The sequence below is a fragment of the Triturus cristatus genome, chromosome 2_1 (genome assembly GCF_964204655.1).
Source record: "Triturus cristatus chromosome 2_1, aTriCri1.1, whole genome shotgun sequence".
NCBI classification, from domain to species: Eukaryota; Metazoa; Chordata; class Amphibia; order Caudata; family Salamandridae; genus Triturus; species Triturus cristatus.
This window is the reverse complement of record NC_140581.1, coordinates 1,028,070,445-1,028,214,623: the sequence shown is the minus strand read 5'-3', so window position 1 is coordinate 1,028,214,623 and position 144,179 is coordinate 1,028,070,445.

Here is a 144,179-nt window from a genome sequence, read left to right as displayed (position 1 = left end):
GGGTGGGGGTGGCAGGGTGATGGGCAACAGGTCCCCTATGGGTGGGGGTGGCAGGGGTGATGGGCAACAAGTCCCCTATGAGTGGGGGTGGCATTAGTGATGGTCAACAGGTCCCCTATGAGTGTGGGTGGCAGGGGTGATGGGCAACATAAGCCCTATGGGTGGGGGTGGCTGGGGTGATGGGCAACAGGTCCCCTATGGGTGGGGGTGGCAGGGGTGATGGACAACAGGTCCCCTATGAGTGGGGGTGGCATTAGTGATGGTCAACAGGTCCCCTATGGGTGGGGGTGGCAGGGGTGATGGGCAACAGGTTCCCTATGGGTGGGGGTGGTAGGGATGATGGGCAACAGGTCCCCTATGAGTGGGGGTGGCATTAGTGATGGTCAACAGATCCCCTATGAATGGGGGTGGCAGGAGTGATGGGCAACATAAGCCCTATGGGTGGGGGTGGCAGGGGTGATGAACAACAGGTCCCCTATGGGTGGGGGTGGCAGGGGTGATGGGCAACAGGTCCCCTATGAGTGGGGGTGGCATTAGTGATGGTCAACAGGTCCCTTATGGGTGGGGGTGGCAGGGGTGATGGGCAACAGTTCCCCTATGAGTGGGGGTGGCAGGGTGATGGGCAACAGGTCCCCTATGGGTGTGGGTGGCAGAGGTGATGGACAACAGGTCCCCTATGAGTGGGGGTGGCAGGGGTGATGGGCAACAGGTCCCCCATGGGTGGGGGTGGCAGGGGTGATGGGCAACAGGTCCCCTATAAGTGGGGGTGGCAGGGGTGATGTGCAACATAAGCCCTATGAGTGGGGTTGGCAGGGGTGGTGGGCAACAGGTCCCCTATGAGTGTGGGTGGCATTAGTGATGGTCAACATGAGCCCTAGGGGTAGGGGTGGTAGTGGTGCTGGCCATACAACCCCTATGGTGAGCTGTTGTTAGTGGCACGGATGTGGATCCCCTGTGTGTGTGTGCCATTTTGCGGGTACGTGACGTTTGTTTGTGTGGTAGGTGTCTGATTTACCGTCTGCGCCGTCCGCGTCTGTTCCTGATACGGTCATAGATGTAGAGTACTGGTATGACCTGTGCGATGGGATTCATGATGTGTTCGTCTCGTACACACTGCTTGTTGCTCCGTCTCGTACCAGTTGCAAGCTGGTCTGTCTCGTAGCCGTGGATTGAGTTGTGGCGCGAATCGTAGCTGATATGCTTGTTTTCCGGACGCTGTGATGTGCCGTACGCGGCGACCCGTCCCTCGCGTAGGAAGTACGCATCGTACTTGTCAGGGCGGAAACTGCTATGGATATCGCTTCCGGGCGACTCGGTTCGGCGTTAGGAGTTACGGCTCAGACGGAGAATGGAGCTTAAATCACAGCCTACGTGTCGGTCAGGTTTTTGGCAGTTATGCGCATCGTACTTCATGAACTGGACGGACCGGCTCCGGGTACGGGACGGTCGCAAGGTAAGGCTACGAACAGCTCTCGGGGAGCTGCCCGACCCGGATCGGAATCGGCCCCTTAGTGTGCGTTCCCCACTTGAAGACGAGATGAGGTGCTTGTCCGCATTATGAACACAATTCTTCCTTTGTCAGTGTGGACACACTGTTACAGAAACTATATCCAAAGAAAAGGTATTTCCTTCACTTAAACTAATTTCATAATCCGAATCCTGACAATGTTGTACACAATGATAATCTGGAACAAAGCACCTGATACTGATCTACATTGCCGATCAATGTCACAGTTTGATTACCCACACAGATCTGACAGCCATTAAAACGCAGTCACAACCACGTGTGATTGTTACAGCGAAGCCATTACCACGCATGCCTTTAGCATGCATATGCATTTACAACGCATGCCTTTAAAATAAATGATAAAGGCTTATGCATGGTAATGGCTTTGTGGTAAATAGAAGTCCATTTTACGCTGTGCAATTTACATACATACGCATCATTGCCTTTGGTAGAATCCAGTCAGAAGGTTCCAAGAAGATAATCAGCAAGTTCAGTGAATGAAATGGCAGCGAACTGAGTCACATGACCAGTCAATAAAATTGAAAAAATCATTCCTACTATAGGGTCCTACTACAGATTTGCAAATGTTACCTGCTCTAGTCATGTGTGCAGGGCAATACAGATGAGGACCTGAGCACAACTTGGCAACCTAGTGAGGACTTAGTCCATTATTATCAATAGAATTTGCATTCTTATCAGTGGTGTTTGAACACAAAGCCCAATCTGGCGCTCTTAGTAGATCAGGCATCTTGTAATAAACTATGAGTGCTTGCTCTGATGGGCCCCAAGTACAAGCAAGTAATGCACCTGTGATGCAAATTGCCTCAAAGCAGCACACAGAGTAATTTGACCTAGAAAAGGGCTCCTTTGCAGCACAAATACCTTCTGCACTGGAATATAAAAACCCCTCCCAGAGTTTACACCAGTACAAAGTCTTACTAAATCTACTCTCAGTAAATGTAGCCAATTTGAGGTTACTGTCGATTACTACACAGTAGTTGAAAAGAAAAGGAAACAATTATTTCAAATGTTCAAGCATTCTTGATGGAACCTTAAGAGTGCTGTTGCTGTGGTGGCGCAGTTCACACCTCATTTTCTAGCAGCAACAATTGTCGTAATTCAAAATCAAAAGAAATCTCTTCCAACGTGAATGTACCACACCTTGTTGGGTACTCAAACTTTATCTTTTTTTCCTCTTCCTGAACCAGGGATTGGACATCTATGAAGCCAATGCCAACAAACAGCGCAAGAGCACCGGGTAAAAACCAAGTGGAAACTAGGGTCTGTTTAAAGTTATTACTTGAATAATTGTATATCTCGATTATTGCCTTCCTCTTTATTTGCAAACCTTTCTACTTTTTTCTACATTTAACCTATGGTATAGTTTTTATCCTGGAAACAGACAATATGTCCTCATGAATAATAGTTGATTTTAAAAATGGAGATGCTCTTTTGTCACAATTTAACTTTAAAACCATATTCGGTGTGAGGTTAAAATTGAAGGGGTACTTTTTTGTTTATAACTCAAAAGGGCTGCAAAATCCACATGCTGGAAATTTCGCAAAGTAGTGCCCGTTTTCATATCGTTTACTAGAATTGTGGACTGTTCACAAGAGAACCACTTCATAAATGTTCACAATCCTTAGGAAGTCCCAATGCCATACATATGGCTTTTATTAATGGATGCTCTATTTTTCTATCACTCTTTTAAAACATAGGCATTCCTTAGATCATTGTCAATCTCAACAATTTCACACACCCTCAGACATATCTCACCACCTGTACATTCTCTAAGGAGCATATGTACTAGAAACTGGTAGGGCACGGTGTTGCCCCAAAATTTGTAACGCTGCGCTCTGTCAGTGTCAAAACACAGGGATGCGCCTTATTTACAAGAATGAGGTGCTACCCTGCATTTTCTCTAATGCTGGCGCTAAAAAAGCTGCTTAGCGCCAGTGCAGACTCCCTTGTACCATGTTGCTATGGTCCCTGCGCTGCAGAGGCGATTGTTTATGTGGAGGTAGGGACACCTTCCTGCACATAAACAATCTTTACAGGTGCTTAGCTGTTTCTATGTGTGCTGCAGAATGTAGCACACATTAAAAGAGCAAAATACAAGGAGAAATGAAATATTTCTCCTTATATCGCCTGCTTAAGACCAGGAGCTCCCTGGTGATATTTTGGTGCAGTCCCATACATTGTGAATATGGAACAGCATCAAAAAGCAATGGGTGTTGCGGCTGGACGCCTACTTGCATGCCCCTTTTAGGATAAGTGCTGTGTGAATAGGGGCATTATTTTCAAAGTGGCATTAAGCCACATTTAGTGGCTTAATGTCGCCTTGTAAATAAGGCAAAGGACTTAAGCCATCCTAACGTCAAAAAAAGGGATGCTTTAGCGGCATTAACTCCTTGTAAATATGCCCCTAGGTCAGGGGCAGCTCCTCCATGTGGGCGGAGGAGCGTTGTCCCATTGCTTTCTCTTTTGTAAATACCATTTTATGTTTCTGCTTCTCACACTGCGAGAAAGCAGAAGGGTATGCCTGGTTGGGGGCAAGCGGGTGAGTTGTCCTACGGGTGTCCAGGGGAGTAGTGGCTTGCTCATTCTGAGTGCGCTGACTGTTTGTTCGGCCCCAGGGCCGACCAAACCAGTCATACGCACTCTGCATTTTCTCTATTTAGGCTGCATGCAGCCTACATAGAGAAAATGGCCTCCCCATAGACGCTTGTGGGGTTGGCGTCCTAGCCAATCACAACACAGCGTTGTTATTGGCTTAAGGGAGGGGAGGGAGGCTGCCTGTTTCCTGTATGGAGAGAAAAGAGGAGAAGCGACGATAGACCGGAAAAGATGGTAAGTTTAATCCATTCAAATGTTGAAAGCAAAGAATGTTTGCACTGCAGTGTTTTCTAAGCCAGGTTTTTTTTCAAAAGGACAATGAGAATTTAAAAAAATCTCAAACATGTGACATGTGTGTTCTTTCACTCTAATGCCTTAAAACTAATTTCTGGCCTGAACACGCACATAAAATAAATTCAAGCACCATCTGATCTGTGGAGAATAAGAATATTCCAGCACAGGCGTCACATGCTGGAGCCGGAAGACAGATCTCAAAACCCTGCTAGTTTCAGCCTTGCTGTATTCAAGAAGTGGCCGGGTGGCAGGCGCAGTGTATATGATAAGATGGACATGGACAATAATGATCTTTCTAGCAGAACTGTAGTGTACAAAGTATTGCATGGAAGGCCTGTTTGAAGACTTTGCTCCAATGAAAAATAAAAAAGAAAACTCCAAGACCCTCGGTACCCGAGTACTTAAAAAGACGTTTACTGGCAATGAAACCCACTGAAATGACTTAAGACTCCCCTTCAAAGCTGGCTCGTTTCAGAAATGTAGGAATACGCTACATCTCGTATCAAAATGCACTGGACACTTCCAAGAATCATCCAAAAGTCTGTTTGAAATATTTAACCAGTCCAATTGTCCAGTCTTCACTGACACACCTGCTATCCCCACAAATTCAAATGTCGAGACTCTGTCAAATTTCTTATCAATGATATTTGTATTTTGCCTGAACTATTTTTCATCTGGCTTCAGATAGGGCTGCAGCGCATACAGTGCACTTCTAGAAATGGTCGATGGCACACTCAGCATCCTTTGATACCATCAATCCTATCTTTATGATCACCACCATGAAAAAACATATAGGCATTGAAGGTGTTGTGCTGAACTGGCTCACCTCTCATTTTTTAAATTGGCAGCTCTATATCTAGCGGTGTCGGATTACAAAGGTTTCCACAGTCTTTGCTGGAACTTCATTTGATATCATAAGTAATCTTGTATTTCTGGATCATCAACATGCAGATGTCACCCAAAGCTATCTAAAAATTCTGATCCTCGAATGATATCTGCTCTCACCCTGAAATTTTCAAAGAGGGATGACATATCATCACTTAAATCTCTACCTTTCTAAAACAGAGTTTCTGTTAGTGTCCTGCGAAATATCTAACCTACCTTTTAACTTTATCATGCACTCTGCCGGACTGTAAAGTGGTAATCATTGATAACACCACATCTCTGCATTTGATCCTCAATATTAGACTTAACCTGCAAAAGCAAATCCCTCTAATGGCTAAGAGGGCTGGCTACCAGCTTAGACTGGTCTGGAGTATCCAGCAGTGGCAGTACAAGGCTTAAATAACTTAGTGCAGTGAGTTTTTCTTCACCAGACTGTATTGTGGTAACTCGCTTTTTGCCCCACCTTAGATCAGTTCTCATGCAACTACCTACTCTGTCTTTGCATATAAGAAATGTAACATCTCCCCATCCTCTTCATGCAACAATGGATCCCCACAGAAGCCAGAGCTCTAATCAAGACTGTCTTCAGCACCCATAAAGCTCTATACTCATCTCATCTTATATGGCTGGTAAATTAATAATCTCACTGGCTGAAGGAGGCTTGGGGTATTCAAGGAACGCTTAAGCCCTGTACCTAGAGACTCCTGCATTCAAACATGAATGATGTATGAAGCAATCCGTCTGTCAGGGCTCAGGTTCCAAGAACCCATCTGCTTCCGGGAACTAGTGAGACCTCTGGAAAACAAACCCTGAGCTCCGTGCCCATCAATCGCAGACTAAGGGTAATCGTGACCAAGTGTAGAGCGATTGGACGGGCAACCTAAAATGGAGGTGTGCCAGTGCAATCTCAGGTCTAGTCTCTCGCATCTGGCTTCAAGCGCAAGGACAGGACCAGCTGTGAAGTGTGGCAGCAGCATTTTGCAAGGCTGCCCCAGGGGTTGCGCAGCAGCCCCCCTAACAGGGCGGCCGCCTTAGTGCCGCATGAAGGCACTGGGGGCAGCCGGTCTAGGCCCTGGGCTCAGCCAGGGGAGACGTCCGGCGAATGGATACTTCCGGCGGAAGGGGAGGGGGCAGGGGTATTTAGGCTGTGCCCGCCCCTTCCTCGCCCTCTTGTCCCTCTCGTCTCGCCTTGACGCCGTTCGCTCCTCGGGGTCTTGCGGCGGGTTGTTTCCGGGTTGTCCGTGATCTCTATTATCCTGGTGAGTGTTGTTGGGTTGAGAGCAAGAGTCTTTGTGGAGCGTAGAGCTCTTGGATTGCGTGTGGGAGGCCCCGGCAGGGCCGGATTTAGGGCGATGCGACCGGGGCCATCGCACCATGTGCTGGCTTCCTGGGGGCGCCGGGTTTGGAAGCTTATTATGCTACTTGAAGCACCGGATGCTGCGTCTCTTTCCGCGGCTATTACCGGGCCTCACAAAACGTCAAGATAGCTCGTGTGATTCATTATCTTCCTGGAGAGCGAGCAGGATTTTTGTATAGTGAGGCTTTGACTTTGGGGAAGTTCATGCAGAGGGTTAATATGCCTGCTGCAAAGAACGTGTGCCAAGTAGATTACAGAGTGCGTATGATGTAAATAGGTCCACATCCTGTGTTTCGGGGCAATACAATTTTTTTCCAAGATGCTATATTAATATTATGGCCACATGTCCGGTGCGCTGATTGTGTTTGGCCCCGGAGGTGTTTCTAGTCGGGGCGGGGCGTGCTACGTCTGGGGATGCTGCCCCACGCGCCGGGTGCTCGAGGTGGATGCGCCGCCGACTTGGTGCTGGAACCAGGGTCGAGCCTCGTGGTTGCGTCCACTTGCCGTGATTCTGGGCAAACTATTTGGACTCTTCCTGCAGACTCGATCCCATTTGGTAGAGTAGACCTTTATATTACCGAGTAATAAACAGTCTCTTTTCTTATACATGTGAGATGGTTATCGTATTGACTTAATCATTCGGCCACTCAATCGTGTGGGCCATGTACATCTGCATTTCCCGGTAGTGAGTCGTGCTTAGGCTGTACTACTGTCTATTTCTGCAGTCTAGGCCAGCCGCATTGCATCTGTGGTGTTCGCAGCAGAGCATCGCTTGCGGGTGTTTTCACAACACCCAGGATGCCGGTGGCCGGTTAGTGTGCATTGCGGATTACGTTTGCCCGGCTTTGTAGTCCAGAGCCCAGACCTGCAGGCCCCTCTAGAGTTTGCCTCATTTACGGCGGGTGGGCCGACACAGTCCTTGCGTGGTCACGTTCACATCATGTGATTCGGGTAAAACTAGTCGGTTATCTCCAGGGGGGAGGGGCGCCCTTGAATATGTTTTAGTCGGGCGGTATGAAGTTCTGCCACGGCGATGCCTGTTTGTCCGCGAGAGTGCGTGGCGTCTTTAAATACTGTCTTTATCCACGCTCATCTAGCACGATGCTGTACGTTGATTTATGTTGTGCGCACGATTGTATTTCACACACCGCTTTTAGCTATCAATCGGAGTGGCACAATTCCCGAGCTGCTAGCGTTCAATCGGCGAGGCCTGAGGGGAGGAGATGTGGTCTGGGGGCTGCTCTGCCGACTTTGGGCCTGTAAAACAGGGTTCGATCCGCGAGCTCGCGTCCACATCCTGTGATTATGGCTAATCACTATATCTCCTTGTGCCTGAATATGTAATGTAAATACGGTTGCCATGTGCAGCGCTCCATTACTTTCGGGTCGAGTTAGCGCTATGTTAAAGATGCAAAAGAACCAGAGTTTTTCTTCGGGCCCCCTCCGCTGTTGTCTCCGGCCCTCCCCCCCCCCCAATATTGTGCGAAGAGGGGCGCGATAGGGGCCAATCTCCAAAGCGATGGCAGGTGGCTAATTTCGGCTGGGCAGGCTATGTGTAGCAATTGATCATTGTATTTGGTCCTCAGGTTGTATCTGACACCTTGTAAAGCAAGTGCATGACCGCTCGGGCCGACTTCAAGTGTCTCATTGCTGCCTTTGGGAGGGCCTGTGGGGGGCCTTGGGGATGGTCAGTATTCTCCGAGATGTGTTTGTGAGATCACTCGTGCGGGCCGCGCTACCTCCGGTAATTCGCCCGGGGGCATAATGTGGAATCAACGCATGCTGGCTTTCTTTTTCAGGAAGTATGCAGGCCACGTGGGGGGCGGAAGTGTGTTGACAAACGGTCCCGGTGGGTGCCCGCAAAGAAAATCTGCATCCACGGCCATCGGCCTGCCTTCACACCCCCCCTCTCTCATATGACCGTGGGGCTGGGGTTTGTTAGTGTTTGCAGGAGACTAGGCCCGATCTGCATCCCGGTCTCCGGGGCGTGCTTTCGCCCGCTCCCCAGCAGAGCGGTGTGCTGCTTTACGGACGGTTATCTTTAGCGCTGGGCGCACTATTGTCTCCCTCGGCATCGCTCTCATATGCAGTCGCTAGTCTTGTGGTGATTCCAGGGCACTGTGTGTAAGTTAAGCAGGGTTGGGCACGGTTAGTACTTGGATGGGTGGCCTGTTTTGTGTCTCGGCGGGTATAGGTTGTGACCATTCTGATCTGTTGGCGTTGTATGTACTGCGTGAAGCCCTGCCCCTTGGCCACAGCATTGCCGTTTCTCCGCGAGAGGGTGTGAGTTCTTCAGCATTTGAGTCATGTTATGGAGACGAGCATAGTTGAGTAGACTGCCTCAAGTATTTGGTTTTGACTAGGCACTTTTTAAGAACTCTGCTTCATGTGTGTGAGATGATTTTCATCTGGCAAGGAAATATATGGAAAGGGCTTTTAGGGGACAACATATTCTGATTGGCAGGAATTAGAAATAACTTTGAGGAGGAAGGTAGGGGTCATGTATATCATTGCCTTGTTTTTTTTGTGAAATGTGATATATGGCTTAATGAAACATAGGGGCTGCATCACACAATTTGGTACTGAAGTAGTCGCAACTCAGCACAAACAGTGAACTGCAGCTATATGCAGGGGCCTTGAGTTGGAAGGCATTCGTGTAAATAGCTCATTGTTTAGATCCCTGGGAGAATCCAACGTATTTGGAGAGAAAACCTTGTACAAACTTCCATAAATTCCTTAATAATGGGAGAGTGGAGAAAGAAGTAGGGGAAGAACTTTGTCTATATGCAGCAAGAGCTGCTAAGAGCCAAAAGTTGAACTTAATTAAATACAAAACATGGCCTCACCTGACCTCTTGGCAAACTTGTTGCACAGCTTCTTCTACTTGCATGTGGAAGATGGCCAGATGCTCTTGGGATTTAAACGTCGACTTTATGTCTCAACACTTTCCATTAATTAAGGAACTGTTTAGTCTACGGTGCCTCTATTCTAAATTATTGTGCTGGTGGTGAATGGACAATAAATATGCCTTTAAAACTTGTTTTTACCACATGTGCTGTGCATTCAAAGACAGGTCATATGTCCCTTGTTGCGGTTTGGGTTAGCGGTGGTTGATTTGCCTTCCTCCCATGCATTGACATGCATGGCTTTGTTGCTTGTCTTAGAGATTGGGTGAAGTTGCTTGAGTCTACCGGGCTGAAAACTTTCGGAGTGCACGTGGTGAGGCGGCCACCTTGGAGGCAATGTTCCTGAAGGGGTAATGTGTAAACAGCATCCATCAGGGGGTAGGTGTCCTCCGCCACAGTAGATTACCTCGTGGGCCTGAGTCGGTCAATGGCATAGGGTGAGGGGTCCGTTTTGTTGTGTCCGTCAACGTCCCTTGTCCAGGAAGGAGGTGTGATTTCCCGGTTATTGCCTGCGTTGGGCCAGGCAGGTTGACCTATTGTGTGAGTTCTTGGTGGCCAAGTGCAATATCTCTCAGTGTCCACTGCTTTACCAGCCTTTTGTGTAAGTCGTTCATCGAAACCGGCCCAACATCGTATTCTGGTGGTTATGCATTGCAGATGTCCTTAACGTATTTGGTATCTCAGTAAATGTTGTAAATAGACCTGGGGAAGCAATGATCTGCCTGACTTTGCCTGGGCTCACCAGTAATGACTACGGCTCTCACTGTTGGTAATGCACATCCTTCAGCGGGATGGGCTCGGGGCCCGTAGGTATCCCATGTGCCTTTTGATTCAAATAATATTTACACTGAAAGGGCTTGGGAGTGTAAAACTTTAGTAAGTTTGGCTAGTAGTGTTGGTGACCCGGCCTTACCATGCCTGAACGGAGGCATTTTTCAAGAGGATATGCCTTTTAGCCACAATTATGACTCATGTATCCTATGCACCAAAGAGGCATAGTCTAGCCAGTACTGATGATGAGAGATGGGAGGTTGATTGGTAGTATTCCTGCCGCAGCGGGGGACTGGGCCTGGTTTTTGGGGGGGCCTGGTTGCAATGCTTTGTTTCATTGGCAATTTAGGCCGAGTGGACTTGGAACACCTATTAAATGCGCGGTGTGTTGGTGGCCGGTCTGTATGCCACAGCCAGTGCCGGAGCATGCTGGGTAGCCCTGCAGACCAGTTTTACTCTGAAAACACTTGTAGCTGCGCAGGGCTCCCTCGGTTCTGTCGAGGTCTTTTATATTAGCCGAGCACTCCTGGGACACTTCACCACTATGGTCGGGAGCAGGGGGAGGTGTCACTTTGCATCCATCACCTAGGCTAAGCAAAGAGTTACGCCTAGTGTTGAGTGAGTGTTAATGTTACCTGGTCGTTCATTGGGGCTCCTGAGGGTAGGATGACCTAGCGGCAAGGAACAGCTAGGGTGGTTTACGTCTGCTTCAGCGATCTTTAAAAAAAAAAAAAAAAAAGATGCAACGGGGGCCCTGGCTCACACGGTAGTGGGCAAAGATCACACACGCCACAGGTGCCGAGGCCTGTTCTGATGCCTGGTGTTGGGCTCCCAGGTTACTTCTGAAGGGCTAGGCCTTCAGATGCTGAAAGGATGTCCGTTGTTAATTACTCGATTGTTAAACGATTGGTTATTTCTTGGGTCATCCGCGGGTGTAGAGCGTTAGGCGCTTGTTGTCTTTCCATCGGGTCGGTTTGATGCGGGATGGTGGTTTTTGGGGCACAGCCGCGTGGTGGGTCTTTCTGTGTCACACTGGGGTTAGCCTGCCTTTAATCTCCCTGTTTGTCACACACTGTTTTAAGACGATGATTGAGTTGTTAGTACTGTTATTAGTATTGAACACACCAGGTACTTGTGGTACTGATATTTGCACCCAAACAATAGGTACTCTAGGACACATGTCCTCCATTACACACATCTCCAGACAGGACTGCCCCTCCCTGCCCCCTCTCCCCCCTCCAATTTTAGAGCAATAGGGGTCCAAATACTGGTGGGGTTGGCAGGCTTTGACAGAGGTTGGCGGCGAGCTCGCACATCATTCGGCTCATAGGATGATTCCGTTGAGTTTTGGGGCAGGTCACAGGCCGCTTCTTCACGCTGTGTTTGTTCTTCGAAGTATGGTCGGGTCAAGTGACGGAGTAGAGCAATCATCGCATGGTATATCTGGGCATGGAGGAATGCCAGGCAAGATTGTAGCATAGGCAGGTAGTGGTACTTATCGGGGATTGGATGTTTGTCTCAATGGCATGCCGCCATGCAAAGGGACCATGTAACTAGGTCACGTACATCAGGCAGTGACAGGTCAACAGGGACCATTTGTACTAGAATGTTCAGGAGTGGTTCCCACCACGGTTGGTCAGATGGGAGGCTGTCGTCTTTATTCTCACTGGATACCCTTACTCCAACACTCCTATTGTAAGCTTAGGATGCCTGTTGACGCTGTTAGACCTGCTATTAGTTATTAAAATCTCCTATGTGCCTTGGCATGGTTTGTCTCACATCAGGGCCAGTTGGGGGTTACTGTTCAGGATACGGTTAGACTTCTTGAACATAGACTTGTCAACATTCTCCTAGGAAACCATGATTAGCATGAAGGTATTGTACCATGGAGAGCTAATGGTTGTGGGTTTGTGCACAACAGTAGCAAGGGAATTACAGTCTGCTTCATCAGGCCACGTGTTCCATCATTAGCACCTGCAGCTGTAAAGCTCCTATTTTCACCCGGGACTGGGACTGGCAATGTCTAACCCAGCCAGACACGGAATAGGCAAAGGACATACCTTGTTGAGGCAGTAGCATTGTCTGTCTCGCTTCCAGGCCAGTTGGGGGTTACCGTTCTGGGTACGGTCCGACTTTCTGGTTGCGTTTGGATGCTTGGACAGGTGCCCGTGCACCTGTCCAAGAGGACATGTAGCACGGCGATAAGTGGTTCAGTTGCTCCAGTTATTCGTGTTAACGGGCAGGTGAAGCAGCAGAATTTAGAGGGGCTTGGGTCTGACCTCTGGTTCAAGGGCGGAGCCTGGTAAGCCCACTTAGTAGCCCGTCCTTGAGTTCGACGAAACAGGTACCATTGATGTGAGTAACGGTAACGGGCAACTTCTCCCACCCTCCAGCACTGCTGGCAGCTATGCAGGTTGTGGAAGTGGCCTTCCAACAGGGGCGATTTGGTCCATATGATTGGGGGAAACTCCTGGGAAACATATTTGGGCTACACAGTAGCAGGATAACTATTGGCATTCCCAGTATTCAACATAGAGAGGTATTTATGCTTTGGTTGCCCCCTGGGTCACGCTGTCCTGTCTGCTGCCTGGTATGCTAGCAGAAGTTTGGGAGGGCAAGGCTTCACATAGGGTGGTGACTGTCGGAAGGTGATGGTCATACTCCGACTAGTGCTAGACTCAGATAACTGAGGAAAGAGGAGGTAGAGCGGGCTTGTCAACTCTTAACTACACTCGCATTGGCACTTCCTGGCAGGAGTGGCTTGGAATAGGTTTTGTTCTTCAGCCAGGCAAAGGTATCATTGGACCATTGCCTATTTTTAGGCAGGTTAATTCAGTCATAAATCCATGGGGAGTTTAGAATGGATGGGGGCACCTGTCCTGATGGGGCATGATGGCCTCCGGTCCTGTATTGGTTAAGACTTGTTTTGGCTGGACCTGGGAGAAGCCCGGCAATAAGAGGTTTTGGCTTCATCAGGCATGGTCTTATACACGCCGAGTCCACAGGGTGCCTGGAGGGAGATGGGGTGCACCTCTCTAGTTTAGGCATGGATCCTTTCCTACTGGACCTAGGGGAAGCTTTGGCTGCAGCAGGTTGTAAGGAAATAAGGCTACCCTGGTGGGGGGCCCTGGTAGTGACGGTGGCCACTCCCAAGGCTGTGGAGGAGTTACAGGGCGATCCAGAGTCTGCAGATACCAAGGGGTACTTCATGCAGCAGCACAGCATGGTGCTAAGCCAGGAAACCCAGGGATGTCTAGAGTTGTCCCCTGGAAGAACTACGGCGCCCCGTTAGTCCTACGGGCGGTTGTGGGTCTGAGCAACCGGGGGCTGCCAGCATACACTCTGCCCATCTCTTTCGGGGGGGGGCGTGAGTAAGCACGTGGACTGGTGGTCCACGGATGGGAGGGGTGGCCCCTCCCAAGATTTGGTATGCACCAATCGGCGACTGCCATGGTGTAATTTAGGCTTATCAGAAGGGCAGGCTGCTAGGGGTTGGCCTGCCCTGGGATCGGATCGCCCGTAAGATAACCCACCATGTTTGCATATTGGTTATGCTAATAAACCTGCAGCAATATTTCTCCACTTACAAAAAGTGTCGTGTGGTTTATTTATGTATTTACTATGTGTTATGTGACAACAGTTGCCGATATTGGCACTATGCAAGGCTGCCCCGGGGGTTGCGTAGCAGTCCCCCTAACAGGGCGGCCGCCTTAGTGCCGCATGAAGGCACTGGGGGCAGCCGGTCTAGGCCCTGGGCTCAGCCAGGGAAGATATCTGGCGAATGGATACTTCCGGCGGAGGGGGAGGGGGCAGGGGTATTTAGGCTGTGCCCGCCCCTTCCTCGCCCTCTTGTTCCTCTCCTCTCGCCTTGCCAGCCCCTCCGCTTACCCAGCAGACGGAGGTACAAGGAGGGGGGTTAGGATTTCTAACATGTTATTTTGTGTTGCAGGAGGAGTTACAGGGCGATCCAGAGTCTGCAGATACCAAGGGGTACTTCATGCAGCAGCACAGCGTGGTGCTAAGCCAGGATACCCAGGGATGTCTAGAGTTGTCCCCTGGAAGAACTACGGCGCCCCGTTAGTCCTACGGGCGGTTGTGGGTCTGAGCAACCGGGGGCTGCCAGCATACGCTCTGTCCACCTCTTTCGGGGGGGGCGTGAGTAAGCACGTGGACTGGTGGTCCACGGATGGGAGGGGTGGCCCCTCCCAAGGTTTGGTATGCACCAATCGGCGACTGCCATGGTGTAATTTAGGCTTATCAGACGGGCAGGCTGCTAGGGGTTGGCCTTCCCTGGGATCGGATCGCCCGTAAGATAACCCACCATGTTTGCATATTGGTTATGCTAATAAACCTGCAGCAATATTTCTCCACTTACAAAAATTGTCGTGTGGTTTATTTATGTATTTACTATGTGTTATGTGACAACAGTTGCCGATATTGGCACTATGAGCTGTGCACTTCACCAACGCCTTTGGAGTGACAGGATCTGTTCGCGTTCAGTAGTTAGTCAGAGCTAGTTTCTAGTTTGTTCGCCAGCCTTAGGCATAGGGTAGCCTTCCGTAACGCTTCTCTGATGGACAGTTAGTTAGGCAATAGTACAAAAAAGGAAACATTCGCATTTCTGTCAGTTTATTTCTTACCAGAGTTTCCGAGTGACACAGAGGAGGCTGGCTTTTTCTCAGCGGGTTTGGGAGAATCCCTGGAGGCCAATTCCCCCTCCCCCTAGACAGAAGTCTTCAAAACCGCAGGTATACTCCTTGAGGAGAAAAGTACAAAATAGTAACTGCTCAGATAACTCGTTATCCGAAAATACACGAAGAGGAGCTTATGCCTTTGGCTTTGAGGGTAAGGAAGTTTAGAGTTCAGCAGACATTAATAGAGTGAATCTAAGGAGGGAGGTTCTAGGAAGCTTTTTGATGTTATTATTTGTTTTCAAGTTCTTCCATGAAAAAAGAGAGAGAGTAGAGAGAAGGAAGATTAACAGAAAGAAGAGCTAGAAGGATAAGAGAGAGTGGAGAACCGAAGAAAAGCGAGGTTGTCTGTTCTTTGTCTCCTACCCCTTTTCCCCGGCAGGGTTCACGGGGCCACCAGTGCAATTGGGGTTCGTGGGAAGGCCTGTAGGGAAAATTGGGCATTCTCAACATTCTGCTCCCACGAGTACTGGAATTTGAATTGAGTACGCACAGAGCTTTATGACACCTTCTCTGGCAATGCAGCAAGAATTTACTTCTACCAACTCTACATTCCACTTACTTTCTTTCAACTTTTAGAATGACACTTAAAATCCTCTTTTCCATAGACACTATTGACTGGGACTGAAAACTGTACTATCCTGCTTCAGAGTTTTACAGTGTTTTGTTTATGGAGGCTCTTGGTCCATGTTTGCATTAAACAAAAACTGCATTAATAAGTAAATTAAAAAAACTATATATGGCAAGGTGTCCCAGGCGTGTAAGGCTCGGGCTGTAGCCTATCAGTGTGTTCATACAGGTGAACAGTGCTGCTCACAGTGCTGCCTGCCTGCTTGCTATTGCCCAAATCACTGGCACTGTACAGTTCACAAACAGTCAGTTGTTCAGAGCCAGAAAAAAATAGTTTACCAGCTTCCTTTGCATACTTTGTACTGCCATGCCACTAAGTAAAGTCAGTAACCAAACTAAAGTCCTCAGTTAATACAACATGGCATTGCTCTTGAAGAGCAGAGCTGGTACTAGAGACTGTTAATCAGTAGTGTGGGTGGCATTGTTACAAAAGGAAGGAAACGGGGAGGTTATAACCTGACTTATCTAGCTGGAATGTATACAACTCAAGTGCTTTATACCTGACATATTATCGATGCTTACAATATGCAAACACAAAAATATCAGAAATTAAATATCCTTAACAAAGACATCACCTTCCTATACACTAAACCACAAATATCATTGTTGAAAATATTGATTTTTACTTTTATCAAAACCACAAATATCAGAAACAAAAATACTGTCACCTTTAAATAAACATATATTATGTCAAAAATATTGATTTACACAATATCGACTCAATAATAGCACATAAAATGGCATTATCATTACTAAACATAACAAAAAGCACATTTTATGTAAAACAGTTATTTAAAATGAACATAAAACACTGTTTCTACATCTTTTATTTAAAATGTTACATCCCCAAAATATGTATAATTCACCCTCATAAAATATGTAACAAAAATCATAACAATAAAACGAAAATAAATATTTGCATTCACTATAAACATTTATACAACAATCTAAATAATATATATCTATGTATATATATTTATTACCTACTGGCGGTCGCCAGTAGGTAGTTATAGTTAGTACCACGTTTCCATAGGAAGAGCATTTTTTGTTTTTGTTTTGCATTATAACTTTGGCGTCGTTTAATGAATCTTCATGAAATTTTCCAAACGAATTCTTTGTTCATATCAGCTCCTATGTTGAAAGTTTGGGGGTGATTCACCAAGGGGGGGCCGAGAAAAAAGGGGGGTCCCAAACGTGTTTTCTCCATGTTCATTTCCATAGGAAAATTTAGACAAGGCTACAGGTCGAGCGGGTGAACGGAATTACCCCAAATTTGGCAGGGAGAAGGGTCTTGGTCTAGAAAGCACACTTTGGTTTATTTGGTGTAAATCCGTTCAGTAGTTTTGGAGAAATGCCGAAATTTATAGATATCGATATTTGGGAATTCTCACTTCTGATTGGCTGAGGTGTTACGAGCACAAGCTTGCTGCTTATTGGCTGCGAACGGTGCGAGCGGTTGCAACTAGGAAGTGTTGGCAGCCATTTTGTGATTCCGTTGAATCGAATAAGGGGGAAAAAGGTCAAAAGAGTAGGAAAGAGGAGGGTAGGAGCGCTGTGAGGTTTGCAGGGTGGTTAGGGTGTGCTACACAGGGAGTGTGAAGCGATGTATTCACCCCTACCGGTGTGAAAGTGCTGTTTTACCCAGAGTGAGATGGTGCTGAGGTGAGGTGCCGGTACACTCGGGGATAAAACCGTGAGCTGATTGCTGTAAACTGATGTGCTCTGGGCGCTGTAGGATACTGGCCCTTGTAGCATAGCTGTGAAAGTGGTGTTAGTATGGGTTTAGAGTATAGCGGTGTGAGCTCTGTGGGGTGGTTAGGGTGTGCTATACAGGGAGTGTGAAGTGAAGTATTCACCCCTAGCGGCGTGAAAGTGCTGTTTTGACCAGAGTGAGATGGTGCTGAAGTGAGGTGCCAATACACTCTGGGATGAAACCGTGAGCTGATTGCTGTAAACTGATGTGCTTTGGGCGCTGTAGCATACTGGCCGCTGTAGCATAGCTGTGCAAGTGGTGTTAGTATGGGTTTAGACTACAGCGGGAGTGGGAGGCAAACTACTCACCCCTACCGGTCTGAAGACTCGAACGGAGTGTTTTAGCAAGCAAGAATAAAGCAATAATCGTGAAGAATATAATGCAGAATGTTGCAATGCCACAGAAGACAAATGGTGAAATCAGGTGTGTTTAAGGAAGTGGCTGTGTGGGCTAAAGCGATGGAGTCTGCAAGTTATATAAAAAGTGTCTTTATGTAAGTACCATAAATAGAACTGATGCAGCGTGAGACCAACTCCAACACCAATATCCTCCCTGCGCCGCAGACCCGCCGTCACGCACACTCATTCAAACACGCATTCATTGGTGGGGCCCATAACACCAACTCACACACGTCACCATTCACGAGTCTGCACACACAGGAGGGATGAGAAATTCAAGCGCTGGACATGTGGGGGGGTACCTTATTACCTATAGAAAAATATTTACATTAAATACATTATGTACATCTGCATCTGTAGAATCCTAGCTTTAACATCAAGGCACTCCACGCACTTGGTCAATGGACCAATTAGTTGGATTGGTTGATGGTGATTGTCAAGACCAGCTTAACCTCACTACAACAATATATTGAATTGCATAATTAATTGACTCTAAAAGAATCACGAACACCTGAAATCATTTAAAAGATTTTATGAAATTAATTTGCATAAAGGAAATTATCATTTATTCTCTCACTATTAATTTTCACTTGAACATTGCCATTTTTTCAGGACATAAATCAAGAAACTGTTTAATAAAATCATGAAGAGAAAATGTAGGTTTGCATTCATTTCATTATTCTCAAGATGGTTAAAAATCAATCCTTGGTCATGTAACTGCCAGAGGGTTCCAAAATGAAGGATCAGTGAACCATAGTTAAAAACATGCATTTAATTCTAAAGATTTCCTACACTAAAACCTTCCTACCCAGAACTAAAACCCCAATTTACTTAATAAACCCTTGACCTCCTCGACGACTTCTCTCACCCAGGCTAGTGTCCCGCAACGATCTCGAACCTACAGGGGTCATCAGTGCACAGTCTGGCATAATTCCAAGCTCCCAGCATCTCTCCAAAGCAGCTTTTTCTCCTCCGCCTTCTCTGATACTAAACCCCAATTTTGGTCTGATATTTATACTGTGTTTGCTGGCTCTCTACCCTCAAATGTTTCAACTCTTGTCGTTTCCCTTGCTCTGATTGGTCATGACAATGCAGTTCTCAGCTCTCAGGATGTCCGTTCATAACAATGTATTTCTCAGCTCCCAGAATGTCCATTAATAACAATGTAGTTCTCCACTCCCAGGATGTCCATGAATAACTTTATGTTTGACAAGCTGATAGATACAAATTCGACTGTCCACAGTTCAGTAGCAGGCATTCAAAGGTTCATTGGCAGGGATTCAACTGTTCAGTGTCAGGGATTCAGCTGTTTCCACGTGGTCATTCTTTGGCGGGCATTCGACTGTTTCTCTTTGGCAGGCATTCAGCTGTTCTCGTGCTATCATTCTGTCTCTCAGCCACTACCGCATGGCCTCGAACATAGTCAGCTGGAGTTGCAAAGTTCAGTGGAGCACAGTGCAGGCACGAGGTTCCTCCAGCCAGATGATGCAAGCATTCTCTACTGCGCAGAACCGGGAAAAACGAAGCCATCTTGAAACTTGCCACCAGCCAAACTACGATAAACACACACAAAGAAATGTGAATACACAGAAAATAAGTGTTTTCTGTGCCCCCAACCCCCAGGGCAAAAATGTATCCCCTAAAAACTGTTACCTAGCGGAAAAGCATCACACTGCAAGCCATTAAAATGAAGCAAAAGCAGCATGCAATGCACAATGTACACTACAACATAGACATGCACTATTACACTATTTAAATGTACAAAATAGATTAAACGTGCGTTTTACACCATTAATTAATATGTTAATCAAACCTGTTAATGCAGAGCATTCCCCACATGTAATGTGTGTGTTTGGTTAATACACAGCAAACAAAATTAATATATTACTTTGTTATGGGGGGGGTGATTGGTCTGAATGGGGTACACACAACATCTTCTGTACTCTGCTCCATCAATCCCCCCTTTGAAGATTTCATCATCACCAAATCCCAAACCACCCATTCATCCCACTAAATTTTATTCGATCAGGCACTTCTTCTCAATAATTTTGTTAGTTCAGCATATTTATTTCTCATTTCTCCTGTTCTCGACAAAAATGTTATTTTTAGTTCTAAATCTAACACTTACTTATCCTTGTGAAGTGCAGTTCTATCTACTTGTGCAACTATTGGTACATTGTTAACAGCCAATTACAAAAGAGGACCTGCTCATGGATGTGTCAAGTGAAAAACTTACATCAGTACCGCTTTCTCATTCAAAAACACCTATGTTTCAAATAATCATAGGGCGGCCATCTTTTTTATGCCGTCCATAGATAGGGTCCAGTATCACTCAAATCTTTTTTTTTTTAAAACCCTTTTCGTGTCTGTATAAAGGGCCTCCCCCACTATCCCTCTACCTGTTGTATGTGAGAAGGAAAGACCGTGTGCAAACAATATCTAATGAAAAAGGATGGCAGTGCCTCACGGAAGTAACACCATGGAGGATACGCAGACAGGTTCTCGCCTGCTACCTCACGTTCTCATCATTAGCAACTGCCACCCAGAAAACAATATAAAAAATAAAGAAATAAAGAACAACATATAGTGCTGTGTGTAAACACTAGGCTACGGTATGTGTATCCGAGCTTAGGACAATATCAACCCTTGAAGGAGAGACGGGGTCTGATCAGAACCCTCGTCAAACCGCATTAAAACCGAGCAAAACAACACTGGCTGTCTAGTATTTATTCAATGCTGTGTGTTTGCTCACTTAAAAAACCAACATGTTTCATTGCCTCAGAAAACTTGCGGCAATTTCACCAGGGCTAGGGTCGACTGGCCACATTGCAAAATTCGTAAAACCAGTTTGCTTTTTATCTGCACCTAAGTGAGACACAATCAACAACACGCAATCAGCCATCTCCAACGCATTAACTCGTGCTTTTAAAACCTGATGCCTGTAACAAACCAGAATATTTACTGCCTGGTCGCTCGCCTGTTGCATACCTTTACCCCTCTTACTGGTGGGTATCTGTTGTGTAAGAGTGTACTCGTCCACTCAATTACTGGCCGCCCGATAGCTGCGGGTGTGTAAATCTAAAGGGCAAACATCAAAATATCAAAACGTATACATCGATGTCAGTAAGCAAACAGGGTGACCAGATCCATATCATCTGCTTGTTGGGTGTGACTGTTAATAACCCATTGTCCCCATCGTAATCATATCTTAGCCACTACACCGTTCAGAGGTCAGTTACTCTGCCTCCCATTAGTATCAGATAATGCCATTATCCTCGCTATTGTGGTTGCCTTTCTATCGCCATAAGGATTGCTATCGCTACATCCACCTCTACGGCACCGGGGACGGCGCGTGTTACATAGCGCTATTCCCCTTACATGGGCATATTAAAAACACTCAATCCACCTTGTTTACAGATAGTAAAGCAAGGACCCAGTTTCCTCTCTTTCTTCATCATACGCTCACCTCGTCAGCCTGTAGTCACGGATAGAATTCAGCCTCGTAGTACAGCTGAACGCCCTCATTTTTTATATGCGCGGTGCGGCGCATTCACGAATGCGCAGACGCTTGTTGACTGATTATACTTCTATTGAGGGACTCAGCGGCCATTTTGTTTAGGTTTTGATGTACGCGCCGGGCTGAATAACTATTCTCCCGTTTACTAATTGCTGTGAGGGTCAAATGGATTGAATAACTCAAGATCATATTTGAAAACAATTTAAAACACATCATTGTTATGAAGAAGTTACAAAATTTCATTTCTAAGGGAATACCTGTATTGAGGGCAAGGAGATGTGTGCCTATATCAGCAGTTTATTCCATTTACGTATAGTTCTCATATCGCGAGTGCTGGTCATACACATTTTTCATATTCCCTGTTTATCTTTTTTCATGCGGTCTATTTTCATGAATAATAGTGTACTATATACACATTGCTTTGAAACAGGGGGCACTAGGTCCTGTACCTCTCCTATAATCCCTGTTCACAATCAGGGACAGACACTGGAGCTCTACACCGATGTCAATGGGCTAAAGTTCTATGGAGATTCAACGAGCCACAACCTTATGCCATTCAATGTAATCATTCAGCCCCTGTTGGTCCACCTTCTCCTGGTAGATCCAACGTGCTTCTTTCGTAATCAATCTTGTCTCCATATTATATCGATCACCCATCAGTCTTTCCAGCACAACCCATCGCAAGTCTTTCGGACTATGTTTGGCTGTGCGAAAATGTTGCACCAGTTTCGTGGTCAATTTGCCTGTTCGTAGGGTGCTAAGATGTTCCTGCACCCTGATCTTGACCTTGCGAGTAGTGAGACCAATATAGTGGAGTCCACATGGACATGTGAGTCTATAGATACATTAGATGTATTACAGTTACTAAACATGTTAAGATACCATGTCTTGCCACCCACCAAGGTAACACTTTTCACCGGTGCAGTGAGCTCACATACTGTGCACCCCCCACATTGATAGTGTCCCGCAGGGATCCCTGTATTTCTGATATCCTGTTTGGGTCGTGAATGCACCAATCGGTCTCGCAAATTGGTTGATCGCTTAAAGGCAAATCTGGGTTGAGGCATGGTCATGGTAGGAGTATTCAACAGATGCCAGTGTTTTCTGATTATTTGTCTGATTTTCGTCGACAAAGGTCCAAAAGTGGTGACCACAGGAATACAATCCCTGTTGGTTTTAGATGTTCTTTCAAGCAGTGCAGCTCGTGGAGTGTTGAGGGCTCTCTTTCTTGTTTGTTTAATGACCTTTCTAGGGTATGCTCGCTCTTCCAATTTGCGGGACAGAGCATCTGCTTGTTCCACATATGCCTCAGTTGAGGAACAGTTCCTGCGATATCGCAAGAATTGACCTGCAGGCAAATTGTCCCTGAGGGCTCTGGGGTGGTAGGACCTGTAATGTAAAAGCGAGTTCTTATCAGTAGGCTTTTGATGAACATTGGTGATAAGTTTGTGATTCACCGCCTTGATGTCCAGGTCCAGGTATGTAGCCGTTGACCTGTTTATAGTCCAAGTAAACTTGAGACAGTTATCAAGGTTATTCAACCAATTCAAAAACCTATCAAGGTCAGTTTCAGAGCCTGACCAAATGCACAACACATCGTCAATATATCTCTTCCAGAGGACAATGTTCCCCTGGAAGAGATTGGTGGTATGGTTGATGTGATTTGCTTCAAACTGGCCCACATATATGCAGGCCAGACTGGGGGCAAACGTAGCCCCCATTGAAGTCCCGGACACCTGCAAATACAACTGGTCCTTATAAGCAAAAAAGTTTTGCGTTAAGGCCAGTTCTATACATTGCAGGACAAAAGTTTGTGGGACATCATAGAACCATTCGCATTCCCCCAGGGCACGAGCTGCTGCCACCAGTGTTGCTTCCTGGGGAGGCTGGTATATAATGACTCTATGTCAATGGTGACGAGAAACTGAGGCTCAGGGTCATAGTCAATATTGTCCAAAATTCTTAAAACATCTGCAGTGTCTTGTACATAAGAGGGTTGTGTGATAACACATTCCCTCAAGAAAAAATCAGAGTATTGAGATAAGGGTTCCAGTACTGACTGGATGCCTGATACTATAGGGCGACCCAGTGGGGGCCTTTGCCCTTTGTGTATTTTTGGAACAATATAAAACGCAGGCACCCTCGGTTTATCATTGATCAGGAAGTCTGCCTCTTTAGCCGTGAGCCACTTTTTCTCCTTAGCCTCTGTGACCATTTTACTAATGGTCAACTGAAGATTTTTTGTAGGGTCTCTCATCAAAGGTCTATAATTATGACGAGTATCTAGTAATCTTGCTACCTCGGTTTCATAGTCTAAGGTATTCATCACCACCACCGCCCCGCCCTTATCGGCCGGTTTGATGGTGATGGCACGATTCTGCTGTAAAGATTGTACAGCTTGCCAATCAGACTGTGTCATATTGCTACGACTGGGACCATGCTGGTTTTCTTCCAAGTCAGCAATATCTTGTATTATTTTTTGCTCAAATACTTGCACTTCGGGGCCAATGGTGTTATTCGAAGGGCAGAATTGAGAAGGTCATCGCAGATTAGTGGAAAATACTGATGGGGCATCTTGTTCCTTCCCTTCAAAAAATGTTCTCAATTTAATTTTTCTCATTAATCCAAACAATTCCCCACGGAGTTTAAAACTATCATGTTTCGGGGTCGGGACATATCCTAAACCTTTGTTTAAGACACTGTGTTCATCTGCAGTTAATGTGTGTGTTGACAAATTCACCACTATATCACTGTCACTGCTAGTTATGGGGGTGTTCTGCCCCTGCTGCGCGTGATCCTGGGTGAAAAAGTTTGCCATGTTCTGTTTGCATTGTGTTGTGGGCGCCCTCTCCCTCTGCCCCTGTGACTGGCCCCTCTCTGGTCTGGTGGATGTTGTCCTAAAAAAGTACGTAACATGACACCTACATTTTCATTTGTTCTTTCCTCAGTGTTAAATCTCACTCTCTGATTTGCACTGGATGTTTGCCCATTATAGTCGTCATCTTCACTACTCGTGTTGTCAAACGTCCAATTGTTAGGAGTACGTCTGCCCTGATGTCGTCCACCCCTGGGGCCTCGTGTGTATAGTGGTTGTTCTGGGGGTTGTTGATAATAACTGTCTTCAACATAGGGGAACGCCCAATCATGGCTAAACCTGTCAAGATTCCTTTTTAAGCCCTTCATCTTCTGATTCACCATATAGATTTGATATTCCCCTAAATCATTTTGGATCTGGGTCAGTCGTTCTTTAGTGTCTTTTATGGTGGTGTCTGCTTTTAGGGTTTCCTCCAGGTCTAATATTTCTTTCAGCAGGTCTTCACTCAATCTCTTGGCCGTGTTAATAATGAGGACAAGCCAGTCCCGGGTGCACTTGTTAGCAATGTAGTTCCAGTCCACCCGGAACCTCTTGTCCTCCAGGAAGATCTTAGGTTCGATACGGACCAAGAGACTGGCAGGGGCTGCACCTGCACGCAGGTACTCGGTCATTAATGCCTCATGGAGCGCTATTCTGACCTGTCGTTTTTTAATGTTGGTGTAATGGTGGCCCTGCAAGAATGGAGGCTATGTGCTCATCAGTGAATGCCAAGCAGAACTTGTCCATTCTCAATATTCTAAATTTGTCCAGGCAACCAGACTCACTAGCACGAAAAAACTTGTTTACTTAAATGTGGTGCTGATTAAAAAGAGAAGAGAAATCTTCCAATATAGTGGAGAGATCCCCAATATTTAAAGAATTTTCTAAAAAGCTCTCACGGCTAAGCTGGCGTTCTCATAACCATCAACAATAAGGAGCTTAGGGGGTAAATTGGGCAGGTCGCCCCCCACTCATCGACCAATTAGGGAATAGCGCTATGTACACACGCGCCGTCCCCGGTGCCGTAGAGATGGATGTAGCGATAGCAATCCTTATGGCGATGGAAAGGCAACCACAATAGCGAGGATAATGCCATTATCTGATACTAATGGGAGACTGAGTAACTGACCTCTGAACGGTGTACTGGCTAAGATATGATTACGATGGGGACGATGGGTTATCAACAGTCACTCCCAACAAGCAGATGATATGGATCTGGTCACGCTGTTTGCTTACTGACATCGATGTATACGTTTTGATATTTTGATGTTTGCCCTTTAGATTTACACACCCGCAGCTATCGGGCGGCCAGTAATTGAGTGGACGGGTACACTCTTACACCACAGATACCCACCAGTAAGAGGGGTAAAGGTATGCAACAGGCGAGCGACCATGCGGTAAATATTCTGGTTTGATACAGGCACCAGGTTTTAAAAGCACGAGTTAATGCGTTGGAGATGGCTGATTGCGTGTTGTTGATTGTGTCTCCCTTAGGTGCAGATAAAAGGCAAACTGGTTTAACGAAAGGTGCAGTGTGGCCAGTCGACCCTAGCCCTGATGAAATTGCCACAAGTTTTCTTAAGCAATGAAACATGTTGGTTTTTTAAGTGAGCAAACACACAGCATGGAATAAATACTAGACAGCCAGTGCTGTTTAGCTCGGTTTTAATGCGGTTTGACGAGGGTACTGATCAGACCCCTTCTCTCCTTCAAGGGTTGATATTGTCCTGAGCTCGGATACACATACCATAGCCTAGTGTTTACACACAGCACTATATGTTGTTCTTTATTTCTTTATTTTTTATATTGTTTTCTGGGTGGCACATTGCTAATGATGAGAACGTGAGGTAGCAGGCGAGAACCTGTCTGCGTATCCTCCATGGTGTTACTTCCGTGAGGCACTGCCATCCTTTTTCATTAGATATTGTTTGCACACAGTCTTTCCTTCTCACATACAACAGGTAGAGGGATAGTGGGGGAGGCACTTTATACAGACACGAAAAGGGTTTTTAAAAAAAAAGATTTGAGTAATACTGGACCCTATCTATGGACGGGATAAAAAAGATGGCTGCCTTATGATTATTTGAAACATAGGTGTTTTTGAATGAGAAAGGGGTACTGATGTAAGTTTTTCACTTGACACATCCATGAGCAGGTCATCTTTTGTAATTGGTTGATGAGTGGGGGGCGACCTGCCCAATTTACCCCCTAAGCTCCTTATTGTTGATGACATTGTTAACAGCACCATTAGTAAAATAGTACAACATAAACACATCCTACACCCAAAGCAAAAATGTTATATCTATTTTTAGGACTGACCATATCCGCTATGGTATCTAAGTTAACCTATAAATGAAATCTACTAAATATGTACCGTATGTACAAAGTGTGTTTTCACACTTGAATGACCTTTTGTCCTTTGCCCCTTCTTTTATTTTAACCACTTGGAAATGGTTCATGAAAAATCGTCTTCGTCTTGTGTGCTAAATCCCAAAAGTGTTTTCTGTAACACTGTTAGGGTGGCCTCAAGTTGTTTTCTTTGTCCTGCTCACTGTCGTTGTCACTGTCCCTTTCCTTTCTTAAATCTACTTCTATGTTTTGTAAGACTATGTAAGTCCACTCAGGTGGCCTGTTCAATTTCTCCTGTTCTAACTTGTTTGTCATTTCAGAGATCTGATCTTCAAGAGCTGTTGTTCCTTTTCTCACTATCTTATACTTGAGTCTCTTTACTCCGTTGGACCACATGTGTGAATCATCCTTTTCCATAGGTTCATAGTCTTTGTTCAGAATTTCCTGATCATCCGTTTCTTCTCTAATGTCAGACAAGATAACTGTCAGGATTTCTGAACCTTCTTCTCCCTTGCTTTCAGTCTCAGTGTCTGCTTGTATTTCACTTCCCCTTATTTTGAACTGTATGATTTCTGAGTCTTCTGTTCTCTCTTTTTCATGTACTTTCATCTGCTCTTGACTTTGTTTCTGTCCTAGTACGGCAGTACCATCTAAATCGTTGTCAGGTGAAAAATCATTGAGTCTTACACCTTGCTGTACACTCGCAGAGTCTGTTAATCTAGTATCACCAGTTTCACAGTCTGCGTCTCTTCTGTTAACAGCTTCTGGTTGCTCAGCACCTGATTCTGAACTTGTATCCGAAATCTGCAGTCTATTTCTCAGTGGCCTATCTTGTTGATCAGGTACATATGCTTCTCTCATTGCTCGTCCCACTATTATCTTGTAGGGATTTAAACCTGTCCTTCTGTCAGGTGTACTTCTCATGGTTATTGGAACTAGGGGCAAAACATTCGGCCATTTCAAGTCAGTGGAATCACACATATTTGCTAATTTGACTTTCATTGTGCCATTCACCTGCTCACCAACTCCAGAAGCTTCTGGACAATAGGCACAATGCAGTTTCTGTTTGGTCCTCAGTATTTCACAGATCAGACTGATAACTTCGTTGGTGAAATGAGTTTCCCTATCTGTGTGTGCCTGTCCATGGTACATGCATGCAAAATGGGCAAACATACTGTTGGGCATAACAGCTCTTTCATCTTGGTAAACCCAAACATCATCCTCTTCTTTTTGTGTGCAACCTTCTTTCACCCATGTATTCTTTTCCTCGTCGCTTGCCTGATCCTGCAACTGCCTCACTTCTTTCCATGTTTCTACTGTGTTAGTAAGCATGAGATATTGGGAAAAAGTGTCTTCCTTCGCCCGTGCCTGATTCAAAGAACAATTCAGTTTTGTGCAATAATTTGCCAATTCATCTGCAAACCAATTCCCTCTGGTAATATAGTCAGTTTCACATTTGTGAGCATCAGGATATTCTAATGATCCCCTATCAACTATTCGTTTCTTCTTCTTTCTCCACCTGCTTCTCCATTTCTCAACATCCCTCTTTTTTCTCAATGAGCAAGCAAAAGCTTCTCCCTCATTCTGCTTATTATTTTCCTCAACTAAATCTGGGGGTTTCTTTTTCTTATCCAGTTTCCCAGCTAGGTCTGGTGGTTTCCTTTTCTTCTCATGGTTTCTTGTGCACTTATCTCCTAATTTCTCAAACCCATTGCATTTAAAAATATATTGCGTTTCTGCAACGTGCAGTTGCATTCCTGAAGAACACATTGTCTCATTTGCCTCTTCATTCATATGTACCCTGAAGCTTTTCTGAAATGGAAAACCTCTTGAAACATTAATTTCATATTTTTGAGCCAAATCGGCCAGTCTACCATGTGTAGTTACTGCACATGTATTTGTTTTCTTACTCAGGGAAATTAATTCTTTTTCCTGACACTGGTTCAAATTTTTCATTATTTAAATTGCAAAGACTGTTAATTTCTTCATGCTCAAATGTTGAATTTAAAACACTAAGCTGTTTCTCTTTTTCGGGGTCTGGGTTAATTTGTTCCCCCATGCTTTCTATCTTTTTAATTACTGCTGCTTCCTCAAAGTAGGTTTGAAAAATCCCATCTTCAAGTATATTTATTTTATCCTGGGCTGTGAGTGCTGTAAACACAATTTCTCCCCCATCTTTCAATGCTTGGACTGTCTGGGTTAGTTTCTGTTCAATAATCTGTGAATTCTGAGATTCCAAAGTAAACCCTGACATATTTACTCCTGCTACAGCTGTTTGAATCTTTTGAGTAGGGGCCATATTAATTTGGATAGTCATAATTTGTCTAGGCACTGTCTGTGCATCTGCAGCTGGTAGTTTTTTCACTGAATCAGTCACATTTAAAGCTGTAACACCTGGAGGTATCAATGTCTGTGCTGAATCAACAGGTAGTGGGTCAATCTGAAATGTCGGCACATTTCTCTCATTCTGTATAGAAGCAGTAGCCACTGTAGTACTTACTGGTACAATATTTTCAGTATTTATAATGGGAACCACAGAAAGTGGCGGATACTCAGTTAACAATGCATCCATTATTTCATCCCCTGAATCATTATTTATTTGAGGCTTTTTATCATCATTAATTTCCTTCTCCTGCATCTGGTGCTTTACCTTTTTATCCTCACTTTTGCAAACAGAAATTTCAGAATCTATATTCATCGAGACTGTTAAAGCTTCCATATTCATAGGCAGTTCTTTCAATTTTTCAGACAATTTTCGTGTCCTGAATGCTAACTCATTTTCTTTTTCTTCATGATTCGACCTGTTTATCACTTGTGTTTCTTGCCAAATAATCGTACTGCTCATTGGAAGGAGTTCTGGCTTCGTTACTGTACTATTAATTTGAACAGATTCCTGTCTATTTATTGCACTATTCCCTATGGGGACTGGAACAGTTTGGAAAACTTTTGTAGTTTCTGCTGGCGGTGCCTTTGGCACCACTGTCGCAAGTTCCCCTTGATATGGAGGTGGTCTGTTACCCAGAATGTCATCCAGCAACTCATTTTTAGTATCATTGTACCTACAGCCTGAAATTTGAACATTCTTCTTTTCCTCTTTCTTTTCACCTCCTGTAGATCGTCCCATACTCCTGACAGGAAACAAATCATTTGGTACATCCACCTGTTGCCATGTACATATTCTGTCCTCAATATTCTCATTCTGATATTTATCCAAACCAAAACCATAACCTCTTCCTGATCTGTAGCGTTCTTTCTCATACACTGCATCGTCCCAATCCATTAATGCTTTAATTTGCATAGGTCTAGGTTTAGGCTTAAGTTTCTCCATTGTTTCTCTCAAATGCCGCAAAACTTTTATGTTAAAAGAACCTTCTGGAGGAAATGCAACCGCACCATCACCTTTTGTATATCGCACCCAATTCTCTACCCACAAGCAGGTGTGATAGCCATACTTCGTTAGCATGTGAAATACAGGCGTTCCCAGGGGAGAGAATAGTCTCCACTCCTGCTTTACTGCAGGCTTGTCTTTCACAAACAATCTTTTTACCTTTCCAAACAGCGAAACTTTCTTCTTCTCTTTACCAATATAATACATTTTCGCTTAACTTTTGTTTTCGCGTTCAGCTAGAAACGACAGTGCAACACAAAATCTCTACCAATCAGCTTCCTCTGTGCTGTTTCCTTCACAACCAATACCACTGTGGAAGCACACTCATAAGCAAATCAGAAAGCTCTACATCAGTGTTTCCCAAACTGGGGTCCGAGGACCCCCAGGGGTCCGTGGCACATTCCCGGGGGGTCCGCAGGCAGCAGTTTTAAAAGCACTGCAAAGTTCCTTGTAAAGTTAGCAGTTTTCGAGCAACTATAAAAGTGTCAAGAAAATGCCAGTGATTAATGTACCTGATGGAGAGAGATGAGAGTTTTGTCCAGTGGCAGCCTTGACTTATCTAATGTGACACAGAGGGTTAATATGCCTACTGCAAAGAACGTGTACCATGCATTTTAAAAAACAGTATTTTATGTGCATAGGTAAGTGGGTTACTGATTTTGTCACAGAGATTATTTTGTCACTGTGCAATTCATAAGGGACAATCATAATCTAGCATTGTCCTATAAACTGTCATCTAAGAGCTGCTTGCAAACTGCATGGTAAAAGTTAGCAGCATATGTTTATTCCCAGTCTATCATTATCCTGATGCTGCTATGTTTCCACTTCCTGCACATGAACAATTTTGTAATGCCGTTTTGTCACTTCTATGTGTGCTGCCTAATGCAGCACACATGAAAGTTACAAAACGTCATTTTTATTAAAGATTGTTTATGTGCAGGAAGGGCCACCTTCCTGAACATAAACAATCAAAGGTGTTTTGCTTTTTCCGTTGGAAAAAGCAAAAACTCGGAGAAATAAGGCATTTCTCCTCATTTTGCCAAGTTAAGACCAGGTTTTTCATGGTCTTAATTTTGGTGCTGTCTCCTATTTAAGCTGACCTTGTAAATAGAGGTCAGCATCAAAATCAATGGGTGTTGGAGTGAAACGCCCACTGCAACTCCCACTGCCCACCTTTTTCATGCTAAGCATTGTGTGAAAGGGGGCCTTATTTACAAGGCAGCGTTAAGTCACAATAAGTGGCTTAACGCTGCCTTGTAAATAAGGCAAAGCCCCTATTGCCACAGGAACATCGCAAAAAGTGAAGTTCCCATGGCGATAGGGACTTGTAATTATGCCCCTAAAATCCTTAGTAATTCGAGTATTTGTTTTATGTGCACATGTGGGTTTATTTTTTCGAATTACTGTTTTAATGTTTGAAATTTAAATCCTACAAATTGCTTGGGGGTCCCCGGCTTCCAGTGGTGACTCAATGGGGGTCCTCAGGAGTCAAAAGTTTGAGAACCACTGCTCTACATCACTTCTGCATCCACCTATCCCAGCGCGACTCTCACTAACGCACCAATCCGGAGCGTCTACGTCACCCTGTAATTCTCCACTCCTAGCGCGGCATACACTAACGCACCAATCAGGAGCGTCTACGTTTCTAGCTGACTGGCCAATCCCAGCGAGGTCTTTCTAACGTCAGCAGCCGCTGCCGCAGCTCCTGCTCCTATCTACCCCTCCTTCACAAATCTGCTCAGTACGTTTTTGTTTCAATTTCTACAATTCTGTTAGTAACAACATAAAAACGCCACCATTGTCCGCTTTGCTAACCAAAGAATAGCAATAGACCTTTCTCACGAGAATTCCGTCTGTACCGAGAGCAGCGCTTACCTCTGCCCTACTACGGAATCGTTTCTTCCGTTGATAAAGTAGCACATCCCTCTACCTTACCCTTCTAACAAACATTAGCTAACTGTTTCTCCAGAATTAAGACACATAGTTGGAGACCCAATGCTCCTGAGAAATAAAACTAGAGTTTCACAATTAACCCGAATGCCTTTACATTTACGCACTTTCACACTAGAAAAATGTAGTACATTCACACAGAATCCTGTCTTTCCCGAGAACAGTGAACAGTCTGTCCTACTACAGAATTATGACATACGTTAACAAAGCAGCGCTTACCTCTACTTTGTCCTTCTAGCAAGCTCAGAGAATACCTATTACCTTTTCAGTGATAAGCGTTATCGGAATTCCATTTGGACTCCTGGTACCTAAGACCAAAATTTCACAGGTAACCTTCGCTATCATACACACTTCTCTCACACAGAAAATGTCTCTAATGGCAACACACGGCGATGTCACCGAATCGAACCCAGACAATGCATTGTGCAACTTCAATCGTTACACGTTTTCCCTGTGTACCTACAGGGCAACAACAATTCCATCTTTCCAGAACAGCGCTTACCTCTGCTCTACTACAGAACCGTTACAAACTTCCGACTTCCTACATCCCAGAAGCCGTGCTAACAACATATAACTTGATGCAACTCAACATAGAGTGTTAGTACATAAACCAATATCAATCAATAATCGATAATCAATAAGCAATGTACAAGCAATAATCACCAAACCAAAACAATAACAACCATCATACTGCTACCAGAAAAACTGATGCAGCGCAAGACCAACTCCAACACCAATATCCTCCCTGCGCCGCAGACCCGCCGTCACGTACACTCATTCATACACGCATTCATTGGTGGGGCCCATAACACCAACTCACACACATCACCATTCACGAGTCTGCACACACAGGAGGGATGAGAAATTCAAGCACTGGACATGTGGGGGTACCTTATTACCAATAGGAACATATTTACATTAAATACATTATGTACATCTGCATCTGTAGAATCCTAGCTTTAACATCAAGGCACTCCACGCACTTGGTCGATGGACCAATTAGTTGGATTGGTTGATGGTGATTGACAAGACCATCTTAACCTCACTACAACAATATATTGAATTGCATAATTAATTGACTCTAAAAGAATCACGAACATCCGAAATGATTTAAAAGATTTTATGTAATTAATTTGCATAAAGGAAATTATCATTTATTCTCTCACTATTAATTTTCACTTGATAATTGCCATTTTTTCAGGACATAAATCAAGAAACTGTTTAATAAAATCATGAAGAGAAAATGTAGGTTTGCATTCATTTCATTATTCTCAAGATGGTTAAAAATCAATCCTTGGTCATGTAACTGCCAGAGGGTTCCAAAATGAAGGATCAGTGAACCATAGTTAAAAACATGTATTTAATTCTAAAGATTTCCTGCACTAAAACCTTCCTACCCAGCACTAAAACCCCAACTTACTTAATAAACCCTTGACCTCCTCGACGACTTCTCTCCCCCAGGCTAGTGTCCCGCAACGATCTCGAACCTACAGGGGTCATCAGTGCACAGTCTGGCAAAATTCCAAGCTCCCAGCATCTCTCCAAAGCAGCTTTTTCTCCTCCGCCTTCTCTGATACTAAACCCCAATTTTGGTCTGATATTTATACTGTGTTTGCTGGCTCTCTACCCTCAAATGTTTCAACTCTTGTCGTTTCCCTTGCTCTGATTGGTCATGACAATGCAGTTCTCAGCTCTCAGGATGTCCGTTCATAACGATGTATTTCTCAGCTCCCAGGATGTCCATTAATAACAATGTAGTTCTCCGCTCCCAGGATGTCCGTGAATAACTTTATGTTTGACAAGCTGATAGATACAAATTTGACTGTCCACAGTTCAGTAGCAGGCATTCAAAGGTTCATTGGCAGGGATTCAACTGTTCAGTGTCAGGGATTCCGCTGTTTCCACGTGGTCATTCTTTGGCAGGCATTCAACTGTTTCTCTTTGGCAGGCATTCAGCTGTTCTCGTGCTATCATTCTGGCTCTCAGCCACTACCGCATGGCCTTGAACATAGTCAGCTGGAGTTGCAAAGTTCAGTGGAGCACAGTGCTTGCACGAGGTTCCTCCAGCCAGATGATGCAAGCATTCTCCACTGCGCAGAACCGGGAAAAACGAAGCCATCTTGAAACTGGCCACCAGCCAAACTACGATAAACACACACAAAGAAATGTGAATACACCGAAAATAAGTGTTTTCTGTCCCCCCAACCCCCAGGGCTAATATTTATCACCTAAAAACTGTTACCTAGCGGAAAAGCATCACACTGCAAGCCATTAAAATGAAGCAAAAGCAGCATGCAATGCACAATGTACACTACAACATAGACATGCACTATTACACTATGTGCAAAATAGATTAAACGTGCATTTTACACCATTAATTAATGTTAATCAAACCTGTTAATTCAGAGCATTTCCCACATGTAATGTGTGTGTTTGGTTAATATACAGTAAAAAAATTAATATATTACTTTGTTATGGGGGGGTGATTGGTCTGAATGGGGTACACACAAAATCTTCTGTACTCTGCTCCATCAGAACCACTGGTGCAAGAGCTAAGGCATCCAGCTGAGGCAAGCTCCAACCGCTTCTGCTGTATTCAAAGCTAAGCTTCTGCATCAGTCAATTCCACATTACATGTTACAGTTCCATGTGGCATAAATAATACCTATTAGACATGAATGACTCTAAATTGTAGAATGAAAATAAAGGTAGGATACGATTACCACACTGTGCCAACCAGTTCCTAAACAATGCCGTGTTTTCTTATCTTGATCGCCAGTTCGTGAGCAGAGGCTGAGGATGAGCTAATTTGTGTGAAAGGGGTTCGTGGATAAGAGGCAGGCAGAGAGATGTGTGTACAAAGAATAGATATGGTTTCAAAATGGATGTCGGGTTTAGGCTAATTTAGTAAGTAAATAGCGTATTTGCATAGGCCATGCATCATCCATCCCTGGTTAGTGTGGAGAGGTAAGGGCCAATAATGAAAACAGAGTTCAAATGCCTAAGCATACTTAGAAAGTTATTATATGAAAATAGTGCAATTGAGGTGCATTAAAAAATGTAATAGGAATTAGTCAAAAAAGTTGGAAAAAATCAATCCAAGAATAAAGTGAATTTCTTACAAGTCTTGAAGATTGCAGTCCGGAAGTTCTTCAGCGGCTTGAGATGCGTAATGTTCCAAGAGGCGATTGTTGCCATCGTGTGAGAAAAGTGAAGCGATCCAATTCATATCCTCGAAGGGACAGTAATGTTCCTCGAATGTTGGAGCGGCAATTTGAATTGGCAGGCAATCTGCGATGTTGTCAAAGGTCGCACGTTGCAGGAGATCTTTCGCTGCTGCGCAGTAATCCCATTCCGCCAGGATACCTTTTTGCGTTACATCCGCCATTGCTCCACTGCCCGAACAATCAAGTTCATGGTTTTCAAGACACTACATTACCTGCTGAATATCGGGAGTGTTTGCTGGGATGTTGGCATGGCATAGATCCAATCGCCAGTCGATTGGGCAAGTTTTGCAATGAAAAGATGGTTGCACGCAGATTGTATATGTGTATATGAATGTCATTTTGTAGCTGGCTCCGATAATAGATAGAGGCAGGCAGCCGAAAAGTTGTTCCATTTTTTCACGGTATTGATGTAGCTTCACGTGGAGGCGTATTCTGTCGGACATGCTTGTTAGCACAGGGAGCGTAGCCATTTTTAACAAGCTAAAATAGTAGTAAGATGGGCGCAAACAGAGCGAGAATTATGGGCACTGTTGCTGTTATTCCAGAGATGATCGAATGAATGAAGTCTGGTATTAGACTAAAAACAGTTTGAAAGCCTGTGAGACGGCTGGAGGAGACAATGTTAAGAAAGTGTGCCAGACCTTAAATGTCAGATGTGTTGAAAATTGTGTAACAATTCACAAAGTGTAATGGGAGGTTTGTATTTAAAAGGGAGTGTATTTTACTTGAAGATCGTGCAATCTGCAGTCGATAAATTACTTTTGGAGAAGTGAGGGACACTTCTGTTTGAAACAAAAGCGCTTTCAGTTTGCTCAGCTTAATAAAATCTGTTTTCAAAGTAGGTATTTGAGGCCAGGTTGAACTTTGGGAGTTACTTTTTGTGGGTGAGAATAGAGATTGCCAGAGGAAGTTATCCAGTTTGAAACAGTAAGGACATACGGTATGCCAGCTCACATTGCATAGCAGACCATGTTATTAAGAACCAGATAACTGCTGTTAGAAAGCTGTGTGAATGTTGGTCTGATTGTGGGAGTTGGCGTGCTTTTAAGAAAGCACGCAAGATTGGGGGCTGTAAGCTAAGAAGCGTCATGCAGTTGAACATACTTGCATAGTATTAGTGATTGCCACTGTGATGTCATTTGAGATGTCATCAGTGATGTCATCAGTGATGTCACTGACCATGTCATGAGTGATGTAATATGTGACATCATCACCAGTGCATTGCGGGCGCACGAGTTATAGTTAGCTCAACTAACTATAACGGGCGAATTTCTATGGTTTTATATGAATCAAATGTCCAACTAATTCTAACGACCCTGAAACCTATGTTTTTTTCAGTGAATTTCTAAGGTTTTTTAAATGCTAATTCCTAACTATAACGTCTGTAAAACCTATATTTTTTTTCAGTGAATATATATATATATATATATATATATATATATATATATATATATATATTCACTGAAAAAACCATAGGTTTCACACATGTTATAGTTAGCTGTACATTTCACTCGTAAAAAACCAATGAAATTCCCCCGTTATAGTTAGTGCAGGCAACTATAACTCACGCGACCGCAATCCTCTGCTGATGCTAATACTGTATTTAGACACTTATTTGCCCATGTCTTCTTCCATTAAATTTTAGCTATACATATATTACAAATATTTTTTTTTCATAAAGACACATATGTCATCAGCAGAAGATTGCGGTCGCGTGAGTTATAGTTGCCTGCACTAACTATAACGGGAGAATTTCATTGGTTTTTTACGAGTGAAATGTACAGCTAACTATAACATGTGTGAAACCTATGGTTTTTTCAGTGAATTTGCAAGGTTTTTTAAATGCTAATTCCTAACTATAACGTGTGTGAAACCTATGGTTTTTTCAGTGAATTTGTACGTTTTTTTAAATGCTAAGTTACTTTACGCCATTCGTGGCGTGCGCGCCCAGTTAACGCAGTTCGTTCCGTGCGCGCACGGTGCGCTTCGCGCACCGTGCGCGCACAGTGAACACGCGGTGCGCTTCGCGCACCGCGCGCCCACTTTACGCAGTTAGTGCCGTGCACGCACGGTGGTCACGCGGTGCGCTGCGCGCACCGCGTGCCCACGTTATGCGGGATGGGCCATGTACGCACGATGCGCTTCGTGCACCGTGCGCACATTTGTTAATTTCATAGCTCTTATATGCCATGCTCAAATGGTGCCCTTCGGGCACCATTTGCACACGGGGTGGGGAGAATGTGGATAATTTTAATTTTTTTTTATTTTTACCGTACGCGTACGGTAAGCGTAATCGGCGATTTTCCGAAAAAAAAACATTTTTTTTTTTGGGCTTGGGGGTTGTTTGGGGACCCCTATATCAATGCTGGGTGGTTAGGATCTCAAGAAACTGCCTCTTTAGACATTTTTGGGCTTCGTTTTTGCTGCCCAACTCAGAGAGCGAGAGAGAAAATGGCGGCCGCCGCTTCCTGGTTTCGACCGATTCGAATGTTTACTAAGATCTAAGAGCCAATCAAAATCGTGCTCGCGCACGCCACCGTACGCGTACGGTAAGCTTACGGTAAGCGCACCGTAAGCGCACCGTAAGCTGCCACAGATATATATATTGATTTAAAGGCTATTTTCTCAGAATCTACTGAACAGATTTACACCAAACCTACAAAAGGCACTTCCTTGACCTGAGGACTACCTCTCTGCCAAATTTCAAGTAATTCTGTTCAGCCGTTCGGGCTGTAGCTGTGTCTAAAGGTCCTATGGAAAAATGCATGGGAAAAACGCGTTTTGGGACCCCCCTTTTATCTCAGCCCCCGCTTGACGAATCCCCCCGAGACTTTCAGGGTAGGAGCAGAGCGTAGCGCCCCACCTATTTTGAGAAATTCGCGAGGATTCGTCGACCGGCGCCAAAGTTATTCAAAATAGAATGTTGCGGATTTCCTACGGAAACGTGGTCCTAACTATAACTACCTACTGGCGACCGCCAGTAGGTAATATATATATATATATATATATATATATATTACCTCCTGGCAGTCGCCAGTAGGTAATTATAGTTAGGACCTTTTTTCCATAGGAAATCCGCAATATTCTATTTGGAATAACGTTGGTGCCGATTGACGAATCTTTGCGAACTTTTCCAAACTTTTGGCCAGCTCCGGTCCACTCCTATCCTGAATATATCATGGTGATTCGTCTAGCAGGGGCCGAGAAAAAAGGGGGGTCCCAAAACGCGTTTTCCCCATGAATTTTCCCATAGGACCAGTTGACGCAGCTACAGCCCGAACTGCTGAACGGAATTACACCAAATTTGGCAAAGAGATAGTCCTCAGTTCAGACTCGTGCCTTTTGCTCAAATGTAAATCCGTTCAGTAGTTCCTGAGAAAATTAGGGTTAAAAAGATAGATATATCTGGGCGGAGCCTAACCACACATCTCATTGTGAGATCTGATTGGCTGTCAGTACTTCATCCAAGAAGTGTTGGGCGCCATCTTGGGACCAATATACATGATAGCACCTCATTAAAAAGCATTGCAGTTAATAGAAGGTTTTAAGACTTTAGTTACATTATATATCATTTGTTGATGGTACCATACTCATTTTAGGAATTGTGGTGTGTTCTAAGGTGATTTTACCATGTGAAAAGGCCTTCTGCTGTGATATCATGAATCACGTTTGAGAGAAAACTATTTTCTCATGCTTTTCCCACAGAGGTTTGGAAGGTGATCTATAAGCTAAACTGAGAGCATATTTTCTGTAAATTCACATTATCTTTCTCAGTCATGTGAGAATGAAGTCTGACATTCTCAGTAAAACGTACATACAACAAGGGCAGAGACTGTCAGTTGATTCCTTTGTGTTCTACTGCAGCTTCCCAGAGTGTTCTAAAGAACAACTAGAGCGCTAACAGTCCTACTTATGACAAACGTATTACACACCTGAAGCCATCTTGATTGGAATAAAGTGGTAACTCTTAAAACATTTAATTTAAAAAGGAACAACATGAGGGGGTTCATTTTGCCATAGAAAGTATGATTAGTGCTGCAGAAAGAAAAATGAGGGCACATTTTGAGTGACTTCTCAAATCCTCTTCTATTTCATTAAAAAATTCTGACATGCAGACTGAAACATACACTTTCAATACCAGCAGCAGACTTCCCTGGTGAGCAGTAGCTTTACTACAGTGATCTAATAAGCAACTAGAATGCTAACATTCTGAATTTATGGCAAATGTGTGACACATTTGAATGCCTTCTTGATGGAATCAAAGTGAAAAACTGAAAGTGTTTCCTACTGAGGAGACTGCAGTAAATGAGGAAATTGGGAAACTTCATAACAAATAAGTCTCCCAAAATGGCCACCAGAGACAAAAGAGCCCAAATGTAGCCCAAATATCACCCAGATGTAGCCCAAGTATAGCCCAATGACACAATGTCCCAGAGTGTTCTAACGAACAACTAGAGCGCTAACAGTCTTACTTATGACAAAAGTATGGCACACCTGAAGCCATCTTGATTGGAATAAAGTGGTAACACTTAAAACATTTAATTTACAAAGGAATAAAATGAGGGGGTTAATTGTGCCATAGAAATTATGATTAGTGCTGCAGAAAGAAAAATTGGGAACATTTTGACTTCTCAAATCCTCTTCTATTTCATAAAAAAATTCTGAAATGCAGACTGAAACATGCACTTTGAATACCAGCAGCAGACTTCCCTGGTGAGCAGTAGCTTTACTACAGTGATCTAAGGAGCAACTAGAGTGCTAACATTCAGAATTTATGGCAAATATGTAACACAACTGAATGCCTTCTTGATGGAACCAAAGTAAAAAACTGAAAGTATTTCCTACTGAGGAGACTGCAGTAAATGAGGAAACTAGGAAACTTCATAACAAATAAATCTCCCAAGATGGCCACCAGAGAAAAAAGAGCACAAATGTAGCCCAAATATCACCCAGATGTAGCCCAAGTATAGCCCAATGACATAATGTCCCAGAGTGTTCTTAAGAACAACTAGAGCGCTGACTGTCTTACTTATGACAAAAGTATGGCACACCTGAAGCCATCTTGATTGGAATAAACTGGTAACACTTAAAACATTTAATTTAAAAAGGAACACGAGGGGGTTCATTTTGCCATAGAAATTATGATTAGTGCTGAAGAAAGAAAAATTCGGGCACATTTTGAGTGACTTCTCAAATCCTCTTCTAGTTCATTAAAACATTCTGATATGCAACATGCACTTTTAATACCAGCAGCAGACTTCCGTGGTGAGCAGTAGCTTTACTACAGTGATCTAATGAGCAACTAGAGTGCTAACATTCAGAATTTATGGCAAATGTGTGATATATCTGAATACCTTCTTGATGGAATCAAAGTAAAAAACTGAAAGCATTTCCTACTGAGGAGACTGCAGTAAATGAGGAAATTAGGAAACTTCATAACAAATAAATCTCCCAAGATGGCCACCAGAGACAAAAGAGCCCAAATGCAGCACAAATATCACCCAGATGTAGCCCAATGACAGAAGTGTGCAAAACACGTATTTGTTGTGTATTTGCAGTTTTATATAGTGCAGACTTGTAAGGTATTGGAGTGCTTTACATGAGCATTGGTTACATCACACAAGATCACATTCATTTTGGTTGTAGACATGGGGAGATTAAGTGATTTGACCAGAATCACAGAATGTTGAGCTGAAGCCGAAACTCAAACCTGGTTCCCCAGTTGCAAAGTCTGCAGCTCTGGAAGTAACACCACATCCTCTCCCGTAAGTGCAACATTTAATCAAATGGTCAACTGGATAAAAAAACATAAAGATTACAAATAATTTAAAAGTTCTTTGTCGCTATTTGAAAACTCAGAAAATATGTCCTCATTTTAGTTTTTTAGAGCACTAACCATAATTTTGATGCAAATAAGACCCTCTCATATATGTAATTTCTAAAGGAAATACTCTAGGTATTACAGTTTTCGATTACATCAAGATGACGTCAGGCGTTCCACACTTTTGTAATAAATATAGAATGTTAGCAATCTAGTTGTTCATTGGGATACTGTTGAGAGGCAGAGGCCAGCGGCACACACTCTGAATATTAAAGCCAGGTAGGAGAGTGCAGAGGCAACAATTTGACCACACTGGGCAGGCAGGAAGGGCAGTGGCAGCACAACAGACTATGGAGGGCAGTGGAAAGGGGGGCAGCAGCAAAACCAACAACACAGGACTGGCAAGAGAGGCTGTGGCAATATAATAGACCATTGTGGGCAGAAGGAAGAGGCAGTGGAAGTACAACCATACATGCCAACAAACCCGTTTCAGCCAGGAAACGTCCAATGTTTTTAAGCTCAAATGGGCTTTATTTGATCTGTCTCCTGTCTACAATCTCCTCTTTTTCAATGTAACTCAAAGGGGAAAATCAATACCCCAGTTTGTTTTCAAAATCTCCCTCTTACTAAGTTCAAAATGTTCACAAGTATGGTAGATTGGATGATGGTAGGCAGGAGGAATTGGGGTAGGGACATGGACTCGGATAACAGAGGACAGGAGGGACATGGAGGGGTGCACCAAACTGACCCTACAGGGCAGGCATCAGGGTTTGCAGCAGCACAATACACCACACAGGGCATGCGGGACGGGAGTGCAGCACAACAATCCATAGAAAGCAATAGGGAGTGGACAGGACCATGCACATGGACAACAGAGAACAGAGGGGAAAGAGGCAATGGTAGCTAGCTGACCATAATGGACAGACAGGAGAGAAAGCTGCAGCATAACAGACCATAAAGGGCAGGAGGGACGGATCAGGGGCATTAGAATGGAACAGACAAGCCAGGAGGGAGGGAATAGGGGTCTGCACATGGAAACAGAGGGCTGGGAGCAAGGGGGCAGGGCAGGAGCAGCAAGATGACCATGGAGGTCAGGCAGGATGGGCACTTGAAAGAAGACACACCACGGAGAGCAACAGTGAGACTATGATGGCATACACACAGACCATGGAGGGAAGGTGGGAGGTGGTCAGGGGCAGCTAGCTGACCACACAGGGAAGGCGGGTGGGGCCATGGCAGCACAGAAGACCATGCATGGCAAGCGGGAGGGTTAGTGGCAGCACAATGGCTATGATGGGCAAGAAGGAGGGTGCAGGGGAATGCACAAAGGACCATGGAGGTTAGAAGGGAGGGTCAGGACCTGGGCACAGACAAGAGAGTTCAGGGGAAGGGGCCTCACAACAGACCGCGCGGGGCAGGCAGGAGGAGCAGTTGCAGCACAACAGACCAGGGAGGGCAGAAGGGTGTGGCAGTAAAATGGACCATGGAGGACAGGAGGAAGGGGAAAGGGGCATGGCATGTGGACAGGCAGGGTGGAGGTGGCAGGGACAGGTTACAGCCATCTTACAATACTAGGCTGGTGGGAGGGGAGTGGCAGCTCAACAGAACACTCAGAGTAGATAGGAGTGGCAGGTCCATGGAACATGGTGGGCAAAAAGGATGGAGCAGAGGCATGCACAAAGACATCGGAGGGCAGGGGGAAGGAGAATAGGGGCAGCAAGCTAAGCACAGAGGCTAAGCAGGAGGTCAATGATGGGCCATAGAATTGGGCAATGGAGGGCAGGAGGAGTGGACTGGTACATCATGCTAAATGGAGGGCAGTGGCAGCACATCAGAACATGCATGGCAGGAGGGAGGAGGCTAGTCCATTGATTAAGACAACAGAGGATAGGGAGGAGGTGGATGGGGCAGCAAGCTAACTGTTCAGAGAAGGTGGGTATTAGAAACTTTATTGTTTTTAAAATGTGTGTATGTGCGAACTACTTAAAATATGAACAAGTATGCAGCATAATCTCACTTTTATTCAGGAAGAAGAGGACGTTTGTGACTGTGACTCCGGGCTCACTTGGCAGAAACACCCCCTGACCCTCCACCCCATCGCAAAATGTAATGACTGTGAAAAGGGTAGGTGGACGCAGTGTTATATAGAACACAGTCCTGAGAGCACGATTGAAAATGAAAACTAGATATAGTATATGGTATAAACTATGCACCAAAAAGTGCGATATAAGATGAACTGGGGCGTGAAATATAATATGCAATACATTGTGTGCAATGATAGATTCATTGGAGAGCGCGAGATAGCACAGGCACTAGCGCGTGCTATGCGATATGCGCCTTGGAGTGTAATATGCACAGGGCAGTGTTGTGTAACCTAACTAGTCTCTAAAGTTGTAATATAAAATATGTGCTGGGGAATGTAACGTTGCATATGCACTGTGACAAAGATATGGATCCCAGATTGTAATATGTATGGCATAGCGCTGTGCGTTATAACATAGGCATCGAGGAAGGCACGTTAGATGGGGCAATATAACCCGTGCGAAGGCAAGTGTGGCATGACATATTCACGGGGTGGTGTTACAGTGCACATGGGCTAGAGAGTGTCATAGCATACGCACTAGCTGGTGGAATACAACACAGAGGTGTGTGGCACTCGGCGGGCACTGGTGGGTGTAACACAGCATTGCGCTCAGCCCGGAGCACGCTGTGACTCTCAAGTGAGGTTCGTCTCCTTTCCAGAAAGTAAAATAAAAGGTATTACACATACGGCGGTGGATGTGTGTTTTATTAACCGTGAGGGGGTTTCTGGCATAGTTAGGTCGAATTTTAATCGAATCCCCTTTGAATGGCTTGGTGTACGTGTGTATTAAATGTGCCCGTCAATAGCTACCCATGTTTGTATAAATAAACGACAAGGGTGTCTACTTGGAGAGTACCCACAGGCGGGGGCGCCGGGATTAGGCACGGTAGGGCGTCAGACACGTCAGAACTTCACTAGCGGTGTAAATACATTCCACGTGGATTCATTGTATGCATAGTCGCCTTTTAATGAATGTCACGCAAATCATCATGGTGATAGGTACATACGGTTTGTCCAGCATGTCCTAGGTGTTTCTATAAATATTTATTTTTTTAAAATAATAAAAAACAAAGGCCGGCCCCGGGGGATGGAGTCTCCGGGGCCATAAGGAAGGGGGCAACACAGCCCCCCTCCTAAAGATTTTTTTTTAAAAAGGCCATGACCCGCGGGTTGGGGTCCCCGGGGCCGATTAAGGCCTTGGGAGGGGGGCCACACAGCCCCCTTCCAAATGAATTTTTTTCAACAAAAAACATTAGGGTGCAGGCCCTGGGGGATGTGGTCTCCAGTGCCAGTAAATTAGAAAAAGAAGGGGGGCCACACAGCCCTCCTTCATAAAAAAATAAAATAAATAAAAGACCGGCATCGCTCCGGAGGCCACGCCCCCTCCTTGCAGCACTCTGCAAATGCGCCCCCTGGCCAGTTGTAAGTTGGGGAATTAATTCCCCTTCAATACTGAGGGTCCCTGAGGGCCAACTAGCCCAACAGGTATCTCCAGTATGTGCCAGGGAGTTGCGTTGCAGACAGGTGTTCTGAGGCCACACCCCTTTTTACACCTCTATGCAACACAGCTCTGTGGCGCTTACTGGAGGTACCTAGTGGGCTAGTTTGACCCTAGGGACCCTTAGGATTCAAGGGGACTTAATCTCTTAACTTAGAACGGCCACAGGGCGTGTTTACACAGTGGTGAAGGGAGGGGACGGGCGTGATGTGACGTGTGCAAACACACCCTGTGGCGCGTTTTAAGTTGGGGAAATAATTCCCCTTCAATCCTGAGGGCCCCTGGTGGCTAACTAGCCCACCAGGTGCTTCCAGTAAGCACCACTGCGCTGCGTTGCAGAGAGGTGGTCTAGGCCGTGCCCCTTTTTACATCTCTCTGCAATGCAGCTCTGTGGAGCTTACTGGAGGTACCGTTTTAAGTTGTGGAAATAACTCCCTTTCAATCCTGAGGGACCCTGGGGGCCAACTAGCCCACCAGGTGCTTCCAGTAAGCGCCACTGCTCTGCGTTGCAGAGAGGTGGTGCAGGCCGTGCCCCTTTTTTACACCTCTCTGCAATGGCGCTTACTGGACGTACCTAGTGGGATATTTTGCCCCTAGGGACCCTCAGGATTCAAGGGGACTTAATCTCCCAACTTAAAACGGCCACAGGGCGTGTTTACACAGTGGGAAAGGGAGGGGACGGGGCCTGAGGTGACGTGTGCAAACACGCCCTATGGCGCGTTTTAAGTTGGGGAAATAATTTCCCTTCAATCCTGAGGGCCCCTGGCGGCTAACTAGCCCACCAGGTGCTTCCAGTAAGCACCACTGCGCTGCATTGCAGAGAGGTGGTCTAGGCCGTGCCCCTTTTTACATCTCTCTGCAATGCAGCTCTGTGGAGCTTACTGGAGGTACCTAGTGGTCTAGTTGGACCCTAGGGACCCTCAATCAATCAATCAATCAAAGCATTTATATAGCGCACTACTCACCCAGAGGGTCTCAAGGCGCTAGGGGAGGGGGGTCCGCTACTGCTCGAACAGCCAGGTCTTGAGCTGCTTCCTGAAGGCAAGGTGGTCCTGGGTCAGGCGGAGGTGGGTCGGGAGGGAGTTCCAAGTCTTGGCGGCCAGGTAGGAGAAGGACCTTCCTCCTGTGGTGGCTCTTCGCATGCGGGGGACGGCGGCGAGGGCGTGGCCGGTTGATCGAAGCTGGCGTGTGGGAGCGTAGAAGTTGAGGCGGCTGTTGAGGTATCCTGGGCCTTGGTTGTGTAAGGCTTTGTGTGCGTGGGTGAGGAGACGGAAGGTGATTCTCTTGTTGACCGGGAGCCAGTGCAGATCTCTCAGGTGTCCGGAGATGTGGCTGCGACGGGGGATGTCCAGGATGAGTCGTGCTGAGGCGTTCTGAATCCGCTGGAGTCTCTTCTGGAGTTTGGCGGTGGTTCCGGCGTAGAGGGAGTTGCCGTAGTCCAGACGGCTGGTGACGAGGGCCTGGGTGACCGTCTTCCTGGTCTCGGTGGGGATCCACCGGAAGATCTTACGTAGCATGCGCAGGATGTTGAAGCACGACGAGGAGACGGCGTTGACTTGTCTGGTCATGGAGAGGGAGGAGTCCAGGATGAAGCCCAGGTTGCGTGCGTGGTCAGTTGGTTTGGGTGCGCTGCCCAGGGCGGGGGGCCACCAGGAGTCGTCCCAGGCGGAGGGTGAAGATCCCAGTATGAGGACTTCCGTCTTGTTCGAGTTCAGTTTCAGGCGGCTGTTCGTCATCCACTTGGCTACGTCTGTCATCCCTTCGTGTAGGTTGGCTCTGGCGGGGTCGTTGGTGAGGGAGAGGGTCAGCTGGGTGTCGTCGGCATAGGAGATGATGTTGAGGTTGTGTTGGCGTGCGATGGCTGCGAGGGGGCTCATGTAGATGTTGAAGAGGGTAGGGCTGAGTGAGGAGCCTTGAGGAACGCCGCAGATGACTTCTGTGGCTTCTGATCTGAACGGGGGAGGCGGACTCTCTGTGTCCTTACGGCGAGGAACGAGATGATCCATTCCAGTGTCTTCTCCTGGATTCCGACGTTGCTGAGGCGCTGCACTAGGGTACGGTGGCAGACAGTGTCGAAGGCCGCGGAGAGGTCAAGGAGGATGAGGGCCGCTGTTTCTCCGTTGTCGAGCAGGGCTCGGATGTCATCGGTGGCTGCGATCAGGGCGGTCTCGGTGCTGTGGTTGGCCCGGAAGCCAGACTGCGAGGGGTCGAGGGATCCGTTCGTCTCGAGGAAGGCGGTCAGCTGCTTGTTGACGGTCTTCTCGATGACTTTTGCAGGAAACGGGAGAAGCGAGATGGGGCGGTAGTTCTTGAGGTCGGTGGGGTCGGCTGATGGCTTCTTTAGTAGAGCGCTGAGTTTGGCGTGCTTCCAGCTCTCCGGGAAGGTAGCGGTGTCGAAGGAGGTGTTGATGATGTCCCGCAGGTGGGGTGCGATGACAGCGACGGCCTTGTTGAAGACGTGGTGAAGGCAGGGGTCGGTCAGAGATCCGGAGTGGATGGAGTTCATCGTGCGGATGGTGTCTTCGGTGCTGATCGGGGTCCAGGCACGGAGGGTGGTGGAGGGGAGCGGCGGTTCCGTCGTGGCGTGCGTCGGTTGAGTGCTGAAGCTGTTGTGTATGTCCGCAATCTTGTTGTGGAAGTAGGAGGCGAGGGAGTTGCAGAGGTCTTGTGAAGGGGTGATGTCGTTGTTTCCGGCATTGGGGTTGGAGAGCTCTTTAACGATGTTGAAGAGTTCCTTGCTGTTGTGGGCGTTGTTGTCCAGTCGTTCCTTGAATGCAGTTTTCTTGGTGGCGTGGATCAGTTGGTGGTGTTGTCGGGTGGCGAGCTTGAGGGCAGTCATGTTGTTCGGTGTTGGGTCTCTGCGCCAGGCTTTCTCGAGGGCTTGGCAGTTCTTCTTGGAGCTCTTGAGTTCGTCGGTGAACCATGGGGCTTTCTTGCTGCCGGGTCTGCTAGGCGGGATCTTCAGAGGGGCGAGGTCGTCTGCGCAGTTGCTGATCCACTTCGCGAGGTTGGTGGCCGCCTGGCTTGGGTTCGTTGCACTGGTGGGAGGGTTCATGCTCAGGGAAGTCGTGAGTTGGTCGGCTGTGATCTTGTTCCAGCTTCTGCGTGCAACCTGTTGCTGGTGGTGGTGGATCGTGGTCCTTCTGAAGCTGAAGTGGACGCAGCTGTGGTCCGTCCAGTGGAGTCCGGTGGCATGGCTGAAGGCGATGTCCTTGCTGGATGAGAACACGGGGTCGAGTGTGTGTCCGGCGTAGTGGGTGGGGGTGGTCACCAGCTGCTTGAGACCGAGGTTGGCAAGGTTGTCCAGCAGGGTGGTGGTGTTGCGGTCGTTGTTGTTCTTCAGGTGGAAGTTGAGGTCCCCGAGGAGGATGTAGTCAGCGGAGGGGAGGGCGTGCGGGCTGATGAAGTCGGCGATGTCTTCGCTGTATTGTGTGCGTGGTCCCGGGGGTCTGTAGATGAGGGTGCCTCTGAGGGTGGTCTTGGGGTTGACGTGAATCTGGAAGTGCAGGTGTTCGGCGGGTGCGAGGGTGTCGTCGGTGTTGGTCGTGATGCGGATGGAGTTCCTGTGGATGATGGCGATGCCTCCTCCTGTCTGGTTGACGCGGTCCCTCCGGATGATCTTGTAGCCGTCCGGTATGGCGATGGCGATGTCGGGCGCTGAGGAGGCGTTCATCTAGGTTTCCGTGAGGAAGGCGATGTCTGGGACTGTGGTGTCGAGCAGGTTCCAGAGCTCGGCGGCGTGTCTGTGGATGGAGCGGGTGTTGAGCAGAATGCACTTGAGGTGGTTGCTGCTGGTGCTCGGCTTGGTCGGTGCTGGTGCAGTGCAGGTCCGGTTGCAGGTGAACTTGCAGGAGTGGCAGCAGAAGAGTCCGTGGGTGCGTTTTGGGGTGGCTCGATAGCAGCCCGGGATTCGACCGGCGTTGAGTGCGTGGAGGTCGGTTGCGTCGTAGGTCCGGCGGGTGGGCTGGTGTCGGCGGGAGCCAGGGGTCCTGGCACTGGGCGCGGTCCAGGAGCGGACGGGCGCAGACGGGCTTACCTTTGGCGCGCCTTCGGCGCACAAGCGGCGCGCCCGCTGCGCGTTAACGCTGCGCGTTAACGCTGCGCGTGCGCACGGTCGCCATTTATGGCGAAGTGCAGGGAGGAAGGAGCAGCTGGGAGGCGGGAGCGGGGAGGGCACAGAGGGAAGGGGGCGTGTCCACACTCCCGGTGGCGGGAAGCGGGGAGCGGGGCGGGTGGGCTCAGGGGAAACAGCACAGGGGGGGCAACAACACAAGAAAAGGCAGATAAAGGATATAAACACAATTACAATACCAAAATACAGTACAATATCAAACAAATGCGGGATAGCAACGAGCGGCGGCGGGGGGCGTGGCCAGAGGGAAGGAAGGCTTCAGCGAGGCTGAGAGCAGCGGCAGGCGGGGGGCACACGCAACAGCTGGTGGCCGTGCGGGGGTGTCCTATGAATAGGTCACACTCACCTGTGCCGTACGGTCGCCATTTATGGACAAGTGCAGGGAGGGAGGAGCAGCTGGGAGGCGGGAGCGGGGAGGGCACAGAGAGAAGGGGGCGTGTCCACACTCCCGGCGGCAGGAAGCAGGGAGCGGGGCGGGTGGGCGCAGGGGAAACAGCACAGGGGGGGCTACAACACAAGAAAAGGCAGACCCTCAGGATTCAAGGGGACTTAATCTCCCAACTTAAAACGGCCACAGGGCGTGTTTACACAGTGGGGAAGGGAGGGGACGGGGCCTGAGGTGACATGTGCAAACACGCCCTGTGGCGCGTTTTAAGAGGTAGTTTTAATCCCCTGCCCTATTATATACTAGGGGCTTCCAGAGGAGGTCATGCTAATCACAGGGGGACCCCAACGCATAGTGTTCCCTAGTGTATGTAGGTGTTTTCACTGTATTCTGAGTGCCTTTTAACATAGCACTGGCTCTAGGACTGGTTAGTCAGACTCAGTTACCACCAGTATCTGTCTGTAAAAGTTGAGGGTACAGGATGATTTTGCAACAAGGCTTCTTTCTGCTCTTCTGTTTGTTCTTTCTGCACGTTATCCTTCTTCCTGCACTTTTCTTCGTCTTTGAGGACTTCTGTTGCTTCTTTCTGCATTTCTTTTTTTTCTTTCTGTGCGTTTTTTCTTCTTTCTTCACATGTTCTATCTCTGTAGGCATAGTTAGAAATTAGCATTTAAAAAACCTTTGAAATTCACTGAAAAAAACATAGTTTTCAGGCACGTTATAGTTAGGAATTAGCATTTAAAAAACCTTAGAAATTCACTGAAAAAAACCATAGGTTTCAGGGGCGTTATAGTTAGCTGGACTTTTCACTCGTACAAAACCATTGAAATTCCCCCGTTATAGTTAGTTCAGCTAACTATAACTCGCGCGCCCGCAATGCACTGCTGATGACGTCACATATTACATCACTCATGACATGGTCAGTGACATCACTCATGACATCACTGATGACATCTCAAATGACTTCACTGATGACATCATCCTTGTGATAGAGTGGCAGACCTCCTCTCCCCCTAATATAACCTTTGATACGCACATTCAAAAATAGAAACTAAAATTTTCAAAATAATGGACATACCAATACCAGTTACAACAACCTATTCAGTAATTCTAAGATCCACATACACATCCACTCATTCACCAACAGTCCTATACAGTCACTCATACATGTACTCACTCATCACATGCACTCATACACCTATACATCCTGTTACACAATGCCACTCATCCATAGAGTTACTCACACAGATAGTCACTCATGCTAATAAAGAATCATACATCCATTTACTTGAATATACAGTTATACACACACCACCACACTTACTTCTACAGAAACTTACACATACTTAGTCTTTTAAAGAATCCCTTATAGAAACACATACTTATTCATACAGGAACTCTTCCAATCTCTCACTCTCACATATACTCACTTATATACACCAATAGTCACATATACTAGTTTAAAACATATGTAGTTACTCATAAAGACACTATTGAGACAGTCATTCACTCACTAACACACCCATGCACACACTCATCCACCCATACAGTCCTGCACACATGCTGTCTTCAACACATAGAAACAGTGAGTCACTCATTCATGCACCTATGCACTACGTAATACCCCCACCGAACCATACAGACACTCAGACACTCATACAGATACTCAAAAAACCAACTAATAGCCTATATAGAGACTCATGTAGCTACTCACCAACCCATGCAGCCACTTATACACAAAGTGAGAGACTGATACAGATATTTACATATTTAAACATTACTCACTAAGCCATGTATTCACTAAGATACACTTAATCAGTGAGTTATACAATCAATTTTTCAAAAACAAATCATCCATTTATTCTTCCATCGACCTTGAGATATACATATATAAAACATATGTAATTTTCAGAAAAACACATATTCACTGGATGATGTCATCAGTGATGTCATTTGAGATGTCATCAGTGATGTCATGAGTGATGTCACTGACCATGTCATGAGTGATGTAATATGTGACGTCATCAGCAGTGCATTGCGGGCGCGCAAGTTATAGTTAGCTGAAATAACTATAACGGGGGAATTTCAATGGTTTTGTACGAGTGAAAAGTCCAGCTAACTATAACGCCCCTGAAACCTATGGTTTTTTCAGTGAATATATATATATATATATTTAAAACCTACTGACAGTAGTCAGTAGGTAGTTATAGTTAGGACCAAGTTTCCATAGGAAGATCATTTTTTGTTTTGCTTATAACTTTAGCGTCGTTTGATGAATCTTCATGACATTTTCCAAACTAATTCTTTGTTCATATCAGCTCCTATGTGGGAAGTTTGGGAGTGATTCATCAAGGGAGGCCGAGAAAAAAGGGAGTCCCAAAACGTGTTTTCTCCATATTAATTTCCATATGAAACTTTTGGTGTGAAGTCATGAGCCCTGGCCGCTGTGCCACACCTTTCTAAGTAGTGTCAGTAATACTTCATACGTAGTAGGAGGAAGTTTTTTTTGCAACACAGTAATTTGTATATGGTGCTTAGGTGGTGTTATACAGGGAGTGTGAAGTTAAATCAATATGGTATTTGTAAAGTGCAAACTACACAGAAAACAATAATTGATTGGAAGATAAGAAGCATTGGGTACTAAAAACTAGGGTGCATATTAGTTGTGTGAAAAACCATGTTTGTCATTGGTTAATAAAGAGCAGTCTAAACATGGAGTACATTCGATAGGATGAAATGTGCAAAGCTCAACCAGACGTGCTACTTGCATTTGGAAGGTACATTTGGAACTTAAAACAATGGTGAACTTTTAAAACGCAGGTGCTGTTAAATGTTCGAGAATATGCTGGAAAAAAAAACGTTACGTTTAAAAAAATCCGGAACTTTTAACCTGCAGGTGTCGTAGAATGTTCCAGAAAGTGTGGTGATAAAATAGGTTGAACTTCTGACCTGTATGTGGTGCGGAATATTAAGTAGCTTTTCAGATGGAAAATTCAAAAATAACCAATGGAGATAAGTTTTGGAATGTCGATGAAGGAATGAAGTATTCTGATTTGTTCATTACATGTATTTATATGTGGAGCGACAGAGAAAGTGTGTCATTACTGGTTCCATTCTTGATGAAAGCGGTGCATTACATGTACTGTGTGACAAAGAAAGAATTGCATGCGTGTGTGACATTTGAAATCTCCATGCCAACTACAAAGGTGAGGTAGAAATGAACAAGGTGTGTTATGTGTTCTGTAGTAGTGATTAAGTATTTGAGGTGATATTTTTATTTGAAAATAATATCCTGTTAGTAAAGTGTGGTGTTTCATATTGGTTATAAAATATGCATAAAGTTTGACCTGTTGTTATATAAGTACTTTATATATGTTTAGGATTTTTTTACAAAGAAGGAATGTAGTTTGACATCTTTAAAGGACTGTATGGTTTTGAAAATGAGGTACAGCGTTAATTTGGGTTTGTTAATGTATTCAGGTGAGATAAACAAAATGTTGCACGTTTGCAAATTATACTTTTTGTGGAAGTAGTGGGGAAGGGGGAGTAGGAGATGTATGTGTTATTAAGTTAAAAGCGATAAAGCCAAAGCCAGAAATGTTATGTGGACAGGTTGTGGTCTTATTTTTGACAGTGAGAGGTAGATTTGAATATAAGTTTAGGGGGCCATATTATGAAGGAATGGCAATAACTTTATCGCCGCTTTAGAGGCAGGAAACTGCCGCTAAAGCGGCAATAATGGACTTGATAATATGCCCTTGTGAATTCCCATAGAAGCCCAGGTTCAGACCAGAACCTGGTCTTCTATGGGAATTCACAAGGGTATATTATCAAGCCCATTATTGCCGCTTTAGCGGCAGTTTCCTGCTGCTAAAGTGGCGATAATGTTATCGCCGTTCCTTGATAATATGGCCCTAGGTAGGTTGTTGTACTGAGAGGCCGTCTACAGTGTTTGGAGATTACATGGAGAGGAGATGGAGATAGTAAAAGTGATACGTTCGTTTTATATGTACGCATAGTTTGAATCATTTGAATATAGGTTGAGATATAATAAGAACATGGTTTCTGGTTTGCATTTGGGTATAGTTAATTGTTTTAGTAGTTTGTGACTAGTGAATAATAAAAAGGCAGATATACTAAAATATATGGTAGTAAACGTATTAATTATTGTCTGTTCTTATGAAATAGAAGTGCTTGGGGAGTGTTTCATGAGAAGAGATGTTTTCTAAATGTGTGAGAGATAAAAAAGAAATGAAAATGTTCGGAATATTTTCTGTATGACTTTCTTGACATTAGTAAAGTACATGTCATTACAAGTGATAGTAATTGTCAGGCTGTGTTCCTGTGCTGAATATACGTAGGTGTTTAAGTGGTCCGGGTTTTACCGGTGCTCAGTTTTACTATCTCTTTTGAGACACTCGTCAATTTTTTTATTCAATTTAATGTCCTTAATATACATACAGTAAAGGGACGGTATATCAAAAGTTTGGGAATTACAAGTTTGTTTACTCTCCCCATCCTCTGCTATACACTGTACAGAGTGTTTAAATGACTTTATTAACATACAGATGTGTAGCTAGTAAAGGTGGTGTAGTGCCACTGGGTCCATTTATAAACCGTGCTATGTGATGGTTTATGTTTTACCTGCCAATTTGCATGTTTGAATACTTTTTGCTGATAAGGGTTCTGGTAGACACCTGTTAAAATTAAGCCTGTGTATGGGTATAGTGGCGCTACTAGGAATGGTGTCGGTTTCTCTTTGATTTCATACGGTTAAGCAATGGCAGGGGTGGGGTGGGGGAGGCGGCTATGTTGGTGATTAAAACACAGACTTTAGTAACGTGCAGATGTCTAGCTACTAAAGGTGATGTAGTACCACTTGGACCATTTATAAAGCGCCCTATGGCATGGTATATGTTTTACTCGCAAATTTGCATGTTTTAATACGTTTTGCTAATGAATGTTTCGGGAGATATCTATTGAAATTAAGCCTCTGTATGGCTATAGTGGCGCTTCCAAGTTTACTGGGGCTCTTTGTTTTATTGCGTAAAGTTAAGCAAGGGCAGGTGTGAAGGTGGTGTAGTGGTAGTGGGACTATTTATAAACCGCCTTATGGTATGGTGTATGATTTACTTGGAAAATTGCAGGTTTCAATACCTTTTTCAGATGAGCGTTCCGGCAGACACCTGTTGAAATTAAGGCTATGTAGGGCTATAGTGGCGCTAACGGGAGTGCTGGGGCTTGTTTTGATTTCATAAGGTTAAGCAGGGGAAGGGGTGGGGGTGGGAGAGGTGGGTATGTTGCTGATTATAACACAGACATTTGTAACGTGCATATGTGTAGCTAGTAAAGGTGATGTAGTGCCACTGGGTCAATTTATAAAGCGCTCTATGGCATGGTACATGTTTTATCCGGAAATTTGCATATTTTAATACCTTTTGTTGCTGGGCGTTCCGGCAGAGACTTGTTCAAATTAAGTCCCTGTATTGCTATAGTGGCTCTACCAGGTTTGCTGGGGTCTTTCTCGTTAGGTTAAGCAAGAATGGGGATGAGGGTGGTGTAGTGGCACTGGGCCCATTTATGAAGCGGTTTATGGTATGGTATTTGTTTTTCTTGCAAATTTGCATGTTTTAATACCTTTTGGTGATGAGTGTTCCAGCAGACAGCTACGCAAATCACACAACATTTCTGTGGATAACAAATCTTTGTGCTGATTGACACTCTTGCACTGTGGTAGAAGGCTGCCAGCGTTGATGGCAAATTATGAAACTTGGTGCCATTGAACATTTAAATGGAAGCTTGGATCATTTCTTTGTTACTATGGTGCAGTGAGGGCTTTAAGTGGGAAAAAAACTGGGCGTGCTCTAACAGGGGCGGGGCAAACCTGTTAAAGGGGTGTGGTCTATCCAAGTAGGGGCGTGGTCAACATGAAGATAACTAGCATTGTGTGCTTAAGAAAATCCCCTCGAAACACACTCTTTAAAGGATTGCTCTTCCTCCTACAACGTGGCTCACGTAGCATGATGTCTCCACTTCTCAGTAGTGAGCAAACTGAGCATGCGCGCATCGATGTGCATGCTCTGACTGCAGTGCAATAAAGAAAAAAGAAAACTTGACTACCTTTGCGAGGGCTGAAAATAGAGCTCGATAGAGACCCGTTTCGAGTTTTTCTGAAAATAACTGCCGGTGCTCAGAGCCGGCCCACTTAAAGCCCTGCATCCATTCATTCTAAGCACTGCGCCATCCAACTATCTTTCAATTCATTCAGACATTCCTACCTACATACATACATACATACATCTGTCCCTGCAGTTATTCTAAGTATATATCAGCCCACTCCCCTGTGGTAAGCACTGTGCCATCCATCCAGTTATTCGCCCATATATTCATACATACATCTGTCCCAGAACCAATCCTACGCGTCTATCAGCCCACCCGTGTATCCTAAGTACTGGTCCATACATCCATTTATTCTTCCATTCATCCATATATCCATCCATCCATCCACTAGCTATCCATTCATCCATCTGGCCATCCATCCAGTCGCCCTTTATTCAACTATCCGTCCTTATTTTCGTGCACTCTCCACCGCCGATCCTAAATACTGCGTATTATACTCATCCACCCAGCCTCTTAAGGGACCGAAAAGGCTGGCGATAATCATTGAGAGGGAGATGAAATTTCTGATAAAGAACAAGAAAGCTTTGAGTTGCTCTCTGTGGACCAGAGTACACCACCCTTCTCTGGTGGTGTTTTAAACAAAGTTGATGTAGGGAAAGAAATGTAAAGCAGCTTTTCAGTGTAAGACGTTAATTTAGAAAGATAATGGGGCATATTATCAAGAACGGCGTTAAAATTATTACCGCTTTAGCGGCAGGAAACTGCCACTAAAGCGGCGATAATGGGCTTGATAATATGCCCTTGTCAATTCCCATAGCCAGCCAGGTTGTGGTGTGAAGCTGAGCTTCTACGGGAATTCACAAGGGCATATTATCAAGCTCATTATCGCCTGTTTAGCGCAGTTTCCTGCCGCTAAAGCGGCAATAATTTTAACGCCGTTTTTGATAATATGCCTCTAAGTGAGCCAGGCAAAGCGTGTGTTTTCGTAGCTCTACAACAACACCCTGTGAAAGGTGAGAGCAGGGTTGTGTTGGAGTTGGCTGCATGTGGTCATCTCCAAAGGTGCAACCAGAGCGAAATTTCGGGGGAGGCTAGTTCTTTCAGCAATAGGCAGAGTGGGGATGTAGGGCCTCTAAAAAGGGGTGGAAAAAAACAGAGCATCATTTACAAGCAAATGGTCTTTTGAAGACTTGTGAAGTACTCGGTGTGGTTCTGTGTGTGATATTGGGAAGCCGTCTCAGGGAGTCCGGGGCACTGGGCGTTGTGCGCCTGGTGGTCTCTCTGCTAATCACGCCACGAAGATGTTCCTCCAGTGCTGCAAAAAGACAAGGGAAATCGTGAGAGAAAATGGCTCTCTTTAATGGATTTCTTTTCTCCTACAACGCGACTCACCTGGCAGAATGTCTCCACTTTTTAGTAGTGAGCAATGTGCATGGTCTCACTGTCTCACTACAGTCCAATAAAAAAAAAACAACGGACTACCTTCACGAGACCCGAAAATAGAGCCCCATAGAGATCCATTTCAAGGCCCCCAAAAAATCACTGCCCGTGCTCAGACTCCCTCCCCTCCAATTAAAGCTTTGGGTGCAGTGTTATGTTTGCAAAGTTGTAGATAAAATTGTTAGGCTAATAATGGTAACTTTTCTGTGTGCCGTTTGGTTGGCAATATCATCCTAAGTATATAGATTACAATTTTTAAAAATATTATCTATATAGTTGTCTGCGGTGGGTTGCAGAGGGAGCATGTGGGGTGGTGGGGTGCAGTGGAGAGGTGAAAAGTATGAGGTAGTGCAGTTACATGTAAATTGTAAAGGTGTATGTAAATAATTAAATAAATACTTGCTGTATGTTCTATGGCACTACCCGTCATCCTACTGCTCCCCTGCTGTGCTCCATCACATTGCAGCACTGCCTCTGGAAGCCGTCTGTAGAATTTATGTAACTGTATGTTATTATTGTAATATATTGAACTGATGTAAAAAATAATTGAATCTATTTTTTATATTTTTTCAGAAAATTATTTCATTTGGATAAAAATTTGAATATGCCTAGAAGAACTGAGAAAAAAGAGAAGAAAAGAAGCATTTATATTTGTAGAAAAGAAAAGATTTGGAATTACAAAAAAATGAGGGCACTACACAAACAGTTTCTTCTGGTAAAAACACTAGACAATATCTGAAAAAAATATTACAAACATTTAATGAAAATAACATCACACAAAGGAAAAAGAAGATTTTTTCAAGTAAGGAGAAGGAGACTTCAATTTCAAATACAAGGAAAAGAAAACATGATAAAGAAACAGTATCTGTTACCCGGAGACAAAAACAGTTTAAAGAAATTTGTCAGAGACTTTTTCGAAGTAGAGTGATTCAGAATTTAATGAGAACATGCTGCAAATATAAAAAGAAAGTTCTGCAATTCAATCAGAGCCAGCGTATCGAAAGTATAGTGGATGCTGCTTTTACTTTAAACCAGAAGTTATTCATTGTGATTTTGAAGAGGATCAAAGTATTAGATAAAGTAATCAAAGTGTTGGAAGAGAAAAGTAGAAGAAAAAGACTTGTGAACAGAACCAACTTTTGCAAAATCTTTAGTGGACATTGGAAACATACTTTTAGTAGTGAGCCTTTTTTTAATGAGGAAAGTTACTTCCAGGAAAATAGTTTACCATTTGCAGTTGATACTGGAGGTCGTTGCTTCGAAGTTCAGGATGCTTGTCGCCTTCCAAAAGAGGAATTGGTTGGTAAAAGTGCAGCAGAGTTAATAGTTGAAGAAGTGCAAGGGAAACGTACACAAGCTCCTGTGTATAAGTGGGGTTGTAGCAGTATTTGTAGTATTCAACAGGAATTTATTGATATAATGCGAAATTTGCTACGAGAATATACACAGAAAAGTATTAAACAGAAGATTAAGTTGTTGCAAGGACTAGATCCATGTAATATAAGAAAATATACTGAGAAACATGGGCATTCTCTGGTTTGTCTTTCAAGAAAAGTGTGTAAAAGTGTTTTTCATCACTTTAGGATGTTAGCAGTACACCATTCAGAAATGTGGAAGTTTGTAAGGAAACTGTACTATGTAAAAAGTCCTGCATTATGTTTAAGTGAACTGAATACAGCTCTTTTATATGGTTCTTTATCAGATGTTCAAAAAAAGTGTGATGATTTTGAAATGCGATATTTTGGTTCAGAAGAGCAGTCAATAGAAAGTGAAAGTTTGAAAATTACAGATGTTGAAGGAGATGGGACAGTGATTAGCATTGATCAGTTTGAAGAAGAAATTGGAAGGTTTAATGTAGTGTGCTCTGAGATACCAAACTATGTTTGTGTTTGTTGTCGATGTAGTCATTATAAAAGTCAAACTAGGAATGTTGATTTGTATTTGAAAAGTGAAAAGGAGAACAATATTGAGTGGGAAGAATTGGCAACTTACTTGTTGGTGAAAGGTCGATTCGAGTTAGGTAGTGATTAACGTATATGTAAATATTGTTACAACAAATTGGAAGAGAACAAAATGCCTACTAGAGCTGTACATAATAACTTAGAATTAGTAGCTATTCTGGAGGAACTGGCAGAATTGAATATATATGAGTCGGTTCTAATTCAATCTGTTCATCCATTTCAAACTAGAATTCGGATGGAGCCTAAAACAGGTAAACTGCCACCAACAGACTTGCAAAGAGGGCTGAAAGGAAGAGTGGTGTACTTACCTTTGGATTTTAAGAAAAATATTGAAACTATTGCTGGAGAGAAAGAGGAAAATGAGGCAGTAGTCATTCTAGTAAATGGTGTACCAACAAAGAGTCAGAAAATATGGCAAGAATTTGTGGATGTTAATAAAGTTGAAAAGGCTACCTTATATCTTATAGAGAACAATATATATTACACAACTGTAAATGTGGATAAACAGGTAACAAGTTTAGAAGATGAATGTGAAATTTCAAGTGGTCAAATAAAGAAAGTGGACAAGTTCAAGGACTGAAGAGATTTATGAACATTACACAATATGTCCTTTGCATTCAAAAGAAGTAATAGGAAGCAACATTGAGTTATTTCAAATGAAAAAAGCACAGGGAACTCCAATGAGTGTATGGGAGAAGAGCTTGGTAGCTCGTTGTTTTCCACAGCTGTTTCCTACTGGAGTAGGTGGACGATATGATGACCGTCCTGTACATATTCCAGCTTCAGAATATCGGTCAACAAGATTATATTCTGAAGATCCTAGATTTCGACTGTGCATTCCATACATATTTCACCTTTTGTTTGAAAGTGATTTATCTTCTCTGTCGTATGCAGTGAACCACATACTTAAAACTGGAGTTCATCAATCACTTCTTTCTACGAAAGAATTTGTGGAGAAAGTTGAAAAAACAGATGAAAATTTAGAAGCACAGTTAATCAATTTTATGGCATGTCAACGTGGAACAAATGAGTATTGGTATCGTTGTCATGGAGAACTCAAGTGTATGTTACGGAACGTAAGTACACCAACATGGTTTGGCACACTTAGCTGTGCAGAGTATGCATGGGAAGATTTGCTTGAGTTTCTAAGAGAAGTGAATTCCAATATTAAAAATGTTGAAATAAAGACTCCTGTTGAACTGTGTTCATTGGATCCTGTAAATGTGTGCAGATATTTTAATCATAAGTTTCAAGCTATGATGTCTTTTATCTGCAATAAAAAGAATCCACCTCATGGCGAAGTTACCAATTTCTTTTGGAGAAAGGAGTACCAAGCAAGAGGTGCACCTCATAATCATATGCTACTATGGGTCAAGGATGCACCTAAATTTGGAACTGATTCTGATGAAACAGTATTGTCTTTCATCGAACAGTATGTGACATGTGAGATTCGAGAGAAGAAGGAGATAGAAGCTTGAGACAGCAAGTTTTACGTTTCCAAAGTCACCGTTGTGGAAAGCACTGCAGAAGAAAATACAAGTCTAAAGGAAAATTTTACACCAAATGTCGGTTTGGTTTTCCTCGTCCAGTTATTTGTAAAGGAAGACTAAATTCTTTTTTTTCTTCTGTAAGGCACACAATAACTCGAAAATCTCCAAAGAATACCTACAACTTAAAAAGAACAGAAGTGTCAAAGTATTTTAATGACTACAATCCAGTCATTTTAAAAATGTGGAATGCGAACATGGACATCCAGTATGTTGCAGATAACTCAATTGCTGTTGCCTGTTATGTTACATCGTACATAACAAAATCAGAAAAAACAGAGATGAAACAAATGTGGGAAGAAATTGCCCAAGAGAAAAGCGTCAGCAAAAAATTGCCCAGCATTATTTTGCAAATGCTTTCCCACCGAGAAATTGGATCTTATGAATGTTCAGACCACTTGTGCTCTTCAAGTTTATATTCAATGTCTCGAGGAATCATTTGGGTAAGTTTAGGTCTTGCCTGCTCACGGAATAGAGTGTTGAAATCATTAGAAGAAATTGAATACTTAGCAGCAAATGAACCAGACAGTACAGACATTCTTAAAACTAATATATTGGACACATACTATCCGAAAAGGAGTCGACATCTGGAACAGCTATGTATATATGAAGTACTTTAACATTACAGCTTTAAAAGAAATGTTAAACATAATTTAAAAGAAGGAAAATATGCAGTAGTTGAATGTCATGGTTGTTTAGTAAAACATGCAAAGGGTAATCTTATAAACCACAAGAAACTCAGTTGTGAAACTCCAGATAAGCGAGAATTTTACTATTTAGCACTTCTTCAACTCTTTAAACCATGGCGTAGCGAAAGTGAATTACTTGGAGACTTTGACTGCTATGAAGATTCTTTTAATGCATGTAAAGATAGCATTGCATGTACAATTCTCCCTACATATTTAAAAATGTTGAATGATGAAGTTGAACAGGAAAAGACTACTACAGCTGAAATAGCTAATGAAAGTTCTCAAGATAGTCAAAGTAGTGGTCAATGTAGTCAAGATCCTCTTGGACAACCAATACTGGAAAATGAAGCAGCGATTGCTATGCATGAAGTCGAAATTGCAATGCAACAAGCACACGAGGAGAATAGTACATTGGAAAAGTTAGAACAACTAAATGTTGAACAGAAAGAAATATAAGTGAGAGAACAGATAGAACATGGTTTGTTGCATGAAAAAAAGAATGTGTGTTCATCTTTTAAACCTCTTCTGATGTACATCAGTGGTCAAGCTGGGACAGGTAAAAAAAATTTAATTAATGTTTTGACCAGTTATCTTAAAAAAAAACTACGGGTTCACATTTATATTCTGTGGTAACAGCTCCAACTGGATTAGCTGCACACAATGTTAAAGGAGTTACTTTGCATAGATTACTGATGTTACCATTTGAGCATGATAGTAAATTTCAATATCAGAAGTTGTCTGGAGAAGCTTCTAATGAAGTGTCAAGAGTGTTGAAGAAAATGAAACTATTAATTATTGATGAGGTGAGCATGGTCTCGAACTTAATGCTTGCTTTTGTACACTTAAGATTACAGCAGGTATTAAAAACAGATTATGACGTTTTCTTTGGAGGAAAACAATTAATTGCATTTGGAGATCTGCTACAACTAACACCTGTAAAAGGAGAACCAGTGTTTAAAACTCTTTTACATGAAGACACAAAGAAATCTCTTGGAAGTATTGGAAATGTGAATCTGTGGTTACATTTTGAATATTAAGAACTCACTCAGAATATGCGACAATCAAGAGATGAAGATTATGGAAATATTCTTAAAATATGTAAGAATTGGTGTTCTAAGCAAACATGGTAAAGAAGCTTTTCAAAGTCATCTACTAAAGAACTTGTTTACAAATGAAAACACACCAGCAGAAGTAATGTACAAGAAAATGAAAGAAAAAAAGTCTATAGTTTGCTTAATGCCTACAGTGGAAGAGTGTTATACATTTAATAGAGAGCTTATGAAATTGGAAAATGAAGAAATAGTTCACATTGAAACTATTGATAAAATCGAGCATCAAGGAATAACAATTCTTCTTTCAGAAAAACTACAGACTAAATTGGATTCTTTGGAAAAGTCTGTATCAAAAACTACTGGCTCAGAAAAAAATGTAGATTTATGTTTAAACTTTCGGGTAATTTTGAGGCGTAATCTGAATGTAGAAGAAGGTTTAGTGAATGGAGCAATGGGGAAAGTTGTAGATTTTGTGAAATATCAAAATAGAAATGGAATTGTATTCTTGAAAGTTAAATTTGATCAGATTACAGAGGTAAGACAGATTGCGCGTTGTGCTGTACGTTTTTTGCTTGTAAAAGACTTGTATGTTCGTAGAAAACAGTTTCCCTTCTGTTTAGCATATGCAATAGCTATTCATAAATCTCAAGGTTTAAGTGTAGATAATGCTTTGATAAATGTAGGAAGAACTGTGTTTAAAGAGGGAATGGTATATGGGGCATTATCTCGAGTTAGAACATTGTCTGGTTTGTATTTAATTGATTTTGATGAGAACAAGGTTAGTGCTGATGTTAATTGTGTAAGAGAATATAATCGTTTGAGAAGGCTTTATGCTCCAAGTTTAGGTGAATATCCTATTTATGAGAAACGTGTTGTGTGTTCAAAATGCAAACATGGTGAAGAATCAACGATGGTTGGAAAGCAGAAACAAAATCAAGAGAAAAGAAAAGATATAAAGAAGCAGAAAATATAAACAAGTGATGATGTTGTCGGATTCCAATTAGAAAATGCTTCTGGTGTCAACTGCTATGGTAATGTTATTCTAAACATTATATTTTATCTTGAAGATGTTTATGGTGTAATTATGGAAAGTCAGGAAAAAAGATTATGTTCAGCACTTTATACTTTATTTCAAGAATTGAGAACTGATAGAAGTAAGATCCATTCTGCTTCTGGTATTCGCCAAATGTTGGATACATGTACTGGATCGTTAACATTCAGTGCTAATATACAACAAGATGCACAAGAATTTCTGATGGTTATGCTTCGAGTACTAGAAGATGAAGGAATTCAGAGTGAGAGTTTATTTGGACTCAGTTACAAATGGGAACATAAATGTGAACAGTGTTCGTTAACTTCAAGCACTATAGTTGACAGATTTCTATATTTGACAATACCTGATTGCAAATCTGCACCATTTTCCAAATTACTAAAAGAAGCAGATCACAAGATGATCTGTTCTCGTTATAAATCAACAATGCTATCTACATTATGCCTACAAAGATATGGAAAATATTTGATTATAATGCTACAACGCTGTAGACCAAATGGAAGAAAAGTGGAAACCAAAATTAAAAATGTTTCTGCTAGTCAAGTATCTATTTCTGGAAGAACTTTTGCATCAGTTGCTATTATTTTCCATGCTGGAAGCACTACCACAAGTGGACATTATACAGTTTGTTTAAAGTGTAATAATGTTTGGAGTCACTGCAACGATACACACTTGGAAATGAAACCGAGATTGCCTTATGAATTTCCCAACTCATACTTGATATTTCTGAAACAAAGATTTTAGATACACATTCAGCTTTGTGGGAAGGTGTAAAGATACTTTAAGGAATTCATACTGGATGCTTTCAAAGCGAAACTTTTGATACATTATTTGGTGTATTGAGAAAATGTTCACAGAAACTATGAAGTAAAGGTAAGATTTCAAGATTGGAAATAGTATTGGATGTGTTATTTGTGTTGATTTTGTATTATATTTGTGAGAATTAGGGATTTGTTTTTTTTAAAAATCTAGTTGATTGTTTTTTCCCCCTGCTGTTTATGATGAATCTACACTGACATCACTGTGAATAGTGAAGTTAAGTAGTAGCTGATGACAGCAAAAAAAGGAAGAAAATTTTTTTCTGAATGTTAAATTATTTTGTAATATTTAAACACTCACTGTAATTTGTGAAATATATTACATTACATAGTAGTTTTGCAGTTTATTTTATGTAGTTGAAAAGTTAGAAAAAACTGTAGTAATGACAAATAGCACAATAGTAGTTCGATATTTAAAAAACCTTTGAAATTCACTGAAAAAACCATAGGTTCTACAGACGTTATAGTTAGAAATTTGCATTTAAAAAACCTTAGAAATTCACTGAAAAAACCATAGGTTTCAGAGACGTTATAGTTAGTTGGACATTTGACTCATATGAAACCAGAGAAATTCGCCTGTTATAGTTAGTTGAGCTAATTATTACTCACGCGCTCACAATGCACTGCTAATGACGTCACATATTACATCACTCATTACATGGTCAGTGACATCACTGATGACATCACTGATGTCATCTCAAATGAAGGTAGAAGGAAACCTGCTCTCTCTTCCAAATGCCAAAAACGATTGCTTTTCCACATGGGAAGCTGCATCTTCGCAGCTCCCCATGTCGAAAAGCAATGCCAGCTCACGCAGGAGGTGGGGAGGCGGCGGGACCATGGGGGGATTGGGGACCCCCCCACGGACCCCAACAGAGAGGGCCATCCCCGGGGGATGGGGTTCCCCGGGCTATTAGTGGCCTAAGGAGGGGGACCATGCGGCCCCCTTAAAAAATAAGATTAAGAAAAAAAGGTGTCAGGCCCTGGGGGATGGGGTCCCCAGGGCCAAAATATTAGGAAAAGAAGGGGGGCCACACAGCCCCCCTTCTTAAAAAAAAAAAAAAAAAGACCGGCATTGCGCCGGAGGCCACGCCCCCTTCTTGCATCACTCTGCAAACACGCCCCCTGGCACGTTTACAAAAGGGGAACAAATTCCCCTTGATTACTGGGGGTCCCTGGGGGCCAACTAGCCCACCAGGAACCTCCAGTATGCGCCAGGGACCTTCAAGATTGAAGAGGAATTAATTCCTCAACTTAAAACGCGCCACAGGGCGTGTTTGCAGACATCTCACCTCAGGCCCCACCCCCTTCCTTCACCATTGTGCAAACGTGCCCTGTGGTACGTTTTAAGTTGAGGAATTAATTCCTCTTCAATCTTGAGGGTCCCTGGGGGCCAACTAGCCCACCAGGTACCTCCAGTATGCGCCAAGGAGCTGCGTTGCAGAGAGGTGTTCAGAGGCCACACCCCTTTTTACACCTCTCTGCAATGCAGCTCTGTGGCTTACTGGAGGTACCTAGTGGGCTAGTTTGACCCTAGGGACCATCAGGATAGCAGGGGACTTAATCTCCCAACTTAAAACGGACACAGGGCGCGTTTACACAGGGGCGAAGGGAGGGGACTGGGCCTGAGGTGACGTGTGCAAACACGCCCTGTGGCATGTTTTAAGTTGGGGAAATAATTCCCCTTCAATCCTGAGAGCCCCTGGGGGCCAACTAGTCCACCAGGTGCTTCCAATAAGCACCATTGTGCTGCGTTGCAGAGAGGTGGTCCAGCCCGCACCCCTTTTTACACCTCTCTGCAACGGTGCTTACTGGAGGGACCGAGTGGGCTACTTTGACCCTAGGGACCTTCAGGATTCAAGGGGACTTCATCTCCCAACTTAAAACAGACACAGGGCATGTTTACACAGTGGGGAAGGGAGGGGACGGGGCCTGAGGTGAGGTGTGCAAACACGCCCTGTGGCGTGTTTTAAGTTGGGGAAATAATTCCCCTTCAATCCTGAGAGCCTCAGGGGGCCAACTAGCCCACCAGGTGCTTCCAGTAAGCACCACTGCACTGTGTTTCAGAGAGGTGGCCCAGGCCATGCCCCTTTTTACACCTCTCTGCAACGCAGCTCTGTGGCGCTTACTGGAGGTACCTAGTGGGCTACTGGGACCCTAGGGACACTCAGGATTCAAGGGCACTTAATCTCCCAAATTAAAACGGCCACAGGGCGCATTTACACAGCGGTGAAGGGAGGGGATGGGGCCCGAGGTGACGTGTGAAAACACGCCCTGTGGCGCATTTTAAGTTGGGGAAATAATTCCCCATCAATCCTGAGGGCCCCTGGGGGCTAATTAACCCCCCAGGTGCATCCAGTAAGCACCACTGTACTGTGTTTTAGACAGGTGGCCCAGGCCGTGCCCCTTTTTACACCTCTCTGCAACGCAGCTCTGTGGCACTTACTGGAGGTACCTAGTGGGCTACTTTGACCCTAGGGACACTCAGGATTCAATGGTACTTAATCTCCCAAATTAAAACGGACACAGGGCACATTTACACAGTGGTGAAGGGAGATGAAGGTGTAGGAAAGTGGCTCTATATATACTGGACCAAAGTAAGGTACATGTTATAGTTAGGAATTAGCATTTAAAAAACCTTAGAAATTCACTGAAAAAACCATAGGTTTCAGGGCTGTTATAGTTAGCTGGACATTTCACTCGTACAAAACCATTGAAATTCCTCCGTTATAGTTAGTTCTGCTAACTATAACTCGCGCGCTCGCAATCCACTGCTGATGATGTCACATATTTCATCATTCATGACATTGTCAGTGCCATCACTGATGACATCACTGATGACATCTCAAATGACATCACTGTTGACATCACTGATGACATCATCCACTTGACAATCAGATACACCTCATCATACAGTAGTATAACCTTTCATCACTCACTGTAAAATACAGAGTACCATATTTGAATCCATTGACACACCAATACAAATTTCTAAAAACCCATTCAGTGATTCCTATATCTACACACACATCTAATCCCTTACCTATAGATTCACTCATACATGCTATCAATGATCAATAGAACACCATCAAATATACTTATACACCTATATCGACATTACACACCAGCACATATCCTATTCACTTATGCAGTCATCCTACTCACTTATGCAAACAATGGATCATACTTACATTTACTCAGCTACACACTTATACAAACACCACTTCATTTATTCATATAGATAGTAACTCATACTTAGGGCCATATGTAGGTAGCCTAATTCCGGTCGGTAACGGACGATTTTCGGTAAAAATCCCGTTACCGACCGGTATTCATGCTTTTGGTATGTAGGGGGGACATTTCAGGATTCGGTAAATACCGAATCCTGAAATGAGATGTAGGGGGAGTGTGTGGGTGTTGTGTGGATTCGTTATTTACCACCAACTAAAAGTTGGTGGTAAATGACGAATGGCTTTGAAAAAGCATCTTTTGGCACTTAGAAGTGTGCAATGTGGCAGACATACATGCCCTTAGGGCATGTATGTGTGCCACATGTGCACACATGCAGGAATCAGGGGTGCAACAGGGTGTCACTGTGACACCCTGCCACCCTTGATTGTGCTCCCCCCATTACCGAATCGGTATTTACCGATTCAGTAATGGTAACTGGCTTCCCATTGATTCCTATGGGCCTCCTGGCCCATAGGAATCAATGGGAAGCCAGTTACCATTACCGAATCGGTAAATACCGATTCTAAAATACCGACCCATTCCGAATCGGTAAATATTACCGATGGTTTACCTACATAGCATTTACCACTTCATAAATACTGAATCGGTAAAATTCGGTATTTATGAAGTGGTAAATGTTAGGCCACCTACATATGGCCCTTAGTGTGTTATAAAATCACTATTACAAGTATACAGTTATCCATACAGTCACTCATACAATCAGAGTCTTATGTATACTTATTTATATACAACTGTCACATACACTGCCTTTTATTTTTCTAGTTTGTTGGACATGTACCATTGAGATATATATTTGCTCATCACTTCACCCATAAAGATATTCACTCACCCAAACAATTGTTATAACATTTAGTCTTAACCTCATATACCTACTGAATCAACTATTCACACATCTTTGGGCAGTCACACCCCCCACCGAACCACACACACATACACTCTCCCATACAAATACTTAGTTAACTAATCAATAACTAATATAGACTTTTACATAGCTAGTAACCAACTGGTGCAGCAGTTTACACAACAACTGACAAAGTGATACAGATATTCACACAGTCTAGTCACTATCCAATATATTTAGTGAGACACTATAAATTAGTCAAGTAAACAGTCAATCACACTGCTACTAAATCCTCCATCTTGATATTTATATTTATATATCCACTCATTCTTCAATGGAGATTGCTATATATATAATACATATTTAAATAACAAACCAAACCACATTCACTGGATGATGTCATCAGTGATGCCATCAGTGATGTCATTTGAGATACCATCAGTGATGTCATCAGTGATGTCACTGACCATGTCATGAATGATGTAATGTGACATCATCAGCAGTGGATTGCGGGCACGCTAGTTATAGTTAGCAGAAACTTCTTTTAAAAAATATAAATTTTTATTGAATTAAAAGCATTCCTTTAAGCACGGTTCTTACAAAATAAATAATATAATGTTAGTGATACTGAGCTTTTTAGTTTAACATTATTGTCTGAAAATTATATTTATAAATTAAAACAAAATGTTTAAATTATTTTAAAGTGTAATACAATTGTGTATTAAGTATTGTGTTGTAACTTTTATTTTATTTTTGGTTCATAGTAATTATTTTAAAAGAATTTACATTTATATTTCATATTAAAAATATTCTATGTATGTATTTTTTAAATATCAGGCTTTGATAATTTCCTTTATATTTGGCTATGTAAAGAATGTCGCCCCAGTGGCAGAGATAACCATCAAGAGCAGGGAAGCTACTGATACAAATTTACGTTGTGAAATGGGTTATAAGAGGCTCCACCATCTCATTAAAGAGTGTCAAGGCTCTTAAATCTATACCTAGATTTAAATCTCCACTCGAAATGATGGATAGCAAAAAAGTGGAGATTTACAACTATGGGTGGGAGTAGATCTGTGTGCAAGTAGGTCTACTAATGTAAATTTACCTTTGTGAATCGGGCCCATAGTCTTTGTCAGTTACCAAAAAAAGACATCCAGATTCTTCAGAGGATCTATAATCATACAACCTGATTATACTGTAATCTCAGGAAATCATAAGACCTCACACCAGCCTTGGTGATGAAGCTTAGCTTTTAATCTCCACGACTCTTTGAAGTACACAGCTCAGAATATTGATTTCAAGTAACTCACCAATGTATACCACCAAGACAAAACTTAAGAACAGGTAGTGCCAGACTAGTCGAGACAACTGTGTTCAAATGAAGTAACACAATGTGGAAGTGCCCAAAATGAGGGAGGTCACCCACTTTGAACCCGTTCCAGCACTCTCTGGGTTCCTCCTCAGCTTCCTGACTTTCAAGGAAGGCTTCAATCCACTGCTCCCCTTCTGCGAGAACAAAATCCACAACATTTGTGACATTATCAGACTCCTCCTTTAATTCAGTTTCTCCTTCTGTACTTCAACATTCCCTCTTTACACTAGTTACCCGTCTTAAATTCCTCTAGGTTACAGGAAAATCCTAAGCATCAGAGATGAAGGAGGAATTGTGTCCAATGTCCTTCCGAAAGGAAGCACTTTGCCATCTACACTCTAATGCTGGGACCCTCCCACACACATATTTGAGGATTGACAATTCTCTTATCCAAACATGCAGATCCCAGTTCCACCTGGAAGTGATGCTACCAGCTAACCCAGGGTACATGACCCTTTGGCCTGATGTTTCCACTCAGCAGTAGCATTGCAAGATGGCCAAAAGGTGACATGTGATCCCGCTGCAAAACAAAATGAATGCATCAGGAATTAAGTGGCAAATTTCCAGTGATTCGTGTGGCCCGGATACTTGTCGCAACTGTGTAGGGTGCTGGTGGTTAGGTCAGGCATCATGGCCGTGCTTGTACGGTGCTTCCTATGTAGAATACATACATTGCAGTCTCTTGAGTAAGCTGGGACAACAGTATGAACTTGGGAACTGACGCACCTGGACAAATTGAGTTTTAGCCAATGTGACACAGTGCCAAGGGATCCGGGAACAAGTAAAGCAAATGTCCTGGCTCAAAGCTAGACCAAGCAATACCGTGGGCACTGGACTTCGCGCCTAGTAATGAGTTGCATATTGGTTTATTTATAAGGACACTCAATGCATAACAAACCGGGGGTGTGAAAAGGAGAAAGGCACTTTCTAAAATGCACTCTTATTTACTAAAATTGAGAATAGTGGATCAAGGCCGAATCCCAAAATTGAACTCCACAAAGACCACACTGTTCACATTTCACAACACATAGTTTAATATTGCTCTTCTAACAGGCTACATTACGTTATAACTTTACCATGCATTTATGAGGCCGAGCTGCCATTCAATAGAGACTTGTTTGTCAATGTCATCACGAGGCAGCAGTGTGAAAATTCCCCAGCTAATCAGTCCATTATTCAATGTGTGTGTACTGCAGCCAACTATGGTCTCTATCTGCTGGTGGATGTTTTTGCACACTGTAAAAGGTTAAAGGGCAGAGGATATCCCATGTGCAACATTGCTAGAATATACAATTCCAACCGTCTGTTTGAACAGAACGATAAATTAAATATTTGAATTCCAGGTGTGACAAAAAAAGGTTCCCAGGGAGCAAGCGATAACATTGTGCGGTGAGATACCGAGCACATGTGCGCCAACCAAACTCTGATTACATATGTGGACTTTTCCGGCAGCGGCCAGCGCCTCGCTTCCAGTGTACCCTTGCTTATCCACATCCGGCAAGGATTTCACTAACAAACAAAGCTTAGGGGCAGCGTGCTGCAGACAGCCAGGCTGACACTAACAACTTTACGTTTACTTGTAGGACTGTCACTTCAGTGACTCATTTTCAGACTAGAGACAAGGGTTCGAATACCGGCAGCAATAGATACTTGTGTCGTTTTAAAGCTTGACTGGAATGTTGCTGATTCAGTGACGATAAATATTGAAAATGGGCAACAAAAGAGAGTGTCGCTGGTGGACTGGTGCCTTTCACCTGGGATGCCCCAACCTGACAGTGAGCTTGCCAGAGAGTCTGTTGTGCATCCTGGGGTGTTACTCTGAGCCTCCGAAAAGCTTAGATTCACTTGCACCTCTTGCCTTGTTCCTGTCTGGGTCCGGCTATATTCCTCTGAAGAGCTCTAGTAAGAGCGAAACACGTGTCATGAGCTAATACTACTGTAATACAGGAGGTGCGGACGGTTTACGAGCCTAAAAGTAGTTACTCTTTGCCTGGAAAGATAAACGAAAAGGTAAATGTACAAATCATTTAAAGTATAAAAACAACTTATGTATAAACGTAATATTATTTTATGGCACGATGAATAAATACACCGGAAAATCTGATATCGATCACACGAGCATTAAGGTCGATAAGGTACATATTTCTGAGTTAGACCTCAGTGTGAGCAGGTGCTGGGCTTTGTAAGACACATTATTATAAAACGGCAGTCCGTTGAGTTTAGGAATGCTACAAATGAGTGCTAAAGCTGTTTTATAACAGTCTCAACAACCCGATTGCACGTGAATCTCTGATATATGAATTGCATCTAATGGGTCTGTTCATGCTAGGGGCCATTGTGTCATGCTGCCCTCCCGATATACACAATCAGTGGCAGATCGGCAACCGACGCACTGTGTGTGGAATAGAAGTATGGATAATAGGGGAGAGTGGATAATGTAAAACAAAACACCCTATAAAGCCAGTTCTAAGCATGGAGGATGCTGGGAAGCTAATCTCTATTTGCTGTGAGCTGTGTAGTCAAGAAAATGTTGCTGAGAGAAAGTTAACCATAGTTAAAACAATATTTGTGACTTGTTGACACAGCACGTTGTTTACACCGAAATCAGAATTTTCTAATAGAGAAAAGTGTCAGGTAGAAAGGACAAATAGTATTGCTGCTTAGTATCTGCCAGGCAGTGAGCATTTACTGTAGTAGAATCCACATTCAGGTGAACACCTATGATGGATGAAGGGTCAAAATGCAAAAAAGTGAAGAACACAGCACACACGCACCAAAATAAAATGATTTTAGAAATCAGACTCCGGATGAAGAGGTCTTGAGTAAAGCTATTTTAATAGCCACAATGGCTGTTTTTAGAGATGTCTATATGCACAATTAAGGTGGTTGTTTTCCAAACGTTCATAGGTTTGAGTGATATTATTTTCGGGCTCGTATTTGTGTGAGGGTGCCGGAGTAGGCAAGGCCATGTCAATATGTATTTTATAGAGGATGACTTTTGGCAACTTGTGGACTTTTGGATTAAAGCACTAAACACAATGGGACTTGTAGTGTGAATATAAGCTCACAGCCCCAATTGTTTAATCCTGTTTGCATGGCCTGTCTGAAAGTGAGCGGCATAACATAGGGGAGTAGTTATGTATTTGTGTGCATGCCAGTGCGTGAAAGAGAGAGAAGTGAAAAAAAGATGAAGAAGTTACTAGACAATCAGTTTGACGAATTTGGGGGTCTCACTGAGCATTTCTTACGCAAGATAGCAAATGTTGTCCAACGAACCACGAATTCGCAGTCAAATTACTAACTTTCATGTCATCTCGGCACCTTGACCTAGGCCAAACTCAATGTTCCCTGAACGGCTAAGGCGGATCACAGACACCTGTGCTCAAGGGCTCGAGCACAAGCCCTGTGCGAGCCTCCTTTCTCCTCAAATTGACGGCTGTGCTCTGCACTGCCACGTCATCTTCTTCACTCGGTTCCCAGTCAAGTTGCCACGGCCGCACGCACAAGGGCCGCATGCTCTTCTCCGGTCTGCCAGTGTTAAAGGGGTCCCATCCGCTTAGGAAAGTTATTCGTCCAAACTGAAACCACCGTCGCTCCCCAGAATGGTAAAGAAGTCTGGGCATTAGGTAGAACCCACCTTAAAGGCGGGCCTGTGCCATGCTGCTCCGATGGAACTCCATTGACAAAAAATAGACGTATTTAGCCCTCCCCCAACAGCATATGAAGTTCACTACATGCCCGGATTCCTGATGAGCCCGTGCGTCATTTTTTTAAAATAATTTTGGCCGGATTTGCGACCCAATGTAAATTCCGCCGAAATTATAAAAATAAATGCTTTTTTTGGCCCTGGGTGTCCTTGTGGTACCCCCTAAGCAGGCCTAGGGGGTCAGGGTGTTTCTACTCGGCCCCCTTTTCTTGTTTTTAAAAAAAAAATTCACTGTTTTCTTGTGACTCAGTTCTAACAAGTTACAAGATGGCTGCCAACACCTACTGGTTTGGAGTGTTCGCAGCCATTCACAATAAAGCTCATGCTCGGGAGGGTTCGCGAACCCACCGCTGCCCTAGATATCGAAACTTATTATTTTTCTAATTTCTCAGGAACTACTGAATGGATTTACACCATTTAACAAAAAGACCTACCTTTTTGCCAAATTTGGTGTAATTCCGTTCAGCAGTTCGGGCTGTAGCTTTCTCTAAGGTTTCCTATGGAAAATAACATGGGGAAATGTGTTTTGGGGCCCCCTTTTTTCTCAAGCCCCTGCTTGACGAATCACCCCAAAACTTTCAAGACAGGAGCTAACCAGAGCGGGACACTGGTTTTGAAACTTACGCGAAGATGCGTCAACCGGCGCCAAAGTTATTGGGAAAACAAAAAACGCTTTTCCTATGGAAACTAGGTCCTAAGTATAACTACCTACTGGCGACTGCCAGTAGGTAATATATATATATGTAATATTTATATATATAAATATACCACCAATCCTGCCAAATGCGAAATGACAAGTGCTGACTCCGTGAGTATGAAACAAGGAGTCATTTATTAACAAGAAAAGGCCACGGCGCGTTTCGACGGGAAGCCGCCTTTGTCACAATGACGGGCATCACATTGTTCAACCATTAAAATACAGAGTCACTTGAGAGGTTGTCACAGCAACCGTGCTCGCAATAGACATAGAAGTGAAAACACATTACACAATTTGGTGTAAAATGAAAATTGAAAAATTTTAACCAATAAATAATATCTAAGCACAAATTCTTGTTACTAAATTAGGTGAAAAATAAAAAAACAATAGAGAAACAGATGTTGCTCAACAACTGATCAGGAAAACAGACTAAAAATATGTCAGTCCTCTCGTGCTTCCAACTAGCGATGGTCTACAAAACACCAAAATCCATTGACCAGATTTGAGTGCAATACCAACCAAATATTTAGGGTGATGCGTAATGTTCATAGCAAATGATTTGAACACGATTGGTCCCGTTTAATCTAATAAAGAAAATAATGTACAAATGACATCATTCAAGCACGTTTCAAATGAATTAATGGATGTAAGATAGACCACCACAGTTATATCACATTAAGAAATTCATGCCACATCTGAGAGAATTAAGCCCTAGTGGGCATTCAAAGAAAGTGGAATAGTGCCCAATTGGGCCAGCTTAGGAGCAAAAAAGTAGCATCACAGCAAGTGGGCACTCAAATATTATACAAGAAAGGATAAAGAGGTGTAAAGTCAAAAGTAACAAGGAGATTAGAGAAAAGAAATGAAAAGGTGAGCCTGCAGTAATACGGAGAGCTGTGCATGGAGCGGGACAAGCAGCGGGATCTATAGATGTACGAAAAGGGCTTCATCAGCATTAATGCCATGGGGGATCTTGGTGTTAAGGAGAATGATGTATTTAGATTCAAGTCTCCGGAGAGCTAGCTGCCTGTTCCCCCCTCTTGGGTTCTTAGGAATAGAATCAATCACAAAACAAGAGAGATCTCTGGCATTCCCTCCATGGCATTGGTTAATATGCCTGGCTACTGGGTAACTGGGGTCATCATTGCTGATGGCCCTCAGATGTTGCAAGATACGGACATGTACGGGGTGGATGGTACTACCCACGTACTGCTTTGTACAGGTGCATTGCAGAACATACACTGCAAAATCAGTCTTGCAAGTGTAAGTACCTCTTATTACAAACGGAGATTGCCTCAGAGGTGTGTGCATCTCTTTGGTGTTTTTACCATGACGACAGGCTTTGCATTTGGAGCATTTTAGAAAGCCTCTATGGGTTGTGAGCCAGTTCATTCCTTTGTTGTTACTGGGAGCATTCTGTACAAGTTCTTGGTGCATGGACTTTGCTAGCCTAAAGAAGATCGCTGGTACTCTGGGAATTTTGGGTCCAAGTACCGGGTCACTTCACACAATCAGCTAGTGTTTATAAAGCATTTTGCATAAAGTTGTATGATAGGTATTATACCCAGTAATGAGTCTAGGAATCCCTGACTCACTTTTTTTTTCTCTTCTCTCTGATTGCTCCTCTCTGGAGAAAGAAACAACAGATCCTCCCTTTTGATGTTAGTTGTTTTTTCCACCAACTCTCTCTAGGGTTGTTGTATACCCACGGGATTTGAGCTTCTCAAAAAGATTATTGGTGGCTGTGGTCAAACTGGCTTCGGTGCTGCAATTGCGCTTCATTCAAAGTCATTCTGCGTAGGGGATGCTCTCTTTTAATTTGGCGAGGTGAAAACTACTTGAATATAGGATGGAATTACCTGATGTTGGCTTCCTATAAGTCCTGGATTTTATTTTGCCGTCTTCGATAAAGATCTCAAGATCTAGGAAGTGTATCTTAGTGGTGCTGGTATTAGATGTAAAAGTTAAATTCAGACAATTCATATTGATCTAATTATCAAAGGTTTGTGCTGCTTCTTTAGTACCCTGCCACAAAATTAATAAGCTGTCTATGTATCTGACATAAATAACAACATTGTTTGTCATTATCTCTTTATATGTGGTCATGAGTACCTGCTCTTCCCACTAGCCCATATGCAGATTTGCATAACTGGGGGTGAAGCAGGTACCCATGGCAGTGCCGCGCAGGTCTTTATAGAACAGCTTGTCAAAAATAAAAATGTTATTATCCAAACACCATTCAGACATTTCAGGTGACATTGATGTATGTTGGTAAAGATACATAGGTCATTTGATCAAGTAATATTTCAAGGCATTCAGTCCGTCCCTGTGCCTGATGCTTGTGTACAGCGTGTTTATATGTATACATACATACATACCTACATACATATATATATATACATACATACATACCTACCTACCTACATACATACATATATATATATATATATATATATATATATATATATATATATATATATATATATATATATATATATTCACTGAAAAAAAACATAGGTTTCAGGCCTGATATAGTTAGGAATTAGCTTTTAAAAAACCTTAGAAATTCACTGAAAAAACAATAGGTTTTAGGGGTGTTATAGTTAGCTGGACATTTCACTCGGACAAAACCATTGAAATTGTTCCGATATAGTTAGTTGTACTAACTACATCTCGCGCGCCCGCAATCCACTGCTGATGATGTCACATATTACATCATTCATGACATGGTCAGTGACATCACTGATGACATCTCAAATGATGGGGTGGCAGTCCCCGGGGCTGTGGGGGGCCATGAGCCCCCCGCATTTTCGATCTTCGAGCCCCGGGGGGGTAGCGATCCCACACTTTTTCTTTTAATTATGCCCCCGGGATTTGGCCCCCGGGGGCAAATAAGCATATTCAGCGTGGGAGCCCACGCTGAATTTTTTGTTTATTTTTGGCCGAAATTCGCGCTGGGTGCGCCAATCTCACCGATTTTATTTTTAAAAAAAAATTCATTTTTGGGCCCTGGGGGTCCTTGTGGGACCCCCTGGGCAGGCCTAGGGGGTCAGGGTGTTTCTACCCTGCCCCCTTTTTGCGTTTTTCGCGTTTGTTTTTTAGGTTTCGTGTGCCTCGGTTCTACCGAGGCACAAGATGGCTGCCAACACTTCCTGATCTTGAGTGTTGACAGCCAATTAGAATACAGCTCGTGCAGGGTGCGTGCTGGTTGCAGGGAGGGTTCACGGATCCTCCAAGGCCATAGATATATCTATCTTTTTAACTCTAATTATCTCAGGAACTACTGAACGGATTTACACCAATTAAGCAAAAGGCACAAGTCTGAACTGATGACTAACTCTTTGCCAAATTTGGTGAAATTCCGTTCAGCAGTTCGGGCTGTAGGAGCGTCAACAGGTCCTACATGGGGAAAACGCGTTTTGGGACCCCCCCTTTCAGTATAGGAGCTGGCCAAAAGTTTGGAAAATTTCACGAAGATTCGTCAATCAGCGCCAACGTTATTCCAAATAGAATGTTGCGGATTTCCTATGGAGAATAGGTCCTAACTATATCTACGAGGTAATATATATATATATATTCACTGAAAAAACCATGGGTTTCACACACGTTATAGTTAGGAATTAGCATTTAAAAAACCATAGAAATTCAGTGAAAAAACCATAGGTTTCACACATGTTATAGTTAGCTGGACATTTTACTCGTAAAAAACCAATGAAATTGCCCCGTTATAGTTAGTTCAGCTAACTATAACTCGCGCGCCCGCAATGCACTGCTGATGACGTCACATATTACATCACTCATGACATGGTCAGTGACATCACTCATGACATCACTGATGACATCTCAAATGACATCACTGATGACATCACTGATGACATCATCCTTGTGAAAGAGTGGCAGACCTCCTCTCACCCTAATATAACCTTTGATACACACATTCAAAAATAGAAACTACAATGTTCAAAACAATGGATATACCAATACCAGTTACAACAACCTCTTCAGTAATTCTAAGATCCACATACACATCCACTCATTCACCAACAGTCCTATACAGTCACTCATACATGTACTCACTCATCATATGTACTCATACACCTATACATCCTGTTACACAATGCCACTCATCCATAGAGGTACTCACACACATAGTCACTCATGCTAATAAAGAATCAAACATACATTTACTTGCATATACAGTTATACACACACCACCATACTTACTTCTACGGAAACTTACACATACTTAGTCTTTTAAACAATCACTTATAGAAACACATACTTATTCATACAGGAACTCTTTCAATCTCTCACTCTCACATATACTCACATATATACACCAAAAGTCACATATACTAGTTTAAAACATATGTAGTTACTCATAAAGTCACTATTGAGACAGTCAGTCACTCACTAACACACCTATTCACACACTCATCCACCCATACAGTCCTGCACACATGCTGTCTTCAACACATACAAACAGTGAGCCACTCATTCATGCACCTATGCACTACGTAATACCCCCCACCGAACCATGCAGACACTCAGACTGATACTCAAAAAACCAACTTTTAACCTATATAGACACCCATGTAGCTACTCACCAACCCATGCAGCCACTTATACACAAACTGAGAGACTGATACAGATATTTACATATTTAAACATTACTTACTAAGCCATGTATTCACTATGATACACTTAATCAGTCAGTTACACAATCAATTTTTCAAAAACAAATCATCCATTTAGACACTTATATACCCATTTATTCTTCCATCGACCTTGAGATATACATATATAAAACATATTTAATTTTCAGATTAACACACATTCACTGGATGATGTCATCAGTGATGTCATCAGTGATGTCATTTGAGATGTCATCAGTGATGTCATGAGTGATGTCACTGACCATGTCATGAGTGATGTAATATGTGACGTCATCAGCAGTGCATTGCGGGCGCGCGAGTTATAGTTAGCTGAACTAACTATAACGGGGCAATTTCATTGGTTTTTTACGAGTAAAATGTCCAGCTAACTATAACATGTGTGAAACCTATGGTTTTTTCACTGAATTTCTATGGTTTTTTAAATGCTAATTCCTAACTATAACGTGTGTGAAACCCATGGTTTTTTCAGTGAATTTGCAAGGTTTTTTAAATGCTAATTTTTTTTTTATTCTTCATTTTTTTCAAACATATTTTTAATTTATTTTTCTTACCTTTTATAAAGACTATGCTTAAATTTTAAAAATCCTTAAATATTTTTTTTTTAATATATTTTTTAAAATAAACATGTAAAATTTATTTCCAGTTTTTTTTTTTTTTGTTTTTTTTTATAGTACGCGTACCGTAAGCTCACGGTAAGCGTACGGTTTACGCAACGTCCGTCATCTATCTACGCTGCTTGCGTATAGTTACGCACTTTGCGTAGCCGCGCGAACTGCGCGTGGGACGCGTGCGCGCTTACGCCACACGCGCACGTTACGCGGAAGTGCCGGGGAGTGACTGTTATGCGCATGCGCGGAAGCGCGTGTCTTTTTTACGCGCATGCGTACTTTTTGCCGTAAGCGTACCGTAAGCGTACCGTAAGCGTACGGTAGGTCATGTGATCATGAAACACAACTTTTGATTGGTTGAAACTACTTTCAGTTCTAGAACTCTCCTACACCACACCCATTCCCCTCATTTCTGCTTGTGATCCCTTGGGAGAAGGAGCTGGTTTGTCTTTGGGATACGATGGCAGAACAGCAGAGCTCTTCTGAGAGTGAGCCTAGCACCAGCAGCACTGTCTTGAGGCAGAGATCAAGGAAACAAAAGCCTTCTTATGTTTGGGATTATTTTACTTTTCCAGAAGGCCAGCAAAAGGTGAATGCACCCTTAGTTACTTGCTGTCTGTGTAAGCGTGTACTTTCTAGAGGTAATCCTAACAGGAAGTATTCCTTTGGGAATCACACCATGAAGAGGCATCTCCAGGATGTACACGGAAGGACACATGGTCATCTTTTTGGAGGTAACTCTTCAGAAAGACGAGCCAGTACATCCACAGCAGCTCAGCCTGGACCATCATCTGCAGGGCTTACTCCTTCTTCTGCAGGTCAGGTGAGCCCTTCATCTGTGGGAGGAGAATCTCCTTTTGCTGGCCCTCTGGAAATGAACCTTCGATTTCGGAAGGTTGATATTCATTGCACATTTTGTAAAGGTCTAATTTGCCATAGGGAGACCAGTGTTTCCCTAGTGAACAACAAAATAGATCAGCACATTTGTAGCTTTGAATGATTTTCCCATGCTTCCTTTCCTCTGTCCCTGCATGAACACAACGGTTCTTTTAAGAGCCAACCTTATCTTTCATCTTTTTTTTACAAATGTTTTTAAAAACTTTTTTTTATTTTTTTTTACCGTACGCGTACGGTGCGCGTACCTTTTTTTTATTTTTTAAAAAAAACACTAAAAATCATTTATCACATTACATTGTCCTTGAGAGACTACAATTATTATTATTGACTTACCATACTCACTGAAAAAATATTTATTCATTTCTTTTTTTAAAAAATAGTTTTAAAAATGTTTGTAGTTTTCGAAAATTTTCTATATCTAACTGGAAAAAAAGAAAAAAGTATTAATATTTTTTAAACATTTTATAATACAGTACACATATTTACATTTTTTACCAAAAAATATTTTTGCCTTATTTTTGCTGTTTTCAGAATATATTGCATTTCACTATAAATTGTGAAAGCAATTGCATTCATCATTTTACAGCGGGCAAAAAAAAATACCAATCACAAAGATTGTATTAAAAAAGCCCTGATTCTTTTTTTACTTAAACTTTACATTATAGAAATGCATAATATTGTAAAAAAATATCATCTAATACCAATACTTATTTCTTAAAAATACCGTCTGATATGTTTGTTTCAGAAGTATAATCACAATATTATATCTCAAATAACTCCAAAATACATCTGATTTCATTTCCTTTAGGCCAAATAGTAATTTTTTTTTTTTTTTTGGAATAAATTTCCAACGGAAATCCATTAAAATTCTAAAGTTTAATTTGTCCAGATCTCACCGATTCTCTGTAACATTTTGGTTCACGAAAATTTTTTGAATAGTTTATTTAGTCCACAATAGAATTGCTTACTTTTCCACATGGCCAAATAGTAATTTTTTAAATCATTTTTGAAAAAATTTCCAATGGCAGTCCAATAGCATTCCAAAATTTAAAATGTGCAGAAGTTACCGATTATCTCTAAATTATTGGTTTTTCAAAATTGCATTAAAAATTAAAAAAGTCCACATTACAATTGGTTATCTTTCCATTAGGCCAAATGATAATTTTAAAAATATTTTTTTTACAAAATTGCAATGGTAATCCAGTAAAATGGTAAAATTATTTTGTCCAGATCTTGCCAAGTCTCTCTAAAATTTAGGTTTCAGGAAGATTAAATAGGAATTTGCTAAATCAAAAGGCAAACGTTGTTTGAAAATCAATTGGGAATCATTACACAGTGTCCAGCCTTTTTCACATTTAAGATAAACTGTGTAATGTCCAGAAGTAACAGTAGGTCCATCATGGAAAATTATTGCAACAGTTACAAAAGTTTTTCCTGAAATTGATAATTGCTGTCCTGTAAACTTCTTTATTAAAGTATCCAATTTTGAACCATCAGCTCTACATCGTTGCATCATTAAAATTACATACTGTCCGTATTCCCTTAAAATTAATGTTGAAAACATGTCAGAATTACACTCACCACATTTCATGCTATGATTAGCATCTTTAACTAATTTTGCAAAAGTGACTGTTTTACTCTCTGGCAATGTCAAATAAATAAACCTTTCATTATCAACAATAGAGCCACATATATTATAACAATTATCACAACTATGTTCCCATTTATAAGAGAGACCAAAAAAAATGTCAATGGGAACTCCTTCTTCTTCCACTACCTGAAGAAAATACAACAAAAATTCGTGTGCATCTTGCTGTTCATTTTGAGAAAACTGTGTTCGTCCTGAACATACATCTAAAAGTTTTCTAATATCAGTAGCACTTTCTGTTTGAGTTTTATCTTTACTCAGCTTTTGAAAAAGGAGACTTAGCTCTGAACAGAATCTTTTTCCCTGATTTACTATTATCTGCTCTTGCAAACTTTCAAGATAAAATGCAACATTCAGCACTACATTAGCGTAGCAGTTGACACCAGAGCTATTTTCAAAATGACATCCTACAACCTGTTCTTCATTTTCCTTTTTCTTTTTGCTTGCAATTACATCACTCCTCTTTTTTTTCCTCTTCTCTACATCTTCATTACAGATATTCTCATTTTTTCTTTTACGAGAAACTACACGTTTCTCCAACACAGGATACTGACCTAAATGAGGAGCATAGCTTCTTCTTAATCTATTATACTCCTTTACACAATTTGTATCAGCACTAACTTTTGATTCTTCAAAATCTATCATGAATAAACCTGATAATGTTTTGACTCGTGACAAAGCAACATATGCCATACCTTCTTTGAACACAGTTGAACCAATGTTCACAAATGCACAATCTACAGTCAATCCTTGAGACTTGTGAATAGTTACAGCATATGCTAGAGAAAACGGAAACTGCTTCCTACGTACATATAAGTCTTTCACAAGCATAAAACGAACTGTACAACGATAAATATCTTTAACTTCATCTATCTGATCAAATTTTATTTTTAAACATTCAATTCCTTCTTTTTTCTGATAATTAATAAAACCCACAACTCTTCCCATCGCTCCATTCACTAAGCCTTTCTCAACATCCAAATTTCTCCTTAAAAACACTCTACAGTTCATGCAAACATATAGATTTTTTTCTAATCCTGCTGTTTTGGAGATGTTCTTCTCTAGTGAGTCCAATTTATTTTTCAGTTTGCCTGTTACTGTGACAGTAATTCTTCCATCCTCAATTTTGTCCACTGCTTCCAATTTCCTGATCTCTTCCTTTTCCAATTTCAAAAGCTCCTCATTGAATATTGAGCATTCACGTAGAGTTGGCATTAAGCAGATGACACTTTTGTTTTCTGCAATATTCTTGTATATTTTCTCTGCAACTATTTCTTCCTTTGGAAATAAATTATGTAGCAGCCGACTCTGTAATGCTTTTTTGCCAACTTCTGTGAGTAGTCCAATTCTGATATCTTTCAGAATACTTCCATATTCTTCATCGTTTGCTTGCCTCATATTAGTTGTAAGTTCCTTGTACTCAAAGAAGGACCAAATATTTGTATTTCCAATGCTTCCCAATGACTTCTTCGTGTCTTCATGTGTCACAGTATTAAACACTGGTTGTCCTTTAACTGGAGTAAGTTGCAGAAGATCCCCAAAAACTATGACGTGTTTTCCACCAAATAACACGTCATAGTCTGTCTTCAAAATTTGTTGCATTCTTAAATGCACAAAGGCAAGCATTAAGTTTGATACCATGCTCACCTCATCAATAATGAGAACTTGCATCTTCTTCAATACTCGTGAAACTTCCAAGGATGCTTCTCCAGTTAGCTTGTTGAATTGTATTTTGTTCTCATGCTCCACTGGTAACATTAGCAAACGATGTAAGGTGATTCCTTTTATGTTAAATGCTGCTAACCCAGTTGGAGCAGTAACCACACAAGACAAAGTAGAATCCGTTTTTTGTTTTAGGTAGCTTCTGATTACTTTAATTAGGAAACTTTTTCCAGTGCCAGCTTGTCCGCTTACATACATCCTGATTGGATGAAATGATGTGCATGAGCACTCTTTTTTTATATGTAGAAATCCGTGATCAATTTTGTTTTTGATCTCTTCATAAATTTGTTGCTGCTCTTGATTCAGTTGTCTTTCCAAATTTTCTAAGTCTATAAATTCTTCTTGAGCTTGATTCATAGCCGTTTCCACTTCATTCATGGCTATTGATGCTTCATTTTCAACGATTGGTTGTCCTAGGGGATCTTGACTGTATGTTCCTGAACTTTGGCTGTCCTGAGAACTGTCTCTAGCTATTTCCGCTGCAATTGTAGTTTCCTGTTCAATTTCTTCATTTAACATTTGCAGATAAGTTGAGAATGTACTGCATTGTATGCTGTCTTTGCAAGCATTAAAAGAATCTTCATAGCTTTGAAATTCTCCCAGTAGTTCATCCTCTGTACGCCATGGTTTAAACAACTGTAAAAGAGCCAAGTAGTAAAATTCTTTCTTGTCGGTAGTGTCGCAACTCAGCTTCCGGTGATTTATCAAACTTCCTTTGGTTTGCTTCACCAAACATCCTTCTTCACCAACAACTTTATATTTTCCATTATTAATGTCTTCTGCTGCTTTCCGTGAATAAATGTAGTTCTGCAACACTTCATAGAGACACATGTTCTCCAGATGATGACTTCTCTTGGGATAATATGTGTCCAACATGTTTGTTTTCAATATATCTGTACTTTCTGGGTCATTCTCGGCCAAATATTCAATTTCTCCAACAGATTTCAGTACCCGATTTCTCATTGCTGCAAGGCCTAAACTTGCCCAAATTATTCTTCTTGACTTCGAGTAGAGACTTGCAGAAGATAACCTATCTGAACATTCGTAGGATCCAATTTCTCGATGCGATAACATCTTCAAACTGAAACTGTACAGCTTCTTACTGACAGTCTTCTCGTGAGAAATCTCTTCCCACATTTCCTTCAATTCTGTTTTTTCTGATTTCGTAATGTAAGACGTTACATATCGTGCAACAGCAATGGAATTGTCAGCTACATACTGTATATCCATGTTAGCGTTTCACATGGATAAAATAACTGGGTTGTAGTCATTTATATTTTTTGATTCTTCTTTTCTTTTAAGGTTGTAGGTATTCTTAGGTGATTTTCTTGTGATAGTATGTCTCACAGCTGACATAAAACTGTTGACTCTTCCATTTGAAAGAACAGGTCTAGGAAATCCAAATCGACATTTAGTGTAGTATTTTTCTTTGCTCTTGTATTTCCGTCGACAGTATTTTCCACACCGATGACTTTGGAAACGTAAAACTTGCTCCTTTAACTTGTTCTCTTCTGTGCTTTTTGGTATACCACATGTTGCATATTCTTCAATGTAAGATAACACTGCTTCATCAGTATCAGTTCCAAACTTTGGGGCATCCTTGATCCACAACAGCATATGAATATGAGGAGCACCTCTTGCCTGGTACTCTTTTCTCCAAAAGAAATCCACTACTTCTCCAAGGGGTGGATTTTTTTTATTGCAGATGAAGGACATCATAGCCTCAAATCTATGATTGAAATATCTGCAAACATTAACCGGATCCAATGAGCACAGTTCTCCTGCTGTCTTGTATTCGATGTTTTTAATGTTTGAATTGGCCTCTCGTAGAAAATCCAGTAAATCATCCCAAGCGTACTCGGCACAGCTTAGGGTAAGGAACCATGTTGGTGTTCCTAAATTGCGTAACATGCATTTTAGTTCACCATGGCGTCGGTACCAATATTCATTAGTCCCACGCTGACAAGCCATCAGATTGATCAGTTGTGTTTCCAAATGATCATCTCGGTGCTGCACTTTCTCCATAAAATCCTTAGCAGACACATTTTGTAAATGTACTCCACTTTTTAAAATGTGATTTACTGCATAAGACAGTGCAGACAAGTCGCTTTCAAATAAAAGATGGAACAAATAAGGAATACTTTGTCGAAATCTGGAATCTTCAGCATATAGTCTTGTAGTCCGATACTCTGAAGCTGGAATCTGTTCTGGACGTTCATCGTATCGTCCTCCTTTTCCTTTAGGAAACAGCTGGGGAAAACATCGAGCTTCCAAGCTCTCCTCCCATACACTCACGGGAGTTCCTTTTGCTTTCTTCATCTGAAAGAGATCAATATTGTCTCCCATAACTTCTTTCGAATGAAGAGGATGTATGCTAAAATGTTCATAAATTTCTTCTTCCTTTGACTTGTCCACTTTTTCAATTTGTCCAGTTGGTGTTTCTGTGTCTTCTTGAAAATCTTCTTCTTCTTCTTCTTCTTCTTCTATATAAATTGATTCATACCATTTGTTATTTTTTTTCAAATACAAATTTGCTCTTTGTACTTTCCGCACATCTACCAGCTCCTGCCAAATCTTCTTATTCTTTGTAGGTACACCATTAACCAGAATAATTAATGGTTCAGTTTCCAAAGTATCCGCATCAATAGTTTCCATATTTTGTTTCAAATCCAAGGGCAAATACACCACTCTACCTTTTAAACCTCTCAGTAAATCTGAAGGAGGTAATTTACCAGTTTTGGGCTCCATACGTACTATGGTCTGGAACGGATGAACACATTGAATGAGTATAGACTCATATGTATTTAATTCAGAAAGTTCAGCAGGAATAGCATCCAATTCTAAATTATTATGTACAGCTCTGGTCGGCATTCTATTTTCCTCTAACTTGTTGTAACAGTATTTACAAATACGCTGATCTTCACCCAATTCAAAACAATTTTCAAGAAATATATATGTGGCAAAATCCATCCACTTATAATTATCTTCATTTTCACTCTTTCTGTAGAGATCAACATTCCTAGTTTGTTTTCTATAATGAGTTCTGCGGCAACAAATACAAGTAACATTTGGTCTTTCATTAGAGACTATTGCAAATTTTGTTATGTGATCATTAAATGTCTTACTTACAGAAGGTTCTACATTCTCTTCCACTTCTGCCTCATTTACTGTGTCCTTCTCTGCACTGTTTTGTTCAGGACCAAAGTAACAAAACTGAATTTCATCAACAACCTTCTCTACATCTGATACCGTTCCTCGGAACAGAGCCCTATTCAATTCATTTAACTTTATTGCTGGACTTTTGGCAAAATACAACCGTCTCACAAACTTTCTCATTTCAGTATGATGAACAGCCAGCATCCTAAAATGATGGAAAACACTATTGCACACTTTTCTAGATAGACAAGCCAGAGAATGACCCTGCAAACCAGTATTCTCTCTCACTCTGCATGGATCCAGACTTTGAAGCACCTTAATCTTCTGTTTTACACTTTTTTTACTATATTCTCTTAGAAACTCTCGAAATCTGTCAATAGATTCCTGACGCACAGTGCAAATACTACTACAATTCCAAGTGTACACTGGGGCTTTAGGACGTCTCCCCATTGCCTCATCTGCCATCACTTGTACCTCATCTCTTGGAACCATAATCTCCTTCTCCATTATGCAACCATTTTTTACTTCGTATGAACGACCTCTGGTGTCAACTGCATGCAGCAAACTATTACTTTGAAAATAGCTCTCTTCATTAAAAAAAGGTTCACTACTTGAACTATGCATCCACTTTCCTAAAAACACTTTACAAAAGTTTGTTCTGTTCACTACTCTTTTGCTTTTGCTTTGTGATTTCAGTACATTAACCATTTTATCTAATGTACGCATCCTATTCAAAATTAATATGAATAGTTTCCTTTTTAATTCTAATGCTTTTGCTGCAATGGCTTCAATTTCTTTTTTTCTCTTGTAATATTTTGCCTTTTGCTTATATTTCTTCACATCCTTTATCAAATTGGACATAACTCTTCTCTGAAACATTTTTCTACGTATCTCTTTAAACGCTGTTTTTCTGTTTATGTAAAACTTTTCAATTGCAGAAGGTATATTTGCATTAACTAAATTCTCATTTTTTTGCTGTTCTCTATGTTTTGTTACATTCTTCCCAGGACAGACATTTTGTACATTTTTCTTTGTTTTGAATATTTTGTTAAGAAATTGTTTTTTCTGCTTACCAGAAGATTTTTTCTTTTTCCCAACATGAGCATCTTCTACTAACTTTGGTCCTCCAGTTGTCTTCAAATATAGTTTTTTTTTTAGCGTTTTTTGAACTCGAGATTTTGTAGGCATCTTAAATTTTGTTCACTGTTCTTCAGCAATACCTGAAAAAAACTAAAAAAAAATCCTTTATTGTATTTAAATATATTACTACATTTCTTTTCACAATAGTCACAAAACAAAATTTCTTTGCCAATTTGAATGCACACAAACTGCTCTTTTTTTTGGGCAAGTGAAAATCTCTTTTACAAACTGTCATATTATGAAACCACTTTTCAGATTTTTTAAAAAGCCCATGTCCAGAGTGCTACACTCCAGCAAGGGCAACCAGCCTTAGTGATGCTGAATGTATTTGCATTACAGACTTAAACCTGAAAACCCCACTGGCTTCTAAATACTGTGCATGACTATACACGGCAAGCACATGGGTGTGTGCTAAGACTCTGCTTCTTCCCCAAAAAATTCGCTCCCCCTTTCCATCTAATGCAACTGTGAAATCACCAGAGCAAGACGCATTAAATCTCTGCCTATAATTCCTCTATGCACACAGAGTCATGTTTTCACATTAGTCCCAAAACGAAATTTCTTTGCCATTTTGAAAGCACACTTACTGCTCTTTTTTTTTCGGGCCAAGTGAAAAACACTTTTTACAATTGGAAATCACTTTTACAGACTGACACATTATGAAACCACTTTTTTTGATTTTTTTAAATGCACATGTCCAAGCTGTTTTTTCAGACCACCACCATGTGTATTCTCTGTGACTGCCTACACTCCAGCAAGGGCAACCAGCCTTAGTGATGCTGAATGTATTTGCATTACAGACTTAAACCTGAAAACCCCACTGGCTTCTAAATACTGTGCATGACTATACACGGCAAGCACATGGGTGTGTGCTAAGACTCTGCTTCTTCCTCCAAAAATTCGCTCCCCCTTTCCATCTAATGCAACTGTGAAATCACCAGAGCAAGACGCAATAAATCTCTGCCTATAATTCCTCTATGCACACAGAGTCATGTTTTCACATTAGTCCCAAAACGAAATTTCTTTGCCATTTTGAAAGCACACTTACTGCTCTTTTTTTTTCGGGCCAAGTGAAAATCACTTTTACAGACTGACACATTATGAAACCTTTTTTTAAAATTTATTTAATTGCACATGTCCAAGCTGTTTTTTTTTCAGACCACCACCATGTGTATTCTCTGTGACTGCCTACACTCCAGCAAGGGCAACCAGCCTTAGTGATGCTGAATGTATTTGCATTACAGACTTAAACCTGAAAACCCCACTCGCTTGTAAATACTTTGCATGACTATACACGGCAAGCACATGGGTGTGTGCTAAGACTCTGCTTCTTCCCCCAAAAATTCGCTCCCCCTTTCCATCTAATGCAACTGTGAAATCACCAGAGCAAGACGCAATAAATCTCTGCCTATAATTCCTCTATGCACACAGAGTCATGTTTTCACATTAGTCCCAAAACGAAATTTCTTTGCCATTTTGAAAGCACACTTACTGCTCTTTTTTTTTCGGGCCAAGTGAAAAACACTTTTTACAATTGGAAATCACTTTTACAGACTGACACATTATGAAACCACTTTTTTTGATTTTTTTAAATGCACATGTCCAAGCTGTTTTTTCAGACCACCACCATGTGTATTCTCTGTGACTGCCTACACTCCCGCAAGGGCAACCAGCCTTAGTGATGCTGAATGTATTTGCATTACAGACTTAAACCTGAAAACCCCACTGGCTTCTAAATACTGTGCATGACTATACACGGCAAGCACATGGGTGTGTGCTAAGACTCTGCTTCTTCCCCCAAAAATTCGCTCCCCCTTTCCATCTAATGCAACTGTGAAATCACCAGAGCAAGACGCATTAAATCTCTGCCTATAATTCCTCTATGCACACAGAGTCATGTTTTCACATTAGTCCCAAAACGAAATTTCTTTGCCATTTTGAAAGCACACTTACTGCTCTTTTTTTTTCGGGCCAAGTGAAAAACACTTTTTACAATTGGAAATCACTTTTACAGACTGACACATTATGAAACCACTTTTTTTGATTTTTTTAAATGCACATGTCCAAGCTGTTTTTTCAGACCACCACCATGTGTATTCTCTGTGACTGCCTACACTCCAGCAAGGGCAACCAGCCTTAGTGATGCTGAATGTATTTGCATTACAGACTTAAACCTGAAAACCCCACTGGCTTCTAAATACTGTGCATGACTATACACGGCAAGCACATGGGTGTGTGCTAAGACTCTGCTTCTTCCCCCAAAAATTCGCTCCCCCTTTCCATCTAATGCAACTGTGAAATCACCAGAGCAAGACGCAATAAATCTCTGCCTATAATTCCTCTATGCACACAGAGTCATGTTTTCACATTAGTCCCAAAACGAAATTTCTTTGCCATTTTGAAAGCACACTTACTGCTCTTTTTTTTTCGGGCCAAGTGAAAATCACTTTTACAGACTGACACATTATGAAACCTTTTTTTAAAATTTATTTAATTGCACATGTCCAGGCTGTTTTTTTTTCAGACCACCACCATGTGTATTCTCTGTGACTGCCTACACTCCAGCAAGGGCAACCAGCCTTAGTGATGCTGAATGTATTTGCATTACAGACTTAAACCTGAAAACCCCACTCGCTTGTAAATACTTTGCATGACTATACACGGCAAGCACATGGGTGTGTGCTAAGACTCTGCTTCTTCCCCCAAAAATTCGCTCCCCCTTTCCATCTAATGCAACTGTGAAATCACCAGAGCAAGACGCAATAAATCTCTGCCTATAATTCCTCTATGCACACAGAGTCATGTTTTCACATTAGTCCCAAAACGAAATTTCTTTGCCATTTTGAAAGCACACTTACTGCTCTTTTTTTTTCGGGCCAAGTGAAAAACACTTTTTACAATTGGAAATCACTTTTACAGACTGACACATTATGAAACCACTTTTTTTGATTTTTTTAAATGCACATGTCCAAGCTGTTTTTTCAGACCACCACCATGTGTATTCTCTGTGACTGCCTACACTCCCGCAAGGGCAACCAGCCTTAGTGATGCTGAATGTATTTGCATTACAGACTTAAACCTGAAAACCCCACTGGCTTCTAAATACTGTGCATGACTATACACGGCAAGCACATGGGTGTGTGCTAAGACTCTGCTTCTTCCCCCAAAAATTCGCTCCCCCTTTCCATCTAATGCAACTGTGAAATCACCAGAGCAAGACGCAATAAATCTCTGCCTATAATTCCTCTATGCACACAGAGTCATGTTTTCACATTAGTCCCAAAACGAAATTTCTTTGCCAATTTGAAAGCACACTTACTGCTCTTTTTTTTTCGGGCCAAGTGAAAATCTCTTTTTACAATTTGAAATCACTTTTACAGACTGACACATTATGAAACCACTTTTTTTGATTTATTTAATTGCACATGTCCAAGCTGTTTTTTTTTCAGACCACCACCATGTGTATTCTCTGTGACTGCCTACACTCCAGCAAGGGCAACCAGCCTTAGTGATGCTGAATGTATTTGCATTACAGACTGAAACCTGAAAACCCCACTGGCTTCTAACTACTGTGCATGACTATACACGGCAAGCACATGGGTGTGTGCTAAGACTCTGCTTCTTCCCCCAAAAATTCGCTCCCCCTTTCCATCTAATGCAACTGTGAAATCACCAGAGCAAGACGCAATAAATCTCTGCCTATAATTCCTCTATGCACACAGAGTCATGTTTTCACATTAGTCCCAAAACGAAATTTCTTTGCCAATTTGAAAGCACACTTACTGCTCTTTTTTTTTTCGGGGCAAGTGTAAATCACTTTTACAGACTGACACATTATGAAACCACCATGTGTAACTACAACAAAAACAATTCCCATTTCTATTATTCATTTCTTAAGTTACCACATACATACCCTCTCAAACTGTAAACTCACCTTTAAAATTAGTTAGTTGTGAAAGAAATGTGACACTCAAACAGCAGATTATCAGAGCCAGGATCTCTGTTGTGTTCACCTCTCTCCTCTCAGCAGAACCAGATAATGGCAAACTTTCCCTCTATTTTTCCACACATATACATGTAAGTTTCAAATCTCAGTGCTTCCCCCTTTTTTTCAAATGTAATCACACATTTCTATTGGTTGAAAACCAACCCTTTTCCAAAAGTACCCTTCCCCCAACTTGACTTCTGCCTAGTACCCTTCCCCCAACTTGACTTCTGCCTGCTACCATAGCAACAGCTCATGGAACACTGCTGTGTGCAGTTAGGTCAGAAGTTCGACACACAATGTTTCAATTCCACAGAGCAAGAGTGCTTGACTTTTCAAACCTAACAGCAAATCCATAGTACTGTTCTTTGGTTACACATTTTTTTGTACCAATACAAAACATGCTTCTATTAATTTTCACATACAGCCTAGTTTTTATTCTAGAATGGTATGAAACAGCCAATCAGTTCTTTTTGTTTTGAAAAAAATATGTATGCCTCCATTTCCAAACTGTCTTTCTTTTCATATTGCCATTCTACTGAAAGACACCTCCTGAGTGCATCCAGTTCTCCTTTGAAGATGTTCACAGTGTGGATTGTAGGGCACAACTATGTCTTCTGGAGTGAAAAGTTTGCAGAGAAAACAGATATGGTGAGAGACCTTGCTTTGCCAAATGTAGACATTAAATGGATTGGTCAGAGAGGGTTAAAGAGGCACCAATTGATGCCATTGGTGAAATCCTTCATTCAAATCCAACACCCTGACCTCATAATAGTGCACTGTGGTGGCAATGACCTAGGCACTTTGACTGGGGTAGGTCTGGAAATGCTTATGAAGGACACCTTTGCACAACTGTTTTCACTTTTCCCTAAAACTGCCTTTGTGTTTTCCAACATATGCCAAAGGCAAAAATGGAACTGGTCCAATCATTTCTGTCCGCAGATTGACAAAGCAAGAAAGCACGTCAACAAATCTGTTTCTGCTTTCCTCCGTGACTATGGTATGGGTGCCATTTACCACAACAACTTGCGTTATGACATGCAAGACATTTATAGAGGAGATGGTGTGCACTTCAATGATGAAGGGAACAGAGTCTTCCTCTTGAACCTTAGACTCTGCATCGGTACTTACTTGTAGGTACCACTAAAAAAATGACTTCATAAACACAACGGCTCTTTTTAGAGCCCCCTAATATCTATACACTTAAATCTGATTTTCATTTATTTTTTTATTTTATTTTTTTACCGTACGCTTACCGTAAGCGTACCCCGTGATTTTTTTTTAAAATCAATAAATGTTTTTTTTGTACTTTTCTGTCCTTCTTTGACCCCCTTACAAATGTTAGGGGGTCTGTAACTCTCCTCATTGCCCCCTTTTCTTGTTTTCACTCTTTTTTTTTCAGAGTGAAACACAGAAAATGGCGGCCGCCGCTTCCTGGTTTCGGCCGATTCGAATGTTTACTAAGATCTAAGAGCCAATCAGAATCGTGCTCGCGCACGCCACCGTACGCTTACCGTAAGCGTACCCCGTGATTTTTTTAAAAATCAATAAATGTTTTTTTTGTACTTTTCTGTCCTTCTTTGACCCCCTTACAAATGTTAGGGGGTCTGTAACTCTCCACATTGCCCCCTTTTCTTGTTTTCACTCTTTTTTTTTCAGAGTGAAACACAGAAAATGGCGGCCGCCGCTTCCTGGTTTCGGCCGATTCGAATGTTTACTAAGATCTAAGAGCCAATCAGAATCGCGCTCGCGCACGCCACCGTACGCTTACCGTAAGCGTACCCCGTGATTTTTTTTAAAATCAATAAATGTTTTTTTTGTACTTTTCTGTCCTTCTTTGACCCCCTTACAAATGTTAGGGGGTCTGTAACTCTCCACATTGCCCCCTTTTCTTGTTTTCACTCTTTTTTTTTCAGAGTGAAACACAGAAAATGGCGGCCGCCGCTTCCTGGTTTCGGCCGATTCGAATGTTTACTAAGATCTAAGAGCCAATCAGAATCGCGCTCGCGCACTCCACCGTACGCTTACCGTAAGCGTACGGTAAGCGTACCGTAAGCGGGCTCAGATATATATATTGATTTAAAGGCTATTTTCTCAGAATCTACTGAACAGATTTACACCAAACCTACAAAAGGCACTTCCTTGACCTAGGGACTACCTCTCTGCCAAATTTTGAGTAATTCTGTTCAGCCGTTCGGGCTGTAGCTCGTTCTAAAGGTCCTATGGGAAAATGCATGGGAAAAACGCGTTTTGGGACCCCCCTTTTATCTCATCCCCCGCTTGACGGATCCCCCCGAGACTTTCAGGGTAGGAGCGGAGCGTAGCGCCCCACCTATTTTGAGAAATTCGCGAGGATTCGTCGACCGGCGCCAAAGTTATTCAAAATAGAATGTTGAGGTTTTCCTATGGAAACGTGGTCCTAACTATAACTACCTACTGGCGACCGCCAGTAGGTAATATATATATATATATATATATATTATCTACTGGCGGTCGCCAGTAGATAGTTATAGTTACAACCTAGTTTCCATAGGAAATCTCAAAATTCTATTTTGAATAACTTTGGCGCCGGTTGACGAAACCTCGTGAAATTTTCAAAACTAATGGGGCGCTTTGTTCAGCTCCTACCCTGAAAGTCTCGGGGTGATTCGTCAAGCGGGGGCCGAGAAAAAGGGGGGGTCCCAAAACGCATTTTCCCCATGCATTTTTCCATAGGACCTTTAGTCGCAGCTTCAGCCCGAACGGCTGAACAGAATTACGTGAAATTTGGCAGAGAGGTAGCCATAAGGTCAAGGAAGTGCCTTTTGCAGGACTGGTGTAAATCTGTTCAGTATTTCCTGAGAAAATAGCATTTAAAAGCATATCAATATCTATATGCGCGCACCATGCGCGCACTGTGCGCGCACCTTGCCGTGCGCGAGCGCAATTCTGATTGGTTGTTAGATGTCGGTAAACATTCGAATCGGTCGAAACCAGGAAGTGTCGGCCGCCATTTTGTCTCTCGCAGTCTGAGGGGGTGAAAAAAAAAGGTGGAGAACTTGAAAAGGGGGCAGAGTGGACAGTTCCTGACCCCCTAGCCTTGGTCACGGGGTCACAGAAGGACACCCAAGGGCGAAAAAAACATTTTTTTTTTTTTTAAAAAATCGCGCGTGCACGGTGCCCGCACGGCGAACCGTGGGCGCACCCCGCGATTTTTTGAAAAAAAAATAAAATGTTTTTTTCACTCTTCGGGGTCCTTCAGGGACCCCCTGACAAAGGCTAGGGGGTCAGGAACTCTCTACCCTGCCCCCTTTTCTCGTTCTCCACCTTTCTTTTTCACTGTCACACACAAAACACACAAAATGGCGGCCGACACTTCCTGATTTCGACCGATTCGAATGTTGACTGACATGTAACCACCAATCAGAATTACGCTTGCGCACATTATGGTGCGCGCACGGTGCGCGCTTATAGATATTTATGTACTTTTAACTGCAATTTTCTCAGGAACTACTGAACAGATTGACACCATATATGCAAAAGGCACATGCCTGACCTGAGGACTACCTCTTTGCCAAATTTCAAGTAATTCTGTTCAGCCGTTCGGGCTGTACCTTCGACTAAATGGGAAAATGCATGGGGAAAACGCGTTTTGGGACCCCCCTTTTTTCTCAGCCCCGCTTGACGAATCACCCCGAGACTTTCAGCATAGGAGCTGAGCCGAGCGCCCCATTAGTTTTGAAAATTTCGCGAGGATTCGTCAACCGGCGCCAAAGTTATTCAAAATAGAATTTTCAGATTTCCTATGGAAACTCGGTCCTAACTATAACTATCTACTGGCGACCGCCAGTAGATAATATATATATATATCTAAAAAACCTACTGGCGATCACCAGTAGGTAGTTATAGTTAGGACCAAGTTTCCATAGGAAGAACATTTTTTGTTTTGCTGATAACTTTGGCGTTGTTTGATGAATTTTCATGAAATTTTCCAAACTATTTCTTTGTTCGTATCAGCTCCTATGTTAAAAGTTTTTTTGGGTGATTTATCAAGGGGGGGCTGTGAAGAAAGGGGATCCCAAAACGTGTTTTCTCCATGCAATTTCCATATGAAACTTTAGACAAGGCTACAGGTTGAACGGGTGAACGGAATTACCCCAAATTTGGCAGGGGGAAGGGTCTTGGTCTAGAAAGCACGCTTTTGATTATTTGGTGTAAATCCGTTTAGTAGTTTTGGAGAGATATCGAAATTTACAGATATCAATATTTGGGAATTCTGACATCTGATTGGCTGAGGCGTTATGAGCATGAGCTTGCTTGTTATTGGCTGCGAACGGTTGCAACTAGGAAGCGTTGGCAGCCATTTTGTGATTCTGTTGAAGCGAGTAAGGGGAAAAAAGGGTGAAAAAAGTAATAAAGAGGAGGGCTGTGAGTTCTGTGGGGTGGTTAGGGTGTGCTATACAGGGAGTGTGAAGCGAAATATTCACCCCCATTGGTGTGAAAGTGCTGTTTTGCGCAGAGTGAGATGGTGCTGAGGTGAGGTGCCGGTACACTTGGGGATGTAACTGTGCCTAAACCGTGAGCTGATTGCTGTAAACTGATGTGCTCTGGGTGCTGTAGCATACTGGCTGCTGTAGCATAGCTGTGCAAGTGGTGTTAGTATGCGTTTAGACTATAGCGGGAGTGGGAAGCAAACTACTCACTCCTACCGGTCTAAAGACTCGGGGATCAAACCGTGAGCCTAAGCCGTGAGCTGATTGCTGAAAAGTGATATGCTGTGGGCGCTGTAGGATACTGGCTGCTGTAGCATAACTGTGTTAGTAGTGTTAGTATGCGTTTACACTATACAGGGAGTCTGAAGACTTGAATGCAGTGTTTTAGCAAACAGGAAAAAAAGAAATAATCGTGAAGAATATAATGCAGAATGTTGCAATGCCACAGAAGACCAATGGTTAAATCAGGTGTGTCTAAGAAAGTGGCTGTGTGTAATAAAGCGATGGAGTCTGCAAGTTATATAAAAAGTGTCTTTATTTATGTGCCATAAATGTACCCACTGGTGCAAGAGCTAAGGCATCCAGCTGAGGCAAACTCCAACCGCTTCTGCTGTATTCAAACCTAAGCTCCTGCATCATTAAATTCCACATTACATGTTACAGTTCCATGTGACATAACCAATACCTATTAGACATGAATGACTCTAAATTCTATAATGAAAATAAAGGTAGGATACGATTACCACATGTATTCTTTAAGAAAACAAAAAAAATATAATATTCCAAAATGCAGTCATCAAACTTCTTAGGTACCCTGGTACTCCTTTTTTGTAACACAAAATTATCAACAGCAGAACAGTCAGCAATCTCTTCTACAGTAGATTCAATCTGGTGCGTGTCAGAATTGGTAATAGTTCTACTCACATCGGAACTTTGAGGTGGAACACAAACATTGCGCTTCTCAGAAGCACATTCGGTACCCTTCTCGTCAAACCATACATTATTGTCTTCAGCCCTTTCAAAAAAACTTTCTTGTGCAAGAGCTAAGGCATCGAGCTGAGGCAAACTCTAACCGCTTCTGCTGTATTCAAATCTAAGCTCCTGTATCAGTGAATTGCACATTACATGTTACAGTTCCATGTGACATAAACAATAGCTATTAGAAATGAATGAGTAAATTCTATAATGAAAATAAAGGTAGGATACGATTACCACACTGTGCCAACCAGTTCCTAAACAATGTCGTGTTTTTGTGATCTTGATCACCAGCTCGTCAGCAGAGGCTGAGGATGAGCTAATTTGTGTGAAAGGGCTTCGTGGATAACAGGCAGGCAGAGAGTCGTGTGCACAAAGAATACACATGGTTTCAAAATGGATATCGGGTTTAGGCTAATTTAGCAAGTAAATAGCGTATTTGCATAGGCCATACATCACCCATCCATGGTTAGGCTGGAGACGTAAGGGCAATAATGAAAACAGATTTCAAATGCCTGAGCATACTTAGAAAGTTATTATATGAAAATAGTTCAATTGAAATGTATTAAAAAAATGTAAAGGAAAAAGTCAAAAAAGTTGGAAAAAATCAATCCAAGGATAACGTGAATTTCTTACAAGTTTTGGAGATTGCAGTCCGGAAGTTCTTCAGCGGCTTGAGATGCGTAATGTTCCAAGAGGCGATTGTTGCCATCGTGTGAGAAAAGCAAAGTGATCCAATTCATATCCTCGAAGGGACAGTAAAGTTCCTCGAATGTTGGAGCGGCAATTTGAATTGGCAGGCAATCTGCGATGTTGTCAAAGATCGCACGTTGCAGGAGATCTTTCGCGGCTGCGCAGAAATCCCATTCCGCCAGGATACCTTTTTGCATTGCATCCGCCATTGCTCCTCTGCCCGAACAATCAAGTTCATGGTTTTCAAGATACTCCATTACCTGCTGGATATCGGGAGCAATTGTTTGGTTGTTGGCAAGGCATAGATCCATTCACCAGTCGAATGGGGAAGTTTTGCAATAAAAAGATGGTTGCACGCAGATTGCATATGTGTAAATAAATGTCATGTTGTAGCTGGCTCCGGTAATAGATAGAGGCAGGCAGCCGAAAAGTTGTTCCATTTTTTCACGGTATTGCTGTAGCTTCGCGTAGAGGCGTATTCTGTCGGACATGATTGTTACCACAGGGAGCGCAGCCATTTTTTACAAGCAAAAATATTAGGATGGCCGCAAACAGAGCGAGAATTATGCGCACTGTTCCTGTTATTCCAGAGATGATTGAATGAATGAAGTCTGGTATTATACCAAAAACAGCTTGAAAGCCTGTGACAAGGCTGGAGGAGACAGTGTTAAAAAAGTGTGCCAGACCTTGAGTGTCAGATGTGTTGAAAATTGTGTAACAATTCACCAAGTGTAATGGGAGGTTTGTATTTAAAAAGGACTGTATTTTACTTGAAGTTCGTGCTATCTGCAGTCGATAAATTTATTTTGCAGAAGTGAGGGACACTTCTGTTTGAAACAAAAGCGCTTTCAGTTTGCTCAGTTTAATGAAATCTGTTTTCAAAGTAGGTATTGAAGGCCAAGTTGAACTTTGGGAGTTACTTTGTGTGAGGTGGGAATAGAGATAGCCACAGGAAGTAACTCGGTTTGAAACAAAAAGGACATACGGTATGCCAGCTCACATTCCGTAGCAGTCCATGTTATTAAGAACCAGATAACTGTCGTTAGAAAGCTGTGTGAATGTTGGTCTGATTATGGGAGTTGGCGTGCTTTTAAGAAAGCACGCAAGATTGGGGGCTGTGAGCTTAGAAGCGTCGTACAGTTGGACATTCTTGCATAGTAATGAATGACTGCCAATTTGGTCGCACTTTTCACCTGTGAGAAAAACTTCTGTATCCTCTTTAAGACAGCGATATGTAAATGGGAGAAACCACTGCTCGTGAATAAAAGCGCTACCTTATATAATCCCCTACAACATGACAAACAACACGTACACCTAGCAGACACAACGACACTACGTACTGTGGTAACCGTGGCTAGTCATGTACACAAATCAAACATGGAATGGCACCTCTGCCACACAATGCAGAATGCGGGGCGAGATGGGAGCAAAGTATGTGCGAAGGTGGCAAGTGATTCTCGATTATAAAAGTATACAATGCAAAGTTTTGAGGGGATGTGCCGGAGAGACTTGAGTATGCAGAGCACAGAGATGTACATGTCAACATACACTGATGGTCTATTGAGTGAAGTGGACAGTGGACGCAACCTTGATAGTACAGTCAGTAAGGAAGATTATGAAAACATAGCACATACGTGTCCCCTCCCCCCCCCCCAAATCTTTACCGTAGTGGGCTGGCTTGGCGTATGCAAGGCTAGCGTAGGGGTATGAATAAAAGGCCTGTTTCTCTGGGTGTGGTTCTCTTCCGGAATGGCGAACGTGTCTGCCAGGTCTGTGCAGCTTACACTGCCACAAGGCTGATGCCGTGAGCAAAGGTGGGTGCGTGAATAATACTTTCAGCCTGCTGGTACCCAGAAACCGTCATGGCCCCTGCGACGCACATATGCCCCATAGTTCACCTTTCGACACCGCCGTATGTGAAAGAGGGCCCACCACGTGCCGGCGGAAGCCCCTGGGCCGAGGTTTTTGAGCTGGGAAGGCTACTGAGATCAACACTGGCTACCACGACACAGGCAGACAGCGCCCAGCCTGAGGCTCTGCACCGTGGAGTGCTCTGTATACTACTAACACAGTAGTCCAACAGGTACCAACAGTGGAATAGTGTCTTGATCCCACAATGGACGATGTTAGAACTGCATCTGAGAGTGGAGATGAAGGTACTCCCTTTGACCAGGTGCAACCAACTCTAGGTCCCAACAGTGGAACGGTGTCTTGATCCCACAATGGACGATGTCTGATATTACCTGCTGTTTGGTTTTCCCAGAACTCCCTCCGTTGAAGTGCATCACACTTGGGCTTGGTTGACTGTAGTCGCTGGATTACACCATGGTACAGCAGGTCCGAACACTGAAATGGGGTCTTGATTCTATGATTGAGGATGTGATCACCCCTGAGGCGGAAGCCGGGGGCTGTGTGAATGTTACTCTGTGTTTTTAATAGATTCAAATTCTTGTGAGTGCCAGTAGTGCGGTTGCCTGCTGCTTGGTCCAGCATTCGTTAGCCTGCACGCTTCGCTTTTAATTGCAATTCATTTGTATGGTTTTAAATTGTAATTTTTAGCCTGCACTGCTCACCTGCGCATAGACCTCCGTGTCTTCACCTCGCTCACCTCGCCTCCCTACCGGCAGGACTCCCTCTTCGCTCGGGACCCCTGCCATTGGGCCGAGCTGAGGGTGGGCGCCATCTTGGGAGTAGGTCGGGGTAGCGCGCTAGTTGCGGCCGCCTCCCGCCCTCCCAGACTACTTAATTCGTCACCTGACATTCCCGCACAGATTTCGGTGTGATCACCCCTGAGGCGGAAGCCGGGGGCTGTGTGAATGTTACGCTGTGTTTTTAATAGATTCAAATTCTTGTGAGTGCCAGTGGTGCGGTTGCCTGCTGCTTGGTCCAGCATTCGTTAGCCTGCACGCTTCGCTTTTAATTGCAATTCATTTGTATGGTTTTAAATTGTAATTTTTAGCCTGCACTGCTCACCTGCGCATAGACCTCCGTGTCTTCACCTCGCTCACCTCGCCTCCCTACCGGCAGGACTCCCTCTTCGCTCGGGACCCCTGCCATTGGGCCGAGCTGAGGGTGGGCGCCATCTTGGGAGTAGGTCGGGGTAGCGCGCTAGTTGCGGCCGCCTCCCGCCCTCCTCCCCCCATAAATGGACACTGCTCCAAGACGGCGCAGCGGGCGAGCGCAGCGGGCGTGCCGGTGGCGCGCCGAAGGCGCGCCAAAGGCAAGCCCGTCTGCGCCCGTCCGCGCCAGGACCGGGCCCAGGGCCAGTACCCCTGTTCACAACCCCCGCCAAGGTCCACTCACCTATTCAAAAACTGCTCTGCTAAAACTAGACATAATGACTAACACCCAATGTGTTCGCCATGATCTATGTAGAGTTTTGATATCCACTGACCTCATTTGTCCTTATTGTAATACCAACTTACATATAGTCAATGAAAAGGTCAAAAGGAACCCCATGACAACTAGTACCTCCACATACTTCTCAATCGCACTTATAAATGCTCGTTCTCTAGTTAAACATCGGCAAGAAGTATCTGACCTCATCCTGGATAATAACCTAGACTGCCTCTTCATAACAGAGACATGGATGGACGAGGCATCTGACCCAGACATGGCAGTTGCCGCCCCTCCAGCCTACCTAGCCTACCGGCAAGACCGTGTCGGAGAGCGGGGGGGCGGGCTAGCCATTATAGCCCGGGATCATATCAATGTGAGAATATCATCTATTCCTTCCAACCTTTTTGAAGCCCTCCAATTTGACCTTAAGCCCACTCCGTCATCTCATTTTAAAGGAATACTCATATATCGACCCCCAGGTGTTCGAACTGGCTTCCTTGCCAATCTTGGTTCGATACTTGAAGCATTGGCGATGGAAGACTCTTTCACACTGATGGGTGATATGAACTTCCATCTCGAGAAATTATCTGATACCGATACCCACACATTGATATCAGATATGAACATCCTGAACTTCCAACAATTGGTTACTACCCCCACCCACAGGGCTGGTCATACTCTGGACGGCATCTTCTCCAATTCGAAAGATCTAAAAATAATAGACACCCTGCCCATGCCGTGGACAGATCACTATCTCATTCTAATGAGGATCTCTGTCATAGCAAATAGAGCCAGGAGAGAACCTGTCCCGAGACCAGAATCTTTTAAAGTCTGGAAAGACATTGATCGTATGGAGCTCATCTCTTTTTTAGATAAGACCCGACCAAGCCTTTCCATTGAGTCGAATACTGCTACCTGTCAATTTCAGGAGTGGCTAGGCTCTGCCACAGACACTCTAGTCCCCACCAAACAACTTTCCAGAAACAGAACAGCACCCTCGGCCCCTTGGTTCACAGAGGAACTACGCAAACAGAAACAACTCTGCAGAAACAAGGAAAGGCACTGGCGTAGATCTTACAGTCTTGAAGACAAAGCCAGCTATAAGGATGCATTAGGGCTTTATAAAGCCCGCATTGTTGAAACCAAGAAAAAATTCTTTACAGAACAAATCAACAATGCCAAAAACTCTAGTAAAAAACTGTTCGAGATCACCAAGATCCTAGCGGGAAACGCTCCAGACCTTACTCCACCTCCTTCCCAATTTCTCTGCGACTCCTTAGCTAAGTTCTTTTTCACCAAGGTGAACGACATCTATCAAGTCTTCTCTGAAAAAATTATAAACCAACCCACTTTATCTGATGGCATCACTCATGACCATACACTACCTCAGTTCACAGATCTCACAGAGATTCAAATCAAGGACATCACTGCTACCTTGAATTCGGGATCGGCTTTAGATCCCTGTCCCTTCAAGGTTATTCGTTCAGTGATGGACTATTTAGTCCCTGAGATTACCTCAGTCTGTAATACCATGTTCAGAACAGGGATCTATCCGGACCCACTAAAGAACACCTTGATTAAGCCTCTTTTAAAGAAAGCCAATCTGGACAAGGAACAACTAAAGAACTACCGTCCCATATCCAATCTACCTTTTCTAGCCAAGGTAGCTGAGAAAGCTATGAATATACAACTCTCAGAATTTTTAGAAGAACACCAATCCTTGGATAACACCCAATTTGGCTTTCGCAAGTACAATGGTACAGAGACCGCCTTAATCAAAGCCACTGAGGATATACGAACGATTCGTGATCAGGGAGGAACAGCGATATTGATACTACTTGACTTATCCGCAGCATTCGACACAGTCCACCATAAGATCCTGATGGACCGTGTCGGAAAGATGGGCATTTGCTATCTGGCACACAACCTGCTTTCTTCCTTTCTGGCAGGGAGAACACAGATGGTCACACTGGGACATTGTCAATCTGACAAGTTGTCACTACCGTGTGGAGTTCCTCAAGGCTCATCCCTAAGCCCGACACTATTCAATATCTATGTGTCGGACTTGGCATCTGTCATCAAAGCCCATGGGATGAGTCTTACTTCATACGCAGATGACACTCAACTTGTACTAGCCATTAATGGGGATGGAGAGAGAGTAGCAGGAAATCTCCAGGAAGGCATGCAGGCAATTGGAGACTGGATGGCCTCCAACTGCTTAAAACTTAACTCCGAAAAAACGGAGGTGCTCATCTTTGGACATCTTTCACCATGTTGGTCGTCTACCTGGTGGCCTCCTTCGTATGGGACCCCCCCGGAACCAGTCACCTCTGTCAGAAACCTAGGAGTGATTTTTGATGATAACCTGAACTTTATGGCCCATGCAAATAAAACAGCAGCTTCTGCCCACTATAAACTGAGGTTGATCAAGAAAATACTGCCATTCTTACCATCCACAGCCGGAAAAACCCTGATAAGTGCCTTAGTGCTGTCCTCCCTTGATTACTGTAATGGCCTGTTTGTTAATGCCCAGGCTAGAGTGATCAATAAGTTACAAACAATTCAAAATGCTGCAGCCCGTCTTTTGTCAGGAACCCCGAAATATAAACCAATTTCAGATGCAATAAAAAATTTGCACTGGCTCAAAATCCACAACAGGATTAAATTTAAAACACTTTGTATCACATATAAAGCTCTGCACAATCAAGGCCCCGACTTCCTGAAGGTCCATCTTCGGCCGTGTCTATCTATTAGATCTCTCCGATCTAACAACCTCAATCTTCTGCAAGTACCTCGAACTAAAACAGTCACCTGGGGCGATAGGCGCTTTATGGTGGCCGCACCCAGGCTCTGGAACTCGGTACCAATTGACATCAGAGAAAGCTCATCTCTGATGTTATTTCGCAGAAAATTGAAGACCTGGCTCTTTGGACAATAACTACTCTTCCTTAGCTTTGTGGGTACTTCACACTGTTTCTCCCAGCGCCGAGACGCCTATGGGCATTTGTTCGCGCTTTATAAATTTCAAAAATAAATAAATAAATAAATAAATGTCAGAAGTTGAAGTCTGTGATGATTTGTGTGTACCCCCTCCGATCAGGTGCAACCAACTCCGTGCTTCCGAATCCAATGGCACGTGGCTGTGAGGCGTTAATGACCACTGCCTCTGGCCTACACTGCGGTCAGCAGGGCTCACAATTCAGATCGAGTGGTGATTGTTAAATTACAGAATGCAGTAGGCAACTAACTACAACGTCTATTGAAATATACACAATATCCTTTTAGTATACTTGCTTGAAGAACTTTTTTTAGATGAGTTATAGGTTTAGTACAATGAACAAATTCTTCTTGGTAGTGGAAAAGAACACTGAATAACAGTCTACACTGTGGACAGCAGAGATTGCAATTCAAATTGTTTTGATTTGTTTATTGCAATGTTTTTTGTAAGTTATGTTGTTGCATTTTGTGAAGAGGAAGTGAGAAAAAGTATTCATGGATGTCAGTGATGACTACTGCCTTCAATTTACACTGCAGACAGCAGTGTTCACAATTCAGATCGAGTCGCTATTGTAGATGACGCAGTCCTGTAGGCAAAAGACATTGCCCCTGTGCGCTCTGTCCGCACTACGCATACGCATCATCGCAGGTTACGCATACGCTTTTTGTTGCTTCGTGTACTACAAACTGGGCAGCTCAATTCATCGCCACATGGCTGTGGGCCCTTGCTGACCGCTCTCTCTGGCCTTCACTGTAGATAGCAGTGTTCACAATTCAGATCGAGTCGCTATTGCAGATGATGCAGTCCTGTAGGCAACAGACATTGCTCCTAGTACGGCCCGCTCGCAGCACGCATCATCGCTGGCTGTGCAAATGCTGAATGCTTTTGATGTGGCTATCTGAGTGCACTAGAACTGATGGACCCATTATGATACAATCTTTTTGTGTATATCAATGCCCTAGATAAAACCCTGGACAAGGCCAGCCTAGATATTCCTCATGTAGGGAATAAGATTATTCCGGTCCTTCTATACGCGGACAATGCCGTGTTGTTATCTCGAACTGCTATAGGTCTTCAGAGACTTTTGGATGCATTTGGGGCCCACATTAAATCCTTGGATCTGGTAGTGAATATGTCTAAATCACACGTTATGATAATGGGCCAAAGATATAGAAAAGCTAGAACTTTCTTATGCAATGGAGCTGAGGTGTCCAAAGTGACCTCTTTTACATATTTGGGAGTCTTATTTGATGACAGATGCTCCCCAATATAAAGCAAAGAAAAATGCAGTAGTCAGATCGACATCAGCTCTATTGGGGTTCTCAAAGGGTTGGGAGCTAGGCCTTTTGAAGCAATTCTTGCTATTTATTGATCTAAATGCCTGGCTATTGCTACATATGGTTCTTCCATTTGGGGCTACAAACAATTGACAGGGGTGCAGTTGGCTGAAAATATTTTTTTACGCACCCTCTTGTCTGTGCCCCAATCAACCCCAACATTTTCTATTCACCAGGAACTGGGGTTGGGTTATGTGACTGATTCGCTGAGATTGGTTCCCTTAGTCTGTTGGATCAAAACCTGGCTCAACCCTGAGATAACTCTGAACCACCAGATTTTACGGGACTGTGTTGCCCTGGATAAAGCCAGCAGTATCCCATGGCTGTCTTACGTCAAGTGTATGTTTTACAAACTAGGGCGTCCTGATATCTATAACGCCCTAGAAGGGATTAAAAAGGAAGACATAATATGGGTGAAAACACATTTCTTTAATAAATAGATGTTGAAACGGGAGGAACTGGAGTTACAAAAACCTTTGGTCAAGGCCCATTATCTAATAATCTCCTCCCCACTAATTGAGCTTTACCTGAGAATTGTGACCAAACCTTACCATAGTTGGCTCCTGGCTAGGTTCCGTTTTAACTTAATTCATTTTTCACTGGGCAACCTTCCTGGGTGGTGTAAATTAGAGGATATAGGCCCGTGTCAGTGTGACAACTTCTCATCACAGGAGACAATGCATTTTATTATGATCAGTGATTTTTATAATGATATACGGAGGAGGTTTTAGTCCCTCTACTGAGGGAAAAGTGCTTTCTACAGGTTAGACCAGCCCTAATCTATCTCCAAATGTTAGATGATTTATGGAACAGTTATTATATTGCTAGTTTCCTTGTTGCTGCTGCCCACCTTAGGAAAAAAGATTCCCTATGATTAATGCTGGAATAATTTCTTTTTTCTTTTTTTCTTTAATGGAACTGTTTTTATCTGATAATTTTTAAATCTTGATGAATTATAGATTTTTTGTTGATATTTTATACCTTTTTCGATGGCCCATTTGTATTTAAGATAATAATTCTGGATTCGCGTTTTATGCATTGTACTTTTATGATTTTAATTAATCGAATAAAGTGGTTTGACTGTCTGTCTGTCTGTGTATTATTTCAGATCTACTGCCCTTATCTCAATATACCACAAGTTATGGTTCTTTTACGATAGAATCTTTTGTGTATTATTTCACATCTACTGTCCCTACCTTACTGCAGCACAAACTATTGACCCTTTTATTATTGAATCTCTGTGTGTGATCCAATAATCACTGTTGTAGTTGATGTTAGCAGCCACCATTGCCTGAGGGCTGGTTTACACTCACCCCACACGCATCCAGCACAGACGTCACTGGACATGTGACCCTGGTAATAAAAAGGAGTTGAGCGCATGTGCCCGTACCCACTTCCACTATCTATTTGTGTCTGTGTGTTCATTATCTATGCATGATACTGCCCCTGGGCTGTACGACATTACATTGTGCTGGGGACAGCGTATGCAACCATGTTACCTCTGGCAGTGGGGAAAACTTTGGTTATGTAACTTTTAGGTGCATGGCTATCACAGGTGGAAGGCTACTTTACAGACCATGAATATTGATGAAGATGATGGTTGCATGTTGTGTGTAGTATAAGATATGTGTACATAGCAAAAGTTTTCAAAAAAGCTCTCTAAGCAGAAGAGGTGTGTCTCATCAAATGCTGTAGAGAGAATGACTAAAATGGGTGGCGTTCTCCAACTGCTACAATGGGAATTGTTATGAACTAATCAAATGCTCTTTTTTAAGGTCACATGGCAATCGCGCACCCAGCGCCCAAGGAGACCGCACCCGACGGGATTTTGAGAAAATATATTTACCAAGTTTATTACAGTTAGAAATATATAAATGTTTAAAATATTGTAGATTATCGCTTGCTCTCATATACACTTTAAACTTATTTAGATATAGTATTGAGGCATAAAAAAATGAGGGAATGGCGTACGCGGTGTGACACCATATGTCTATGACGTAACCCAGGTCCTGGCAGCGTACATTCGTCGCATATGCAACATGACGTAACACGCGGCTTGGTACTGCGTACCCGGCGCAAACCAAAGTAGCAGCTGGTGCGACCTCATACGTATATGATGTTATGCGGGATGTGGTGCCACGAACCCGTCGGGTACGAAATGCGCATCATTTATGAGTTTAGCAATATGGCGGATAGGATTCGCGTGCTGATGGAGCTTGGTACACTACCGGTACGGGACTCCATTTTTCTCCCCAAAAAAAATATATATGTACATATTTTTTTTTGGAAGATATAAAATATTACATCGTTTTTAAAGTAAAAAAATAGGATAATAGAGTTCCAAAATATTTTTAAAAAAATAGAAAAAATATAGGTTTTATAAATATTAAAATATGACATTAACATTTCAAAAAAAATTCGAAATTCACTGAAAAAAACATAGGTTTTACAGACGTTATAGCATTTAAAAAACCTTAGAAATTCACAAAAAAACCATAGGTTTCAGGGATGTTATAGTTAGTTGAACATTTGAATACCTAAATGAGTGGCTGTATAGGTTATTGATTTGTTGTCTGAGTATCTGTATGGGTCCCTGAGTGTCTGTGTGGGTGGGTGGGTGCATGAGTCTGTGCATAGATATCTGAGTGGGTGATTCAGTGGCTGTATGGAATAAAAAGTGCATCTGGAAAGGGCTGTATGGGTGAGTTAGTGTGTCTATGGGTGTGTTGGTGAGTGAATAAATGTCTCAGTGGTATATCTGTGACTAACTACATTTGTTTTAAGCCACTATATGTGAGTGTTGGAGTATATAAATGAGTATACGTGAGACTAAGTTATTTCAAGAGTGGGTGTATAAATAAGTGTCTGCTTCTATCAGTGATTGTATAAGACAGTAAATATGTGTTAGTATCTGTATAAATAAGTGATGTGTTATGTCTAAAAATAACGAAGTTGGTGTTTATACCTGTATACATGATTAAATGGGTATGTGATTCATTCTTTGTATTACTGACTAGGCGTGTGAGTAACTATGGATGAGTGGCAGCGTGTTACTACATGTATAGATGTATGAGTGCATATTATAGTCCTCTATTGATGAGTAACTACAAGTGACTGGATGTGTGTGTAGACCTAGGAAACAGTGAGTGCTATGTAGTGTATGGCATTCTTCTGTGTATGGTTTCAAAAATAGTAGTCAGCATTTTAGAATGGGTGTATCAAAGTTTATATTAGAGCATTTGTATGTGCATCAGATTGTCACGTGGATGATGTCATGAGTGATGTCATCAGTGATGTCATTTGAGATGTCATCAGTGATGTCATCAGTGATGTCACTGACCATGTCATGAGTGATGTAATATGTGACATCATCAGCAGTGCATTGCAGGCGCGTGAGTTATAGTTAGCTCAACTAACTATAACAGGCAAATTTCTCTGGTTTTAGGAGTCAAATGTTCAACTAACTATAATGTCCCTGAAAACCTATATTTTTTTATAGTGAATTTCTAAGGTTTTTTAAATGCTAATTTCTAACTATAACGTCTGTAAAACGTATGGTTTTTTCCAGTGAATTTCGAAGGTTTTTTAAATGTTAATTTAATATTTTAATGTTTATAAAACCTATATTTTTTCTATTATATTTTTAAATATTTTGGAACTCTATTATACTTCTTGTTTTTAACTTTAAAAATCATGTAATGTTTTATATCTTCCCAAAAAATAATGTATAATTTTTTTTTTGGGGTGAGAAAACTGCACTCCCATACCGGTAGCGTACCAAGCTCCATCACCACACAAATCCTATCCGCCATATTGCAAAAACTCGTAAATGATGCGCATTTCGTATCCGACGAGTTCGTGACACCGCGTCCCGCGTAACATCATATACGCATGAAGTCACCCCAGGTACTACTTTGGTATCCGACGGGTACGCAGTACCAAGCCACGCGTTAAGTCATGTACATATGGGGTCGCGCCTGCTGCGTGTTGCGTATTAGACAAGTACACGCTGCCAGGCCCTGTGTTACGATAAAAGTATATCCAAATAACTTTAAACATTATATGAGAGCACGCGAAAATCTCAATTATTTTAAACATTTATATATTTCTAACTGTAATGAACTTATATTATGATAAATATATTTTGTCGGCCTCCTTGCGCGCTCGGTGCGCGATTGCCATGTGACCTTAAAAAAAAGCATTTGATTGGTTTTGATTGGTTTTGATTGGTTCATAACATTTCCCATTGTAACAGTTGTACGACCCCACCCATTTTACCTATTCTCTCTTCAGCGTTTGATGAGAGACACCTCTTATGCTTAGAAAGCTTTTTTGAAAAGTGTGTTCCTGTATACACATACCTTGACTACACACAACATGCAACACTCATCTTGATCAATATTCATGCTCTGTACATTAGCCTTCCACTTGTGATTACCATGCATCTCAAATGTTCCATCAAAAAACAAATATGTTTTACACGATGCCCCTGGTGTGTGTGTCTGTCTGCACATTATTGTGCTGCCTTTTGGCCTGGGTATTGCTGGCTCTAAGGAGCATTATCAGCCACGGCAGACTGCACATCCTAGATCACATGCCATCTCATTAACGATAGTTTCCGCACTCCCGACACATGCTACACTAATCTAAATTGCACACTCTGCGAGGTCAAAACTACAAAAGAAACACACATAAGTACACTTCCTGGCCAGGCAGGAACTGAACAACGCCCAAGTCCCCGGAATAATTATTCACACCCCTACACTGGCCTGTCGTACGCAAGCCCAGCCCACTTTGCATACGTATAAATAGGATAACCACAACGCCACATGTCCCACTTCTTCCACACTACCTCAAATGATTTGCCACATCCACCTCGCATATCACAGTGCGCAATAAAAAAAAGAAATGGATCCATGAGGTGTACTCCATCCTGGCAATCAACACGGGCTCTAAATTTTGAGCCCTACTGCCCGTCATCTACGAAAGGGATCCATGAGGTGTACACTCTCCTGCAATCAACACTTGAATTGTGAGCACTGCTGCCCGTAGTGTTTGCTCACACAACAATGACAGCAGGTAAGGAGAGCGGCCTGGGTGCACAGGACCTCCAATTGAGCACGCTGTGGCGAGAGGGGTGGGGTGCTTTAGCCTAGCTGCGCAGGTTCGAACAAACGATATTGCCATGTGTTATGATGTGATCTTTGACCTCATTCAGTCACATCTCTGTCTCATTTTAAGGACCTGCTGGACTGTACTGTAGGCCTGAGCCAGCGGGCAGCGATGCCCTACGGACACATCTTCAGCGCGGTGCTGCGGGAGGGATGGGATGCATCAGCCAGACTGCGCACGTGCGAATAAGCAATATTGCCATGTGTTATGATGTGATCTTTGACCTCATTCAGTCACATCTCTGTCTCATTTTAAAGACCTGCTATACCATAAGGTAGGCCTGAACCTACGGGCAGCACTGCCCTACAGACACCTGTTGAGGGCGGTTCTGCGGAAGGGGTGGGGTGCATCACCCTGAGTGCGCAAGTGCAAAAAAGCGATGTTGCCGTGCGTAATGATGTGATCTCTGACCTCATTCAGTCACATCGGTCTAATTTTAAGGACCTGCTGGACCGTACTGTAGGCCTGAGCCAGCGGGCAGCGCTGCCCTACAGACACGTGGCGTTGGCTTTTAGGACACTGTAGTGAGCTCCTTACTAAGTGTACATGCACACAGGCTCCCGCCACTGCATTACACGCGCACATTATGCTTCTAGCATGTGCTCTGTTCCTTTGTATGTGAACGTTGGCATAACATATTATTATTTAACCTTGTGTATTCTTGTACACTCCAACTCCTCTTTGAACCACGATTACCACTAACAGTTAGTAGATCGTACTTCAAAAACGAAGAATGCACTCAACTCCTATTTTCTATCAAGCTTGAAATAAACCTTAATTTACCTCCAGACGCTTCCACCATTACATTATTTCTCCCTTTTCAGACATTCCATTGATTGCCACAAGTAGGGCAGAGCGGGAGCTGACCCCGCAATGATGCCCTGGCATTCTGACACCTTCCATCGTGGTATCAAGACACCGTCCCCGACCAGAGACCTGGTCTATCGGACAAACATACCCCGGACTAGGAGCTTGCACCAACACGTCATGGGACACACCTGTGGTGGCAGGTGAGCAGTGAAGCCTCGGTGTACAAGACCTACAATTGAGCACAGTGCGGGGGAAGGGGTTGGGGTGCAGCACCCTGGGTGCACAGGTGCATGCAAGCGATTTTCCCATAGCTAATAATGTAGGACTATATTATCAAACAACAGCGATAACATTATCACCACTTTTGCAACAGGAAACTGACTCTAAAGCGACGATAAGGGGTTGATAATATGCCCTTGTATATTCCCATAGAAGCCCAGGTTCACAACAGAATCTAGGCTTCTAAGGGAATTCACAAGGGCATATAATCAACCCCTTATCGCCGCTTTAGCGGCAGTTTCCAGACGCTAAAGCAGCGATAATGTTATCGCCCTTCCTTCATAATATGGCCCATAATCTCTGGCCTCATGTATTTAATTTTAAGGACTTGCTGAACCACACTCTTTCTTGCAGACCCCAGCGTCCTAGAAAAACGGGTGACGGAGGGTAAACACTAAGGGCTGGGTGCAATAGCCCAACACTCTGTCTCCTCCTCCCTCTCTTCTTTTGACTCTCCCTCCCCTTCTCCCTTCCACCCACTCACCCTCCCTTCCATTCTCACTATGGTCCTTTCATTCGGACTACCTTTCTTTACCTCTTCCACATAGCACACATACTTATGTTTCATTTTTGTCTTACAGGTTTCCTACGCTGCTTCCACTGGAGTCCAACCCACGTTTTTTTTATTATACTGTTCTATTAAAGTTACATTTCTATTTATTTCTGTTTTAATAAAGGTTACTTATTTTTTCAAATAAATAACTGAGCGTATAGGTCTTCTTTTTCTGACGACACTTGTCTATTGTTTATTGTGAAAATCATCTGATTATAGGAGATTTTAAGGACAACATTATTTAATATTAGAGTGCACCTACCAAACATAATCTAACTGACTATTAGACAAATGAAGCCTGGGTAATCGTACAACTGCAAGAGTTCTATGAGTATATCACTTTATAACAACATAAGTACTGCCCATGTGATTACAGAACAAATAAGGCACCACCTAGGACCACCGAGGCTTCAGGGACAGCCGAGGCCAACCCTGCATATTCAAATAAAGACCCGGAGTGTGGCGATCCCTGGACTTCAGTTGGCCTCGAACCCCCAGAGCAATTAGTAAACAATACCCGGGAAGGTGGCGCTCCCCTAGGTTGCAAAACGTCTCTGTGCCCTTCCGCGCCTGTGACATTAAGATCCCAAGTCCTACAGAGACCCGCAATATAATAATTGGATTGGCCACGGAACATTATCCGCATCCCCTCTATTACAGCGATGCAAGGTTTTCCTCCTCTCGCTTCAAGTAGTCAAACAAGTATTTGCTATCACAGGGTGGAAGCCATGCACCACCCTCTAATAGTAAACACAAATGTCCAGTGAATGCACACCCCGGGACATTGTATGAGCTGTGCCTGAGAGGTCGCCCTCCCTACTACCATGATGCATTTGTTAGTATAAACGCATACTAACACTACTTACACACATGTAGTACAGTGACCAGAATGTAGTGAAGAAGCAGAGGAAGCACAAAATCTAAAAATATAAATCCTACCACAAGTCGGATGACATAGTTCAATGAGCCGACAACCCTGGCATGAGTAGAAACAGCTACACGAACAAAACACGTCTTCAGCACCACGCAATCAATTTTGAAATATTGCTGAGTGGTTCCTTCTTTTTGCCTTCTCCCACTCGTCGCCAAATTTTTGTAGTGAAGAGGCAGACAGCAGTGAATCCAATAAGTAGATTTATTACAAGAAAACAAGACACCTGAAACAACCACCAACAGGAGCAGACAGCAAAGCAACCGTCTAATCTAGCACCGTGTACAAACTCCGCAAGGTTCCCCTCATGACAGCCCTACATTCTAACATTACATTCTGAGGGCCATATTATCAAGGTATGGCATTAAAATTATCGCCGCTTTAGCGGCAGGAAACTGCAGCTAAAATGGCGATAATGGGCTTGATAATATGCCGTAGAGAATTCCAATAGAAGCCCATGTTCTCATGTTAACATTGGCTTCTATTTGAATTCTCAACAAAGAATTTGTTTTGTAAATTTCACGAAGATTCATCAATCGGCGCCAAAGTTATTGCGAATAGAATGTTGCCATTTTCATACAGTAACTAGTAACTCGGTCCTAACTATAACTACCTACATATATATGGTTTTGAGAAAATGCTGCAGTTTCTCATTTTTTCCTCTGCACATTTTCCCATTTTCCACCATATTTTGTTTGTCTTTCTCACTTTGAACTTGGTGATACTGTTTCCTCTTTTTGATTCTTTTTGCATTTTGGCAGATCTTCTTTTTCAAAACTGTATACCTGGAAAAGCTGTAAACAATACATTAAGGCACAGATTATATCATCAAATTAATAATTCACTAAATAACTACATTATCAAAAAAACAATAGAACATATTAAGAGAGGGGGAAAGAACCTGTGTATAGGTATGTGAATGGGTATAACAGTAGCTGTACAGATATCTCAGAGGATGTGAGAGTATCTTCATAGGTATGTGAATGGTTGTGACAGTGTCTGTACAGCTATATAAGAGGGTCTCATAGTCTAAAAATGGATATGTGAGAGGGTGTGAAAACCTGTGTATGAGTATGTAAATGGATTTAAAGGTCTCTACATGGCTATATCAGAGTATGTGAGAGTCGCTGTGTGGTTATGTAAATGGTTGTGATACTGTCTATATAGCTATGTGAGAGGGTGTGAACATTTATGTATGAGTATGTGGCAGGGTGTGTGAATCTCTGTTTTGATATGTCAATGGGTATAAGAGTGTCTACATAGGCATGTGAGTTGATGTAGGATCCTGTATATAGGTATGTGAGAGGGTGTGAAAGTCTACAAGGGTATGTGAATAGGTGTGAGGCTGTATGCATATGTGGTTAGGAAAAAGGTCTCAATATGTATGTGACAAGCTGTAACAGTGTACATACAAGTATGTAACAGGGTATGGCAATCATTCTATGGGTATGTGGCAGGATGTCAGAGTCTGTCCATCAGTATGTGAATGAGTATAAAGTGTCTGTATGGATACCTGACAGGGTGTAAGACTATTTGTGTGTGTATGGGAATAAATGTTATACTGTCTGGAAGTCAGCATGTCTTAGAATTCAGACTTGGAATCATGGCTGAGAGATCACAACAATAGGAAGAAGAGTCAAAATAGTACATCGAATGAGGGAACTATCAAGGCTGCAGTAAAGGCAAAGCTATTACATGTGTTGAGGCTGAAGGCTGAGCTAGACAAGATCATTAGTAAAAATGTACCTTTGGACAGGATAGAAACCTATGAACCAGATGACCTGTTGTTTGTTGTAAAGGATGTCACCCACAGGGCAAGAAGAGCACATGAGAAGTTATCAGAACTAGCTCACAGGTATGGCGTGGACTTATCTCGAACGAAAAGTTACCGGGAAATCATAGGCTTAACTACAGTGATCAGGAGCTGGAGGAAAAGAGAGTGACGAGATTGAAAACACATATCTGGGAGTTGGTTGTAGGAATAAGAGCTTGGAGTATGTTGGACAAATGAGAGAAAATATGGTCAAAGAAAAAGAGTGCAAAGAAGGTGACAGGAGAAACATCACCTCCAGGAGGGGGAACATAGGGTGTTGAGGAATATCTGTTATGGGAGGTGCCTAGTGGAGGGTATGTGCATGTTCCTTGGAGTAGAGGTGAACTTACTGCATTTATGAATAATTTCCCCAGGTTGGGAGAGAAACCTGCTGAATGGTACAAACAGGTTGATCGCTTTGTTAAGATCTCAAAAGTGGTGTGGATTGACTTAAATACCTTGTTCGAAATTGTGGCTACTAGCGATCTATGGTCTGCTTGTAAAATAGCCATTTAGTAGCCAGCTGCTGTGCTGGAGAAGGACTTAGTGACTCATGTTCCTTTATTGTTGGTTATGAAAAAGTATGAACAGGTGATCACATGGTTGCAGTCTAAGATGACACTTCAAGACATTGAGTGGGATAGATGAGAAGGCAGTATCGATATACTGAGAATGTTATCTATATTCTCTCTATTAATGAAAGCATAATCTATTCTGGAGGATTGATGATATCTTTTACAATAAAAAGTGAAGCCCTGGCCACTCCCCATCTTGGCTCTCCAAAGATCTACCAAATTTAAATTTAATAATAGATTTTTCATAACCCTGCGAGAACGCTGGTTACCCTTAACATGACTCAAATTGGATCTATCCCTTACGGGATCAAGCCTAATGTGAAAATCCCCACCTATTACCAAAGAAGGATTCAACCTAATCAGATAATCTTGCAATCCAGCCAAAAAGGTTGGGTCGTCTGTTTTAGGGCCGTAGAAAGATGAACTAGTCAATTTCACTCCCTCAAAGAACAGCTGTGCGGTGATCCATCTACCTGTTTGGTCTGTCTGAACTAATTTGATCAGGCAGGGAACCCCTTTCTTTACCAGAATCGCAACCCCGCGGTTATTTATTGATTGTTGAGAGTGGCAAAAACATTGTATCCAGGGTATTTTAGAAAAAATGATCTGTGCCTCAGTTTGATTTAAATGAGTTTCTTGCAACAGACAGACATGTACTGGTGACAGCTCTAGATATTTAAAAATTAATCTTTGTGTACTTGGGCATCTCAGGCCATTTAAATTCCAAGAAATAAACTGAATATTGCGACCCCCTTTCATTTCACCGTTCCGCGGCCCGGACACCTTTTACTGGAGTTAAATGAATATCTCTTCTTACTCGGTGAGATGAGGAAAATGTTATTATTTTTCTCCCACTTTGAACCCCACCCTGTGCTCCCCCCATCCCCCTCTCCCTGTGGGAGCCCACGTGACCCCTGATTCTCCCTACTCCCTGAGGAACCCTCCCTTCCAATGGGCAATGCCAATTCGGGTACTACTCCTCCCGGTCTATAATACTATTACGTTACATCTGCTAAGTATAGCGACAGGAAACCAAGCTCTCAAGGGGCCTGTTCATTCTTCTTTTACTCCCCCCCCTGCTTTCCAAGCTGTATCTTTGAGATAAGAGAATCTTCTTCTTCATTAGAGCGGATCATGTGCATGTGGTTATTCCACATCACTCGTAAGGTGGTGGGAAACCTCAATTGGGCTTTTGCCCTTAGACTATTTAACTCTGCCGGCCTCTTTCCCAGTTCCCATTGTCTTTCAGCAGTTATATGCAAAATGTCTGATCTAATGGAAAAGGAGAAGGGAGATAGATCAGAAAGTGGGGATGGGATAACCCCTTCCTTCAAAGCTGCAGACAAAATCTGCTCTTTGACTGAGTATGATAAAAAATTTACCAAGACTTTCCGGGGTTTTTGCCTTCCTAAATTTCTTTTGAAGGGGTCTCTGTGAGCCCTCTGAATTTCATGATTAATATCGATATTAGGATGGCTCTTAACCCCTTGGGTGCCAGGCCTTTTCCCCCTCCTGTGCCTGGCGCTTCATTAGCGGGTGGGTTTCATGACGAGATAGTCTCGTCATGGGCACAGCGCGACTGTGCTCCATGACGAGACTATCTCGTCATGGGCACAGAAGAGGTTAAGGACTGCACCCTTCAATAGAGTGATCAGAAACCCCTTTATGTCCTCTCCCTCCAAGGCCTCTGGGATATTTAAAAATGTCAGATTATTTTTCCTCGAGTGATTCTCCAATCTTTCAAGATCATCTTTCAATTCTTTATTTTGTGTAGTTAATGTCGCCAATAGATTATGTTTTGATTAATAGAGAGAATCTAGATAACATTCTCAGTATATCAATACTGCCTTCTCATCTATCCGACCACACTCCCCTTCTGTTTTTATATTCTATTAATAATAACAGTCCGCAACCAAGATGGACATTGAATAGAACAATGTTATTAGATCCAGGAATTATTCAGTCAATCAGAGATTTTTCTCTTGAATTTTTTGACATCAATGTAGGTTCCACATCTATAGAACTTGTGTGGGATGCCTACAAGGCCAGTCTGAGAGGGTCATTACATAGCTTAATAAGCTTTAAGAACAGAATTAAGGCCCTGGAATTGCAAACCTTGGAGAATAGAATATCTGAACTTGAAGTGGAAAGGAAGCTTATTAACTTGGAGGATATTGGAGACTCGACCTTGATAGGAAAGAGATTGGAGGAGGCCGGGCAGGACCTTAGGACCTTCCTGGACTTAAAATGTAAGGCCCAGTGGCAAGTTCGTAATATGGAAGATTTTGAATACGGCGAAAGAGCTGGATCCCTTCTGGCCTGGAAAGCGAGGATAGACCGGGCCAAAGATTATATAAACAAACTAATCATAGATAATGGGGGGATTAAATCTAGCAACCCAGAAGAGATGCAGAAATGTCTTCTCTCTCTCTTCTCGAATCTATATAGGGAGAACATAGATCCCTCTCCTGATCCGATATCATCGTGGATAAGTGATAAGTCTTTGTCCTCACGATTCTTCCAAAGACGCCCTAGACGCCCCTATATCCATTGAGGAGATTAAAGACCAAATAAAGAGATCAAAAAATAAAAAAGCAGCTGGCCTCGATGCCCTTCCCAATGAAGTGTATAAATTACTACTGAAAGAACTTCTACCTATACTCCACACTTTATTCAATTCAGTTTATAGCTCTAAAGGGGTAATTCCCAGTTCCTGGAGGGAGGCCACGATAGTCTTAATATTGAAGCCAGGAAAAGATCCATTGATGGCTGACTCTTATCGTCCAATCTCCCCTGCTGAATGCCGATTATAAGATCTTCATGAGCATTCTGGCAGGGAGACTGGCAAAATTGGCACCAAGCCTGATCAACACCGACCAGAAAGGTTTTATGGCAGGGAGAATAATCCAGGAACAAACCCAACTTCTGATAGGAAATATCGACCTAGCTAAGACAAGGGCGGATTCCCTGGCTGTAGTGGCCCTGGATGCCACCAAGGCTTTCGATCGTGTGTGTTGGAGATATCTTTGGGGGAGTTTTGGAGGCTATGGGTATTGGCCCCATCTTTGTGCAGACTTTAAAGAATTGCTATAAAGGGGCTATGGCTAAGATCTTATTGAACGGTTTTCTGACCCCCTGCTTTGACATTCAGAGAGGGACAAGACAGGGATGCCCCCTATCCCCTCTTTTATGTAACATATATATTGAACCCTTAGCGCAGGCAATAAGATTGGATCGTACCATCATTCCATTTAGATCCCAGAACTATCAGTGCAAAATAGCACTTTATGCCGATGATGTTATTATGTATACTAGCGACCCCGATTCCACCATTCCTGGGCTAGAAAACACGTTAAAGGAGTTTGGTTTGATCTCAGGATATCTTGCCAATTCGGCTAAAACCAAAGTTATGTGTTGGAACATAGCCTATAGAGGTGGCCCCTCTAGCAAATAATTCAGGTATCTAGGGCTTAAAATTGTCAAGGACCTGAATAAAATCCCCCTGATAAATTTGGCAAAATTGAAAAAGAAATTGACTATCTCTTCCCTCCCCTTGACGATCTATGGGAGAGTCAATCTGGTAAAGATGTCCGTCCTCCCTAAGTTGACATACCTTTTTAATGCTGTCCCCTTAACTTTCCCCCAGAAAAATATTAGTAAAATCCAGGGTAAAATAGGAAGTTTTATATGGGGGCAAAAAAGCTTAAGGATGTCGTGGAAAAAATTGAGGAGAAAGCTTTTAAAAGGAGGGTTGGCTCTTCCAGATGTCACCTGGTATTTAATGGCTTTTCAATTCAAGGGCATCAGGATCCTGTTGACTACCCCAGAGGAAACCTCATGGGGCAGGCTACTTGGAGAAATGGCATTAACAGAGGGTGGCAGTGGAGGTGGTGGGTTCTTATATAAATTCGGGGAGCCCAGATTTTTCAAGCGTGTACGTCTTAAGGTCCTGAAGGCTGCTTTGTTGACCTGGTACAAACTGAGACGTATTTGGGGCATAGGCTACTTTTCCGACTTTGCCCCCGTTTGGGATTCCCCGGGGACCCCCCCCCCCTGCCTGAGTGACAGCCTGGAGGTTCCGATTAAAAGAGCTGGTCTTTTGAGGTGGTCGGACCTAGTGGATTCAGATGGCGTCCCCCTTGGGAGGTTTTACTAACTAAGATCGACCCCACTCTTTCCAGGTTTAAGTTTCTTCAGTTAAAATCATGGTACGAGGTTGAAGCGGAAGAAATTAAAGGGAGATAGGAACTTGAACAGCTACTACAAGACCCGCAGCCTAAAAAGAAAGAAAGCTCTTTGTGGTACACAAGACTCCTTGAAGCAGAGGACCGTGAGGTTCCTCTTCCAATATCGGTATGGAACTCAACTCCACTTGTACAAGGTATAGAAGAATTGTTTGAAGCTTCCCTTAAGATACTCTACAGATACATCAAGCCCGCTCACTTAAAGAAGAACCACTTCTTTGAGCTAAACAGGCTATATTATACTCCGGCTAAAATTGCCAAATTTGCCCCGGTACCTGCTCCAACCTGTCCTAGGTGTAAACTAGATAATGTGGATGATATTCATATTTTTTCCGACTGTCCAGAGTTAAGCTCTTTTTGGAAAAATGTGGGGGAATCACTATCAGCTATCTTTGAAATTGATATAGAGGTTGACCTCCACCTTGTGATTTTTGGTAAAAATGACCTAGTAAATGGGTCGCCTATACAGTCTTATGAGGGCTTATTGTTATATCTTATAATTCTGGCCAGGAGGGAGATTTGCATTAGGTGGAAAGATCCGTCCCCTTCAGACAGAGAAAGTTGGTTAAAAGAAGCGCTGAGGATTGCACAGCTAGAGCAAGATAACAGGGGGGATAGGTCCGATAGCATTTGGTTCCCACAACTAACCTGGGGACGTTGCCTTCGATTGATCCCTGGTTAAATTAAGGTGCCAAAAGTGGGTCCAATGATTACACCAGACCCCAACAACGTGGGGAAGGCAATGACGGCCTAGACAAAAGCAGTTAGCTGAAGGGCGCCTAGTTCTAAAATAGTCGGCTTGTTAAATCTGCCAACGTCTTTGGTGAGATGAGGACGAAAAAAAAAAAAAAGACATCGAGTGGGTTAAGATAGATTGAACGACACAGGAGCCTAAAAATTCATTGCATGCTTATTACAAAAGGCTGTTGCAAGCCTTTAAGCAGTACCCTGGTTTAGATACACTCAACCCTAAAGAATGGGACAATTTGTGTCAAAGGTTGTGAAAGGACTGAGGTTGGAGGTTTGCCTCATGATCCAGCAACCTTTAATCTGCTGGCAAAATATGTCCGTGGACAAAATTATGCAGTATGCCAGGTATTGCAGTGATGAGGTGAATTCCAAACATAGGAGGATAAAGCAGAAGTTGATGCTGGTCCAAAGGCGAAATGCACAGAAGGGAGAGCAGGTAAAGGCAATGCGAGAAATAGTAGTTCGCAATCAAGGAAACGTCTCAGAAGGTGTCCAAGTCACAGCAGTTGCAGGGCAGACGGGAGAGGTAAAAGGTAGAGGCGTCCCCATAGAGCCTCAAAAAGTAACAGACATTGGGATTCTGAAAAAATCCAATGCTTGTCATTTTTGTCACAAGATCCGGCATTGGAAGCGCGAGTGTCCCTTAAATCCTGAGAATCAGGTGCAGGAAGGAGAACTTGTACAAGTGGCAGATGTAGTAAATCAGTTTCTGACAGTGACTAGGCCAAGATCTCTAAATGCAGGGGGGAATCAGAACCAGTTAGTACAAGTGCCCAAACCCCTGAAAATATCGCAGGGCAATCAAACGTACCATCAGATGCCCTTCAAGGAAATGCTAGATGGATTTGATCAGGGCCCGTCCTTATGACGGTGTCTGCGGTGGGGAGGGAGGAAGACTCTACACTTGGCGCAGTCTTAGAGGTAGACCAGAGTGGACCATGCATAGAGGCAGACATAGATGGTCATCCCATTACATTCTTGATTAATACTGGTACTACCCGTTCTACTGTAAGATCAGCAGTAGTCCCAAACCTGCCCCTCTCAGGAAAATCAATCCAAGTTGTAGGAGTTTCTATGACAAACCCTTTGACGGAAGAGGTACTGGTGAAAATAGGAACCTTTTAGGATCACCATCAGTTCGTGGTGTGTGATTTGAGTCTGGTCTGTTTACTAGGGCGTGATCTCCTGTGCAAATTGAGCTGTACCACCTATTGTATGCCAAAGGGAATTGAATTGCAGACTAATGATGAGGACATTGATTTCAAGTTGGTGATTCAAAATTATTATGTAGCCATGTTTCTTTTACTGACAGTGGAGGACATACCACTGGAATTGAGAGACAATGTCTCTCAGTGGTATGGGACTTCTCAGGAGAGGAAATCGGACTCATGTGAGGTGTCCAGCCAGTCCACATACAGATCAAACATAATGCAGAATTCCCGAGAACACCTCAGTACAACCTGACCCCGGAAACGGTGACAGGGATTACACCTGTAATTGAGTCCATGATTGTGCAGGGTATACTGAAGGAGATTATAGGAAGCTCCTGCAATCGCCCATCATGGGATTACAGAAACCAAGTGGACAATATTGCATTGTTCAGGACCTTAGAAAGGTTAATAACATTTTGATTCCTTGTTGTCCCGTGGTGCCGAATCCCTCTGTGATCCTGTTTCAGATTCCTTGTTAAGCTGCATGGCTCACATTGATTGACCTGTGCCAGGCATTTTTCTCTATTTCATTGCACAAGGAAAGCCAATTTGTATTTGCGTTCTGTATGGAGAACCGTGTCTTAACATAGTGTTGTTTCCCTCAAGGGTATACTGAAAGTCCATCCATATTCAACCAGGTCTTGAAGAAGAATCTTTAGAGCTGAATTTTGCATCAAAACTCAGTGCTAGTGCAGTACACTGATGACACAGCAGGCTTGTAAAGAAGATATTATAGCCCTACTGAACCATCTGGCTGACAATGGGCATAAGGTGTCTCCGAGCAAATTTCAGTACTGTTTGACCGAAGTTCAGTATTTGGGTCATCGAATAGAGAAAGGCAAGAGGAAGGTGTCATCAGAACGAGTGGAGCCTACTACCCAGAAAGAGATCAGGATGTTTTTGGTAATGATTGGCTACAGCTGACAATGTATCCCGAATTTTTCCTTGATAGCAAAGCCTTTGCTGATGCTGACCCATTAGGATTTGTGTTATCCGCTACTTTGGGATAATGACTTTCCTGGAGCTGAGAGAGTGCCATTGTCGCACTCCTGCTTTAGGAATGACTGATTACAACAAAGCATTCACATTATTCTGTCATGAGCTGGAGGGTTGCACTCTTTCTGTACTCACCCAAACACATGGAGGTGCCTGTAGACCAGTGACCTATTTCTCAACTACATTAGATCCTGTAGCTTCAGCGTTGCCCGGATGTCTCAAATCTGTTGCTGCAACAGGTGTCAGTATCGAATGATGTGAAAGCATTTTGATGGGTCATCCACTTACTCTATATGTACCGCATTCAGTTGAGCTTCTGATGACGAGGACCAAAACAAAGCATTTGACTAATAACAAGTTGATAAGATATGAGCAGGTGTTGCTTGCAGAAGAGAACGTCACTCTGAAGCACTGTTTTGTGTTAAAGCCTGCAACCTTGTTACTTATTACAAATGCTGATTGGGAAGATTGTGAAGACCATGACTGTCTGGATGTTACTGAGCTTTGCACCAAGCCAAGACCTGACATTGTCGATAAGCGATCCCGATCAAGTCCTTTTTGTTGACGGTTCATGTCTAAGAGACAATGAAGGTAATCTAAGAGCAGCATTTTCTGTCTGTACCATTTTTGGAGTAGGGGATGCTGCTTGACTACAGGGAGTACACGCCACGCAAATAGCTGAATCATTGCTTTGACCCATGCATGTCTTGTCTCTGAGTAGAGCCGAGTCACCATCTACGCCAATACGGTTTCGGAGTAGTTCATGACTTCGGACAGCTATGGTCACAGAGAGGGTTCCTAACATCACCAGGCTCTCCCATTAGGAACGGGGAATATGTGAGTCATTTGCTGGAAGCATTTGCAGTTACTAAGGGAAGTGGCTATCATTAAGTGCACATTCCATGGGAAGGGAGATGACTTTATCACAACGGGAAACCGTTATGCGAATGAAGTTGCTTGCTTTTGTACTACACATGCATATATTTTCAATAGGGCATATTTTGGCGAGAGTTAAGGGAAGGCCAATCTCAGTATGATGTTAGCTCTTGCAGATACATGGGAGGAAGTCAGGTGTTTGCACATGGAAGCCACAGATCAGGAACAAGCAGGTTGGATCAGAGCAGGTTGTGAGAAAGGAGAAAGTGACATATGGGTTTCAACTGATGGAAGGGCAGTGTTACCAGACTGTCTGTTAAACCCAATGTCAGGGCAGATTCATTGAGCAGCTCATATAGGAAGGGATGCAATGGTGAGATTGTTTAGGCAGACTTCGCCCAATCCCAAGTTTTGTGTGATTGCGGAAGCAGTGTGTCATCAGTGTTTCACGTGTCAGCAGAGGATTGCTGGGAAAAAGACAGTTGTTGCTCTGAGTCACATTGGCAGATCAGGAGGTCCCTTCAATCGAATCCAACTGGACTTTGTTGAGATGCCTATGTGTAATGGACTGAGATACATCTTGGTTGCTACATGCATCTTTTCTCGATGGGTGAAAGTTTATCCGGCTTGAAGGTGTGATAGTTTCACAGTAACAAAGCTGTTGTTGAGGGAACGTATTCCTCGATTCAGATTTCCACCTACATTGGAGTCGGATAGAGGAACACTCTTCCATAGTGAAGTCATGAAGCTATTGTGTACCGCCTTGAGTGTGGATCAAAGACTGCATTGTAGTTACAGACCAGAGGCATCAGGCATTGTGGAGCAAATAAATGGGACCTTAAAGGCAAGGCTGACTAAAGCTTCTGCTTCAACATCTTTGAAAGGGCCTGTTGTGTTGCCCTTGGTTCAAATGAGCTTGCACAGCATTCCTGACAGGAGAACTGGGTTATCGCTGCATGAAATTTTGAAGGGAAGGGCAATGTGCTTGCCTGCGGTGCTAGTAACTACATTGATTAACATCACCTATGACTTGACTCTTGAATATTTTAAAGGATTGGATAATGTGGTTCGTTCTGTGTCTCATCACGTTGAAGCAACAACTGCACTGACCTCTACCATGACCTGAGCCCAGGGGACTGGGTGCTTGTCCAAAAGCATATAAAGAAAATCTGTCTTGACCCTCGAGGCATGGACCATACCCGGTGATACTGGTGACAAATACTGCTGTGAAGTGTGGAGGATTGCCGAACGGGGTCCATGCTTCCCATACCCAAAGAATCATAGGTCCCTCTGATGAAACAGCTCCTCTCCCAGAAGTAGTTCCAGCGGTAACCGAGGGGTCACAGGAGAGGGCAAGCCAAGCTGTGGAGGTTCCTGACGAAGCTCGATACCTACTAGATCAAGCTGAGGGGGGTCAAGCTGCACAAGACCCTGGTATAGACTCAGAGGGAGACGGTAACATTGCGAGTGGTATGGAGTCTGACTCAGCCGAAGAGACTGGTGTGGAAATCCGGCTTGTACAGTCAAGGAAGAAAGATGCCGTAGGTAAAACGTGGCCTGTGAGACAGAAGAGAAGGAACATGAGACTTCCATCTGAAACAGAACTTGCAGCAATCAGTGAATCTTGTGAGTCTTATCTGAGTGAGACCGAGCAAGCCACAGGAAGCGTAAGAAGGTCCAGGAGTGCAAGAGTGCTGTTTCGGAGATATTGCTCTCCTGAGTGGGCTTATCTGGTTACCAATGCCGGAAAGAGTGAGGCACGAGTTCTCGATACTGATTGTCAAGAACTTGCTGAGAGTTCCTGGAGTAGAGGCTAATGCAATTCTGTCATTGACAGTGCCTTATCCACCAAGCAAGGTTGAGTGGGTTACGGACTCTAATTTTGGAAGACATCGAATTTCTGAGCTTTGGAGTTCCACTGTCTCCTCAAGAGATTGCAGTATTGAGGGCTCAACTGTTACAACGAGTCATTGAGGAGATTGGCTCTGATCTCATAAGGGATGTAAACTGAACTCTTGAAGTGTAAGTAAAATTGCTTGAAAGAAGATAACCTAGGACCAAGTGGAAGAAGAATAAAAATAGGGACTTTTCATTTAGAAGAGGGCTCTGGAAGTCTTTCAGGCTGTGTAAATATTGTGCCAAAGGCTGTTAAAGAATTTTTTCCAAGATCCAAAAGGAGTTGCTCAAAGACTTTGTTGCAAGTGAATAAGGGGCAGAGAAAAGAGACTCTGTGATTAAATGAGATCACGTCAAGCTGTATAGTATTTTGTTGTGGGATTATTTGCCCCTTTTTATTAACCACCTCGCTTTGAAATCCGAAGTCCGTATTCTGAACTACTACAAAGTTTTTTCACAATAATTTTTACTGTATTTTTATATTTGTACATAGCGTTTTTATGGTAATTGTATTTATCCATCCATTTGGGCGTGTATTATATTTGACATGGTGTATTATGAACTGATTTTAAATGTCTTTTGAATTGTCTTAGATATATGTGTATGTGTTTCTTGGTATGATCCTCTTACAGCAATAATCCAAGCCACTTTAAAAATAGAGTCTAGAAATTTGAATCATAGGTACAAATGTATGATAGATACACTTATTGTAGGAGTAATCATAGTAATAGCTGTAGTCATTACTGAGTCCATCTTTAGTGCACACAAAGTTGACGAACAGGGAGTGGGGGTACATGGGACATCCACACATACCACTGCTGCCTCAAAGGAGGGTACATAAGGATCTGATAAAGTCTTAATAGAGCAAACTAGTACCTTTATGCATGTATATGTCTAAAGGAGATTATACATTGAATGCTTACGCTAAGTTGCTGTATGACTACGTGAATACTATGGATGTGAGAGATTGTTATAAGTGTATGCAATTGCCTGCTTCAGTTAAGGAGGAGATCAGGTGCCATCACTTACCCCTGACGTATGACATTTCATGTAGTTAACTCCATTGCACGTTTTATGGAAAGGATCATTATGAGTACTATTTCTCGAATTATGACTTGGTACTCTCAGAGATACCAGTTTATTAACAGCTGAACAAATATCATTATTACAAGTAAGACGAGCAGATGGGAAAGTATTTTGTACTCGCAGTAACACTAGATACTACTTATGCGCATAGACATAACCTAACCTGCACATTAACAGATATAGAAAATACATTTGCATATCAAGTAGAGAATAGACATAGAGGTTTAACTGCTAAGCCTAATAATAGAGAAGGAAATTTTGAATGGACCAAGGAAGACTTAGCTTGCAAGGCAAAGGAAAGCCATGGTCCTATAGCTCTAGACTGGGAACAACGAGGCAAGCTTTGCATTCGCCAACTTCAGGGTCGTTATGACACTGTTATTGTGGGACAGAGTGTGTGTGACCACATCTTTCTGATTGATGGCTCTTCAAAGAAGTTTCTTCAAGAAGCAGTACAAGTAGTGCCAGGAATATATTTTGTGTGTGGGACGAATGCCTATGTTCGGATTCCAAACAATTAGTAGGGCACTTGTTATGTGGCTGTTGTGTTTCCAAAGATATATCATGTGGAGGATTTGGAAAGTGTGGAGGGAAAATTGAACCATAGTGAAAAAAAAGGACTGAGTACAGGTGAAGGTGTCGGAGACATATTCGGAGTGATGATACCTAGTTTGGGAGTAGTGCTGAATGACATCAAGATCAGAAAGTTGTCTACCATTGTGGATAAGTTATCAGTTAACACAGATCAGTCATTGCTACCCATAGATCGAGAAATGATTTCGATAAGGGTGATGGTGATTCAAAACCGTCTTGCTTTAGACATGTTACTGGCAAAAGAAGTTTGAGTCTGTCGGATGCTGAATGTCCAACAGTGCTGTGCTTATATTCCTGACTAAAGTAAAGATCTTAGGGGGCATATGAGTAACATCACTGAGATACATCATGAGAACTTGTGTTCTGAAACTGACAATTATTCAGGCATTAGATGTGTTTATTAATAATGTCGTTTTACATGTAGGTAAATGCATTAATCGAATGTTCCTTATTTTCCTATGCAAATTCTTAAAGCTCATATGCTGGTTTCTTGTGTTAGTTGAATTTTGAAGGACTGAAATGCATTTCCCTGGTAATTCTCATCTTAGAATTAATAACTGAATTTCATGTGTGCTGTGGGATTGGTTCTTTCTCATGTTTTGTGTTGCAGGTGAAACAGCAGCTAGAATAATGTCTTTGTTTTATTAGTCAGGCAAGGAGAGAAGAAGTTACACCGAATAGCTTAAATCAATAAAGGAAGGCCGTTGTGCTTCTCACAGTAAAAGGCCTGGGAACCAAGGACAAGCTGTTGCAAAAGAAAAACACCATCGTCCCGTGGAAAACGACCTTTCAGATTATACCCAGAGCAGATGGCGTGACCCACAGGAATCTTGGGAAAGATATCTGAAATAATGTGATGTTAGGAGCAGGGAAGGATTCCACTTCTTCCAAGCTATTTCTTTTTATGGCTTGATGCTAACTGACCCATCAAGGGTGGAGAGACTTCTTAGGAAGACTCCACATACTGACACCTTTTTTTATCCATTTTCTGAAGATGCCTAAGTAGGGATGTCACTTTGGAGTTAGTGTAGGGATAGATTAATGCTTTATATTCATCAACCCTCGATGCAGGGAAACTTGGACTTATGCTTTCTGATCCTCTGCATTTTGCTTCTTGAATTAAATGTTTTACTCATGTTACATCGTCTAAATTGGATACGCAGATCTGTCTTTATGCTGATTCAAATGTATTTTGACACTCTCGTCTTGAAATGTCTTTATGTTCCGTTATTTTTGGCTTTGTAATAAATTAACTAACCTTACGTAGTTGCCGTGGTTACTATCTGTCCAAAGGATTTCTTGTTTAATTGATTGACAATAATAAAAAATGTTCTCCCCTCTACGCTTCCATGCAGCTAAACAGAACAATTGGATTGTGATTCTAGAATAGGTCCAGAACATATGGGCCCAGCCCCTTCGCCTGCATGCAACCCTTTACAGTAACCAATTGTTGGACTGCGCACTTTTTTTAGGGTCATCCCCAAACTTTTTGTCTTCACCGTGCTGAATTTGGACCCATTTTTGCTGGCTTTTAGGACTTTGAGTACTTTGCCACTACTAACCAGCGCTAAAGTTCTAGTGCTCTCTCCCATAAACATGGTAGAATTGGTTTTTTACCCAAGTGGCACATTTAATTTACTTGTAAGGTCTCAGTAAAGTGGTACTCCATGTACACAGGGCTGGTAAATTAAATTCTACTAATGGGCCTGCAGCACTATTTGTGCCAGCAACCTAAGTAGCCTTGTAAAATGTATCTCAGGTGTGTGCAGTTTTACCCTGCCATTTCGATCTGGCAAAAAACATTTTGCAAGGCCTAAACCTTCCTTTTTAATTCATATAAGTCTACCCTAGGCTAGGCCCTAAGTATCCCATAGGGCAGGTTGCAATGTATATAAAAACGTTGTACATGTGCTTTTAAGTTTTACTTGTCCTGATACTGAAAAACATTTAAATACATTTTTCACTACCTCTAGGCCTACCTTCCCCATAGGTTAACATTTGGTTTCCTTATAACATTTAATAAGTGATAAGCGTTTTATGGTCAACATTGACCAAATAAAGATATTGATATTGAAATGATAACTCTCAATTGGGAGCAGGTGGACAGCTTGAGTTTAGTGTCTAAAGAATTGAAATTTAAAGTCCTCTTTAACGGCAAAGTGAGGTGTTAAATCACAATTCTGAAAATGCACCACTTTAACAAAGTTGGCATGTTTTGGTTCTAACCATTTGGTGCCTGCAGCCTGTCCCTGGATCACATGACTAGGTGTAGCTGTCAGTTGGTCTTTGTGTATTGCTCCCAGTCAGTGAGACAAAGGGAAGATAGATGTTTGCAGAATGGGCCACTCTAACTTAGTGAGGGGGAGGAGCTGTCACCTACCATACTTGCTCATTGCAAAGACCCTGCCTAAACACACTCACAAAGGGTTTGTCAGTAGTCTTTTGTGTCTCTAGTCAAGCTGCGGGCAGGGACTGAGAGGAAGGAGATGCCTGATACCCCGGGGGTGGAGGGGGTTAGAAACCTCCAGAACCTTCTCCTTCTCTTAAAGTGGGCACCAGGTATCAATAATGGACTCTCAGTTCCAACTCTTCAGTACACCTCTGGACCTGTGGAAGACTCAAAAAGACTGATTTCTTCCTTCCAAAAGGCCTGCTACTCTGTTGTCCTGCTGCCTGAGTGAAAGGACTGGACCTGCATCTTGAACCCAGGTCCACCCGAGCGACTCCAAGGGATAGTTGGCTGGCCTGCTGACCAGATCCTTAGGAACAGAAGGCTCTAACCTCCTTGAACCCAGCACCTGCACTCTGCTGTGGGTCCTACCCTCCTATGTGGTCCCATGTGGTGGGCCCACCTAAGTCCTGGACCCTTGGAAGTGAGCCTGAAAGTCTCCTCACAGCCAGCAGTCTCATTGGAACCACAGCTTCATGGTGCATCCTTGTAGCATGCCTTCGCTTTGCAAGTCCCATATTGAAAGCATCCTCGACGATGACACAGAACTCCACATTGCAAGCCCTGCAACTTCTTCAGAACCAACCGATGCACAATGCATCTGCAACACAGGACCTCGTATCCCTGGCCCCATGTCGACAGCATCATTGATGACAATGCAGGACCCCACATTGCAGCCTTGCAGCTTCCTGTAACTGATGCTGCGCTACACATCTCGACACCAGGACCTTGCATCGCCTAGTCTGCATGACGCATCCTCCACACTGGAGCTCGTAATAGTCAACAACCAGGATTTAAGGTACTCTTGCTCAGCGGACCTTACCTGGTCTCCGTAACTGGCCTGTGCTCCATCACAATTGGCCTGAACTTGTGACTTTGTCCCTGTCAGATGTGGCCAGATAACCACAGTTGGCTCTTTGTGCTTTTTGGTGCTATTTTCAATTAAATAATAAAAAGTGCATATCTATGTTTCTAAATTAGAGTGGGATTTCTCTTGTATTGTGCATCACATTATTACCATGTGAATTGCTGCATATATACTTTACACATTTCTTGTGAGTTAAGCCTTACCGCTCTTTTTCAAGCTACCAGTGGGTTGAGCACAGGTTAATTTGGGCTTTACTTATGACTACACCCTGACAAGGATTGTGGTTGCTATTTGAGTAAGGTTTCAACCTCCTCAACCAGAAACCTAATTTCTTACACCAATGAACTGACCTATTTTTCAAATTCCACCAGGTTTCTGGTCTAGGTGAATTGGTAGGAGGAACACCTTTTAATAATATAAAATAAGGAGCACCTTCAGGAGGTAAATGAAGCACATCCTGAGGGTGTGAATGAGGGTCAAATTCTGAACCAAAATTAGTTTTATTAGGGCCCTCTATGGGCCACGATCTTAAATATGCAGAAGATTGATTGTACTCTGTCCTGATTAAGTTGTGGTCTTCATTATAGTGCAAGGACGTTTAAGCCATTTATTGTTGTGGGGACCTTTTTTTTAGGAAAATCAGCTTTAAGATTACCCCTCTGTTCCAGACATACATAACCATGTGAAATGGGATCCATTGATATGGACTTGGCAAGGTCCAGCATGTTTTTTAACATAGACTCAAAGTCCTCAAGTTTACTCCTCAGAAGGTTCAATGCTAATTTCACATGGTGCTCCAATTACTCAAATTTGTCAGTCATGAACTTTAAAAATATATCAAAGTCGGCACCTTCAGTTTCATTTTTTTTCAATGTTTCCTGATTATCCTTAGATTCAGAGCTGCCCGTTGCTGGTTCTAGGCCAGAGTAGAATGTTTTTGATCGTGTGGCCCTGGCTTGAGCTCTCCTATTTTTAGCGTGAGGTGAGCCTTCCACAGGGAAAACGGTAATGGTGCTTAGGAAAGCATTTAAAATACAGGTGTTACCCATTGGTAATGTAGATTCTGAATCCTGGCCTACGTTCAGCTCTGTTACACTCCACCCATCTAGGATTTCTTAGTGCTACAATATAGCCTCATTTACTACTAGCTGGGTTGCCTCAAGCCTTTTCTCCATCTTAACCATTTAATTATTTATTAGGCTCAGTGCTCCAGAGAGATGGTTAATAATGCTGCCAGAAGAAGAATTGGACAGCCACTGCGTAATTTTTTCCATTTTGCCCATGATAGAGGACTTTTGGTGAGTAGCTTCTATCAAGAGCTAGTTTTCACAGGGGTTTCTCAGCCCAGCCTCATTCAGCCTTGGACGGGCTTAGACTGACTCTTTGGGCCTGGTCTTTGCCACGGCACTACCTGGGCACACACCTGTGCGCATCCCACACATTGGCATAGGGAAATTAATAGGGGTGGCTCCTTTTTAGGGAATTAAGACATTGCCCCATCAAATATGTGCCCCCTGCCCCTATGTATGGCCCCAGCACCTGTATAAAACATAAATAAATAATAACTTTTTTTTCTGGCATCTGCAGTCATCTTTTTTCAGCCGCAGGCCAGTTGCATTAAGTTCCTGAGGTGGGAAGTGTGTGCATGGGTGGGCTTAAAAATATTTAACAGCAGATGCACACTAAACATGCTCAGGTTCACCTTGGTCCACACTTATTCTTAAAATTGCACATGTAGGTTGGATGGGTGCCTTTATCTGCCCAGAGTGCATGCGTACTAGAGGCCTCTCTTCACCCAGTGCAATTAGTGAGCTGAGAGAAATCACAGCTACAGCTCCCTTATCTCTAAATGAGCACTGAGGTCTTTTGCCTGAACTAATCTTGGCAATGATCTCATGCTGTGTTGGCAACATAACAGCAGGGGACAGCATCTGGATTGGCTCAAGAGACTTGGTTAGGCCTCTGGTGCAGGAATACTGCACATGAGGCCGTGCAGGAGTGGGAGGATCAGGTCCATGGAGTGCATGACCAATCACTGTATGGATTTTATTATAAAGCCATGCAGTGATTGGCCCTTTCTGCCCTTGCTCTCTCAGTCTCTCTTCCCTTTTCATGCACCTTGCCAATAGTAATCGCACATGAGGCAGCAGTGGCAAAGAGCGGTATTCTTTCGTCTAAGCTTGCATTTTCTCAGTGAATGTCCTGGACCTTGCCAAAACAAAAGGCAGTACTCTGAGTCAGAGATGCTGAAATGAAAGGCAGCACTCGCAGGCAGAGACGCAGTGTAAAATAAATTAATAATTAATAAAAGGTAAGATAGATAAGTTCAGTCAGTTGAGTTGAGTGCTTTTAACTATGGTTGTGGAAGTGTTTAACAAGGTATACTCAGTAAGGCGGTTTAAAAAAAAACCACACACTTACCTGATGCCATGTCTCTCCTCCATGTCTTCATCACTGTCTTTACCATGGGGCCGGAACGGGAAGCACCCAGGCTTCCATGAACTAATCACAATGCTGTGATGCAGCGTTGTGAGTGGTAAGCACCCAGGATCCCCTGAGCCAGTCACAGCGCTGCAATGCAGCCTTGTGATTGGTATGAGCGATGTTTTTTGGCACTCAGCCAGGAAATGGGAACATGGGCGTGGACTCCACGCAGGCTGGAATGTAGCCTGTGTGGAGAACATGCAAAGTACACATGAATATTTGGCCGGCTTGTGAGGGCTGGCTAAACTTCCATGCACACTTGGAGTGAACAAACCACTTCATCATATGCTCCTCTGGTCATCAGAGCTGCCCCGCCCGTAAACCTGCAGCAGCAGGAAAACATAAAATGAGAATAACCTTGAGTTATTATCATTTTACGTTTCCTTTCATTCACTCCTTCAAAGCAGTGGGGGGATGCTCCTCCACCTTAGCGGAGGATATGCTGCTGGGTATACTGTGGCCAGAGTTGAACTAATGTGACAAAGGCAGACTGTGCTTCACGATTTTTCATTTAAAAAACTGTCAGAATTGTGAATCCCTCTGCATCGCTTGGCAATTAACAAAAAATGAATAGGTTCAAGTGAAGTAACATGGGAGCCAGTGTTGGAGTATGTGGCTATTGGATCCAGCCAGTCTAGGAAACATGACTGCATGGCTAATGATATCAACCTAGCCCATACTGGACACCTCTTGCCTCAAAAATAAATGCAGATGAATACTAGCATTTATGAGTGTAATCCTATGAAGGTCAATGGAGAATGAAGTTTTATCCTTTTTCTTTTTAAATTTCAAATCATCAATATACTTTATTCGATTTTACAAATAAAATCATAAAAGACATAAGATATCATAAAAGTTTACGTACAAATTATCACAGTCAAAGTCATCCATATTTTAACACTCCCGATAGAAAATGTACAAGACAAAAGCAGACAAATGGGAAATTTAAAAGCTGTAAAAACAAAAAAGCGGGCTGACTTGAGAAAAATTAATTCACTTGAAAATTGGAAATAGAAACTTATGCTGCAGATTATTACAATTTGGACAGAACATGGTGACATGTAAAGTATAATTTCAAGTCGATAAGTTTGAAAAATTAGTGACTCTATTGAATTCAATTGGGCATTCTGTTTGCCAGGCAGGTGAATCAAAATTAAAAATGAGTGTGAGTTTGGCGGGTTGCTGTTCTGAATTGCCCGTGGAGGTGCTGTGTGTTCCCTCCAGGGCTCATTGTAGATTTCCCTAGGTTAGCATAACTGTACATCTTGTAGGCCCTATTTTTGTTTGCACATGTTACTAGATAAACACGCTTGCTTTTGTGCCACATTGTACTTTCACACGGAACCTGCATATGTTTCCGTGTTCTGTTCTTTTCCTGGGATTTAGTCTGAACACCATAGACAAGGTCAAGCAACAATGTCCCTTGTTATTCGTACTAGCCAGGCACTAGCACCTAGACATAACACAAGAATGCAGTTGTTGCTTATGTGCAAACATGTCATATCATATAGATGAGTACATGAGCCAGGAACACACACATGGAATGAGAGTTCTGAGACAAGAGCACTGTGTCTGCTGAGATGTAGAGAATCCATCTGTGTATGCTAGTATACGGGGCCTGCCAGTAATCACAGAGATATTTCATATACAATCATTTAGGTTTAGTAGTGGCGGTTAGATCACTCTGTCCTATACAATTACAGGGCTTTTCATGGCATGTGGGTTATTAACCATGCTAACAGTATTTTTTATTATGCATCTATTTTCTAATTGTGCCACGTCTACTTCATTTCAGATCACAATAAGTTAAATAAATATTCTAAACTTCCTTCTTGTCTCCTGGTTATTTTATTGTGGACAAGTACAAGTGGGAGAGTGAAAGGGTGTGTCCTGTAACCACGATCCTTGAGAGGGTTGAGAGGGTTGAGAGGGTTGTGTTCTGGGGTGCCAATTCACTTGTTTCTCTGGTAAGGTTAGAAGGGCAAGTGAGACACTATAGCTAGTCAAACTCGGACTCATATACACTGAGGTGGCATGGTGACTCAGTCCCTACATACTAATGTTCTATGGTTCCAAGCATAGTTCTGTTCCAAAACAAAATGCCTGCAGCAGATGAAACTATCTGCTCATAAAGGCCTCGTCCCTGGTCATGCTTGAGCAATTTTATACCCATACACATTCTCCTTAACCATTTTTTTAATGTTCTCTAGGGCACCAAACCAAACAGGGTGTTGTTTGTGGCCCTTCAGAGGATCAAACACCATAAATGGAAAGGGTGCACCGGCTGATTATTATCGTAAAGCACTACTGAAATAATTGGAATTCTGCAAGGGCTGGGTTTCTCATACCCTGTGTGCAGCCTCCAAAACCAAGAAGTAAACTTACAACAAACAGTAGCAGTAGGATAGCAAGCTTGTCTGGGAGAGACAAGGCATGAAGAAGACTGATTGGTTACCTGTGATAGACTAAATAAATTGCAAGCAAGCAGGTCATACCTCATAGTAATCCTCACACTGGTATGAAAAGAAGGCCATGGTGCATGAACCGCAAGGCTCTACAGGTTTGCGACTTACATCAGACTTTCCGTGGTGGTGGAAAGAATATATAACCTGAGGGTAGATAGATTATGGCATGAACTATAATTTTTTGTGTGACATCCCAGAAGCTTGAGCTTCAGCGATTCAAATGATCAAGTCTACATGGACGTACACCTGGGTTATTACTTACTGCGTCAGCAGTAGTCACACCAAATTGCTAAATGGCGGCATATTTCAGTTGTTTCAGATCAGCTACTGGTAGGAAAACAGTATTTTCCATTTACAAAAATGCCAAAGAAAGAGGATGTTTCTGTCCTGCTTTGATTTATTCAGAGTATAGTTTACTTACCATGTACTACACAGTGCTTCTCTTTCCCATAGACTTGCGTATCCAGGTGTTCTGTCACATATTACAATTCTTAAAATAAATGTGTCAACAAATGGTCAAAGAGATGGGTATAAATGATATAGAATCAATAGTACCCACATCCTACTAAGTTTTCTGTCTTAAGTTTTCCATACATAAATATGTATTATGTACATTATACACTGTGGTTGATTTAATTTCTGTAGTCTGCTGCTTGCACATATGAATAAATAAAAAATGCATCTACACAATGAACTAGTCTTGTGGGTGTGCATCAAAAGAAAGGTGCCTGGAATATCTCTGCCGTGGCCCATGCAGGTAAAAGCGGTGGGGTGGTTCGACCAGGTGTAGGGGGGGGGGGGTTTCGATGGACAATGACGAAGGAAAATGAATTATTTATTGAATTTTCCCTCATTGTCGTCCATTGAAATACAGCCCTACCCGGCCCCACCGATCTTGCCTGCACGGTCTGTGGCTGGGATTTCTTTCACCAAGTGTATTTACACTGCATTCTGTGTTTGTGGCCTGGCAAATGGCTTTAGCCTACATCAAACTGCTTTGTCCAAAGCAAGCTCATCCCCCCTTCCAAATGCAAGCAATACATTTGAGCCATTTGTCAGGGCATAAACAAGGGGTATGGTAACAGAGCAGATGGCAGGACATATGGCCTTGTGCTCTAGTCTGCTATACTGTAAACTTTAGGAAAGGAAATCCCAGGAGGACCCGGCCTTGCCTTTAATGCACACTAGTAATTACATAACAATAGGGTATACCCAATGCCAGTCGAAACTGGGCCAATACTATTCGTTGATGTGAGACGCCCCGTTGGAGCTCGTCGATCCTGTCAAGAAATACGATGATTACCTCAGCATTACGTGAATCTTTGGATCACATTTCCTTCTCAAATTCAACCCTCATGCCCAATGTATCTTCATGGTACAAAAGGGGGTGGTGATGGACGGAGCATCAGAACCAATCAAACACTCACACCCAGTCAACAGATCTGGGTTTGATCCATCACCGTTCTTTAGCCCACTCTGCCACCCCAGTTCAGACATGGCCCTATGCAAATCAGTCTGACCATGTGCCTCATGGGAACAGTCCAGCCCGAACTGCCAAGCCATGCCTTCCCTGGACCGGAAACAAGCTTCCTAGGACGGTTTCTGGCATTTCAGCCGTCTTCAGCCAGGCTTGCTTGAATCCAGTGGCAAAGTGAGCAAGGGACTCACGTCTGAGCATACACTGCCAACTTATGGCAAACAAAGCGGTACAAAAGGGGGTGGTGATGGACGGAGCATCAGAACCAATCAAACACTCACACCCAGTCAACAGATCTGGGTTTGATCCATCACCGTTCTTTAGCCCACTCTGCCACCCCAGTTCAGACATGGCCATATGCAAATCAGTCTGACCCTGTGCCTCATGGGAACAGTCCAGCCCGAACTGCCAAGCCATGCCTTCCCTGTACCGGAAACAAGCTTCCTAGGACCGGTTTCTGGCATATCAGCCGTCTTCAGCCAGGCTTGCTTGAATCCAGTGGCAAAGTGAGCAAGGGACTCACTTCTGAGCATACCCTGCCAACTTATGGCGAACAAAACGGTACAAAAGGGAGTGGTGATGGACGGAGCATCAGAACCAACCAAACACTCACAAGTTGGTAGGGTATGCTCAGACGTGAGTCCCTTGCTCACATTGCCACTGGATTCAAGCAAGCCTGGCTGAAGACGGCTGATATGCCAGAAACCGGTCCTAGGAAGCTTGTTTCCGGTCCAGGGAAGACATGGCTTGGCAGTTCGGGCTGGACTGTTCCCATGAGGCACAGGGTCAGACTGATTTGCATATGGCCATGTCTGAACTGGGGTAGCAGAGTGGGCTAAAGAACGGTGATGGATTAAACCCAGATCAGTTGACTGGGGGTGAGTGCTTGCAATGTTCAACACTCCGTCCATCATTTCCCTTGGTTTTTGCTTTGTTCGCCATAAGTTGGCAGGGTATGCTCAGACGTGAGTCCCTTGCTCACATTGCCACTGGATTCAAGCAAGCCTGGCTGAAGACGGCTGAAATGCCAGAAACCGGTCCTAGGAAGTTTGTTTCCGGTCCAGGGAAGACATGGCTTGGCAGTTCGGGCTGGACTGTTCCCATGAGGCACAGGGTCAGACTGATTTGCATATGGTCATGTCTGAACTGGGGTGGCAGAGTGGGCTAAAGAATGGTGATGGATTAAACCCTGATCAGTTGACTGGGGGTGGGTGCTTGCAATGTTCAACACTCCGTCCATCATTTCCTTTGGTTTTTGAAATGTATCTTCATGGCACTACTCCACCATTGATGTAAACCTTTTTTTGTTCCGGCACCCCTGGTGTCTCATTTATTCTGTTTCTGGAGTGACCTAGCCCAATTACCAACTCCATACTGTATATTGGACAGTGTCTGTATTAAGGTTACCCCCCCCTTTCTGGTCCTGAGGAAGACCCCTCTGTAAGGATTGAACTACCTTCGTTCATTATCTGGGGTCGAAACATCGACTTTTCTTACACTTCGGACCTGTACTCATACTTTCAGCCCAGCAGCGGACGAACGTATCATGCATTTACGGCATCGCAACGCTTGGGCCATTGAGTTAGTCTCTTAAAATCTATTTTAGACAGATCAATCTCACTCTTGCAAAATATTGTATATTTGTATATTTTGAAATGTCAATCCTGCACTTTTCCTTCACTTCACGTGCACTACCGTGAGCACTTTATTCACCTTGTCACTCTGGGGCAACCACTGTAATTGCGAATTGTAGAACAAGCCAATCTATTAATACTTGTCAATATAAAACTTTGTTGACAACCAAGTCATCCTGGTCATTGTATCATTTAATTATTATGGTTTTTTCTATCTATGTGTCATTGATCAGTTGGATCTTTGTTGTATATATCTTTAATGCACCCTAGTCTGCTCTTGTGACCAGGCCAGGGAGTTTGCAGATGTACTGTGCAGCTGGATCTGCAGCACTCATTGACAGAATACATCACCATCTGTAAACCTTATAAATGATATCAATATAGGATGAAGAAGTGGCTTTTTACTTCAGAAAAGTTATAGAACATCTGCTACAAAGTATTCAGTATGCTGTTTTTGTAGCACAGGAATGAACGGCAGTAGTTCCATTGCAAGTCATCATGTGTTCATTAAGAGTTACTGCAATTTGTAAAGCCTCAGGCTTTACATATTGGGGTAACACATTTTTTGTCAGTATTATACAGCGCAAACTCGATCTGAAAGTATTTAAGCACTTTACATTAGCACCATAACTCATTGCTTAGTGCTCAGCCACTGTGCTGTTCAAGCCTGTGCTGGTTAGTTACAACAATTAACATTCTATTTTTAGAACCTCTAGTGCTGTGCTGTACACTATAGCTGGCTCTGACAACGCAGGTAGGATGAAAGAAATGTGAAGTGAAAATAAAAATTCTCCTATTTAAATGCACAGCAGATGAGCAGCTTCTATTCTGGGACTGGTGGTGCTGATGTAGAGTGCTGCACCTACCATCAACACCGATAGGCCCAGGCAAAGTTCCAGTCCCAGCTCCAGAATGGAAGTGCATGGGTAGGCAATGGAAGAAAGTCGATCTGGTCTGCCACAGTTCAAGGCTGCTGCGATGAGATCAATAAAGACATGTAATATGATAATGACGTAGCTGCTCAGAATTCAGAGAACTTTATAACTGACTTTGAGACAATAATGCTTAGTACGTCATCGATTTCTTTGTAGAAATATCTTTACAAATTAAGTATACTAACGAAATACAAGTTATTGTAATTTGTCGGACTGGACACAATGAGACAGCAAGGAATAAAAATTAAAGGGCACCTTTCAAGGCACTTTACTTCTCATTCATATGGTGAAGAAATATGATCACATCACCTCCTTCCTAATGGAACTCCACTAGCTCCCCCTGCTGATCCACTACATATTCAAAACGAGCTGCATAATTTACAATCATTGTAAATGATTCCACTATTTTTGATGGTGTAGTAGGCCATCAAAGCTATCATGAACAGAAGTACCCCTCTTATCCAGGGGACAAGCTCATCATCTATGGTGGTTCTTACAATCTGCTGCCAGGGCACCATCACTGCAGACTAAGAGGAGTAAAAATGAAAAACCAAGGCTTGAGGCCTTTTCCCTCTATGCACTCAGGTTCATCCCTGTATCCATCGACCTCACCCCCCCCCCCCCCCCCCCAAAAAAAACTGCCTGCTTCAATGGAGACAAGATTTAAAGACACACTTCTTTAAAGAACACCATATCACAATGCAGTAACAAACTACTAACAAGTTACCAGTCCCATCACTTGTTGACTGCATGCTTGCCTTTCTTTGATCCTGACCAGAACTTCTCTGCCTTTCTGGCCAGATACCCACTATACAAATATTACATATACATATATACATACAAGTTATAATCTTCATAGTACTCCCTTCAATGATAAATGCTGCTAAAAGCCACATTGCATAGTGCTTTATATTTAACTTGTTGGGAGCACCACATGTTCTAAATACAAGTGTAACTGAATCAAAAATGATTAAGCAGAACAAATTTACCAAAAATGAAATGGGTGTTTTGGATTAGATAACAATTGCAAAGAAGAGTGTATCAACCGACACAGGTTAATGGGGGTGGTGCTACTAACACATACAATGAGGGACTCAGCAATGTCTCAAATGCTCAGTATTGAGTTTCAGGGCATTCATATGCTGAACGTTAGACAGAATGAAGCCTGGCAGACACCAGTGATTTCACCGACTCCAATATCTGTACTGCAGATAGGAACAACTGAGCAGGTCACAAACTCTAGAAATGTTAGGATTATCACATGTTGCTCACTTTTTGAAGACAAAGGGTTATATTTACTAGGAATTGGTGCAGTGTGGCTCTGCAAGCAATTCTGCAGTGCCGTGCTGAGTCATTTAAAAAACGCAGTGATGCACTGTATTCATAGTAATACCTCGCACCCCTGTGATTTTCCCTTGCGCTGGCGCAAAAAAAACCTGCCTTCCTCCAGCACAGACACCCTTGTGACATTTGTAAGGGTACCTGCATTGCAGGGATGATTATTTATGTGCAGAAAGGTGTCCCTTCCTGCAGATAAACAATCAATAATGGTGATTTGCTACCTCTATGAGTGCTGCAGAATGCAACACATTTGCACGCCCCTTTCATGAAAAGTGATGAGTGAAAAGGGTCCATATTTACAAGGCGGAGTTAAGATACTCAAAGTGGCTTAGTGCCACTTTGTAAATATGCGCCACTGGAGCACCACTTTTACCGATGCTCCGGTGGCGCATATTTATGACCTTGTAAATATGCCCCAAAATCAGTATGTCTGTCTTTAGTAGCTGCAAGCTTCTCAATCACTTGAACATTAAAGTCTGGGATTTTCTTAACAAGGTCTATCTCTACAGGAAGCATTGCTAAAATGTTGTTCTTTCCTCAATTATGGTGTTCCACAAGAATGCAAGAATGTCTTAACATCGTTCTAATTCTGCTGTTGTCATGGAAGTGTTTATGAATATTTTTAGTAAAGCCACTGTCTCTGTAACTGATTTTGTCATATTACATTTTTGAATTTAATCGACCAAAGAAATAGCACCAGTAGCCTGCCTATGTAAATGCATTGTATATAGAACAGTTAACGCAGTTCTCAGATCCTCTTTGTTGAGCAGAGGATAAGCTTTCATATCCTCATTCAGTGCTTGATCAGGGAAGGAAATAGGATGATTTGAAAAGTGATCACTTTACAGTAAAGTGGCACCCACCAAATGATTTGTAAAAGGAAAACATTTATTTGCATGCACAACTGTAATGTCACATATTTCCTCTGGTAAATAGACATAATATCGAAAAAATAATATCGAACAACAAGAATATCGAAGTGAAAATATCGAGATAACATTAATATCGAAGTGTAGAATATCGAGGTAAGTAATATCGTTTTGTTTGTGTTTAGTAAAATATCGAAGTATGAAATATCGATGTAGTAATATCGTTTGAAGATAATATCGATTGAATAGTTATGTTAGAAATATCGAAATATAATATATATATTGTTTAAAATGTGTATTTAGTGTATATTGAATAAGTAAATTGTTTAATTATATGTATAAATACTTAATTAATGTTTAAAATATAATTAATAGTGTCAAGTAATTTATTGTATGATATGTTTTAGGAGCGGGATGTTGGGTTATTAGGGGATAAGGGTGGGGAGTGTTTTAAAAATATTAGTGTAAAATTAGATAATAATTTAAAAATATTAAATAATAAATAATTATGAATAGTAAATTGTAATGAAATTTCTAAATTAAATATTTATAATTTAGAAAATAAAAAAGAAATTATATATATTTTTTAGGAGCGGGATGTTGGGTTATTAGGGGATAAGGGTGGGGAGTGTTTTAAAAATATTAGTGTAAAATTAGATAATAATTTAAAAATATTAAATAATAAATAATTATGAATAGTAAATTGTAATGAAATTTCTAAATTAAATATTTATAATTTAGAAAATAAAAAAGAAATTATATATATTTTTTAGGAGCGGGATGTTGGGTTATTAGGGGATAAGGGTGGGGAGTGTTTTAAAAATATTAGTGTAAAATTAGATAATAATTTAAAAATATTAAATAATAAATAATTATGAATAGTAAATTGTAATGAAATTTCTAAATTAAATATTTATAATTTAGAAAATAAAAAAGAAATTATATATATTTTTTAGGAGCGGGATGTTGGGTTATTAGGGGAGAAGGGTGGGGAGTGTTTTAAAAATGTTATAGTAAAATCAGATAATAATGTAAAAATATTTAATATTCAAGATTTCGAAATTTCAAAATTTCAAAATAAATTCGAAATTATATAATTAGAAATTATAATGAAATTTTAATTTTGTTTTATGAGTGGGATATAGTGTTATTAGTGTATAAGGGCGGGGAGTGTATTAAACAGATTACTGTAAAATTGGATAATAAGTTATAAATATTAATACTAAAGAATTATAAATGTTAAAATTTGAATGTAATTTTGACAATGTTTAAAACAAAATTTCAAAATAATTACGAAATTAATTTTTTTGTTTCATGTTTGGGAATTTGGATTATTAGGGTGTAAGGGTGTGGATAGTATTTTAATAATTATTACAAAATTATAGATTAATAAATAAATTTATAATTGGGAATAATTTAAATTTGTGAACATTTTATGTCAAAATCTAATTATATAATTTACATTGGAAATTATAATTTCAATATTTATGTTGTATTTATGGGTGGGATGTGGGTATATTAGGGGAGAAGGGTGGGTATTAATTTTTAAAAATAATAGTGTAAACATAGATCATAAAACAAATCAATTTATTACTAAATATTGTGAAATATAAAATTTAAAAAAAATAATAATAATAATAATTGTATATTTGCTATTTATATGGAAAACATATTGTACATATTTTTTGTTGAATTAGGGTTAATATGGGATAGGGGTGGGTATTGTAACTATAGTATTGTTAAATTTAAGAGTTTTTAAATGATATCTCATAGTTAATAAATGTAGATTATTAATATTTTAAGTGATGTTATAACCAGTACCTTGTCTCAGTTTGATCTTTCTGGAGTGGGAATATTAAATTAAATTGGGTTAGTGTCCAGCACCTTCCCTGAGTTTATGTTAACTGGAGTGGGAATAGTAAATTAGATAGGGTTACTGTCCAGCACCTTCTCAGAATTTATGTTAACTGGAGTGGGAATAGTAAATTATTTAGGGTTAGTGTCCAGCACCTTTCCTGACTTTATGTTAACTGGAGTGGGAATAGTAAATTATATAGGGTTACTGTCCAGCACCTTTCTTGAGTTTATGTTAACTGGAGTTGGAATAGTAAATTATATAGGGTTACTGTCCAGCACCTTTCCTGACTTAATGTTAACTGGAGTGGGAATATTAAATTATATAGGGTTACTATATAGCACCTTCCTTGACTTGATGTTAACTGGAGTGGGAATAGTAAATTATATAGGGTTACTGGCCAGCACCTTTCCTGAGTTTATGTTAACTGGAGTGGGAATAGTAAATTATATAGGTTTACTGCCCAGCACCTTCCTTGACTTTATGTTAACTGGAGTGGGAATAATAAATTATATAGGGTTACTGTCCAGCACATTCTCAGAATTTATGTTAATTGGAGTGGGAATAGTAAATTATATAGGGTTACTGTCCACCACCTTCCATGACTTTATCTTAACTGGAGTGGGAATAGTAAATTATATACAGTTAGTGTCCAGCATCTTCCCTGAGTTTATGATAACTGGAGTGGGAATAGTAAATTATTTGGGGTTAGTGTCCAGCACCTTTTCTGACTTTATGTTAACTGGAGTGGGAATAGTAAATTATATAGGGTTACTGTCCAGCACCTTTCTTGGGTTTATGTTAACTGG